We start from the raw sequence: 144,179 nt of genomic DNA, 5'->3' as shown, positions 1-144,179 counted from the left end.
TTCCACAATTCAGGCCTCAGGTACCAAGCTCCATACCTTATCTTCACCCAGCGGGATTTATACGGATCAGGTGGCTTGCGGCGTCTCCTATCAAAGCTTGTTTCCTGGAGGGAGAATCTTATCTGCTTCACTCTGCTTAGTTTCCTGCAGTACCTGAGCTCTACAGGAATCAGGTTTACTTTCTTGATGCAGGAATCCGTATAGGTTGGTTTGCACTCAAACTCCACACCAAATTGATCTGTTACCATGTTTTCATTAATGTCCAAGTCTCCAAGACTCTGAACCCATTTGCAGAAATCATAGACTCCTTTGGGTATGTATCTCCGCATAGCAGCTTCAATCAACTCCTTCGAGATTCGCCTTTTCCTTATAGGCAAAAGATCTGGATGGCCACGAGGAACCCTGGGAGGTTCCAGGAGCATTTTCATGTCTTTAGAGAGTTTTGGTGACTTAAAGGATTTCTCTATTTCCATTCTTTTCTTGCCGTTCTCACAATAATCCCACGTACTCTCTAGTTTCCTTTCAGGGTCCAGCAATTCCAGCACCTCCAGTAAGAGCTCTTCAGATATGTTATCTTCCAAATTTGGATAGAGAGCCAAGGGATGCTTCTGGCTTATTTGGGCTTCGATGGCTTTCACGAATGCCCTGCGTGCTTGCTGGGCTTGAGAGAGTGACGAATACAACGTTGCACTCTTGGGCATCTTCGTGGGATCCCTGGGCTGGTACATGCGACTAATCATCGGGAGAAAGGCCTCCTTGGATCCTGGAATTATCAGATCTTTACAGGATGGACAGCCTCTCCTGAAGTCATCTTGCCCTTTCTTCAGAAATAGCCATCTTCGGCCTTCCAGGGAAGAGGGAGTCCTGAGAATCTCCTCGTGGGCTACGACAACACATTTGGAAGATGGCTTGTCATTGGGCCAACGCTTGTGGACTGTGCTTGGGGGCATTGGCCTTAGTACCCATGGCTGCAAGGAACATCTCCGAGTGTGTTCTGCCATACTGGCTTTCCATTAACTCGGTGGTTTGTTTCCCTGAAGCCACTGGGGTCGCTAGGAAACCCGTCCCGGGTCCTAACTGTCAGGAATTCTCTCCTGCTCCCTCTCCTGTATAGGCAGGTACTTGGAGAGCCCCTCCCCCACCTTCCATGTTCATCCTGTAGATACAACATATGCTTTATTTAGACTATTGCTTTTTTTGATAAACGTTTGGGTTGTTTCCTGGTTTGGCTTGTTACAGATAAATTTTCTATGAGCAGCTGCGTTCACATCTCTATGTGCATATATACTCATTTCTCTTGGGTAAACTTCAGCTAGGAGGGGTCAGGAGAGGCATGTTGAACATTTTTTAAACTACCATCAAACTTTTCATCACCAAAAATTCTCTAGTGCACAAATGCCAAAGTAAATGTCATTCCCCAACCATAGCCTGACATGTCTTTTAAAGCCTGGTGCTGGAGGCTCACACTTGTAATCATAGTCACTGAAGAGGCTGAGATTTGAGGATCATGATTCAAAGCCAGATCAGGCAGAAAAGTCCCTCAGACTCTCATCTCCAATAAACTACCAGAAAACCAGATGTGGTGCTGTTGTTCAAGGTGATAAAGTGCTAGCCTAGAGCACAAGAGCTCAAGGATAGCACCCAGGCCCTGAGGTCAAGCTCCAAGGTCAGAAAAAAAAAAGTTGGGTGCAGGTGGCTCAGGCCTATAATTCTAGGTACTCAGGAGGCTGAGATCTGAGGATTGTAGTTCAAAGCCATCTTATGCAGGAAAGTTCCTGAGACTCTTATGGCCAATTAATCACCAAAAATGCCAGAAGTGGATGTGGCTCAAATAGTAGAGCACTAGCCTGAAGCAAAATAGCTAAGGGACACTGCCCTGAGCTCTAGGACTGGGATAAATTTTTTATCCATCTCATATTTTTAGGTTCCTACTTCGTGCCTGTCCTCTGTTTTCAAATTACAATTTAAATTATCATGTTTTTCTTATAATGAAAATTATAGAATTTTTTTGCCTTTTTTGAACACTAGGGCTTGAACTCAGGGCCCTGGGCTTTCCCTAGTCTTTCTTATTCACCACTGGGCACTCTACCATTTGAACCAATTTCTCACCCAACTTTTTGCTAGTTCATTAGAGATGGAACCTCTCAGACTTTTTTTTTCAGGGTGGATTAAAACCATGACTCTCATTCTTAGCTTCCTAAGTATTAAGATTATAGGCATGGGCTACATCTGACTGGCCAAAAATAAAACAACAACAACAAACAAACAAACAAACAAAAAATTTTAAAGCAAGAGGGAAGATCTAATATCTAAAGGTCATGCATTTATAATTTCTTTTTTTGTCAGTAGTGGGGCCTGAACTCTGAGCCTGGATGCTGTCTCTCAGCTTTTCAGCTCAAGGCTAGTGCCCTACCTCTTGAGCCACAGTGCCACTTCCAGCTTTTTCTGCTTATGTGGCATTGAGGAATCAAACCCAATTCCTCATGCCTGCAAGGCAAGCACTCTACCACTGAGCCACCTTCCCAGCCCTATAATTATATTTCTAAGTTCCTGACCCCCAAGGCAAAGCAAATACACGTATGTGGGAAGGAAACAAATGCATAAACTTTGATTTTGGTGTGTTTTTTCCCCAGAGACCTTGAATATATGTTAACCCAGCATTATTGCTAAAGTTTGGATCAGGACACCCCATCCCCTATCCATCTTGGCAATTATGCCCAGATTGTGATTTCTTTATGCAGTGATAAAAGGAAAAACTAGAGTGAATCTTACAGATCCTGCATAAACCATCAGGTAAATATGCTTTCTGGTTTTGTCATTAGTATGCAGAGTGCATACAGTTTCACACATAGGGAAGTGCCAGGAATCCTCACTTAGAATCTTTATATATCTCTTTGCTAAAGTAATCTATATTGACATTTACAGATTTATTTTTAAATCTGAAAGAAGACAACAAATGCAAAAGTATAATTGAGAATTTATATATGAAATTTATATATGAAAAAGAATCAGTGCTGAAGTCACTAATTTTATTTCTGAGAATATAATTCAAAAAATACATGTTATTTAATCTTATTGCTATAGGAATTACACATGAGTTTACCCATTTGCACTGTGCATCTGAAAGAATTTTAAAAAGTAATTTCATTGGCTTGGTAGTTTAGGGAAGCAAATTAGTAAAAATTCCAATTGCCAACTATGGCCTTCAAAAGATACTCACATAAAAATAGTATACAGTATAGAGGAGGAAAAGAATAAAAAAAATTCCCCAGGACTGATGAGAAATAAACATGTAAAAATCTAGGGTATTATGTGGTGTTAGGTTAAATCAAAATACTGCTCTTACTTTAGTACATTTATTGCATTTATTATATCTTAGATCTCATGGTCAAGAAAGTCTTTGCACATAATAGCTTATAACTCACAGTGTTCCTTCTCTAGAGAGAAGTTAACAAGAAAGCCTTAAAAGTAAGCATTGCTTGACTTTGCAAGTACTTTCATCTCTTAAGTCTAGTCCAGTGCTCTTAATCTGATACCTTACCTCAAGGAGTATATAATCATAAAATGAAAAAAATCATTTGCTTTCTATTACCATAACCTACCTTCTAGTTTTTAATACTTATAACCCCTAACCATTATTCTTTATCTGGTTGGCTTCTCTTTAGTCAATTGTTTCATAACATATCTGTGACAAATACCTAAGAAAACAACTTTAAAAAAAGAAAGATACATTTACCTCACAGTTAGAAGGGTCTCAGGCCATGATTGCCTCGTTCCGTTATTTGTGGGCCTGTGATAAGGAAGAGCACTATAGTGAAGAGGGTATAGTGGAGTAAAGCTGCTCATCTCATAGTGGCTAGGGAGGAGAGAGCGAAGGGGAGAGAAAATGGAAGGAAGGGTGAGAGTGGGAGATGGAGGAGACAGAGAGAGAAAGGGAGAGAGAAGGAGAGAGAGAGGGAGAGGGGGGCAGGAAGGGTCTATGTCCAATGTATACCTTCAAAGGTCTGCCTTGCCCTCAGCAAACCAATTCCTCCAGCTTGGTCTCACCTTCCACAGTAGCAGTTCTACCACTTCCTAATAATCTATTCACATTTTGAATCTATCAGTAGCTTAACCTGCTGATTAAGCTGGAGCCATTATGATCTAATTGACTCTAGAAACACCCTGACTGATACTCCCAGGGGAGTGCTTTTCTAATCTACTCTTGATACAATCCTGTTGACAATCAAGATTAAAAAGCACAGCTTCCTTTTAGCGTTTCTCAAATCTCTCCAATAGATCCTTCATAATGACTTTATTATGTATCTGTGCAGAACCAAGACCCTTCATGGTATGCTCCCTTTACTGGATTTCTGCATATGAAGAAAAAAAAACCCAAGTTCTCAACTAGTTATTTCAAACACTTGCCAATTTACTCTTGACTTGCTTTTTAAAATTCTCTTTTTAATCCCTATGATTTAACCATGTTAATGAAACTAATTATTTCTTTTAAAAATCATTAGCTGGGCACTGGTGGCTCATGCCTATAATCCTAGCTACTCAAGAAGCTGAGATCTGAGGATTGTGGTTCGAACCTAGCAGTGGCAGCAGTCCACGAGGCTCTTATCTCTAATTAATCACCAGAAAAATCAGAGTGTAGCTGTGGCTCAGGGACAGTGCCCAGGCCCTGTTTTCAAGCCCTATGACATATAAAAATAATTATCTGTTAGCAGTTGTACTAGGGAGGTACCATTTCATTTAACAAAGCAGTTTATGAATACAAAATATCTTGATCATTGTCACCCCCTTCACCATTCTCACTTCATTTCCACCCACTTCTTGGAAGTTAGTTATTTCTGAAGACATTCTCTTATCATATACTTTCTGGGTCAAAGTCAAAATTGTTTCTAAACTTAGCTGCTAACTCCCCAATCCTTCACTGTCATATCTGACAAAGGGGTTTCTTTCTCCCTCCCTAACTTGTTCAATCCTGCAGAATCTACTTAGATCCCTGAAGTTGAAAGTTATTTCTACCTTTTCCCTATAACCCCAAAATGCTTTGAATGTTTCTCACACAGCTCTTTGACTGTTCCTCTTCTTATTGTTTATTACCATTATCTTTAGATAATGTGTGCCTCTGGGGAAAAAGAACTGTGTCTCATCTATTCTCATGACCCTATGGTATCTAGCATAATGTAAAAACCTAAAATAAGAATACAGCAAAGATGCCACACAAGTAAAATTCAGAAGGAGGTATTTAACATTTTATTAGTTTTATATCAGCACTTACTTGTAAGACTCCATATGGAAATGGAAAACATGGTGGATAAAGCATACTTACTTTGGTGAGTATAATCATTAATATCAATATATGTCACTTAAAGTAGCTTCTCCTAGTATTGTGCAATACATTCTTTAGTTTACTGGCCAAACATTCAGTTCTGTTTATTTTTAGAATACTTTCTATACCAAGGAATATGGGTCATAGAAAGTTTGCAAAGAATGCTGGTAGCACTCACATGAAAAAGGCATTTATCCATTAATAAGGATTCTGGTGCATGACCCAAACATCTTCCACTATTCTCCACCTCCCCACACTACTTCATTGGAGGATTAAATTTCCAACTCATGCACTCATACCATACCAAGAAGTAAGTTTCAGATAATTAAGGAAATTTCCAAAGGCCACACAGCATTGAGAAACTATGCTTTTAGATCCATTCATTATATTATCTTGAATATGCTGGGACAGTTATCTTACAATCTGAAGAATTGAAACAGAAAGAAAAATTCAAATGACCACATAAAGCTGGCTCCAAAATCAAGTTTCTGGATCAAAGCCAGAAGCCACCTATATTTAGAATTTTGGTAACAAGAGGGGAAAAAAATCACATCTTTGGTTAAACTGCTATGAGACAGGTTTTATATTACTTGAAGCATAAAATACTTCTGATGGACTCTTTCCTGTGAAAACTAGTCTTTCTTTTGGTAATCATATGGACAGGACTTTGGAACTCTGGTTTTGTATCAGAGATCCAGTGTGGTCCAGCAAAGAAATTCTACTTCACATGGTCATTGGGAATCTAGATTATTCTTTATGTATGTTCAAGCAAGGAGGGAGGAAGGAAAGGATAGGGAGATTGTAGAATAAAGTTGTGGGCTTAGCTCTAAAGACCATAAGACTTGTATTTCCCAACTTTATTCTCGTATCTTTGTAACACTAGAATTATAGAGCACTTAGTGACCAGAGAAACCTTGTGGAGCATGAAGTAAAAGGTGTGAGTGAAGTAACTCTTAATGGGATGCAAAATTTACCCAGAGGAGAGGAATCTACTTTCAAATTGAGTAGCTTCATTGGTGTGGGTGACAACCTGGTTTGAAACTATGAAGAACAATGTCATGACATATAGCTCAGCAACGATGACAGGTGCTGTACATCAGAACAAGCATGTTTCCTATGAGACCTTCTTGATGGTTCGCATGTGTGAGATGTACCTATGTGTGCATACGCAGTACATTGAGAACTGCCTGCATCCAAACTTACAGTCTCAAAGTTGCCTGACACTCCAGAAGAGATGCAGACTCTCTTCAGATCTGGTTGGTGTGAAGGACTCTGGAAGACAAGTGAACAGTCATTTTAGCCACAGGGAAGGCTGAGAGATCATCAAAGCTCAGGTGTGGAGCCAGTGCCAGTCACAGACAGCTGTAGGTGTTTGATATGCATGAGTTTTGGGGCCCCTTGCCTGTTATTATATTTGTACCTCCTAATCGTAGGTTTTATGTCTACAGAATAGTAAATATGTTACTAGGTACTGGTTGTGATTGTTCCTGCCTTCTCTTTTAATGTGGTATTGGGTGTGTAAGGGTTCCTCCTCAATCTCCTTGGTTAATAGAAAGCTGTCTGTGTTGTTTGGGCAGAGCTCATGTGGTAAGAGAGATCTAGAAGTATCAAGTGATACTGAGAGATCTTGAAGGTTTCTGCTTTGCTGATTTCTAAATGTTATGATGCTAATGTGAGTGAGGAATAGCAATTTGTTTGACTGTAATGTATGTAGTTCCTGTATCCAATTCCATCTGACTAAGACCAACTGACTAGGACCCCTAGTCAGTGTTTCTCAAAAGGCCTCTTAGAAAGGTAGGCCAGCTGATGGTTGTAGGAAGCTTTAGTGGCATGTTAAGATTGTCAGCACACAATGTCAGAGCAAATAACGCCCATGAGGGGGAGCAATGAAGGAAATCAGTCATTTACAGAAGAAAGTAGATTGAAAATGCAGTCATTTGGAAAATCATTTAATTTCAACTGCTTCCTACTGTCAGATAAGAAGCACATATATGCTTACTAAGACAGGAACATTGCTTAATAGTTGGCATTTTTTTAGGTGTTTAAACACAGTCACTAATTAGTGCTTCCTACTTTGTATATTTATAAGAAAATAAATGAAAAATACTGGGATATTGTCCAGGCACTGGTGGCTCACACCTCTGATCCCCATAACTCATCTCCAATTAACCACCTAGCTGATAGAGCACTAACCTTGAACCAAAAAAAAGCTCAGAGATAGTTTCTAGACCTTGAGTTCAAGCCCTATGACCAACAACAGCAAATACTGAAATATGTTATAAGGGATTTTACATATTTTAATATCTTAATTAAATTACTTCACTTTAAATTTTAAATATGCTCAATTGAAATAATAGGCTTGTGGCTATTTTTATTGATAGATAAATTACTAAAATACTGAGACAAACATAATTTTCACAATGAATTTTTATCTCATTAATTAAATACTTTCCATGTTACAGTAGGAGAAAAAAGGTAGAAACTAATTCAGGAGATTTTTGGCATAAGCAACTCCATAGCTAGAGACATAGCTAGTGATGGGAGATTATTTGTTAGAAAAAAAAAGAAGAAGGAAGGAAGGGGGAAAGAAGGGAGGAAAAGAAAGAAATAACTGCCATAATTTTTCCTTCTTTTCTTTCTATGACCTTGGGTATTCCCCTCCCATATTTTCAATGTGCTTAAACATCTGACTTGCTTTGTTAATGGAAATACCAAATGTGACCCGAACAAACTAGAAAGGCATTTATGAGTAGAGGCTTGTCCTTTTATACCTTTCTTGGGAATTCTATAACCACCACTGCTAAATGAACCCAAACTACCTGTTGGAGAAGACTCAGGGCCAAGTAATACCCTGCCTTAGCAATAGACCATGAACTAGATTTGTGAATGAGGCCATACAAAATTAATGGAGAAACCTCCAGTGGAACTCCATCCCTTACTATGCACCGGGCCAATACCAACTAACCTATGTGGCATTATCTGGATTGGTTTTGCAAATGGTAAGGAAGGGGCTGGGAAGGTGGCTCAGTGGTAGAGCACTTGCCTTGCATGGTAAGGAAGGAAAAGTATTAGAGATGAAGGAAGCCAAACTAGAAGGCATGGAATGAATTTAAATTTTAAATTTCTCATTTCATTCATGTCATAAATATATTTTCTAAATTTTTACTTAAGAATTCCTTTTTTCATTGGATTATTTTGAAGTATGGTATTATTTAATTTTTAAGGAATTTGGGGCTGGGAAGGTGGCTCAGTGGTAGAGTGCTTGCCTTGCATGCCTGAGGCCCTGGGTTCGATTCCTCAGCACCACATAAGCAAAAAGGAAAAAAGCCAGAAGTGGCGCTGTGGCTCAAGTGGTAGAGCACTAGCCTTGAGCTGAAGAGCTGAGGGACAGCACCCAGGCCCAGAGCTCAGGCCCCACAACTGGACCCCCCCAAAAAAATTTTAAGGCATTTATGGTGATATTTCCACTAACTTCTGTTACTGATTCCTATTTTAATTCCATTATTGAAGTCAGAGATTTTAATTCCTCTAGATTTAAGGTTTTATTTATGATCCAAAAATGTGGTCTAGCTTAGTGAATATTTCTTGTGGGCTAAACATAAGGATAGTATTTTATAGCTGCCAGTCACATCCTCCTATTTGAATTTCTGTTTTAGTCGTTCTGTCAAGTATTGAAAGAAGGTTGTTCAGTTTCTCAACCGTAATTTTTTTCCTTTACATTAGTTTTTGTTTCATGTATTTGGCAGCTATGTTGTTTGGTATGTATATGTTTAGGAATGTTACGCCTTCTTGGTAGATTGACCTTTTTAATCAATCTATGATATCTGTTTTCATCAGTGGTGATTTTCTTTCTTCTGAAGTCTATGTTATCTGATTTATCTTATCGCTTGTACTTTCTTTCCATCAGTATTGCATGGTACAATGTTTTTCAACCTTCTCTTTTAACCTATCTGTGTCATTATATTGGAAATTAATTTCTTGCATGGAGTTGAATTTGGGGAAGCTTTTGATTATTTCACTCTTTTCACACTTCCTGCTCAAAATCTCTTCTGTTTTTCCAATGTAATATATATGTACATATACATATGAAAACGTTATATGACACACATGTATATATGACACACATACATATGTATATATATCATCCCACTTTGTCTTGTGTATATATTTAGATATGACGGTAAATGTAGACTCTTGAATTACTGAAGCCCTCATATTGGAGATAGGCAATATTTGAATATGGAATTTAGTACAATATTGCTTTTAAATGAATGGTGTCCTTTTATCTTTCAATTGTATACTTCAAGTTTAGATTACAGTAAAAATCAGAGATTTTATACTTTGAATAAATCTCATCCTTTGTTTGCTTAAATAGTGAGGATCTATATTTTATTGCTATACAGAGTATTGCTTATGTAATAGTATAAAAACTTTACCTTAATTCTGTCAAAAGCAATCATTTTGGAGACCAGAAAACTAGAAAATTAAATAGGCTTATACCTGTAATTTTCACTAATAAGGAGACTGAGACCTGAGGATTGTGGTTTGAAGCTAGCCTGGGCAGAAAAGTCCAGGGAGACTCTTATCTCAAAATAACCAGCAAAAACAAAATCAGAAGTGGAGGTATGGCTCAAGTGGTAGAATGCTAGCCTTGAGTACCCACAAATCAAGCAAAGGTATGAAACCCTAAGTTCAATTCCTAGGGCCTGTACAAAAAAGAAAAGAATTCTGCAGGCAAGAAGAAAAAAGTATTTGCAATATAGATTCATTAATATTATTTATATGAAGTTACATGCTAACACAGGTGACAGTGGCACATACCAGTAATTCTAACTATTCAGGAGGCTGAGGTCTGAGGATCATAGTTCAAAGGCAGCCTGGGCAGGAAAGTCTGTGAGAGTCCTATCATCAATTAACCATCAAAAAGCCCTAAGTGGGCTGGGATGTAGCTTTAGTGCAAATCACTTGCCTAGCAGTCCTGCGTTTGATCCCCAGTACCAAAAAAAGAAAAGATAAAAGCTACAATTTTTGTGTGTGTGAAAATACTGTACGGAGGGGTTACAATTACATGGGCAAGATAATGAGTACATTTCTTATCAAGCATTGTAGCCTCCTCCTTTGTTTCCCCTTCCCATCCCTTCCCATCCTCCCCCTCCCTCCCCCACCCAATCCTCCCGGCCCCCTCTTCCCCCTCCCTGCACCAACGTTGTAAAGTTCGTTTTCTACATAGACTTGTATATCTCATTGTTGCAATGGGTCCACCTGTATCCCTATTTAAACGATTTGTTTTTCCCCTTCCTCTCCACAAATTATACTGACATCAAATACAGTGAAAGCAGGGGTTATACTGTGGGGGAGGGACATACATAGCAACAAAGATAAAAGCTACAATTTAAAACCCCAAATAACAAAAAGCCCAAAGTACAGTTGTGGCTCAAGTGGTAGCGTGCTTGCCTTGAGCAGAAAAGCTGAATCAACACCCAGGCCCTGAGTTCAAGCTCTAGTATGGGCAAACACATACAAAAAGTTCCATGCTAATTTTGCTTTTCACATCTTGTCACAACCGGTGGCAATACATTAACGGATACCAGACCATGGAATTGAGGTTTGAGGTACCAGGAGCCTGAAGTCTTTTCCCCAGCTTCAGGTGCCCTGGGTCTATTTTACAAGATATTTATTGAGTAGGGTACTGGGGTGTATGTGCAGAAAGTGAGGTCACAATATCCTTGAAGTCACAAGCATGATTGATTTATTTGCAGTCACAAGTACAAATCATGTGGTATAACCTAACTCATGATAACGTCTTTATCTTAAGAAGCTGGTGTAAGCAGTAAATGCTTTGCAATTAGCATAGATTTTTGTCTATTCCCAAGTTCCCAGAAAGTTTGGTGGGGAATTATCCTACACCCAAGATAGAAACCTGAATTCCTGTCAAGCCAGGACTGATTGACCCTTTTGGGAAACTCAGCATTCTGAGAGTTCATTAATCCTTTTGGGCGTCACAGCTCAGCTTTTGATGGCTCTCATATCTTTCCTTTTCCTTGCTTTTTTCTTCCTTTGAAGGACTAGGGCGTGAACTCAGGGCTTTGTACTTTCTAGGCAGGTGTTCAACTACTTGACACATGCCCCAGCACCCCTTTTTGCCCTTAGTTATTTTGGATGGTAAAGACTTGTGTTTTTTTTTTGTTTTGTTTTGTTTTTTTGCCTGGGGCCAGCTCTCAGATTGTAATCCTCCTATCTATTCCTCCTGCCTAGTTGGGAATAAAGGCCTGAACCACCATACCTGGCTCTTTGTTGAGATGAGTGTGTGACTCTTGACTAGTTGGGATTACAGGTGTGAGCCACTATATCCAGGTGCTCCACACATCTGGATAATAACAAAGCATAAGGATTCCTGTTGTCTCACAAACAAAATAATAACCTCTTTGATCACAATTAATATTTATCAAAATGTGTTAGCAACATGTAGCTTATATCAGAGAACATTTTTTGGGGGGTCCGGTTGTGGGGCCTGAACTCGGCCTGGGCACTGTCTCTCAGCTCTTCAGCTCAAGGCTAGCGCTCTACCACTTGAGCCACAGTGCCACTTCCGGCTTTTTTCTTTTTGCTTATGTGGTGCTGAGGAATCGAACCCAGGGCCTCAGGCATGCAAAGCAAACACTCTACCACTGAGCCACCTTCCCAGCCCAGAGAACATTTTCTTTAAGGCCAAGGGTTATAAAATCAAATGGACTGGGTGGTAATATAGTGGAATAGTGCAGACTGTGTCCCACATAAAGGCCTCCACATTAAAATATTTTAAAATACAAAAAACAAACAAAATATGTTTCCTGGTGAAGCTCCCAATTTTATTAATAAATTTCAATACAAATAAGAACTAGCAAACCTTCGGTTTCCACCATCTCTCAACTTGTTAGCAGTTGCTGCTATGTTATTCTTTTTTTCCTCATATTTGGCTTTGTCTTCCTACACTGAATATGTCTGTGCTGTTAAAGAAAAATATAGGGGCTGGCTCAGTGGTAGAGTGCTTGCCTTGCAGGCATGAGGCCTTGGGTTTGACTCCTCAGCACCACGTAAGCAGAAAAAGCCGGAAATGATGCTGTGGTTCAAATGGTAGAGCACTAGCCTTGAGCTGAAGAGCACAGGAACAGCGCCCAGGCCCAGAGTTCAGGCCCCATGACCGACAAAAAAGAAAAAGAAAAGAAAAATGTGTTAGTCTGTTTTATCAGATTCAGGCTGCTTTATTAATATTAACTTCTTCATTTTATTTTTTAATTATTAAATTATCATTATTATTATAAATGTTGTACAGAGGGGTTACCATTTCCTAAATCAGGTAATAAGTACATTTCTTTTGGGGCAATGGAATTTCTCCATTTTAGACTCATTAGACTCTACATACCCATTTGTCAAATGGATACAGATTGTAATAATCAGTTACTCTAAGACATTTTTATATGCCTTACAAAATCTTTCATGTCTGCAAGTTTAAAATCCATTTGCAGAGAAAAAAATGCTTACAAAAGGCTAGATAAATAGCTGTATTTTTTGTGTTAAAACTATTCTTAAGCTACACAATCTTTTAATTTTAGAGCACTGTAAATGATTGCATATATATTTTACTGTAAATCAAGTTTGGCAATATTTTTCTGTAAAAATTCAGATAATAAATATTTTAGGCTTTGCAGGCCATAGGATTTTCTCAAAATTACTAAATTCAGTTGTGCATGTTCTCTTTTTCAGCATGTTTGTGCTCCAATAAAACTTTACTTATGAAGCCGGAGCCAGTGGCTCATGTCAAGAGGCTGAGATCTGAGGATTGTGGTTTAAAGCCAGCCCAGGCAGGAAAGTTCATGAGTATTTTAATCTCCAAATAACCACCAAAACAAAATGTGGATGTGGATCTGGGGCTCAATGGTAGAGCTCTAGCCTCAAGCAAAAATGTTCATGAACAGCACCCAAGCTCTGAGTTTAAGCACCAGGACACTCTCTCTCTCTCTCTCTCTCTCTCTCTCTCTCTCTCTCTCTCTCTCTCTCTCTCTCTCTCTCTCTCTCTCTCTCTGTCTGTCTGTCTGTCTGTCTGTCTGTCTCTCTCTCTCTCTCTCTCTCTCTCTCTCACACACACACACACACACACACACAGCACAGAACTTATGGGCACAAATGCTTGGCAATGTCATTGTTATATTTCCAAATAAAATATTGAGTACTTAAATTTAAAAAGATAGATTATACCATTAATAATGACCAAATATTTTGGTGCCTAGTCAAAACTAATAAATCTAAAAAAATCTTGTTAAAACTTTAAAGTGATCTCAATATGCTATCAAACCCAACAGACTATTTTTGATTTGTTCATAACAAAAGATAGTATTTGGGTTCATGACCATTCCAGTGTGTACAATTGCCAGACAGTTCCCAGCTTCGCTCTGTAGGAAAACTTCCACCATTTTCCTATGTACAGTCATAATAAAAATGATTTTAACTTCTTATCATATTTATTTAAGTTGTGTACACTCAATGAGCTCTAACATTGTCTTTCTTCATTGCCTACATCAAGAGTTTGACAGTCTTCTCTACCCCAACTTTAGAGTACAACTAAGGCCAGCTTAGCATGATAGAATTTGAGGGTACAGGGAAGCTTCGGACAATTATATCATAAAAATACCTAAAATTGTACCATTAATTCTAAAAATAATAGTGATTGTGATAACATATAAGAGATACCATTTATCAAATGTCTATCATATGCTAAAAATGGCGAGTTACGTGCTTAGTTCATGTAGTAGGGATAAGGAAGTCACATTTCAGAGAATCAATATAACTTGTCTAATGTCATATTTGAGGTCTGAGATTGGGTACAATGAGTATAGGATAGGGAAGGCTGTGTGGATAACTTCAGGGAAATGATTCTTAGATCAGCTAGAAAAGTCATGTTAAAAAGATGACAGGATAAGAACTAAAGGAGATAATATTTCATAAGGCTTCCTGTGGCTCTGAATCCTTCCTACTTTAACCATTTGTTTATTGCTACAAGTTATGCAGCATACTTCCATATCACTCCAATTATTGTTTCGAGTTGCTCCTTCCAACTGTGGCCAGAGTTTTATGTGTTAGCTGAGCTGAAGGTTATTGTCCTGTTTGGGATGTATACTATTAGTAGAGAATGTGTACCAATATCAATTATTATGGCTTTCTTTCCTTTTATTCTTTTCTTTTCTTTTTTTGTTAGGCATTGGGCTAGAACTTGGGGCCTAGGTGCTGCCTCTGAGCTTTTCCACTCAAGGCTAGTTCTCTACCACAGCTCAACTTCTATTTTTCCGGTAGTTAATTGAAGATAAGAGTCTCACAGAAATTCCTGCCCAGATTGGCTTCGAACCACAATCATCAGGTCTCAGTTTCCTGAGTAGTTAGAATTGCAGGTGTGAGCCACCAGCTCCTGGCTATGTCTTCTCTTTCATTTGTAAAATAATTCAGAAAGAAACCTAATTCTTTAGAAAGAATCTGAAATAATTACACAAGCCTTCTTCATAGCACTTTGATACAATATGTAAGAAGGCACTGAAACATCTACAAATATCATAATGTGGTACCATAATTACCCTAGTTTACTTGTTAACTGAGATAATATTTTCTAATCTCAGAAATATACAACAGAATTTGAATATTGAAATGTTCTTATTGTGTAAGACATTAAAGTAGTTTGGGTTTCAGAAAGGTTTTGGCATGTAACCAGTTCTGGTCCTTATAAAGTAGAACATCCCGGGGCTGGGAAGGTGGCTCAGTGGTAGAGCACTTGCCTTGCATGCATGAGGCCCTGGATTCGATTCCTCAGCACCACATAAGCAAAAAGAAAAAAGCCGGAAGTGGCGCTGTGGCTCAAGTGGTAGAGCACTAGCCTTGAGCTGAAGAGCTGAGGGACAGGGCCCAGACCCAGAGTTCAGGCACCATGACTGGCAAAAAAAAAAAAATAAAAATAAATAAATAATAAAGTAGAACATCTCAACACTCATTCCTCAAAGAAATATCAGTATGATCAAAGAAAACCAGTATCATGCAAAGAAAACCAGTTGATAGAGTAAGAAATGATCTTTTGGGAAAGAAAAAATAAATTGACATGCTTTTATATAACTAAAGAACAGGACACTCGAACAATGGAATTACAAATGAAAGAGAAAACATAATTGATATTTCAGACTGTTACAAACAATTATACAGCAACAGATTGAATAATCTAGAAAAATGAATACATTCCTAAGAATTTTCAAAAGAAATACAGAGTCTGAACAGGATTTAATGATTTTACTGGCAAATGCTACCACACATTTAAAGAGGAATTAATGCCAATGCTTCTCAAAGTCTTCTGAAAAATTGAAGAGAAGGGAGCACTTCAAACAAATTTTGTAAGGTTAGCATTATCCTGATACCAAAACCTGATAGAAAAACTGCATAGCTTTCTAGCAAACTATAAATAAACTAATCATTAGAGTGGAATGTTGAACTTTACACTGTACATTGGTGCCTTCAGCACCACCTGACAACATTGATATTAGTTTGAGACAAACCAGGTACATTCTGGCTGGTTAAAACCTCTCTAACATACAAGCCTCTTTCATCTGACCTGAAATGTGGATAGTCACTGTTCTTGTTGCCACCTTTGACTTTGCTTATGTTTATATTTGCCCAATAAATAGCATTTTGTGCAATCCTTGACCTGTCTGCCTCTTTCTTCCTTCTTGCTTGGCCCCATTAGTAATTTTACACTACACTTTCCTAGAATAAGCATAGATGCGAAAATTCTCAACAATTTAAAATTCTGCAAAGTTACTCTAACTTCAGTACACTGGAATCACATGGGAGACTTGAACAAACACTGATGGGTGGTAACCACCAGAAATTCTGATTTATTAAAATAAGCTTGGAGACGGGTGCCAGTGGCTCACGCCTGTAATCCTAGCTTCTCAGGAGGCTGAGATCTGAGGATCACGCTTCAAAGCCAGCCCGGGAAGGAAAGTCCATGAGACTGGTATCTCCAATAAACCAATAGAAAACCTGAAGTGGCACTGTGGCTCAAGAGGTAGAGTGATCGCCTTGAGCTGAAGAGCTGAGGGATAGCGCTCAAGCCCAGAGTTCAAGCCCCACGACCGACAAAAAATTAAATAAATAAAATTAAATAAACTAAGCTTGGCGTGCTTAAGCTTAGCCTGAAAAGGGATTTTTTTTTAATTTTTATGGAAAATTATGGATTTTTATGGAAAGGGATTCAGAACACAGCACAGTTATTGATATACTTTAATATATCAGTCAAGCTTACATGGTCTACATGAAAAAAATATACACACAAAGAAAAGTGTGGAAAACAATCACAGCACATTGTTACATAGCAATAACAGTTTTGCAAAGATGATACACACTCCACATAAACACTTGGCAATAGTGTGAAAACACATGCAAGAAACAACACCAAAAGAGTTTTGTTACCTCTTGGGAAGAAAGATGATTTGTAGAAGCCTACAAAAATGTATTTATCACCCTAAAATATCTGATTTCTTTTTATGTATGGTGCTGATCATTGAAATGACTGCCTTCTAGATGAGCTAAGAAAATATTCTACCACTGGATCAGACCCCTAGCATTTGATGTGTGATCTCACTATGTACCATATCTGGCCTTGAACTCGAGTTCCACTATGCCTAGCACCAAAAATGGTAAACATGGCAAAATGTTACCACTGAATATGTTTGAGTGGGATAGTTGTGTGATTTTTTTATTATTCTCCACGTTTTTGTATAGTTGAAATAATCTGTGAAAAGAGGAATCACATTTTCTCTGCCCAGCAAATGTATCAGTTATGAACCCTGTTAGGGATGTTTACAATGCTGCAGCACTGTTTTGTACTGAGAATTCTTCAAAATATTTTACTGGAGGCCTTTTTTGCAAGAAGATTCTGCAGAGTAGGGGCTCCTAGAACACCAATGTAAAGAACTTTACATTTAATAGACAGGACGAAACAATCACTGCATCATTTTTTATGATCACTGTTAAGCACTACACTAATGAAGACAGATTTAGGCTTATACAGTTGGAACTATCATAGTTGTCCTTGAACTCCCTACTCCTTTACAGTTGAAGTGAGGCAACATAAAGCTCCAGATGTTCAAGTGAGGGTGAGTGGCTAGGGTCCTTAATACCATGCCACCCTTTAGAATTTTATCAAAATTATTAATGGAAAAGGATTCGTGAGACTCAACATGTACTTGTACTCAAGACAGAGATTCATTAAATCCATTTGTACACATCCAAATCATAAAGAAAAAAGATACAAGTGGAACATGGAAGAATATTTGTGTAGGCCTTTTTATATGCTTTCCCAAGGAGAATCACACAGAACATTCTTTCTCCCAGCAGGACAAATGTAGCTACATGCTTGTACTCCAGGAAAGTCCTTTGAAATTCAGTTTAGGAATAAGAAATAGCATCCCCAAAAGATTTCCTTATTCTGTTTTCATAATTAGAAATAATCTATTTCAACAATATTCAGTCTTTTATCCACCTCCTTCCTGCTAGTCCCCACATACCCACAAAATCTATATGTGATCCCTCCCATCCCCCATTGATTATCAGCTTTTGTTAAGATTCTCTGTGCTGCTTTCATATATACTGGCAATGTGTTATAGTTATTCACCCTCTTTCTTTTTCCATTCCCATCTCCCCTTTTCTTTCCTTCTCCAGTTTAGAGATTGTGTGTATGTGAGAGAGACATAAAGAGAGACAGAGAGAGAGAGAGAGAGAGAGAGAGAGAGAGAGAGAGAGAGAGAGAGAGAGAGAGAGAGAGAGAGAGAGAGCTAGGGAGAGAGAGAGAGAGAGAGAGAGAGGGAGGGAGGGAGGGTGGGAGGGAGGGAGGGAGAGGGAGGGAGACGGAGGGAGGGAGGGAAGGAGAAAACTGATCCTGAGACTTGAACTCAGGGCCTGGGTGCTGTCCCTGAACTTTTGTACTTGAGCTACAGCTCCACTTCTGGCTCTTTGGTGATTAATTGGATATAAGAGTCTCATGTACTTTCCTGCCTGGGCTCACTATGAACTGCTAGTCAGATCTCAACCTCCTGAGAAGCTGTGATTAGAGGTGTGAGCCACCAGCATCCAGTCAGTTTCGAGGTTTCAATGGAGCTGGTAGCACAGGCACTTTCTGCCCCTCATGTGCCAAAAGTCCAATATCTAAAAAGATAACAGACCATTACAGTCTATACAAACAGTCAGAGGACAATCAACACCCTTGTTAACTAGAGAATGTTGAAAAATAAACTCTCCATAAATTGAAGCTCCCAGACACTTGCCAAGATCCAAGCTTGTAAGCAGTCTCAGACCTGCTCTATATTCACTGTTTTCTGCACAAGATCAGTAGCTGAGACCATGGAAAGTGGAACTAGAATTATTAAGGAACCTGGTAGGAGAGAATGATAAGGTGAATCTAACAAGGTGAGGCCTATTAAGGAAAAGCAAGAGCCTTGCATTAAAGTCCAAAAGATTGATTACTAATACTGGATGTAGAAGACCTAGCTTGACAGCAATTAATGTGAAAAATACCCCAGGGATTTGTTGCTCAATATCAATTAACAGTGTTAACTGAGCCATCTGAAAACTAATGGAATCTTATTCTAAATTAATGGGAGTGTCAGGCTTAGATCAATGAAGTTAGAACTGCCACAGTATGCTGAAATGGTCCAACATCTTTGGGCAAATAAGTATGTCTAAGGCCCTTATTACGATACAGATACAAATAAATAAGGGAAGTGTAGTGGGCAGTGTGAATTGTTAGGCTGATGCTGACATGTAAACTGTGTTAACATTTTAAATAGAGTTTTCATGATTTGTAAATGAACCATGGCTATTTTTATTTGCTTCATTGGAAAGATTTAAGACCAATGTCAGCAGCATAAGAAAGACAAGTATAGAGTGACTATAAAAAAAAAACTAAACTAAAGGACAGTTCATTGTAGAGGAAAGTGTTTCTCAATACGGGATGTATTCACACTGCTGGGTAAATATTTATCTTTAGATTGGCTGAGATATTGACCCTAGATATCTATAGATTCTCTTTGTACTCTAAAACTCCTGACCTTATGCTTTTTATTAATTTGGACATTACACCTGTGTCTTAGAATTTCCTGAATGAACAGCCAAAGTAAAAGAGTGATGATGTTGGCTTCCTATCTCTGGCTTTTATTCTGGGTGTTGCCTCCAATACCTTATGAATACTCACAAACTCTGTGGTCTCATTCATTTGTATGAGGAAGTTTCTTTATACAAATGAGTCCTAACTTTAGAGACAACTTAAAAAACTCTTTTCAAGAATGATAGTCACTCTTGAAATTTCCAGCTCCCAAATTTTTCAGGCTTATTGGATAAACATCAAGTACCTGAATGGAGGTCTTTGTTTAATTTTAGATACAATTTCAGAGGACACCTTAAAGTTTCTTAGTTCAAATTGGCCAGATTAAACCTCCTCAGATTAAATAATAAAAAATCCATCCCTATGTATTTCAGAAATATGTTCACTTTCAGGGAACCTTATAAAGAACAAATATCTGCAGGAAGCAATACTTTGACATTATGTAAATCTAGGATTGCTAAACTTCATGTGTCAGGTTTCCTATTAGTAAAAAGTACTTGAAGTTGTACCCTCAACCTGTATATATGCATTTATTTACATATGTTCTCAGCTTCCCTGAGTTATTTTCACTCGAACATACCTCCTTAAAACAACTACAATTCTGTGTCTACTTTTCAGCTGTTCCACCTACTGCATTTAACTGGGAAAGTCCATAACCACGCTGATAGGTCTCTCTTTAAATTCATGTTGTAAACCTCAAATAGCCCCCATCCCTGCTTCCAGCTACTGTCCTACTTCCTATTGCACTGAGAAAGCCTTAGTAATCTAAAAGGGACTCCACATATACTAACACTTTATCCACATAACAGGCAGCATCAGAATTCACATATTCTGCTTCTAACCTGTTAGTAAACATTGAAACATAACTTTCCAAAAAGAGACTTCTAATAGTGTCACCAAAATCTCATACCATGTTCCATGCACCTCTGTCAGGCAATGAAAAACAAATCTCCTATGTTCTCCTTCATACATGAAATCTAGACTGAAGAATTATACAAGTATAAAATATGGGGGGACTGATTGGGGTGGAGACCAGCAGAAAGAGGGAAAGTGAAAGATGATGAAAAGGGTGAAGTTGGGTGCCAGTGGCTCATATCTGTAATCTTAGCTACTTAGGATGTTGAAATCTGAGAATCTGGATTTGGAGGCAGGCAAGGATAAGACCCTTATCTCCAATTAACCACCAAAATACTAGAAATGGAGCTGTGCCTCGAATGATATGAGTGCCATCTTTGAGGGGAAAAGCTAAAGAACAGTGCCCAGACACTAAGTTCAAGCCATAGTGCTGGCACAAAATAGGGGAGGTGGCTGGGTGCTGGTGTTTCATGTCTGTAATCCTAGCTACTGATAAGGTTGAGATGTGAGGATGAGGTTCAATGCCAGAGCAGGCAAAAAAAGTCTGTGAGACTCTTATCTCCAATTAATCACCAGAAAGCAGAAATGGAGCTGTGGTTCAAAGTGGTAGAGAATTAGACTTGAGCGAAAGAGATCAATACCCAGGCCCAGAGTTCAAGCCCCAGGACTAACAAAAAAAGTAGAGGAGGTATGAAAATGACTGCATGAAATTCATGTGTGAAAATACAATACTGAAACCTGTTAAAAATTGCTTTAGAAAGAGCATCAACAGGGAAAGAAAGAGTTATAGTATGAAATTGACCAAAATACATTATAGACATATATGGAAATACCACAACAAAACAATATACACACTAAAATTTTTAAATAATCTCATGTGAAAATTTTAGACACACCAACAATCTGTCTGCTTTGAAAGTATCTTCCTCACTACCAATTTATTTAACATATTTTACTATGTCCAGTTATTCTGACTGTGAAAAAAGCGACATTTCTATCAAAGTAGATTGCTCCCTTTCTGTCAATCATGTGAGAATTCTTTTTCTAAAAAGTGCCTGCTTTCACCAAGTGCCTTTTACCCTTTTTGATTACATTTTAGTTACATCTTTTTATGTTGCACTATTAAGACATCCTGTTAGAAGTTCCTTGAATTTGGTTCCATCTTGTTAATTAAGACACATCCTACAAACCTACAGCCAGCATTATACTTAATGGTGAAAAACTAAAGCCATTTCCTCTTAACTCAGGAATGAGACAAGGATGTCCACTCTCTCCACTTCTCTTCAATTTAGTATTAGAATGCCTAGCTACAGCAAGAAGACAAGATGAAAACATAAAAGGGATCCAAATAGGGAAAGGTGAAGTGAAACTCTCCCTCTTTGCAGATGACATGATCTTGTATTTAAAGAATCCCACCGACTCCACTGCCAAATTACTCAAGCTGATTCAAAACTTTGGCAAAGTAGCAGGGTAGAAAATTAACCCTCAAAACTCAATGGCTTTTCTGTTTGCCAACAATGAGAAAAGCAACTTCATTCGTAAAAGCCCCACAAAAAAATTAAATGTCTAGGAATTAACTTAACCAAAGAAGTGAAGGACCTCTATGATGAAAACTTTAAAAACCTGAAAAAGTAAATCAAAACAGAACTTAGAAAGTGGCAAAACCTCCCATGCTCCTGGATTGGAAGGATCAACATTGTGAAAATGGCAATACTTCTCAAGGCTATCTACAAATTCAATGTGATACCTATCAAAATTCCAACCTTATTCTTCAAGGAAATAGAAGAGGCAATCCAGAAATTCATATGGAACAATAAAAGACCCCGAATAGCAAAAATGATCCTTAACAGAAAGAACAGTGCTGGAGGAATATCAATACCAAGTTTCAAACTCTATTACAAAGCCATAGTAATAAAAACAGCTTGGGACTGTCACAAGAACAGACCTGAGGGCCAATGGAATAGAAGTGAAAACCCAGAAATGAACCCACAGACCTATAGCCATCTAACCTTTGATAAGGGAGCCTCTTCAGTAAATGGTGTTAGCAAAATTGGTTAATCACTTGTAGAAAACTAAAGCTAGATCCTTATATATCACCCTGCACTAGAATCAACTCCAAATGGATCAAAGACCTCGAAGCCAAAGCAGACACCCTGAAAACATTACAGGAAGGAATAAGAGAAACCCTAGGTCTTCATGGCACAGGCCGAAATTTTTTTAATAAAGACCCAGAAACACAACAAATCAAAGAAAGGTTGGACAAATGGGATTGCATGAAATTGCAGAGCTTCTGCATGGCAAAGGACATAGCTAGCAAGATCAATAGAAAGCCCATGGATTGGGAGAAGATCTTCACTAGCCATACAATGAACAAGGGTCTCGTATCTAAAATATACCTGGAACTCAAAATATTAAATCCCCCAACAACAAATCCTCAAATTAACAACTGCCCAAAATAAGTGGGTAATGACTTAAAGAGAAACTTCTCTGAAGAGGAAAGAAGGATGGCCAATGAAGAAATGCTCGACCTCCCTAGCCATAAAAGAAATGCAAATCAGGGCTGCGAAGATGGCTCAGTGGTAGAGTGCTTGCCTTGCATGCCTGAGGCCCTGAGTTCGATTCCTCAAGACCACATAAGCAAAAAGAAAAAAAAGCCAGAAGCGGTGCTGTGGCTCAAGTGTTAGAGCTGAAGAACTGAGGGATAGCACCCAGGCCCAGAGTTCAGGCCCCACGACTGGACCCCCCCCTCCCCCGCCAAAAAAAAAAGAAAAAGTAAAAGAAAGGCAAATCAAAACAACATTGAGATACCACCTCACCCCAGTTATTATGGCTATAATCAAGAACTCTAATTAAACAACAGATGCTGGAGGGGATGCGGACAGAAGGGAACCCTACTGCATTGTTGGTGGGAGTGTAAACTTGTTTAACCACTTTGGAAAGTAGTGTGGAGGTTCCTCAAAAGACCCCACACAGAGCTTCCCTATGACCCAGCAATCCCACTTTTGGGCATTTACCCGAATGATCACAAACATGACCATACTAAAGCTACCAGCACAACTATGTTTATTGCAGCATTATTTACCATAACTAAGATATGGAAGCAACCCAGATGCCCCTCAGTAGATGAATGGATCAAGAAAATGTGATATACATATGTATATATATATATATATATATATATATATATATATATATATATATATATATATACAATGGAATTCTATGCCTCCATCAGAAAGAATGACATTGCCCCATTTGTTAGGAAATGGAAAAACGTGGAAAAAAATTATATGAAGTGAAGTAAGCCAAGCCCAAAGAAACACAGGTCCCATGGTTTCCCTTATTTGCAATAACTAGTATATGTCTGAGACAAGCAGAAACGGTCAGATAAGTTGATGTTAGGCGAAATGAACCCCAAGATAAGGACTCAAATGGTTTTTCTTTCTTCCTATTGTTTCTATTTATAAGATGACTTCTTTGTTGCTTTGTATGTCCCTCCCCCACGGTATAACCCCTGTTTTCACTGTCCTTAATGTTGGTATAGTTTGTGGAGGGGAAGGAAAAAAAAACAAATAGTTTAAATAGGGATACAGGTGGACCCATTGCAACAATGAGATGTATAAGACGTTATGTTGAAAAATGAAGTTTACAACTTTGGTGCGGGGGTGGGGGAGGGTGGTGGGGATGATGGGAGAGATGGGAAGGGATGGTAGGGGGAAACAAAGGAGGAGGCAACAATGCTTGATAAGAAATGTACTGGGGGTTCGTTTCTTTCATGCATGTGTTTCTAACGCATTTATAAGATTATTTCTTTGTTGCTTTGTATGTCCCTCCCCCACAGTGTAACCCCCGCTTTCACTATATTTGATGTCAGTATAACATGTGGAGGAGATGGGGACAAACAAGTCGTTTAAGGATTCAGGTGGACCTGTTGCAACAATGAGAAGTACAAAATGTCATGTCAAAACCAGCTTTACAATGTCGGTGTGTGGGGGGGAGGGGGGTATAATTGGGTGGGGGGAGGGGGGTAAAATTGGGTGGGGGGAGGGGGGAGGCGGGGAAGGGAAGTGAAGGGTAAACAAAGGAGGAGGCTGCAATGCTTGGTAAGAAATGTATGCATTATCCTGCCCATGTAATTGTAGCCCCTCTGTACAGTATGTTCTCAAATAAAATAAAATACAATTAAAAAAAAAAAAAAGAAATGTACTGGGGGGAGTATTGGGGGGGAGGCTGGGAAGGGATGTGAAGGGTAAACAAAGGTGGAGGCTACAATGCTTGATAAGAAATGTACTCATTATCTTGCCCATGTAATTGTAACCCCTCTGTACAGTATGTTCACAATAAAAAATAAAAATAAAAATAAAGAAATGTACTCATTACCTTGCTCATGTAATTGTAACCCCTCTGTACAGTATTTTCACAATAATAAAAATAAGTAAGTCAAAAAAACATCATTTCATGAAGTGTGAACCTGAGCTCAGCAAATCTGAGCAGAGGAGGCAGGGCCTGCTGGGTTAGGGATAAAAAGGCAGCAGTCTAAAGTGGGAGGGCAGGGATGATAGGGGAAAAACAAAGGAGGAGGCAACAATGCTTGATAAGAAATGTACTCATTGCTTTGCTCATGTAACTGTAACCCCTCTGTACAATATTTTCACAATAAAAATCTTATTTTAAAAAAGTCTGTCTGCTCTGTGTGCTCGCTTGCCAGATTTTTGACTGATTTTGTAGAAGTAAATTTTGCCTTGCCAAGTTCCTTTGGAGTTGTCCTTATTCTTACATGACACCTTAACATCCTGAGACATTTCTAAAGTGTCTAATGGAACTTTAGGCAACCCTTTCCTATGTTTTTAGAACAAAAGAAAATGCAAGTTTATCTTCTCTTGAGTTTCTTTCCTTTACTCTTTGAAAACATTTCCTTTGTTGTCATTTTGCACAGAACTGATTTTCAATCAACCCTTCGGTAATGAATATTTATTTCACTATTATGAGATCTATACTGACTGTTTTGACTCTTGACATTCTGTTTCATCTTAACTTTTAATTCCAATATCAAATCATTATATAATCTGGGAACACACCATAAAAACAATTAAGAGACATATGTAGTGTGGATAATACACAGATCTCAATTAAAAGGATGAAAATACTGTGCCTGAATAACTTCCTCTCTGTCTAGACAAAAAAGACCTGTGTTTAAACAGCCACCTGACAGACAACTATTGCAGGATTTTATTAAAATTATCTCAATGTGATATGTGGAAAATTTGTATCTGGGAATATATAAAACTCACTAAGTTTCATCATGTCACTTGAGACAATAAACTCTCCAAAAGATTCCCATTGCACTTGTCAGATTCCTTTCCATGTCTCATAAGTCAGGTGCTATGAACAGCCATGACTCGACCTCCAAAAATTATGTCATTGTGCCATAAGAAATTGTCATTTATATTTCCAAGGAGTCTTTGGAATGTAGCCACAGGCTTATGTTTAGATTGGATTTCTGTGATGTGTTTTTTTATTTCAGAGAACTGAATAGAAAAAATGATATCTCTGTCTTTTACAGAACAATGAATGGCTTCCAGGAAATTTCCTCTTACCTACCAGGATTCATTTGCAAACAGAACATGTGGATATAAAATTATAAAGTCTTTGATGATAAGAACATATGCTATAGTTCTACACCTGAAAATATGTGGGTAAAGGAAGACAAGCAGTCCTTGAAAAATATGACATCAGAAGCTAGACATCAAGAATATCTAACTAACTAATCACTAGACATATAAAATATAAACAAATAGAATGCTTCCCATCAATTCTTGTCTAAATAGACATTCTCTCCATCATGATGATATACAAATGTCCATTTAAATGCTGAATTATATTTTAGGACTTTAGATGTTCATGGTACTTGGCATAGGTACAGAGTATAATTTGGTCAAATTGTTTTTGTTCGTCTATCTAAATATTCAAATTTGTACTTAATTTTGTATTTATGCATTTTAGTTCCTTAAAAAACCTGAACTTTAAAACTGGGGATTTATAAACCTAGCTAGTCCCTGCTTTGACATCTATATCATAGCGCCTGCTCCCCTTGATTCCAGTGCTTTGTTCCCCCAACCTGGTTCTTTTGTCTCAAAAAATCTCAACATGCCCAACCTATATTTCTGTAGCCTTCATCCCCAGACATCCTCATAGCTTGCTTCCTACCCTTGAGAAAGATGTGGGTTTTTTTGTTTTTTGGATTTTTTTTAAATAACTTTTTTGTTGTGAAAAAAACTGTACACAGGGGTTACAATTACATGAGCAAGGTAATGAGTACATTTCTTATCAAGCATTGTTGCCTCCTCCTTTGTTTTTCCCCTACCCTCCTTTCCCTCCCTGTTTTCACTGTATTTGATGTTGGTATAATTTGGGGAGGAGAAGGGGGAAAAATTGTTTAAATAGGGATATAGGTTGAGCCATTGTAACAATGAGATGTACAAGACGCTATGTTGAAAAACAAACTACAATTTAGGCCGGGGCGGGGGGGGGGGGGAAGTGTAGTTGCAAAAGATTTTTTTTTCAAAATTCATCTTTCTCACTAAAGGCCCTTCCTGTTATTCCTTTTAAACACACAGCTTATTTCTATTCTTTATTAATCTCTACCTGAAGCAGATCATTTTCAGGAACTAGCTCCTATGTTAACACAACTTCAGGGGGTTCTTCTGTTCTTTTTGCAGGTAAGAGCAAAAATATTTTTTCTCCAAAACTTTTAGAGGAAAATGAACATGCCCAGGAGCATTTCTTTCTCACACTTTAACCTTTTGAACAAGTACTCTATAACCTTGAGCTAATCATGTCCCAAAATGTGTCCTTCATCTTTCCTTCTTGAACTAGGCCCTTAAACTGAGTATGCTCAGGAATGTGCCTGTCCCTAAAGTGCTTTCCTGTATGAATATGTATAGGTTCCTCAAAGAATCCCCATGCTTTCTCTTATTTGAAGAACACTTTGCTTCGGGCATAATTCCTGTGGTTTCCATAGCCTGCTACATATGATAAATATTTTTTTCTTGGTCATACTCATTTTTGGCTTTGCACTCACTAAGATTCGAGTCCACTGAATTCAGTTACTTATGTACTCTTCAGTCTTCTTACTGGGCTTTAACTATATTCTAAGGTAGGTAGGTATGTAGATAGATGGATAGATAGATAGATAGATAGATAGATAGATAGATAGATAGATAGATAGATAGATAGATAGATAATAGACAGACAAATGGTGTCAATATATAGCCATGCTATTGTACTTAACTTTATTATCTGTCCATCCACTGGAATATATATGCTACATCTGTTAAATTAATAAAAATTCATATCAAATCCATGAATTAATTATGAAAATATCTAAATCTACATAATGTTCTGTTAAACCAAAGAGAAAACAATTTCCACTAGGTCCTAAGGAGAATAGTTTCTTATGCTCTGAAAAAATTGAAGCCAACACATAGGAATGTGAGAATGTGAAGAAAATAAATCTTCCCTTGAAAGGCCCCAGGGAAATAGTTTAGTGTTCCACTGTCATCACTGGTTGTAGATTAATACTATAAAGAATGGCAAGATACAGTTAAATGAGTGCATGACAAAAAGCAGAGCTTGCCTTTCAAATAAAGCTTCCCATAAGTATGGCTCTTAATTTAGGAAAGCCAGATATACCATCTTGACCATTATTTAGAATAATGAGGAAAATGAGTACAACAAAAAATTATGATACTGTGAACATTAGACAAACTAGAGTAGCCATTTAAAATAGTTATTTATGAACTTCATTTTTGTCTGCATTTTGAACAATTTTTTTTCCTGACTTGAGAAATAAGGATTATCTTTTCACATTTCCATGGCACAGTAATATCATGGGCTTCTGTTTTTATCTTTTTGGGAGGTGACATAGCAACAGGATTCTTACAGAAAATAACTTATGTTTCAGATGATGACATCTTAGGAAAAGTTTTTCTTCTGATAAGCAGCAAAAGAATTCAAAATTAATATTTATGTCTTTTGTTGTTTCCACTTGGCTGCCTATTATTCCAAACTTCTGTGCATGGGAAAGACTAGATAACAGGTCATGTTTCTTTTTGTTGCAACAAAAGAAATATTCGGGTGTAACACTTTCAGCTTGGCTTAACAATATATTAGGTCACTTACTTATTTTGTGTGCAGCTCTGTGAAAATTTTAACTTTGAGAGCAAATACAGAACTGTCCTCTCAACACTCTTAATCCTTCTGGAATATTTGACTTAAGATATCACACTCAAAATAGAGCATTTCTATAACCTAGATGTATAAATGTTCCCTATACTAGCCATTTCTCCAATACTATCTGGGTATCTTACAGTTTACTTCAATTCTGATCCCACAAATTAAGCTATCAGTCTCACAATTTTGCTTCCCATTTCAGATGCCAATCACAAGTGTGAATATAAAAATTATCCCAAATTTCTGTCCAATTAACCTATAAATTGGAGATTTCCACAACTTCCATCTCTGGTTTACTTGTTTGCTGGTTCAATTCACAGAACATGAAGAGGGTAATTGCTTATATTGTTTACTGGTTTATTATAAAGAGCACGAATGTTCTGGAAGGGAGATGTGGAAAGCATGTGCACATCAGCCTACCAGCACCTTCTTATGTTCAGAAATCTGACAGCTCATTGAAAGTGCTAGAGATTATTACAGATTTTTTATTATATAAGCAGTGTAAATTATTATGTCAATATTCCATCGTTTTCCCCATCCTGAAGGATGAGGGTGGTGACTGAAAGTTTCAAGCTGATAAGCATGACTTGGTCTTTCTGTAAATCAGCATCTGTACAAGATCCTACCAACCCTCATCTCCTTAGAACAAGGTTATACTCCAATAACCTTGAAAATTACATAGAAGCTCTATGGCAATAACCAGAATCAAAGAACAAATATCAGTGGGGCTGGGAAGTTGGCTCAGTGGTAGAGCGCTTGCCTTGCATGCCTGAGGCCCTGGGTTCGATTCCTCAGCACCACATAAGAAAAAAAAAGCCGGAAGTGGGGCTGTGGCTCAAGTGGTAGAGCACTAGCCTTGAGCTGAAGAGCTGAGGGACAGTGCCCAGGCCCAGAGTTCAGGCCCCACGACCAGACCCAAAAAACAAAAAAAAAAAAAAAAAAAAAAAAAAACCAAAGAACAAATATCAGGACAAAATATGGATCGAGCATGTCTATGACATAAGGAAATTACAAGGATTTTAGGAGTTCTATGATAGGAATTATAGACACAAACCAAACAAATACTTGGTATCTCCGGATTTCACAATCCCTTGCAAGGATCAATAGTATAAAATGTAGGCAGCTGCATGGTAAGCAATTTTGCTTTGCTTTACACCTCATTTTGGCCATTTGTAACTGTCAGAGCTCTAGCTGTTCATTCACAGCCTTATGAATTGGCAAGATGGGTGAAATCGGAACAAGGTTCACCTGATGGGTTGTGAGGCAAAAAGAAGGCCTTATATGTGCCTGGACCTGTGAGGCTGCTTGTGGGAAGCTTGCCCTTTCATCCACTCAAGTGAACAGGATACTGTACCAATCTTCCTGCTTCCACTCTGTACTCCATTGTCTACTTTCAACGTAATAGCTGTAAAGATGTTCTAGAAATTAGAATCTGATCATTAGCACTGTAGAGAGTCATAACCTCCTTTATGTTCTTATTTCTGTCAAAGGCAAAGATTTCACAGTGGTCTGCGTAACCCTCCACACACCAGGCATCCTGCTTCTTTGGTTCCTGTGATTTGTGCCTTGAATGTTGTTCACTCTTTTAATACAAAACCCTCCATTATCTCTTGTAATGTAGCCTATGTGGACATTTGTACTAGCTTGTCAAGACAGTTTAAATTGTGCTGTTTCTCCTAGTGTGATAATTAGTAATATTCCCTAAACTGTGCAATGTGTTGGGTGATAAATTTATGGCCATCATATAAAAAAGAAATCTTTAATTAATACTTTTTTTCATTTGAGATACTTCCCTCTCAGTAACTGAACTTTCCCCTGTTTGGTTCAGGCAGAGTCAATACTGTAAAAAAAAACAGAATACCCACTCATATGAAGAAGCTAAGGCTCAAAAATGGTAGTAGAATAGAAGAGGTTTGCATCTGAAAGCATAATCTATGGACCATTAATCTCTGATATTGAGAAAAGGAGTTCTAATTCCCAACAGAGTATACAGTGGGATTGGCACTCCTGAAAGAAAACTTTGAAAATAGAAAGCTGACAGGAGAAGAGATTGATAGCATCCAAACAGAAACCCAATCTTATATTAACCAGGGCTAAAGAGAACAGTTAAAAACTCAACTGAAAAAAGGGATTTTTGAACCCATAAATATTCCAAACCATCTATTTCTATTTTCGTGTGTGCCTGTGCTGGGGCTCGAACTCAGGGTCTTGATGATGTCCCTGAGCTTTTTAGCTCAACGATAGCACTAACACTTGAGCCACAGGTCCATCTCCAGCTTTCTAGTGGTTAATTGGAGATAAGAGTCTAAAGAACTTACCCTGCCCATGCTGTCTTCAAACCATGATCCTCAGATCACAGATTCCAGAGTAGCTAGGATGACAGCCATAAGCCACCAGTGACCAGCAAAACCATCTATTTCTTAATGAATACTGTGACTCCTCATGGAGTTCATGATGGGTTATCTCAAACTATGACACTTGCCATTTGAGGAAAGAACAGAATTCTCATTTTCCTTTTAATAAAACTTAAGTGACTTTTCCCTGAAAATAGGTCATGAAATTCATTCTATGTAGTCCTACCATGAAATGTCACATAGGCATGCTAAGAATTTAAACAAATAGGCCCTGTAAGCTTCCACTCCTCACTCCTAGCTTATGACCATTTGATCATTACCCCCATTTCATTATGGTTCTTCCAACCATTCACTTATTAGACTTAGCATAAAATACATGTCATTTTCCTTTAGTCTTCAGGTGTTCATTTCTAAATATTTTCATGTCACATAAAACTTACATTAAATAGGAGTGAGGGTATGGCTCAATGATGGAGAATTTGCCTCATATGTATAAGTCCATAAGTTCAATTCCCAGCACTGCAAAGAAAGCACCAGTGGCTCACACCTATACTTCTAGCTAGGCAGGAGACTGAGATCAGATGACTGTGGCTCGAAGCCAGGCTGGACTTCAAACTTAAGAGACTCTTTTCTCCAATAAACCAACAAAAAAACAAGAAGTGGAGCTGTGGCTAAAGTGGTAGAGCACTAGCCTTGAGCACAAAAGTTCAGTGGCAGTGTCCAGGCCCTGAGTTCAAGCCTCAGGACCAGTTATAAAAAAAAAAAAGTAAAAATACAAAAGCAAGCAAATTAAATTAAATACTCTTCTTGTAGTAATATGTTTTTGTTTAGAAATCTGAGTCATGAATCTAGAAAAGTGCAAAGGAAGAAATTTTTAATATATGTTTTTTATTCTAAAAATACTGTACAAAAGGGGTTACAGTTACATGAGTAAGGTAATGAGTACATTTCCTATCAAACATTGTTAACTCCTCCTTTGTTTTTTCCCTACCATCCCTTCCTTCCCCAAGGAAGAAACCTTTTTTTCCTACTCTCACTTTCCTTCTATTTATTTTGTAAGTCTTTTCTCAAAAAGTATGTATCTTTTAAAAATGTATTTCTAGTGTGACAATCTCGTCCCAATTCAAATTGTCTTCTGATAAATATAAGAAGTAAATGCCCGAGGACATACCACAGTAAAAGGAAGGAAAATACAGTTGGGACACCATCAAAAGCCAACATGTAAGAAAAAAAGTAAAGGATTGGGCGGGAGGTGGGGAGGGAAGCGATGGTAGGGGAAAAACAAAGAAAGAGGTAATAACGCTTGATAGAAAATGTACTCATTACCTTACTCATGTAACTGTAACCCCTCTGTAAAGTATCTGTACAATAAAAAATATATACAAAAAAATAAAGAAAAACAGCCAGGAAAAAAAGATGAATTCCATTCATAAAATGACATGCTCAATTAAAACCCTTTGTATAAAGAGGTTAATAATAATTTTTAAAAGTTAAATATAATTTTTTAAAATGTATCGGACTGAATATGTGACAATTTTGCAATGCTATTACATTGAAACATATTACAAAAAAGCACACTGAAAACACATTTTAGTAAAAACATTTGCTATTGAAAAAAACAAAAATAAAGAAAAAGAAAAGAATAGCAAGAAGCATCTGTACAATTTAAATCTTAAAAGTATCCTTGGGAGCCAAGATAAAAAAAGAACACCGACAGAGCAGATAAGACTTTGGTACAGTTAAAGGCATTAAATTATGGGAAAAAATACAAGACTAAGAAAGCAAACAGAGGAAGGATAAGAATAAAACTATGCCAATTGTAGGAAAGTGGATGGAACTAGATATAATCATGTTAAGTGAAATAAACCTGACAGAGAAAGACAAATGTCATGTTTTCTTTCATGAGTGGAATCTAGAAATCCTATCACAAGATCATAATTGTGAAAATTGGTGCACCCAAGGAAAGCAAGCGACATTTTATAATGCCAAGACCCACTGGACATAAATTTTGTCTAGATGAATAAAGATGATAATGTCAAATCCACTGTAATAATTTCCACATGGAACTGGGGAGTCAATGGCAGGAGTTTTCTAAGTGTGAACCCTGATTCCTGAGTACCAACATTGGAAACTAAGAAATGTCAGAAATATAAATTCTAGAGCTCTCTCGCATTCCTCTAAATCAAAAACCCTGAAGGAATGGTCACACTATGTCTTAAAATACTCTACAGAAGATTTTAATGCAGACTAGGGATTCTAAAAGCTAATCCAAAGTATTTTCCTCTCTAAATAAGACTGCTCTCAGGTCAGCAAAGAAAAAGGCAACACAAATTTAATCTCTTTCAATCTGAAGGGTTTTGCTCAAATAATTCAGGTATTCTTCAATTCAGGTTGGACAGTTGGATGGAATGCCCAAATTGAGATGCTCTCCTCAGTGGCTTTCACTAAAACAAAAAAAGGGATGAAATTGATCAGAAATTCTCTGGAGGTAACTTTCAAAATATAAATATTCTTGCTTCAATGCACCTAGTATTACCTAGAGTTGTTGTTACCTAAAGATGTCCCCGAAAATTTTTGACAATAAAACCCTCTATTCTAGAGGAAATCTTCAGAGAGTTATGTCTTCCATGCCCAGACCTCCTTAGAAAAAATTATTAACACATTGTTATTATATAAAAATCTACTCTTGGGCTCGGAAGCTGGCTCAGTGGTATAGTGCTTGCCTTGCATGCATGAAGCCCTGGGTTCAATTCCTCAGAACCACATAAGCAGAAAAAGCTGGAAGTGGTGCTGTGGCTCATGTGGTAGAGCGCTAGCCTTGAGCTGAAGAGCTGAGAGACAGCTCCCAGGCCCAGAGTTCAGGCCCCATGACCGACAAAAAAGAAAAGAAAGATTCCCTTCAGTTAGACCATGATATTATAAAACAAATCAAAAGAAATATACCTGTAGAAGGTAATAATTGAATGTCAAAACATCAGACCTTTTGAGTAGATTTTTTTTTTGGGGGGGGGGGTCCGGTCGTGGGGTTTGAACTCTGGGCCTGGGCGCTGTCCTTCAGCTCTTCAGCTCAAGGCTAGTGCTCTACCACTTGAGCCACAGCACCATTTTCCAGCTTTTTTCTTTTTGCTTGAGTGGTGCTGAGGAATCGAACCCAGGGCCTCATGCATACAAGGCAAGTGCTCTACCATTGAGCCACCTTCCCAGCCCTAGACAGTAATTCTTGAACTGAGGATGTAGCTCAGTAGTAAACAGTTGCCTAGTATCAGTATTAAACAAAAAGTAAGAAATAATGAACTAACAAAATCAAGCACATAAAAAACTCTGTCCTCTTAAAAATATACCCAACTATGCAGAAAACTAATGAGCCCAAGTAATATAATTAAATATTAACAAAAACACCAAATAATTTTTGTGCCAGTCCTGGGGCTTGAACTAAGGTCCTGAGCACTGTCCCTGAGCTTTTTACCTCAAGGCTAGCACTCTACAACTTGAGCCACAGCCCTACTTTTAGATGGTGCTGGTTAATTGGAGATAAGAGGCTCAGGAACATTCCTTCCCAGGCTAGATTTAAACTATAATCCTCAAATCTCAGCCTCTAGAATGAATGTTTTCAATGCCCTGCCTGATAACTTTTACTCATGGTAATTTTATGAGAAACCATGACAATATTCATTGAGTAACAATGACCATATATATTAGATGTATTCATTTAGAAATTACATTTTTAAAAGCTGGGTACTGATGGCTCATGTCTGTATCCTAATTCAGAGGCTGATATCTGAGTATCAGGGTTCAAAACTAGCCTGGGCAAGAAAGTCCATGAGTCTCTTATCTTCAATTAACCATCAAATATACAGAGGTGGAGCTGTGGCTCAAGTGGCAGAGTGTCAACTTCTAGGAAAAAAAGCTAAATAACAGTACCCAGGCCCAGAAATCAAGCCTCTTATGCCAGCACACACTCATAAAAAAGAATTATTATTGTCATTTTTGTTTTTTTATTATTGTTATTTTTTTAAAGATAAGCTTTTGTTATAACTTGGCTCTTGGCTGAAACACTTGAGTCAACTAGTCCTGCTTCAATCTCCTGGGAAGAGAAATTTTAATTTTTGAAACAAGCTCTCTTCAGAAATTTAGAATTATGCTTACCAGGACATGTTTCAGACCTGTTTTTGCTATTTGCTTTTGTATGCTATTCTTTAAATCATTATTTAACTGACATAATATAATAATTATACATCTTATTTAATAAAATGTACTGTATCAGTACATGTATAGATGTGTAATGATCAAACCTGAGCAATTTTTATCATATCTATTACCTCAAACATTTATCATTCTAGTAACTTAAATTATTTTTCTTTTAGTTTTAACTTTAATTTGCCTTGACATTGATAATTATAGTTTCAAATGTTGACTCAAAACTCCCTCAAAGACAATATCATAGGGTTCATTATTTTATGTCACATTCTAAAAATCTTAAGTACTTAAATAAAGTATTGTTTCAAAATAATTATAATATTTGATACTAAATAATACAAAACCACAAAGTCTGAAATGAATGCTGTCAGCATATTCAGTTATTCTTATGTATAATGCAAATTATTTAAATTAGACGTTTTTCAGTTTTTATTATTTACATGATTAGTATAATTTTTGAACACCATAATCACAATCAGAATGACCTAATTTTCCAGACATCTCAATATTTTCAGAGAGAACTGAATAAAAGTATCAACCTTACTGTCTCATTCCCACTTTTAGGACATAGACAAGAAACCTTTTTGTCTGAATTGTTTGTATTATTTGAAATTCACACAAATGTAATTCCTAGTGAACATTTTCTGTAATATTTTTATTTCCAATGTTGTTTGTACCTATGTACATCATCTAAGAAGTATATTTTTGAGAAAGTCTATCAAGTTCTAAGTATGGAGTGTAGATTCTAAAATTAACATCAATAACGCCAGCTACGCAGTACAAATGTGTTTAAAGCCAACTCTGAGCTATCCATGGTAATGGAAACATCATTACCAGAATAAGCATACCCAAAATTTGCTATCTAGGGACTGTCTTGTGTATATGCTTTATGAAATTTTAAATTTTAGTCCTTTCAGGGAAGGAAAAACTAGGAGAGAGTGAGGGAAGAAATGATATTGTCCCACTCCCCCCCAAAAAAGAAATATACTCACTACCTTATTTATGTAACTATAACCCCTCTGTACATCACCTTTATAGTAACAATTTTAACAAATTATAAAAAATTAGTTCTTTCAGTGCTCAGAAGTAGGAGCTATTATTTTCCTCATTACACACATTTGAAAATTGAAGATAGATTAATAAACTTATCTAAGGTCACATATTCAGAAAGTGGCATAGAGAACACGTCAGTCTCAGTTTACCTGATATGAGAGTAAATGCACTTAACTACTACTCTATGCTCAGTCTCTGAACAAGCCCCACAGAATAGGTCAGAAAATTCTGATTATCCAGCTGAATGTATCTACACAAAATCCCTAAAAACAATACTGAAGTGTTCATCTACAGCCAGACAAAATATATTCCAGTGACATAAGAATAAATATATCTTATCCTCTATCCAATAGCAGGATGAATCTGATACAATGATGTCTCTAAAAATGTAAGTAGGAAAAACTTATTTTTAAAAAATGTAAGTAAGAGATGGGAAGGAATAGTAGGGAAAAAAAACAAAGGAGTGAGTAACAATGTCAACAAGAAATATACTCATCACCTTATTCATGTAACTGTAACCCCTCACTACAGCATCTTTACAGTAAAATAATATATATATATATATGTATATAAGTAATGTGTGGCAGGTGTTAGAAAGAATGAAAAAAGCAGTTGTGCTAACATTTAGTAGAATGAATGGACACAAAATAAAATCAGCAAATGGAAAAGGTTCACAGGGCAAACAAAGTTCAAAGGAAACCAAGTGCCAGCTTCCCAGCGTCCTCTTGTACTGGGGTCACACTTGACACAATTCTTTCATCAACAAGTTATTACAACTCATGAGAAGGGTTATCTAAAATTTTGTGACTTGATATCCAGTTACTTTTGGAGTCTGGCCTGTTACATATTAAAGTTATAGACTATTAGAAGTAAACAAGTGTTTGCACAAACCATACTGTTTGCGCCAACAGTTTAGGTATAGCAAGTCATTCTCATCATTTGGGGAAAGTTACATATCAATGTAGGGAAACTAAGTTACAGGCCTTTCTAAGAAGTACAGTCTCAGGCCTGCTCTGTTAACCCTTTATCTGCTCAGATATATCTCTAAGTATAACTATGAAGGTAATTCTTCCTTTTTTCCTGTTGCATTTACAACCTTCTTATTTCTGGTGAATGAGAATTATTTACTACATTTTCTGGGTGCTGCTGGCTCACACCTCTAATCCTAGATACTCAATAGACTAAGATCTGAAGACTGTGGTTCAAAGCCAGCTCAGGCAGAAAAGCCCATAAGACTCTTATCTCCAATTAGCTACCAAAAAACCAGACGTGGAGCTGTGGTTCAAATATTAGAGTGCTAGTCTTGATCAAAAAAAATCTCAGGGACAGTGCTCAGGCCCTCAGTTCAAGCCCCAGGACTGTACCAAAAACAAAAAACAAAAAATACGACACCCACAAAAATGAATTATTTTTTAAAAGTGAAACTGATTGCAATACAGCATTGCAATGTATATAAAATACAGCATTGCAATATATAAAAATGAAATCATCTCCCTCATAACTAATATAAGCCAATAAAAATGTGATTTAAAAGCTGGGCTTCAGTGTCTCATGTCTATAAATGTAGCTACTCAGGAGGCTAAGATCTGAGGATCACTGTTCTGAGCCAGCTAGTACATTTTAAGACCTTCCTGGTTTAAAACTTCTTTAAGTACTATAAGTAAAATAATTATTCTTCTCAAATATTTTCATCTCTTCATTTAAATTATTTTACTGCTTTTTATTTATTTATTTTTGTCAGTTGTGGGGCTTGAACTCGGGACCTGAGCACTGTCCCTGAGCTCTTATGCTCAAGGCTAGCATTCTACCACTTTGAACCACAGCTCCACTTCTGGTAGTTTGGAAGTTAATTGGAGAGAAGAATCTCATGGGCTTTCTTGTGCTGGCTGGCTTTAAACCATGATACTCAGATTTCAGTAGATACTCAGATTTACAGGCAATTGCCAGGTCCTGGCTAATTTTTTTAATATATATATATTTTTTTATTGTAAAGATACTGTATAGAGGGGTTACAGTTACATGAGTAAGGTAATGAGTACATTTCCTATGGAGCATTGTTACCCAATCTTTTCTTTTTCTCCTACCATCCCTTCCCTTCCCACCTCCCCAACTCCTCTCCCCTCACCACGAAGTTGTAAAGTTCATCTTCAACATAGTGTCTTGTACATCTCATTGCTACAATGGTCAACCTATATCCTTATTTCAACATTTTGTTATTTCCCTTCCCCTCCCCAAATTAGAAAAATGTATATACAAGATGTAGGGCACCGGAATCAAATGAAAGCAGGGGTTATACCATGGGGGAAGAACATACAAAAGAAACAAAAAAATCACATAGTACATTATAAGTACGTTAAAAACAACAGCAAGAAAAATAAAACATTTTAACTACTTTTCAATAGTGCTAGAGTTTTAACTCAGGGCTTTATATGTGCTAGGCAGGCACTCCATGAGCCATATCCCAAGGTATTTGTTGTTTTGTTTTGTTGCATTAGTAGGTTTTCAGAGAGGATTTCAGGTTTTCTCTTGGGGCCAGCCTGAAGCTACCACCCTTTTACCTACACCTTTTACCCTACACCTTCTCAGGTGCATGCTACCATATTCATTTGTTAAGATAGAGGTCTTGGTAACTTTTACCTGGGGTGGCTTGATTCTTCCATCTTCACTTTCTGGGCACCTAGGGTTACAGATGTGTACTACTACATCTGGCCTTTTAGCAGCTGAATTCTACTGTTTTCTTTTTTTGGTCTCAGATTGGGATTTATACTCGATATTTGATGCTTTTGCCCATTGGCTGGTGCTCTATCAACTGAGCCACGACTCCAACCCCAGCAGCTGAATTCTTAATGATAAAAATTAACTATAAAAAGAATTAAGTTAAGGTACTATGTGTATTAAAGGCTTCCTTACTAATAGTAGAGATGAGAGATGAGTAGTAAAGAATGTACAGTAGCTTCCACTCACCTATTAAAATGTGAAAATTAAAGCATGCTAAAAAAAATATAATAGCTAAAGTGTCAAAATAGGCTTTTTGTTTTCAGTAAGATCAGACAGGAATTACATTTTAACTTAGATCAATTCCACAACTTGTTAATCAAATTCATTGAGAAGCTGGTTAATGAAACCATTGACAGAAAATTGTAAGATCAATTGTTTTTATTGTGGATTTTCAGTTTATATTTGCTTTATAAGGAAAAGTTGATAAATTACATGGGAGGAATCTACATGTGTAAACAGAAAATAAATTGTTACAATAATAACTTTTCTGAGGTACATAGCCTACAATAGAATGAGAATTTATTTGCATGTAAATTGCTAGTGCACAAGAATTTTCCATTTGCAGTGGCTAGACTTGGTTAGCCATTGTGCAGAAAAAGAATTAAGATGCCATGCCTGAAAGTGCTATCCTACAGACGGTGTTTATTAAGATTAGTACTTGGCTAATATCTGGGAGCCTTCTAATCTCAGAACTTATAAAAGTCATTCAGTGTATTAAAACTGTTCATGCCAACCATGTAGCTAATGCTGAACTCTGGATTTTCTTTAGAAAGTCTGGTATGTTTGGTAGATGATTGGTAGAGACTATCCACATGATCAGACTACAATAAAAATCCAGAGTATTTAGTCTCCAGTGGACTTCCCTAAGGAAAAATATTATATGAACGTTGTTGCATTTTTGTTTCTGGGAGAATTTACCCTTTTTGGCCCCTCATAGGAGGAAGCGAGCATAAAAAGGCCTACATGTAGAATCTTCCATATTTCCCCCTTATGATATAGCTGTGATTATAGCATATAAATCGTTGTCATATGTACAATTATATTCTGAGTCCCACGAGTCTCTCTAGTGAATCTTCAAATGGAGAGGTGGTCCTGAAAACCCTTGATACAACCACTTTCCACAGGCATGCTGTATCATGGAATTTAAGTAGCAATGCGCTTCATCACAAAGTTGTTGAATGATGTGGCATTGCTACCTGCATTGATAAGATAAATAAAACTCTAAGTCAATTTGTAATCTGTGATTCTAATATATCAGTTTTCAACAAATATTTTACACACAGAAAGAAACTCTGGAAGGAAATCAGAAGATAGTGAATGCACAGAGTAGAAACAATAGTTCACTTTTAAATAAAAATAAGCACAAGTGCCATTGTTTCTTCAGCTTTGGGATACAATTATCCTTTGTACTGACAATTGTAAGGGGAAAAATCTACGAAGCCATGCAAAAATGTCCCATGGATTTCCAAAAGTAACAGCTGAACATGAAAGTGGGCACAGACAGACAGGGATCCTTCTACTAACACTGTCTTTCAAATTGCAAAAACATCACCTTCATTGTAACATTGTTGTTTGTTCTTATCAGATTTTCTTTGTGACTTTTGATTGAATATTTGTGAACAAAGAAAAGTACTCACACCATATATTTTGAAATTAAATAAAAAACAAAAATCGTAATCAGTATTCACAGAGATTCATCAAATACAAGGGAAAAAATGTTCTTGCCATCAAGCTGAATTAAAATTACCAGTCTATAATAAATATGTCAAAAAGAACTACAATCTGTAATATAAAATGTTGGGAAGCAATAAGTACATGTACATCTTCTGAGCATTACTTTAACTTTTCCCCATCCACTAAAGCAATGTGAATTGTTTAGAATGTGTGAAATGCAATGTTATGACATTGTTGAACACATTATATGTAGTTTAACAGAGTGTTTCCAGAAAATGAGTAGTCACTTGAAAAGATTTAATCTATTGAGAATATGGCTCCAAAGACTTCTTGTTCTCTAAGATTCCTGTGACATTTGTGTATCCTTTGCATCTGTTCCCATTGCCTTTACTCTTGCTATCTACTTATTTTTATCTTTACAAAGAGAAATTAAAAGACTGGCCTTACGGGCAATAGATTTGAAAGAAAATTATATGAAGACAGAAAGCAAATAAGCTAGGCAGTAAGACTGTTAGTTTGAGAACTATAGATTTTTATCACTGGCATAGTTATTCTAATTTAATAGTAAGTATGTCAGCATGAGCTGACATTAAAATATAAGTCATGTGATAAATAACTGTGCCTAACAAATAAGGTTACCATTGTCATTTAAGTGATTACCCATAGTTTCACTTCATTTAGAATATATAAATCATGAAGACATGTTTTTCTGTTATTCTCTTCTGTTATTCTCTTCATAATAATGGTATAGGGATTTGACTTCACTAAATTATATTTTTCCACATTGTTAGGGCATCCTTTAGTTATGCCAGTTGTTTTTTTTAAAAAACATATTTCTATATCCTGATTAGACTGAACTGCTTGCACTCTTCCTCATTCTCCTTTTCCACTTTCTCAAACTAAAATTTTTGGGCCTTTCCTAGGGCTTGAACTCAGGGCTTGGGCTCTGACCCTGACCTTCTTTTTGCTCAAGGCTAGTGTTCTACTACCACTTGAGCCACAGCTCCATTTCCTCCCAAACAAATTTTAACAGGCTTCATTATTTCTAAGAGTTGGACTTAAATTCTTCTAAAGCTGAAGTGAATTCATCACCACTCTTAAAATTTCCTCTCCACATTCTCAAATGATTCGGCTCAATGATTAGCCCATAATTAGAATTTGAAAGATACATTGGCAGAGAATCATATGGTAGATCTATTTTTAGTCTTTTAAGGGACATTCATACTGATTTCCAGAAATTAAAATTATTTCCTGTGTCAGGGTTGAATGTTGTTGAGCTTCTCAGCTACACTAATAGCCAAACTCTACAACTCAATTGCATTTCCTATATTACAACTGTAAAATAAAATTTTCTATTGGTAGTTTCACTTGTAAAATGCTGTAATAAAATAATTTAAACAGGTTGGGAACCTGTGGCTCATGCCTATAATCTGTAATCCTAGTTACTAAGGAGCCCCAAATCAGAGTAGCCACGATGGAGAAATCCGCAAGACTCCATTTCCAATTAACAGCAAACTTCTGTGCTGAAGACCTGGCATAAGTGAGTGAACACTGCCCATGAACAAGCAAGCCACCCTGGTACTGGCACACACACACACACACACACACACACACACACACACACACACACACACACACACACATAATAAATTAAACATCCACCTGATAAAAGGTGAGTATGCAGAGACCGCCTTACTATAAGTTATTTAAAATAAGAAACAAACAGGATTTTTCAAGACCATTAACTTAAAAAAAGAAGTAAATAGAAAGATACTTAGTAATTTATATTACAAGTTAGGGTTATTTAAAAGAAGAAAATTGATATTTTCTTGATATGATAAATAAATTAAAGGTTTGGGACCATTAACTTATTACAGATAAAAACATTAGACCTTATAGTATACATTTTGTCCCTTAAAGTTTAATGTATGTTGGCATAGTATCATTTTCATTATATGATACAGGGATCCATCTTCCCACTATTTTGTGGGGAAAATAGTAAAAGTATCTGGCATATCAGTAAGGTGACTTGCAGAACTCTTGGTACAGGGAAAGAGAAGCCAATAGCTACACACAAGTTCGGTTTTTTTTTTAATAGGCAGATTAGAAAAAGCATATAAATTCTGTCTAGTTCTTGTTTGCTAGACTTTAATGAAAGGGTCTCAATTCATCTGTAAATGAGGTCAGGAATGCCATCTTTCTATATGTTCAGGGGAAATAATAGTATGGATAATACATGGCACTCTATCCCACATTCTTCTTTTAGTCAAGGCTAGAACAAGAACAAGAGACAATTTTTACTTTTCTTTTTGCAATAAAGAGAGATGTTGCTTTATTTTTCCACAGTTATCACATTCTGCATTATATTACCAAGAACATTAATAGAATCAAAATGATCCCAGAAATGTATTCATGGAGTTGTTCCAAAATGAATAAAAGAACAAAGAGTAATGTATTTATTCATAGACAGAATATTTTGGGAGTTTCTAGGGTTTCAGACATTTTGTTCAGCTTTTTTTTCCTAGGTAGTCCAATTAGCAAACTGCTTTCTATTACAATAGCAATATAGACTGCACAGTGTTAATATAAAAATATTTTATATCATAAAGGTAATCTACAACCTGTGTCAAGTTAGGAACACTGGAGACCAACCACAATTGTTGCCTTTGAGGCTGCCAAGATTATTATTGGTTATAATCCAAGGTAGGCATGAGAACTGAGCTTTGTTTTTTCTTGGGGACATGTTTTAACATCCTAGTGTGTGGGGGACAGGGGAAATGCCTCAGAAAACTCAAAGCCCAAAATCTTTTACTGATTAGCATGTTGTCTCACTTTGACACTTTTGTTTTAATATACTATACATACAAAGGTATTTTCAAGCTGAAATTACTTTGTGTAGCTAGTACAGGAAGATTCCCTTCATATTTACTATCAACCATTTTAGTGTTGTTGCATCTCTGTTGTTACCTTTCCTTCAAGTGCTTGGTGTTAGAAGTATGCTGACAACTAGTCTACTGCATGGCCAAGAGTCACTCAAAAATCCTACTGATTAGAAAATAGGGCAATAAATCACTATCTCCTGAAAAAACAGACTTGTCTTTTCTTCTCTAAGATCATAACTACTTCTGGTTAGGTGGTAAAAGTTTTAGTAATTAGAGATTGGTCTTTTCTCAAATGTTTATTTTGGAAACATGTAATTATTTGGCCACGAAATGTTTCCCTTTTTTTTTTAATATCAGAACAGGGAAAAATATCCCAAGGGCAACAGTCTTTGATACAAAGGGAAAACTCATGGAAGAAAATATAAAATACTTTAAAGGTAGATACTGTTGGGCTTCTTCCTAGGGATGAAAGGAGGCTTGGCTTCTTTTATCCCACAGCTAAGAGATTTAACTCAGATTATTATATACTTTTGAGCTGAAGACAGAATGACCAACACATTACTCAGACTAAGAAGAAAGCAAATAGGAAAGTTTTAAGAATTACAGCCTTTAGCACTGAAAGGGATATTCATTGTTTAAAAGCAAGAGCAGGTAACCCTACTGCATTGTTGGTGGGAGTATGTTCAACCACACTGGAAAGCAGTATGGAGTTTCCTCAAGACTACACATTCAGCTCCCCAATGACCCAGCAATCCCACTTTTGGGCATTTACCCAAACAAACACAAACAAGGCCATACTAAAGCTATCAGCACAACTATGTTTATCAAAGCATTATTCACCATAGTTAAGATATGGAACCAATCCAGATGCCCCTCAGTAAATGAGTGGATGAAGAAAATATGGTATATATAATGTATATTATATAATGTATATATACTATATATACATTATATAATATATAATGCAACATATAATATATATTAGTATTGGTTATAATCCAAGGTAGGTATGAGAACTGAGCTTTGACTTTTCTTGGGGACATGTTTTAACATCTTAGTGTGTGGGGAAGGGGGAGATGCCTTAGAAAATATATATTATATATAATGCAATATATATTATATATAATATATAATATATATTATATAGTATATATTGCATTATATATTATATACCACATATATATTATATATCATATATATATATATATATATATATATATGAATTCTATGCCTCCATCAGAAAGAATGACACTCCCATTTGTTAGGAAATGGAAAGACTTAGAAAAAATTATATTAAGTAAAGTAAGCCAGACCCAAAGAAACATAGGTCCCATGGTTTCCCTTATTTGCAATAACTAGTATACATTTAGAATAATCTTACCAGACAAGCAGAAAAGGTCAAAAGCTATGTATATATGACCATATAAGATGATGCTAAGCAAAATGAACCCCAAGATATGGATACAAGAGGCTTTTCCTTGTTGCTGTTTTTTTTTAATGTACTATGTGATTTTTTTGTTTCTTTTGTATGTTCTTCCCCATGGTATAACCCGTGTTTTCACTGTATTTGATTCTGGTGTCCTGTATCTTGTATATACATATTTCTAATTTGAGGAGGGGAAGGGAAATAATAAAATGCTGAAACAAGGATACAGGTTGACCCATTGTAACGATGAGACATACAAGACATTATGTTGAAAACGAACTTTACAACTTCGAGTCAGGGTAGGAGTTGGGGAGGTAGGGAGGGAAGGGATAGTAGGGGAAAAACAAAGGAGGGGGTAACAATATTCGATAGGAAATGTACTCATTACCTTACTCATGGAACTGTAACCCCTCTATACAGTATCTTTACAATAAGAGTGAAGTTATCTGAAGACCTAAATTTTAATCCCAGCTTAAAGATATACTTCTTTCGGGGGGAGGCTTCTTAGATTACACATACATTTTACTTCCAAGAGTGGTTACCATACTCACCCCCATCTAGGCACACTCTTTAGTTGAAGTTTTTAAAAACTAGAAGTGAGGAAAGTGGGACACTTTCTATCTGGTATGCACTTGGTAGGCTTCAGCCTATTATTTGTCAGAGGTTATGGCTCTAAACATGCAGAATGTGACTTTGAGAAGTACTGAAAGAATGACCCTGTCTGAGAGAGGTAAGATTGAAAGCTGGAATTTGAAACATTCTACTTTCTGGTTCCATTTATTCCCAAGGCCAATAATAGACTTACTCTTTCGCAACTTGGGTTACACAATAGCATTCTCTTTTTGCCTAAGCTACTTCAATTTAGTATTTATTAATCAAACTGCAGTAATCTGACAAATTTCAGGCAAAAAGAAGAAAATAAATTTAGAAATCAGATTAAAATTTAGCCCCCCCCACATATACACCTCTGTTAAAGATGCAAAGATTATCTTACAAATCCTCTGTTTTTAAAACCCATTATCTATGAAGAATGAATATGACATGGGTGATCTTGTGCCCATACACTTACAGATTTATGTGACCTTTGAAATCTGTGTCTATATTTGCCAGCATATCTTTCTGTAGTAAGGCCTCTTAAGGACAGAGCATCTGCTTTGTAAAATATACACAAATGGAAGACCCAAAGAAGCTAATAGGAAGAATTTCACCGTATTTAGTTCTTTAATGGCAGTTCCCAGATTCTCCTATAAAGAGATTAGGAAAGTCTGGTAACTACCATTATTCATTGAACGAGTCACAATCAAAATTCTTACTGGCAATGACTATTGGTGTGGCTCTGTGGCAATTCCTTTGTTAAGCTAAATGTTTCTTAATTTTATCATGACTGAAGCACAAAAAAATAGAAGGGGAAAATATGAATAAATCACTTTAGGCCAACACCCAATTCACTTTGTATTCAGTGAGATGTGTTTATTTTAATAGCTGATCTGAAGGCATGCAAGATGTCTTGCCACAGCTGTGCAGAACTTAAACAGAAGAGTGTAGAGCTCAATATTAAGCACATGTAGCATGGAATAATAATCAAGGTAGGTTCCTCAAAGTGCTTAACATCAGAAAACACGGCCTTATTTTCTGTTAGGTTTTCAGAATCCTAAGGTTCTAAAGATATCTATCTAAAAAGCAGAATCAAAGTTGGGCTTTATTTGACAACCTGAGTTCTCCTTTCCAAGAGGCTTCTGTAGGTTTGATCAAGATTCTTTCTAAGTGAAAGCAGATTGCTGTTCTCCAAAGTTGTCCAGAAACAGCAGCAAAAGTTTGTCCTGGGGAAAGGGCAATTCTTGAGCTGTAACAGAGGGCAATGGTTGGCTAGTTACCAATCATGATCCGGGCTTACACACAGTCCTACATCAGAGGCCTGTGAATTAAAAATCTCCATGCCTCCAGCTTCGTGAAGGCTGAGGACTATGCACAATGAGGGGAAAAATGACTACGGCAAAGAAGAATGCCTGATGAGATGGGCAGAAAGTGTGTCAAAAGGAAGAAATGTGGGTAGGAACACGGGCCTTTGAGGGAGAGATCGGGAGATCCCAAAGGGTGACTACATGGTTGTGCATCAAGCCAGGTTCAATCAATGGTAAATGTGGGGTGCACAAAAGGGCCTTATCAGTTTTTCTGTCAGTGTTATAAACAGACAACACGATGAAGGACCCCAGTGGAAGGCGCTTTCCCTCAGAGGCGAAAGTGGTGGCAGAAGATTCACTCCTTCCTTTCCCACTCCGTTGGGCCCCGCCCCTGGTTTCCCACCCCTTCACGGCCCCGCCCCTTCATTCCTAACCCCGCCCCAGGCGGCCCCGTTGCTTCCCACAGCCCTTTCCGTCGGCTCCTGGCTTTTAGCTCCCGCAAGGCTTGGCAAGTAGTGTGAGAGCGCAGGCGCGGTTTGCCCCTCGCTGAGCGCGGAGTAGCGGAGCGGGACCCGTGGTAAGTGTGGCAGCCGAGCTGGGCTCCTCTGAGGGAACGCCGTCCCAGGCGAGCTTACCAGGAACGATCGAGGTGGACGTGGGTGAGTTCGGTGGCTGAGGAGAAACTGTTCAGACGTGCTTTTTAATGTTGGTAGCTCAACTACTGGAGTGTGCCGATTGGGGCCGCGTGGGGAGCAGAGTGAGCTGTGGCGGGAGTGGAGGAGGAGGGTGTGTTTGAGGAGAAAAACTGAAGAGAGGCAACCCAGACGCTGGAAGTCCATACACGAGCTTGGCAGAATCGGGAGGTTCTCCCAGGCTCTGGAGCATATCCCAGCTTCAAGTTCAGTCCCCCGGCTTGGTGCCCCCTGAGAGGCGTCCCAGGCTTATCCCTTTGCTCCCGCTCTGGCTTCTTGAGGTACAGATTTGCCAGGAACATTCCCCATCACTGGGGTAAAGATTTAGGGGAGGTGGGCTCTCGGCCTGGATTATTGCCAAGGAGGGCGTGGCGTTCTTGTTACTTTCCTTAACCGCGTCCGGGGGAATGTGTCCCTCTTCTGGTCCATTGTGCTCATGGACATTTTAACAAAGGCTATGACTGTTTCGTACGCAGTGGCTGGTGACAGCGGGGGCGGGTGTGTGTGGGAGGGGTGCTTGCAAAGTCGTGGTGTGGCCTTAGGGGATTGGGAATCATGGGGTGGGGGAGGTAGCGTGGTGGAGTGGAAGGAAGAAAACAACCTTCCTGCTTCAGCCTTTTCCTCTTCCTGGTCCGGCGATTTTGATTAGTAGTAGGAAAAGCCCCAGAGGTTTATGAGTAGATTTTGTGTGTGTGTGTGTGTGAGTTCAGGCTCTTGTGCAGACATTGCTTTTGTGATTGTGTTATACACGTATTTGCAGAAGAAAAACAAAACTAATGGCATTTGACAGGAAATAATTGAATGGGAGGGAGAAGAAGTGGAGTGACAAATCTTAAAGTTCGATTCTTCCCTTTTGGTAGTCACAATAGAAAGCCTAACTGAAGGATGTGAAGTTGCACAAGTCTGGGTAAGTGAAAAGTTGGATAAAGGACTGTTGATGGTTTCAATCAAGAGTATATTATTGGGAGATCGCTGCCAAGTACTTGGGCAGACTCAGAACTTTTAAGTATGATATCAAGAATAGAAAACACTAGAGAAAATATTGTGATATTAAATATGAGTTCATAGGCTTTAATTTTTAATTTTAGAATCTTTTTAAAAATATGGTGTGTATGTTCCCAATCATAGATGTTGATATTTTCACCCATTTGTTTTAACTTAATACAACAAAATGAATTGAAATTCCTCTTCCTCCACTCCTTTCCCTTGGTTGTCAATCCTGTTTTATAAACATTTACTTTAAAATCTGATGATATTTAAAGATATAATTGCTTTCCCTTAGGTATGAAGTGAGCAGAATTTTGTTATTTTACTCGATCTTCTAGTTATTTCGAGGTTTATGGTAATAACGGTACCTGATTAACTCTAATTCATCTTTTCAGATTAGCGCAGTTCACTTCCCAGAAAAAATTTGCCACCTTTCCCACAGTGAAATAATTATCCCCTTGTCTGTAAAACTGATGTCACTAGACTTATTTTATCTTTGTGCTAGTAGTGGGACTTGAACTTAGGCTCTCATACTGTTTCTTAGGGTTTTCCACTCAAGATTAGGGCTCTACAACACGAGGCACACTTCCACCTTTGGCTTTTTGCTGGAAAACTGGAGATAATAAAATCTCACTGACTTTTCTGCCTGGCCTGTCTTTGAAACAGGATTCTCTTGTCTTGGGTTATACCTAAGTCAGTTGGGCATGTGAGGGTGCCTAATAAAGCTAAAAGAGGTATGTGTTAATAAATACTGTTAGAAAGATAATAATTTTTTCTGCATAAATTCATCTGATAATGGGAAAAATCTGAATGCTGAAGTTGTATATAATATTTGAGTGACATTTTTTGGATATGGAGAAGGAATAAAGACAGAAATGTGTTCCCATGTATTAGTCATAGTACATTGTTACAAAAGAGGTATAAACACTTAGCAGATAAGGAAAAATAAGGACCAGAAAAAGATCAAGGCTAACTTCTGACACCAAAACTAGTGAAAAGTCAACTTTTTGTAACAGAAAGTTAACTATTTACAGAAGGACAAAAATAGGGTGTTGTTGTAATTTAGGAAGTGCTACAAGTGAATCCAGCTTGACAAATGCTATCCTCTAAAGGCTAAAGCATCTAAAGAAAGCTGTAGCATAATTAATTGTATTATACAATACTTCTAAATAGCCTTTAGCTAATGGATCTCTGTCTTTTTTTTTTTTTTTTTTTGGTTGGTCCTAGAGCTTGAACTCTGGGCCTAGGTGCTGTCCCTAAGCTAATTTGAATCAAGGCTAGCACACTACCACTTGAGCTACAGCGCCACTTCTGGCTTTTTCTGAGTAGTTTATTGGAGATAAGTGTCTCATGGACTTTCCTGCCCTGGCTGACTTTGAACCATGGTTCTCAGATCTCAGCTTCTTGAGTAGCTAGGAGTATAGGCATGAGCAACAGGCACCCTGCTGGATCTCTTTTCATTTTATAATATTTTGTGGTATAATTGGTCTGATCATTTCTACCATCTTGTCTTTGATATCTCATTTAGTTCCACCTGCATCCCTGGCCTTCCAGTAACCTGTAGCCCATAAAACAAGAATTAACTTCTTCATGCTTTTCATTAGATCCACTCTCATCATTCCTACCCCCAGCTTTCATCTCAAGAATGAATTTATGATCACTCATTTTGTAAAAGAATGGAATTGATTCTTTAGTCTAAAAATGAGTCAGGATTGACTGTTTTGTTAGTCCAGGTTTCTGTGCCTGTAAATCAGAGAACCTATTCTGGCCATTAGTAAACTCTATTTGCTTCTGTCACTTAAGCTCAACTCCATCCACCTATCTGTAAAAGTATTTTACCTTATACATCACTTTTCCTCATAACAGTGACCTCCCTTCTTCCAAAAAATGTGACTTCAAGTTAGTATCTGGTTTTTACAAAGAAAATTTGAGACCCAGAGAAGATGTGTACTTGGAAATTTCCTTTTATTGTGTATGTGTATGCCAGTAGTGGGGCTTGAAATCAGGGCTTTGCATTTTTGTTTGGCTTTTTTGCTTAAGGCTTCTACTCTACCACTTGAGCTATAGCTCACTCCTCTTCTGGCTTCTCACTTATTAATTTGAGATTAGCGTCTTTTCGACTTTTCTGCCCATGCTGGCTTCGAACCGTGATCCTCAAAGTTCAGCCTTCTGCATTGCTAGGAAAAGAGATACGAGCCACCAGTGTTGGATGAAATTTCTTACTGTGAAGTTCTTCATTTCTGTAACCTATAGGCCCACCTACTGAAAAGATATTACAAAGCAAGCCATTATGATTGTATCTTCCTTGTTAAACATTTCTTTACTTAAACTTCCCTCTTTGCATTTCTGTTGTTTTTCTAATTCTGAAGTTTAGAACAAAGTGTCCTAAAGGATGTGTGTATCATCTCCTGTAAAGAATGTATAAGAAAGGACTATAAGAAAATACTTCATAATTGAGAGGTTTTCCTTATATATGTCACATATTTTTGTATGTCACATATTTTGATGTATTAAATCAGATTGATTATATCCCTGGATCATGGAATATTATTTTTATTACAATCAAAAAAACAAATGCAGGTATTTGAGGTAATAGTTCTTAATAAGGTGTGTCCATTAGCCTTTCCTAGGGAGCTGTTTCCACCAGTGTACATATATTTAGAGCACCTCTGCTGGTGAACATATCAAATATCAGAAATCCTGCTTGTGGATCCCGAAAAAAAAATCCAGGAAATTTTGATGTTCACGCTCCCTAAAAAACTCTTCTTTAATCAATGGTGATCAACATGTGGAAGCAGTGAAAACAAACTACTATGCTTTTGGTGGGTCGTGGGGGTTTCTGAGCTCTTCAGCTCAAGTCAAGTACTCTAGCACTTGAGCCACAGCGCCACTTCTGGTTTTCTGGAAGTTAATTGGAGATAAGAGTCTCAGGGACCCTCTAGCCTGGGCTGGCTTTGAACCATGATGATCAGATCTCAGCCACCTGAGTAGCTAGGATTACAGGCGTGAGCCACAGGCTCCTGGCTAGCAGACTACTTTTGTTGTTAAATTGTTGGTAGAGAGAGAAGGAGAGGAAAAGTTTGGATTTTGAAGAGTTTAAGGAATCAGGACAATGACAATGTTTATAAAAGATAAACCTGTTAGAGCAGGGAAGTGAATGAAGGAGTAATGCTAAGAGGATAAATATGATGGTGTGGAGTATGATAGAGTAAGAAGATGTGGAATTGAGTGAAAAAAATTACAGATAAGTAATGCTGGATGTTTAGAAGAGGTTTGTTTGAATACTACTTTTCTTCAGTGGATCTTAATCCTCCTTAAACTCTACTTAGAAATGATTTTTTTGGCTGAATAATGTCAGCAAATGAATCAGTTTCAGCTAAGATACATACATCTAATGTTCACACTATTGTGCTTTTCCACATACTTTCATATTCAGATTTTTTAAAGTTAATTGTACATATATTATGTTATAATTTTATTGTCCAGCCCTCAGTACAAGATTGTTATGTCAGAAATTTTTACATGTTTTTAATTAATTTATTCAACTGATATCTCTGTGCCTATCTATTGCCAGGGAATGTTCTAAGGATAAAATTGGGGATACAGCATTGAATAAAACAGCTATACTTTATCACAGATTTCTTCCCATAAGTATCTTACATCTTTTTTGAGGGGGTATATATAAAATAAAAGAAATAGAAGATATGTATGCTTATGTATATATACACATGCATTTATTTGTATATGCAGTTATTTGCATGTGTATATACACCACTACAGTACATGATGACACTTTGGTCAATGAAGACTCTATGTAAAAACTGGTCCAATAAGGTTATAATGGAGCTGAAAAATTCCTATCACTTAATAATTTGATATGCATAGTAACATAGTAGTATAACACATTACATTTGTGGTGATACTGGTATGAGCAAACGTAATGTGTTTTCAATTCTATAAAAGTGTAGCAGTTGAATATTGTATAGTACATTATCACTTGATAATTTGACAATACAACACTATTACTGGTTTATGTATTTCCTGAGCTATAGTTTGTTTTTTTGTTTTTTTTGTTTTTTTTTTTTTGTTGTTTTTTGGTCGGTTGTGGGGCTTGAACTCTGGGCCTGGGAGCTGTCCCTCAGCTTTTCAGCTCAAAGCAAGTGCTCTACCATTTGAGCCACAGTGCCACTTCCGGTTTTCTGGTGGTTTATTGGAGATAAGAGTTTCACGGACTTGGACTTTCCTGCCCCGACTGGCTTTGAACAACGATCCTCAGATCCCAGCCTCCTGAATAGCTAGGATTACAGGCGTGAGCCACCGGTGCCCGGCTAGACTATAGTTTTTTTAGAAGATACTAAATTACATACCAGCTGCTCACATCTGTAATCCTAGCTACTCTGGAGGCTGAGGTCTGAAAACCATTTTGCTCATTTTTAGGAAGGCCCAGTAAGGTATGAAGGATAGACATAAGAGGCTTTAAAGTGAGGAGTGGTGTTACATAATTTTCATTTTACACAGATCAAGTTGGATGATTGGTGGAAAGTAAAACAGAAGAGAGACAAATTAGAACAGAGATTGTAGTAACTTGAATTAAGGTAGTATATAATGAGGCAAAGACAAGCAATCAGATTTCCTGATTATTTGGAAGTAGAATGTAACAGAAGATGAGAATTAAGGATGATTACAAGAAAATGCAGCTTTTTAACTGGGAGAATTGAGTAGTCATTTAATGAAATATGGAAGGTTGTAGGAGAAAGTTTGTAAAAGTGAAGATTGATAGACATGTTGAGTTGGAGGTGAGTTTCATATCCAGCTAAAATTCATAGATTTGAGTAAGCAGGAAATTCTAGCCATGAATCAAATTATAGCAGTTTTAGATTAGTGGAAAAATTAGGCAGCAATGAGAACTCCCATATACCTCCTGTTCTGTCCCCCACACACAACTTCCTGTGCTATCAGAATATTCGGTGCCACAGAAGTATATTTGGTACAACTGATAAACTTACACTGAAAAATTATCACATAAAGTTCATTGTTTCTACAGGGTTTACTTGAACATTCTAAGGGTTTAGACAAATTCATACAGCCTTCTGTCCACTATTTTGATATACAAAATAGTTTCACTACCTTTCAAATCATCTATGTTCTATGTATTTATCCTTTTCCTTCCCCTAGGCCCTGGCAACCTTGATCCTTGGTTGTGCTTTGTTCAAAATACAATGTAGTTGGAATTATACAGTAAGTAGCCTTTTTAGATTGATTTCTTTCTCTTAGTATACATTAAGCTTCTTCCATAGCTTAATGCCTTGTTTTCTTTTAGTACTAGATAATTCATTGTCTGGATGTACCAGTTTATCAATTCACCTATTAAGAAATCATCATTATCACAATCAAGCTTTGAAGATAATGAATAAAGCTATTTTAATCTATGTGAGGTGTGTGTGTGTGTGTGTGTGTGTGTGTGTGTGTGTGTGTGTGTGTGTGTGTGTAACAGTAAGTTTCCAACTCCTTTGAGTAAATAACAAGGATCACAATTGCTGGATCATATGATAAGAGTCAAGTGTTTCAGTTTTGTAAGAAAATGATTATTTCTGTAGTTATTCTACGAGATTACATTCCCAGCAACAATGAATGGTAGATACAATTGCTCCACATCCTTGTCAACATTTGATGTACTCAGTGTTCTGTATTTTGTATGTTTTAATAGGTGCATAGTGGTGGTAATGGTATCTTACTTTTTTTTTTTAACTCTCAGCTTTCAGATAGCATATAATATTGACCATCTTTCCATATGCTTATTTTCTATCTATATATCTTTGTTGGCAAAGTATCTCTTCATACTTTTTGTTGGTTCGTAAATCAGGTTATTTATTCTGTCATTGCTGACATTTAAGTCTTATTTTTATGTTGTGTATAATACCCGTTAGTTTGTTTTTTGTTGTTGTTGCTTTTTTTTTTCTGGTACTGGGGCTTAGAATTTGTCCCTTAGCTTTTTCACCCCAGGGTAGCATTCTACCACTTGGATCACAGCTCCATGTTGGAATTTTGGTGGTTAATTAGAGATAAGAATCTTTCTTGCCCTAGCTGGCTTTGAACTACAGTCCTTAGATCTGTTTCCTGAGTAGCTCTGATTACAGGTGTGAGCCACCAACACTCAGCTTAATTTGGTATTTCTTTTACAAATATTTTCTCATGCTCTGTAGCCTGAATTCTCATTTTCCTTACAGTATATTTAGTAGAGCTGATTTTTTTAATTTAATTTTATTGTCAAGGTGATGTACAGAGGGGTTATAGTTACATATGTAAGGTAATGTGTACATTTCTTGTCGAACATTGTTATCCTATCCCTCATTTTTCTCCCTCTTTCCCTCCTCCCCAATCACCCCCAAGTTGTAAAGTCATTTCCAACGTATTGTTTTGTGAGTATTGCTGTTGCATTGGTTTGCGCTTTGTCCTTTGTCTCACCATTTTGTTGCTCCCCTTCCTTTCCCCAATTCAGAAGAATGTAAATGCCATGTAAGATGATGCTAAGCAAGATGAACTCCAAGATATGGAAACAAGAGGTTTTTCTTTGTTGTTGTTTTTAATGTACTGTGTGAAGTTATATCTTTTTTCTTTCTTTTTTCCCCACTTCGATTTATCCCCTATTGTCACTGTATTTGATTTTAGAGATGATTTTTTGTCTCAATAAAAATGATTTTATAAATCATTCCATTCATGGCTGGGAAGGTGGCTCAGTGGTAGAGTGCTTGCCTTGCATGCATGAGGCCCTGGGTTAGATTTCTCAGCACCACTTAAGCAAAAAGAAAAAAACTGGAAGTTGTGCTGTGGCTCAAGTGGTAGAGCGCTAGCCTTGAGTTGAAGAGCTGAGGGACAGTGTCCAGGCCCAGAGTTCAGGCCCCACAACCGGACCCCCCAAAAAAATATTCCATTCATAGAGCATACCTTTGGTGATATAACTAAAGTCATCAGCATGTCATTGTGCATTTAGTTTTTCTCTTATATTTTTCTAGGAGTTTTATAGTTCTGTATTTTACACTGAGGTCTTACTAAGTGTTTCATGTCTGTATTCCTCATTCTTGTAATACTATTTGTTCAAAAACATGTTTTTCACGATATTCCCTTCTTTGTCAGGGTCCTAGGGCTTGAACTCAGGGCCAGGGAGCTGTCCCTAAGCTTTTTTGCTTAAGGATAGTACTGTACCACTTGAGCCACAGCTTACTTCCAACTTTTTTTCCTTTCGTGTTTAACTGGAGATAAGAGTATCATGAACTTTTCTGTACAGGCTGACTTTGAGCCATATTCCTGAGATCCTCAGCCTCCTGAGTAGCTAGGATTATAGGTGTGAGCCACTGATTGTATTGCCTTTCTTCTTTGCAAAGACAAGTTGACATTATTTATCTGGATTTCTGGGCCCTTGTTTTATTAAATTAATATATATTTTTGATTTTCTTTTTCCCATACCACACTATTCTTATTATTGTGATTTTGTAGTAAATCTGGAAGTTGGGTAGTGTCAGTCTACTGCCTTTGTTCTTTTACAATATTATATTTGTTGTTCTGAATATTTTGCTTCTCCCTCTAAACTTCACAAAAAAGTTTTTTGCAGTACTGGGGTTTGAACCTAGTGCTTAGGCTTGTTATGCAGGACCTCTATCATTTTAGTCATGTCCCCTAGCCCTTCTTGCTTTAGTTATTTTTCAAATCCTACTATCTGTGTTTTCTGCATAGCTGGGATTACAGTCACCTTGTCCTGTTCATTTGTTTAGATGAATGTCTCTGTAAGCTTTTTCTGGTCTGTTATTGAACCACAATCCTCCCAGTATTCTCCTTCTGAGTAGCTGGGATTGCCACTCTGCCTGGCCAGAATAATTTTTCATAACCACAATGTAACTTTTTGGTTGTGTGATTAAGATTGCATTGAATTTGCAAATCAAGTTGTAAGGCAGTGACATCTTGAGAATATTGAGTCTTCTTATCCATGAACATGGAATTTATTTCCGTTTATTTAGCCCTTTGATTTCTTTCTTTTTTGGGGGGGAGGTCCAGTCGTGGGGCCTGAACTCTGGGCCTAGGCACTGTCCCTCAGCTCTTCAGCTCAAGGCTAGTGCTCCACCACTTGAGCCACAGCGCCACTTTTGGCTTTTTTTTTCTGCTTATGTGGTGCTGAGGAATCGAATCCAGGGCCTCATGCATGCAAGGCAAGTGCTCTACCACTGAGCCAACTTCCCAGCCCCAAGCCCTTTGATTTCTTTATCATAGTTTTTATAGATTTTTTTACTTAAGTATTTAATATTGGTGGTAATCTCATATAAACAATAAAGTGCTTTGAATTCAAATTCCACTTGTTAATTTCTAGTAAATAGGAAGATTAATTTTATTCATTAACTATATATGATGCAATCTTGATATACTTAGTTCTAGGAATTATTCTTTTATCATTTTGGGGATTTTATTTTTTTAATTTTTTTATTGTAAAGATACTGTACAGAGAGGTTACAGTTACATGAGTAAGGTACATTTTGGGGGATTTGCTATACAGATAGTCATGTTATCTCTGAACAAATGTAGCTTTATTTCTTCTAATCCTTTTTTGTATACATTTTACTTCTTTTCCTTTGACTAATCCCAGTAGGTAGGATTTTCAGCATACAGTTGAAAAGAAGAGATAAAAGCTGACATCTTTGCATTTTTTGTGCCCTAGAATGCTTTTTCATCATTTCATTGTCTTAGAACGTTTTTCAGCATTAATTATGATGCTTTCAGTGGATTGTACCTGTGCACGCATACACACACAAACACACACACATGCACACGTGCACACACACACGTGCACACACACACACGTGCACACACACACACACATATAGATGTGCCTGTGCCTGTGCCTGTCCTGGGGGTTGAACTCAAGGCCTGAGAGGTGTCCCTGAGCTTTTTTGTTCAAAGTAAACACTTTACCATTTGAACCACAGATCCACTTCTGGCTTTTTTGGTGGTTAATTGGTTAATTGGAGATAAGACTATTATGGGCTTTCCTGCCCCAGCTGGCTTCTGACCATAATCCTCAGATCTCAGCCTCCTGAGTAGCTAGCATTATAGTCATGAGCCACTGGCGCCTGACTATTTCTGTAGATTGTTAAAAGTGGATTTTCTTTATCAAACAAATTCTTTCTTTGATTTTGAGGTTTGAACTCTGCCTTTCACTTGCTAGGGCCATATCCTAATGCATTCCTCAGCCCCTTTTGCTTTAGTTATTTTTCAAATAAGACTGTCATGTTTATGCCTGGGCAAGCCTAGATCATGACCTTCCTATTTATATTTCTGATGTCAATGAGATGATAGGCGTGTGTCGCCACACTCAGATTTTATTGGCAAAGATGAGGTCTCTCAACCATTTTTTTACTTGGACCAACCACAAACCCCATCCTCTGGCAGATGATGATTAATCTTGATTGTCATCTTGATTGAATTGAGAGAGATGCCTAGGTGATCAATAAAGCACACTTCTGGGTGTATCTGTGAAGATATTTCCAGAGAGGATTAACTAAAGGTGAGGGGAGGATAGGGCCTTTATGTGAGTGACACTATCTCATTGTCTATGGATCTAGATAGATTTAAAAGGATACATGTTTTCTACTTCATGATTGTAGTGAGTGTGGGAGCTTTCCTCACCTATTCCCTTTCTGCCATGGTATTCTGTCTTATAACAGGCCCAACATGATACTAACTGACCGTGGGCTGAAACTTTCGAAACCCTGAGTCACCATAAATTTTTCTTCCCTTAAACTCTTTTACTCAGGTATTGTGTCACAACAGTGACAAAACTCACATACTTTTTACCCCAAGTTTGCTGAGGGTTTTATTTTTTTTAAAGCATGAATGAGATTTGTATTTTGTCAAATATCTATTGATAGGATCATACAGATTTTCATTTTTAGTGATTGATTTCTGGATTACTTTATTGGTTTCTAATGGTGAACTAGACTTGTCTGGGCATAAGTTTTGCTTGGTCATGGCGTGGATATTTTTTGATTCATTTGGAAATATTTTGTTGATAACTTTTCTGCTCATGAGTGATATTGTTGTATAGTTTTGTTCTCTAGTAATGTCTTTAATTTTAACTTTAGGCAGAAGTTGGCCTCATAGTATAGGTTAAAACATATTCCTTGGAACTTATTTTCTGGTGAGATTATCATTTTTGATCATTGTAATTTGTGTCTTTTTTATTAATTAGCCTAAATAAAGACTTACTGAGTTTATGATGTTTTCAAAAAATAAGCTTTTGCTTTGGTTTATCTCTGGTAATTTCCTGTTTTCAGTTTTACTATTTTATGCCTTGTTTTTATTTATGTTTTTCTACTTAGGACTTAATTTGCTCTTCTTTTTCTAGCTTACTACACTTAAATGACTGATTTTAGATCTTATTTTCTAATATATGCATTCAAGCTGTAATTTTCCCTTTAAGTCCTGCTTTTTCTATATCACAAAAAGGTTTTTCTTGTCAGTTGTAGGACTTGAACTCAGGACCTGGGCACTCTCTGAGCCTCTTTGTGCTCAAGGTTAGCGCTCCACCCCAAATTAGTTTTATAAGTTATATTTTAATTTTAACTTCATTGAAAATATTTTTGAATTTCTCTTGAGATTTTTCTGTGATCCATGTGTTATTTTAGAAAGTTATTGTTTAATATCTAAATATTGGGGGAATTCAGGCCATACTCTGTCATTAATTTCAGCTTAATTCCATTGTGGTTTGAGAACACACATTGCATGCTTTTAAATTTGTTAAGATATGTCTTATGTCTCATAAAGCTATCTTAGTGAATGTTCCACGTGAGCTTAGCAAAATATGTAACCTGCTGTTGTTGCATGAAATAGCTCAAGATGTCCAAAACAACCAATTAACTGATGATGATTTTGATTGACATGGGGGTGGACATGAATCCCTTAGAGGTCTTATTGAAGTACAGGTTCTGATTCAGGAGGTTTTGAAAAGGCCAATGGGATTCTTCCCTTCTCAGAAGTCCATCTGATATTGATGTTACTTTTAAACAGACAATACTTGCTAATATTAAGGTTTTCATTCATTTTACTTTCAATTACCTAATATGATCTATATATTGCAAGTATTTACTGTACAGATTTTCTACCTGGAAAAGGAAAGAAATTGAAAAAAATATGCTTTATTTATTAGTCAAATATTTTCTCCCAAGATGGGAGCTAAGAGGAGACAAGTTATTTAAAATGGATGTTGTTATCAGTATGGTAAATTGATCATTTGAGTAAAATTATAATATATTCCTGGAACATTTCTTGCATTGCCTTTTTAGTTGTACACAAGATTTTTACCAGACTCAATGTACAGGTTATTTTAAGGTAAAGTTAAACAAGACAAATTGGTGCCTCTGTGTGTGTGTGTGTGTGTGTGTGTGTGTGTGTGTGTGTGTGTGTGTGTGTGTGTGTGTGTGTGTGTGTGTGTGTGTGTGTATGTTGATTTGCATTTATGGGGGAGTAATTGACAAGATATAAAGCTTTCCTTTAGGGATTTAACAGGAACTCCTAGCTCCTGCTCGTTTGTTTTGGTTCTTCTTTGAAGCCAGAAGCCAGTTTTTTGTTTTTTGTTTTTTTTTTAATCGCAGCATGTTTCCTACAATGGAAAGGTGATTTGATTATCCTGAAACCTAGGGACCATAGAAATAATACTGTCATTGCAAGGTGATTTGTTAAGTCTCCTAAGGAAATGAATGTTATATGTTCAATTTTAATTCAACATTTATCTAACATTTTGCTAGTTAAGTGGTATATATACAAGTTTTATCCTTCTAAATTGGAAACCTACATTCTTCTTTAAAATATTACTAGACATATGAAATAACAGTCAAAGAGCCAAGGAACTAAGGTAATCTCAGCTCTTTACCATGTTCATAGTTGCTTTGTTCTTTCCATTATTGCATGGTAATAATTGACATAGTTATTTTTAAGTTCATTCAAATACTAGTGATGAATTATTGATAACACTTATTATCTTATTGGAAGTCTTGGCAATTAAATAGACCACAATGGAAATAATGTTTGAATTCGCAGACACATTTTGGTGATTCAGAATTTAGAATCATTCCTTTTAGAAAATGTGGTAAAGCATTTAAGTATGACAATATACAATCTACGTTTTTCCTGTCAAAGTATTATTTAGTTGGTATAACTTAAACTATTTAATTTGCCCAAAATGTTTTCTGCTCTTCATTACATTACCACAGCTTGGAAAAATCTGTGCATATGTTGTTTCATGGAAGTTGTACAGCTTTTGATGTCCTTCTTAATGCCAGTTCTTTAGCACACTTAGTTACTTAATACCAGGGGTTAAGGACTTTAGATTTTGAATTTATTATATGCTTAATTCTGTGAAAGGAGATACCTAAATTCAAAGAAGTTATAAACAAGGAGAAAAATGAAAATGTTTATATTATAAATACTTGACTTGAGGTTAGTACCCTATGCTCTCTTTCTTTCCTCCAAAATTTTGTCTTAGAAGATACATGTTATTCTCTGGAGTCCTCATTAATCAAAAAGCTCCATTTCTGTGACAAAGTCTTGTTACACCAAGCACTGTATATTCTTTAAATCTTGTATATTTCTCTGCAATGTGCCTAATGTTTGTGGTTTGGTCCCTAATGTTATGCATTCCAGCTTTGTTAAAAAAAAAAAAAAAAGGTCTATGTGAGTTACTTACCACAGTAATCCATTCTGACATGTTTGCTTTAGGGAGAAAGCAGGAAAAGTTAGAAACATAAACCTAGTTTTAGAATTTGCTGTCACTGCAAAAAGATTTAATGGAATATATTTCAAGTTTCTTTTCCTATATTAGTATTACTTATGGTACCAGAATAATTATTTTGGCAAGGATATACTTACTTTCATATGTAATTTTATTCTGCTTCAGTATCTCACTCATTTCCCCTTAGATTTACCAAAAAATATTGTTTCAGTAGTGGAAATAATAAAGCCTTTCTGTAGGCTCACAAGCAGTCTGAAAATATAGATTTTTTGTTGCATTAAACAATATTATAAAATTAACTATTCTTTAAATTTAAACTTCAAATGGAAATAGTAGGTAATATTAATGAGTAGTATTTTATTCATATTTTACTCTCTAAATTATGAATGCTCACCCAGATAATAGAATTGATCTTTGATAAATTTTAATAGTCTGTATCTGCTATTGTTCAATTTCAGCATTCCTTCTTTCCTAAGTAACACTCTATACACATATGGTTTATTGTGTGTTCCAGTCTTTTGTCTTGAGGGGCCAGTCCCTGAACTTTTGTGCTCAAGGCTAGCACTTTACCACTAGAGCCACAGCCCTACTTCTGGCTTTTTTTTTCCTTTCTGTCAGTCATGGAACTTGAACTTGGGGCGTAGGTGCGATCTCTGAGCTGTTTTGCTTAAGGCTAGTAGTACCCTGCCACTTGAGCCACAGCTCTACTTCCAGCTTTTTTGGTAGTTAATTGGAGATAGAGTCTCACAATGTTTCCGCCCTACCTAGTTTCAAACCATGATCCTCAGATTTCAGCCTCCTGAGTAGCTAGGATTACAAGAGTGAACCATCGGCACCTAGCTCATATCTTCTTAACTCATCTGCCCAGTAATTTTTTTTTTTGCCTGCTCTTCACCTAAATCTTCCCATCCACAAATATTGAAATCTTCCTCCTGGTGGCCCCACACTTCTCAGTGTACTTAGAAAGCACCATTTAATACCCGTACAGACTAAACTGACCCACTCAATGAAAAGTTGTGCCTAATGTTTCTTCTGTTTTCTATTTGATTTATTCCTTTGAGTTTCTGTCCTTCACCTTTTAAACTACAGCTACTTCTCTGCCAGAGTCTAGCCTTACTAGTGAGAACACTCCTATTCCCTTACTCTAATTGTTCTCTTCCTAGTTTCCACCACCAGGAATCAGGATGCTAAATATACCTAGAATCCTTCCAGCTACATGGGTGGATTTTAGTCTGTTAGAGTCCTCAGAATACCAGGAAAGGCTTGGAACCAATCCTTAGGATTGAAATTATCTCTTTTTTTGTGAGACCCAAATTCCCTCCTAATAGTCTGTTCCACATATGAGTATAATGATAGTGTATTATTCAGAAGATGGCTCAAATGATTTATTCACTCTAGTTCTCCAGCAACTCAAAGCCATTCATTATCTTTCTTAGTAATAATAAGTATAATAACAATAACAGTAACTTCTCTGCATTTTACTGGATATTTTATTATTTTTCTTACCCATATAGTATATGCTATTTATCCCATTTTATAGTAAAGACACTATATTTTAAAAGATTTAAGTGTCCAAGGTCACTCTAACAGCATATGATAAAATTTTAATGATTCCTGTCCAGATTTTTCTGACATTGGAGATATGAGTTTTTCCTCAAAAGCCCCAATGCCTCTTCCCTTTCTAAGTTTCATACAGTAAACATAGAATAAAACTGTGTTTACAAAGAGAAAATGTATATTGGGCAATTGTGTGTGCATCTCAAGCACCAAGAATTAAGGACTAGGATTAATACTTAATAAATGTCAAATGAATGAATGAAGAAATACCATGTAAATTACTTAGAAAGGAAGTCACTATGCATTTAGTAAAATGGCAGGCATGTGGTAAGTACTCAAAATATTTATTGAATTCATAAGGTTATCTACTCAGATATTGTTGAATTAATGATATTACCCACTGTACCTTTCTGTTGGAACAGAGGATGATTATGAATGTGAGTAAACAGATCCAGTCTTCTGGAGAGTAAAATGATTTTTTTAATGTTTCTCCACAATTTTGGCTATCTCAGTGTTCTTGATATCATGTGATGAAGCTTTTGTTTACCTATCTTATTTTATTAAGGCTTTGATTTCCTAAAAATACTTTTGTGTCTTTTTTTCCTATTTCTGTATGATGTCATTAGATCCATGGCCTCAGACTGATTCTGCACACAGAAATTTCCCACTTTTATCCAGTCAGACTTTTTCATGGAGATTCAGAAATATATACATGATTGTCTGCCTTAAACTAAAATGTCCAAAATGCCAGTAGCTCACATTTGTTACTCTAACTACTCAGGAGGCTGAGATCCAAGGATCTTGGTTTGAAGCCAGTCTAAACACAAAACTCATCTGTAAAATGTCAGACTGGAGATGTGGCTCAAGTGGTAGGACACCATTGTGAATGAAGAGCAAGTGCTTATGAACAAGAACTTAAAGCCTTGAGTTCCAACTCTGATACCACCACACAAATGCATTTATGTGGGCAGGCACACACACAAATAAATACATTGTCCAAAACAGAACTCCTCCTGACTTCTAGTCTACGTATGTGTCTGCTTTTTCTCTTCTGTCTTATTTTCTTCCATGAGAAAAAGGCTTTGTATTCATATCTCTTTGTAAAAAACAATCAGGATATAATAAAGAATATGATTACATAGTTGCCTTTAACTGCTTCTTTGGGAAACTCATAGCTGTGGCCCTGGGCTTAAGACCTCTAAATTAAGGGGGTGCAAGTAATCTGTGTCATCCCTTCCAAATATGTTCATGCTTTTTAGTGCTTTTCTTCTGTTTTTCCTTCCTAATACATGTAGAAATAAAGCAAGAGAAGAAGCTGTCATTTATTATGTCTTTAACTTGAGCATAACATCTTGAGAGAAATAGTTTGATTGTCATGTATATAGCGCTCATTACAAACTTATCTGAAATGCAACCTTTAAGATGAAAATCATCTTACTTTTGGTCTGATAATTAAAATTCCATTGACTTCAATAGTCATAACTTAGCAAATTTCTTTGAGAGCATTGCTGCATTATGTTTAGCACATCCTATTGTTTATCTGTAACTATTGATCAGTGAAAGCAGATATAATTTCTTGAACTTACATTGAGGTCCCCTGGAACTTTCATATTTTGTGTGAATTGTTCCCTGTGGTTCACTTTTTTGCAGCTGAACAGTAGGCCACAATTTGTTATGTAGATGCTTTTTCTTATTCCTTCCAGTCATCAAATGAAGGCCTTGCCATAACACTGTGCAGTCCGCTCTTAACCTCTATCTCTGGGTCTGTTCAGAGAAAGTTTATGGTTTATCCTTCTTGTAGGATAGTTACTGACAGTAATCCTAGCTACTCAGGAGACTGAGATCTGAGGATCGCAGTTCAAAGCTACCCTGGTCAGGAAACTCTGTAAGACTCTTATCTCCAATAAACCACCAGAAAAATGGAAGTGGTGCTGTGGCTCAAGTGGTAGAGCACTAGCCTTGAACTGAAGAGCTGAGGGACAGCGCCCAGACCCAGAGGTCAAGCCCCATGACCGACAAAAAAAAAAAAAAAAAGAATAGTTACTGGACTTCAGCTGATGATATTGTTTTTGTTTCCTGTTATACTATTATATTGACATGTGGTTTTGCCTCTCTTTTATATTCATCACATACGGATTGGGACTAATTTATCTAAAAGTATGCAGATTGTTTCCAAGAGCATTAAGTCATCTCTTATCTCTATAATGTTGGCAAAGAAATCTCAGGTGTGCTCTTTTTAACATTTAGTTATATGTTTGACATAGATCCTGTATATGGTATTATTGGAATCTGCTTTTTTAAGATACAAAAATTAATGCACTTCTAGCATTTCGGTATAGGAAGGTCTTAGTTGCTTTATAACTACCCCTTATCTTTATCTTTATTTTAAGAAGTACAGTTCAAATTCATTTTAGTGTTGGATTTCCAAGCCAGCTAGAGATGAAGAAGAGTGCCTCAGAGACCTCTTAAGTTGGCTTTGTTTTATAGCCTTCAGTTTCTAGAAAAGTCTGGGGTAGATGTTTCTGATTACGGTGCCCTGACTGTTTTAAAACCATAGTCTTTGAGTTGAGCTTATTCTTTTTTGACCAGGAACAATAGCATTAATTCCAGAGACTATTACCAGACCTTATAAGTATCATTCTGTGGATGGGTAGGTAGTTAAGGAAGTCAGTTAGCTTATTCAAGTGCTTTCTCCCCTGTGCAGAGCAAATAACCTTCACAGATAGTTCCCCTGCTTCCTAAGTACCTGCAATTTGAGTGGTTACTTGCTTTAAACTTTAAGGGATGTGACAGGATATTCTACTAAGAACTTCACACTTAACTCTACTCCATTGCCACTTCCTTCTCATTAACAGTGTCCAGGGCCCTACTGAAACAGTCTCCTCTTTAATATGTAGAAAGCTGGGCACAAGTGACTCACTCCTGTAATCCTATCTATGGAGGAGGCTGAAATCTGAGGATCATGGTTGAAAGTCAGCTCAAGCAGGAAAATGTGTGTGACTCTTATCTCCAATGAATTTCCCAAAAGCCAGAAATGGAGCTATGGCTCAAGTGATAGAGTGATAGCCTTGAATAAAAAAAAATTTAAAAAGCTTAGGGACAAAGCCCAGGCCTCAAGTTTAAGCCCTAGGACTAGCAAAAAAAGGTTAAAAAATCTTAGTACTGAATATCATCCTACTACATCTTGTTCACAGGGAAGCAGATAAGTTCAATACTTATTGAATACCTTGATTGAGTAGCACCCTGACAACTCAATCCTAAATGATTTCATATAAGCCACAATGTCAATACACGATCCCAAGTCTTAGTGAAATATACCACAATTCTTGACAAAATAAGGAAAATAAGAAACCTGGTGAGAAGTATGTCTCATCCTGGTAATATGGAAAGCTACTATCAAGCCTTACCTTCCCATCTCATAGTTTAACAAAGGACTTTCTTTGCTTCTTCCACATGGAAGTAAAACTATGGGTTTCAGTAAGTATATAACATATCTTGGGTTTAGTTTAATACCTTGGGCTGTTCAACATCAAATGACCTATTGCTTAGGCCATCTGGCTCCTACAGTTTGGTGTCACCATGTGAGACTAGAGATTCCGGGAACTGATACCATGCTGATTTTGCTTTTGCTGTCGATGTAAGTAATAAATTATCTCCTTACCAGTCAAAGGAGCGTAACTTTGGCAAGCTAATCTAACAGCTGCAGTAGTAATACATGTAACTTTGTTAGCCACCATGTTGCTACTTTGGGAATGTTTGTGTGACATAGTGGAACATTCGCTGCCAAACACCCAGCTGGCATGGGTACTGGGAGATACTCCTTGAACCTTGTACTCATCTCTGACAGAATAGGAACCCAGGTTTGGCAGGTGGATAGAGGTAAGGGTTTTGTATTAGAATTACTCTTGATTGTTTTTCTCTCACATTGTTAAACTCAAGAAATACTAAGGCCCTCCTTTTCAGAACATTATTTCAATTACTTTTTTTTTTGGTGCTGGTTCTGGGGCTTGAACTCAGGGCCTGGGTACTGTCCTTATACTGGGTACTGCTCTACCACTTGAACCACAGATCTGCTTTTTGGTGGTTAATTGGAGATAAGAGTCTCATGGACTTTCCTGCCGAGATTGGCATTAAACCTTGATGCTCAGATCTCAGTCTCCTGAGTATCTTAGGATTATAGACATGAGCCACTAGTGCCCTATTAGAAGGTATTTTTTAATACACTTGGACATACATGTCAATTCTGAAGCCACCCTTGCACAAATATTCACCTCTGTATGATGGGAATGGAAGTATAATGATAATGTTTGGGTCTATTCTGAATGGTGCACCTTAAATATGTGATTGTCTTCTGCTACTAATCAATCCTGTGGTCTCTTTAGGCTCTGATGGTTTGGGGTTTCAAAAACACCCAAATATTTCACTATACACGCATTTGTATAATACTCCTATTCTAGCATCATATCTGGAATAAAAAAAACCAGGAGGTAAATATGAAGGATAATTTCTGAATTATACTTTTTTTTTTGTCTGTCGTGGGCCTGAACTCTGGGCCTTGGTGCTGTCCCTCAGCTCTTCAGCTCAAGGCTAGTGGTCTACCACTTGAGCCACAGCACCACTTCCATTTTTTTTTCTGCTTATGTGGTGCTGAGGAATCGAACCCAGGGCCTCATAAATGCAAGGCAAATACTCTACCAGTGAGCCACCTTCCTAGCCTCCTAAATTATAACAATTTTTTTAAAGTTCTTAAACACTTGTCAATTCTGTATTGTTACTTTTTGGCATAGGCATTTAGAGCTTAAAGTTTCCTGACAAGCACTATGTTAACTGCACTTCCAGATTCCGTATGTTTTATTTATTTATATTATCATTAGGTAACTGTACAAAAGAGTTACCATTTAACAGAGCAGTTTATAAATACAATTTATCTTGATCAATGTCTGATGCATATTTTAATTATTATTGAGTCCAAAGTTTTGTAACCTTTCTATCTCTTGTAATTTATCCTTCAATCCAGTGATTATTTGGAGTTGTGTCACTTACTTTCCAAACATGTGGTGTTTCTTATGGTTTTCATATTGGTTCCTCTGTTCCCCTCCTGTCCCCTCCTCTCCCTGTTTCCCTCCACTCTTCCTCTCCTCTCTCCTTTTTCCTCTCCCTTTTCCTCTCCTCCCCTCCCTTCTCTCTCACTTACCCTCCTCCCTTCCTCCCTCTCCATCTTTCCTTTTCTTCCCTCCTTTTTCCTCTCCTCTACTCCCCTTCCTTCCCCTCCTCTCCTTCACATCTCTGTGGAGAATTTGGTATCATTGTTGTCTCAGACAACACCTGGGAATGTGGCCTTCAGGATGATTTTTATGTCAATGGTTGATTATTTTTTGTATGTCTGAAGACATAGATTATACACTATATACCTTTTGGTCAAAATTGCTTTGTACATACATCAAGAATAATGATGTATGGCTGGAGGTGTGGCTTAAAGTAGCAGAGCACCTGCCTTGCAAGTGTGAGGCTCCAAGTCAAGAAAAAAGGTTTAAAAAAACCAACCCCAAAATATGCACCTTATTTCTGAATTTGTGTTACTATGATTAGTTGCATAGCATGAACTACCTTTGTTACCATCCCTCAACAAAAGCCATTTATGCTGAGATTTAAATGTTGTTCTGCTTGCCTCAAGGTAAGTATTTTGCACTTATTCTTCTAATTAGCTATTAGAGAGAAAGTATATATAAAAAAACTTTTGTCTAGCAAGACACTGGTAGCTCACGCCTGTAATATTAGCTATTCAGGAGGCTGAGATCTGAGGATCACGGTTCAAAGCCAGCCCTGGCAGGAAAGTCCATGAGACTTTTATCTCCAATAAACCACCAGAAAACTGGAAGTGGCACTGTGGCTCAAGCGGTAGGTAGAGTGCTTTCCTTGAGCTGAAGAGCTGAGGGACAGCACCCAAGCCCAGAGTTCAAGCTCTACGACTGACCAAAAAAAAACTGAAAACTTGTCTAGCTCCATTTGATTTACCTAATTGTTTTATTCTAGTTGATATAGCAGAAAAACATAGACTAGATAATTTATGAAGAAAAAAATTCATTCAACTAATATTTCTGGAGGCTGGAAGGCCCAACCAATGTCAATAGGTTATAGGTTGGTGAGGGTCTTCTCATGGGTGGAAACTTTCTATAGACTAGCAGGTCAGTGCAGGGTGTCATACGTAGAGAGGAGCATATAAAAGTCTAGAACCAAATTGACTTTTATAACAGATCTGCTGTTTAGGTGAGATAAACCGTTTCATTCAAAACCATCTTAAAGTTTCACTTCTAATACGTCACAGTAGAAATTAAACTTAAACATAAAATTTTGTGGAAACATCCAAACTGTAGCACCAATGTATGCATTTTTCTGCTGCTTTTGTTGTGCTCTTTGAAGTAATAAATTTTAGTATTGAGTATAATCTGTTGAGTCCTTTTGATGAATCATTGAACTTCATGGTGGTCTCATGCCCCTCCCCCAAACATTACACTAACTTAATTCTGTTGTGATTAAAGGACATACTTTGCATGATTTCCCTTTTGCTTTCAAAGTTTGGGAAATTTTAATGACACAAGATATGTCTTTTCTGCCAAGTGCACCATGAGCCCTGAAAAGAAAGGATATTCAGGCCATTATTGGTGTGTCATTCTTTTTTTTTTTTTTTTTTTTGGTGTGTCATTCTATAAATGTCAATTAGACCCAGTTGTTGTTAATCTTTTGATCTTCTATATTCTTGTTGATATTTTATCCCAAGGTCAACTAATTGTTTTATATATTAAATAATTCTTATGAGATGCATATACATTTGACATGATGTCTTTCCTTTTGGAATTATGAAGTATCCTTTATGCCTTACACATTTGATGTGGTGTTTGTATTCTGAGATTAATGCCCATTCTCACTCTTTTGCTACCACTTTACTTGATATATATTTCACAGTTGTTTACTTGTACTCTCTGTGTATTCATATTTAAAATGCATATCCTGTAAACATCATATAATTTAGGTTTTTTTTTAACATACTCCATTTATATGCTTGTCTTCACTCACTAGAGTACCTTCAAGGAGGTAATTTGTCTCATTTCAGAATTATTCTTTCATTTTGTATTTGTTCCATACAAATGTGATTCTCTAAGCCAGAAAATGAAGGATTTTTTTCTTTCTTTTTAGCATGCCTCCTCTTCCACTAGCTGCTGCTCACCACAAGTGCTACACTTAGCCCAGACTAAAAGCCAAGGTGATGAAAACTTAATTTATGTAGCTCCCAGTCTCTATTTCTCCTAGCAATTGTGGTTCCTCCTCAGATTCCATATGTTATAGTTCACTGTCCAGTAGTTTAACTTTATTTTAGTTTTATACTTATTTTCTGAGTATGAAATCTCATTCTGAGGGGATGAAATGTTCCCTTACAATATCTTTAGAAAAAATAAAACACATAAAAATATATTTAACAAAGAATTGAAATTCTTGTAGGCTAAACAACAGCAATAAAAATAAGGAAACTTTGGAATAGTGATATGCACCTAGAAACTTGAACATTTGTGCAGAGGATCATGAATTCGAGGCTTGCTTGAACTACATAATAAAACTGTATAAAAAATCCAAAAGAAGAATCTGTACAACCCTACTTCCCTAAATTGTGTTGAAATATGGATCACTTTTCATAAAATCTGAAGATTCTTTTTTAGAAAAACTATTTATAGCTGTTTTGAACCAAATGATTCTTTTCCTGTGCTTGATCGAAGGTCTACCATGAAGTTAGGTATCCAATAAATGTTAGTGGAGGTCATGAAGTTAAATTCAGCATAATAAATTATATAGCATTAGTAAGTTTGCTAAGTGTGAACATTTTAATTATCTCAGAAGTAAGATGATAAAGGAAGAATTTGCATATTTTTCTTAGATTCATGTAGATATACAACCAACATATTTGAAACTATTTTAAGTAAAAGATCAATCTGCCATGATATACTTTGTTGAATAGTTCTATATGAATTATATTTTGGGGGAGGTCCCTTTAATCATGTTTCCTACTTGTATCTAACTCATTTGTTTAAGGACTTTAGGGAATAGAGAGATAGGTAATTAAATGAAGCTCATTTGGTAGTTTCTGCCTCATATAGCAGTCAAAGTAAATGAGATTAACAGAAATTCCTTAAAGCTGCACATAGATATTAGAAGGCTTGCCGGGTGCTGGTGGCTCATGCCTATAATCCCGGCTACTCAGGGGGCTAAGATCTGAGGATAACGATTCAAAACCAGCCTGGGCAGGAAAGGCCATAAGACTTTTATCTCCAATTAGCCACCAGAAAACCAGAAGTGGCACTATGGCTCAAGCGGTAGAGTACTCAACCTTGAGCTGAAGAGCTCAGGGCAAATGCCCAAGCCCAGATAGTTAAAGCCCCCACGACAAAAAAAAAGGAAAGAAAAAGAAAAGAAATTGGAAGGGTTGTAGAAATTACCATCAGGGTTAATGTGTTCTGGAGATTCACCTAAATATAATTGCTACACTTTTGACTTTTAGATCATTATTCTCTTGTTAATGTCCTTGCAAAAATTATATGGAGTTTTGATATCATTTTGCTAAACTAGGCAGGTCTTAATGTAGATGCTATGCATATTGAATGGGAATGAAATCAAAGTACTTTGTTGACATTTCACTATAATTAGATATTTGGCATTGACTTGTCAAGCTGATTATTGCAAAAGATATGTTAGTATGGAACTCCTTCTTGAGGTCTATTCAATTATTCAGGATTATAACTTAGAAACTGCCTTTGGTGCTCTGCCACTAGGTCTCTCATTTACTGCTGGAACCTGTAAAAGATAAAGAATTTCTCTTGCTCATTAAGGAGCTATGGTAGCCATCTTGCAGTTGGCTATAGTGACCCACAACCTACATGTAGGGATCAATGTACATGTAGCCTCTTTCTCCCTGAGGCAGGCTGGGTTGAAATCCAATGCTCTGAACTGATTTGAGGCTTTAATTGCATGAGTGAACACTGGAAATGTGAAAAACAGTTTTAGACCAGAATAACAAGGTAAGGCTAAAGAACATTTTTATGGATATTTGTGCATGTTGCCAGCAGGATATTTTTTCCAGATGATTCTGAAAGATTCATTTATAATTTAATGGATTTTATGTTTGATTCTTCTAAGGTTTCTACAGTATTCTTGTTAATTATGTACCAGACTACATTCATTACTATGCTTTATCTTAATATTAACATCTCTGAGAAAGTGAAATAACTTCAATTTAATGGGAAATAAGGATCTGATATTTTAAAAGGACTATTATATTTCAGTGCTTTTATAATATAGACATGAAGAACATCTATTTTAAAATTCACGATACAAGGTTTTAGAATCTTATAATGCTTGTATTAAGTTTTGAAATGCTTGAGCAAAATTTTTCTCTTTAAATCAGTAGTTGCATTGGTATGTGTGAGGAGTCTCTCCCAAGATTGGCTTTCTTCATTCACTAATGCTGCAGCTAGATATTTCAGAAGCAGTTTCCAAGGAGGTGAATAGGTGGTGAGGTAATTTTTATAAGTACTTGGATCCTGATTGTCTCCAGAGTCTTTGAAGCTGTGAGTTACACAATAGACTGATTTGATCTCTTGAAATCTTTGCCAGGTTCGTAATTGCACTGAGATTTTAATGATCACAAATGACAACATGATGACTTTCTTTTTATTTGCGGAATGAGGTAATTACTATAGGATGAGAAATAGGTTTTAGTTTGGAAGACTTGGAAGAGCAAACTTCAGGTTAAACATAGCAGTGTAGCTGAGATAGTTATGTAGCCACCAAGTAGGGACCAGTTGGTTTGTTGAAATAACCTTGAAGATGGCCATTAAACTAGGAGCAGACAGGGTCAAGTCAGGTGTGTGTGTGTGTGTGTGTGTGTGTGTGTGTGTGTGTGTGTGTGTGTGTGTGTGTGTGTGTGTGTGTGTGTGTGTGTGTGTGTGTGTGTGTGTGTGTGTGTGTGTGTGTGTGTGTGTGTGTGTGTGTGTGTGTGTGTGTGTGTGTGGATACTCGGGCTTGAACTCAAGGCCTGAGTGCTGTCCCTTAGCATTTTACTCAAGGCTAGCTCTTTACCACTTCAGCCATAGTTCGAGTTACAGCTTTTCGTGTGGTTAATTGGAGATCAGATTCTCATAGATTTTCCTGCCCATGCTAGCTTCAAACTGTGATCCTCTGATCTCAGACTCCTGAGTAGTTTAGGATTACAGGCACCCAGGCAGGTTCAGGTTTTATGTCATTATGCTAATCATTGAGTCTTGGCATAATGGTTGCCTGTGGTGAGTCATGTTAATTTTTGTTGTTGTTGTTGGAATAATTAGAAGTTATGTTGCATTGCAGTTCTAGGTTTCTTCTTTGCATGGGAACAGAGGTAGTAATGTCGGACAGGAGGTGGAGTAAGGTATTTTTACCTTCTGCACTTGGAAAGCAAGTACTCCACCACTGACTTACAGCCCTGGTCTATGGTGCATTTTAATGCCACTGCAGTAGAGAGCACAATTATTATTCATCTATCTTTCTATATATCACTAGTATATTAGCACAAAATGTTTAGATATGACTAACAATGCAGTTAATAGGGACCTAGATACAAGTATAGCTATCTCAGAGAAAGTTCGGAGATAGTTCAGGGTAGGAATCATGAATGAATATATTATTTTTCCAGTCTCCCAAGATTAACATATGGTTCTCATTTTTATAATTGTACAATGGCTATACTCCATATTCCACATCTGTATTCCATGCAAGAAAAAAGAGGGCAAGTGATAGAAGGGTTTGCCAGAAGTATATCCTCTTAAGAAGACATTTGTTTTTATTTGACTTTGATCAGAACTTGATCACATGATCACCCTTAGTTTACTTTTCTTTCCATACTTTATACCACAAAAAAGCAAGGAACAAAACCATTGTAGGTGGTATTTGTGTATGTGGTTTATAGTACTATGTTTATATAGGGTTCTTCATAAAATATCTTGGCATTTTTCCAGTCTGTTATGTTACCTATGAAGCATATTTTAGAAGTAGATTCACCACCTTAAATCTCAAGGACAAAATCTATTTCCTTGCTGTTCTTCCAGTTCGTGGTATCTATTTTAAAAAGTGTGGTCTTGCTTATGGTTTCAAATGACTTTATCATTTTGAAGATGAAGGATATGGTGAAGAGTGGCATTAAAAATAATGCAGGAGAATATGGCTTGAAGAACTTGGCTTCAATTATATGTAAATCATTTACCTATGTAAGTTATGAAGAAGTCCATATTGGTCTTAGCAGTAAATAATTTTGTAAATAAGTTGTATGTTTTCTAAAATTATATGATTCCTAAATGCTTTTTAGCTTTCAATTCATTCCTTCTGACTGCATCAGTTGGTGTCTCTTTATTTGTAGTGTGTGTGTGTAATTTATATATTAAGAGAATCTCTAGTTATCAGGATATTGTCGTTAAACTGGTTAAAAAGTATTGGTATAGTTAGGAACCCTTAGGGTCTTTGAATCTTTGATAGTATCCCTGGCTTTTTTCCCATTGCCTTAAAACACTCCTCCTTCTGATTCACAAGTTTACATATGTCCTTTATGTGTTCTGTTGATAGCTGTCAATTTTAATGTCTCTTCCTTTTTCCAACCATAGAATATTTGGTTAGCCACAAAATTTTTATATTCTCACTACATTAACAGTAAAATCTCACATTGAAATGTATTAGAGAAATCCCTTTCTTCCAAGACCAAGCTTTCCTCACAGGCCTTCCTTTTAGTTGTTCTAGGAAAGGAAGGTTTTTTTTTTAATGTTTTTCTATTTTTCATTTATTTCTAGGAAATTAATGTCCACTTTGTTAGTAGAGCTTTTTTTCTCATGAGTGCCACATATCTGAAGAGGAAAAAAATCAGATAAGATCACACACATTAAGATTGTACTAAAAAAGATAGTTCTTTGGGGGTAGCAGTTTAATTTTTTGAGAAGAAAATGTTCTTGCATGTTTTTGAAATTTAGAACAGAGAATGGACCTCACTCATAAAGAACAAAGAACACACACTATTTCATCCAAAAGCTATTAAAGATAAAAATTCGGCTAGCTCATGCATATCGTATATTATTTTCTCAATCTTAATGGGGATCAAGGAATTATAAACTAAATTAATGAGATACAATTTTTACCTTGTTGAATTCACTAAATTGAAAAACTAAATGCTAACAATGCACCACAAAAAATTGTACAGAATAGGCAGTCTTTAAAAGGTTTTTTGTTTTTTTGGGTCCTGTCGCGGGTCCTGAACTTTGAGCCTGGGCACTGTCCTTCAGCTCTTCAGCTCAAGGCTAGCACTCTACCACTTGAGCCACTGTGCCACTTCCAGCTTTTTTCTTTCTTTTTGTTTGTGTGGTGCTGAGGAATTGAAACCAGGGCCTCATGCGTGCAAGGCAAGCGCTCTACAACTGAGCCACATTCCCAGCCCCTAAAAGTTTTTTTTTTAGTTATAAAAGATCAGCATACACAAGAAGTAGAGAAGCCAATATAATGGAAAACTGTGTCCACCATTTTGTTTCAAGTTTTTTAAAATCTGGTTTCTTTAATTCCTTCTTCCTCCACTGCCAATTTCCCAATCCCATTACCAGTCTTAACCAGACACTATTTGTAACCAGACATTTCTTACATACTAGTGAAGAGCATGAAATTGATGTAATCTTTTTTTTGGGGGGGGGGAGTCCGGTCGTGGGGCCTGAACTCTGGGCCTGGGCACTGTCCCTCAGCTCTTCAGCTCAAGGCTAGTGCTCTACCACTTGAGCCACAGCACCACTTCTGGCCTTTTTCTTGACATTCTTATTTCCTCTTTAGAGAAGTCTCTCTTTAATCTTTAGAACACTTATTAATGGGGGGTTGTTTCTTTGAGGATTTATTTTTGGGGATTTAATTTTCGCAGCATAATTCACCATAGCTAAGATATGAAACCAACCCAGATGCCCCTCAATAGATGAATGGATCAAGAAAATTCCATATATATGCATATATATATATATATATATATATATATATATATATATGGAATTCTATGCTTCCATCAGAAAGAATAACACCGCCTCATTTGTTAGGAAATGGAGACTTGGAGAAAATAATATTAAGTGAAGTAATAAGCCAGACTCAAAGAAATATAGCATGGTTTCCCTTATTGGCAATAATTTGTATATGTCTAGAATAATCTTATCAGATGAGAAGAAAAGCTCAAAAGGTATGTACATATGACCATATAAGATGATGCTATGCTAAGTGAACACCAAGATATGGACACAAGAGGTTTTTCTTTATTGTTGTTATTTTTAAAGTACTATGTGATTTTTTTCTGTTTCTTTTGTATGTTCTTCCTCCCATGGTATTTCCCTGTTGTCACTATATTTAATTTTGGTACCTTGCATCTTGGATATACATTTATCTAATTTGAGGAGAGGAAGAGAAATAACAAAACACTGAAACAAGGACACAGGATGATCCATTCTAACAATGATATGTTGGAAGACACTATGTTGGAAATGAACCTTACAACTTTGGGTGCGGGGAGTGGGGAAGGTAGGGGTGGGAAGGGATAGTGGAAGAAAAGCAAGGGAGGGGGTAACAATGCCTGACAAGAAATGTACTCATTACCTTACTGATATAACTGTAATTTCTCTATACCGCATCTTTACAAGAAAAAAACATTCAAAAATAAAGGAAGGGAATGGTATAACCCCTGTTTTCACTGGATTTGATGCTGGTGCTCTGTACCTTATATATATATATATATATATATATATATATATATATATATATATATATATATATATATATTTGTAATTTGGGGAGGGGAAGGGATATTGCAGAACACTTAAATGAGGATGCAGGCTGACCCATTGTGACAATGAGATGTACAGGACACTATATTGAAAACTAACTTTACAATGTTGGGGGAGGAGGCGGGAGGAGTTGGGGAGGTGGGGAGGGAAGTGATGGTAGGGGGAAAATAAAGAAGGAGGTAACAATGCTCGCTATGAAATGTACTCATTACCCTACTCACGTAACTGTAACCACTCTGTACAACATTTCTTATCAAGCATTGTAGCCTCCTCCTTTGTTTCCCTTTCCCATCCCTTCCCATACTCTCCCTGTCCCCCACCCAATCCTCCTCCCCCCCACACCAAAGTTGTAAAGTTCCTTTTTCCACACAATGACTTGTAGGGAAATGAACCCTAAGATATGTATTCGAATGTTTTTTTCTTTCAGGTGATTGTTTCTAACACATTTATAAGATTATTTCTTTGTTGCTTTGTATGTCCCTCCCCCATGGTATAACCCCTGCATTCACTGTATTTGAGGTTGGTATAATTTGTGGAGGGGAAGGGAAAAAACAAATCGTTCCCACTCTGTTTCTTAACCTCAATTTTTATGAAAAGCTTTCTAATTAAAAGAGAAAAATAATTTGTACAGATACTTTAGCTCACCTGAAAAGGGAGTACTAAAGTAAAAGTACTAGAACCTTCACTACATTGTCTCCTGGCAGTTAGACTCCAATAGCAAGTTTTGTGGTTGTTTTCTAGCTCTAACTTTGTAATAGCACACATCCTGCTTTGCTTTTTTTGGTTGGTTGCCCTGACGCTGCTAATGATTTGATAAAAGAACTTGACAAGCTTTCCACAGTCTGCTGCTAGTGAATAATAATTATTACAGACCCAAAGTCTACCCACTAATGACTATAAATATTGCTTGTAATAGTTTAGAACAGAGTGACATTCTGAATTCTTTCTGCCCATGGGTTTTCTTATCAGCATTTCTTTCAGGACTGTTGGCTGCTCTTTTTGGAGAAAGGCCAGCAGAGTGAGTCAGATATTTTAGATTTTCTTTATAGACTGGCCATCAGACTTTAGTCTGGAACAGCCAGGTGCAATGAGTTTCTTTGAGGTAATCAGAGGTTAAAAAAAAAACACTGAGTGTATTTTCAATTGTGTGTCTGGGCAGTTTTAGGAAGCTATTTGTGTAGGCCAATTTCTAAATATATTATACAAATACAGAGTAAATTGCTTCTGTACACCATTGACCTACTTATGATAGAGGCTCTAAGAAATTGTACTATAAAATGTGTTATTGTATTTAGTATATGAATGTTGGAAACATTGTTACTACATTACTTTCAAGGATATTAGGATAATTTCCCTCTATAATCTCCACTCTCAAATTTCTCTAATCTCAAATTAGCACTGAATTAGTACTGAATGTCTTGGGCGACTGGTTTGTTTTTATTGTAGTGTATGGATCATGTAACTAATAATGTTCCTTGGAATTGGAAGCTAGTAGGTTGATCTCTTTTTTTATCCAACTACAGAACCCTTTAGCTACTCTTTATATATATACTTCAGTACTCTTCTTTTTATTATTTTTTGGTTTGTCATGTTTTACTCAAATCTTTATAAACTTTATCTACTTTTATAATACGTTTTATACAAATTATCTTTAATTCTTCTCAGAACTAAGTAGGATATAAGGAAATAAAGTGGAACTGATACTGAAACACTGTTTAAAGTGTTTCATTGGTGTATATTTTTCATTTTTATTCCTGATTTAGTGATAACACAGCATATGTATAATATTGTATATAATTTACAATATACTGTGATTATACAACTATATAACAGATTTTTAGATAAGATACTTTGAGGTTCAAAACAGCAACTGATCTTCTGCATACAATAACCTCTTCAATGAACATCCCAAGATGCACAAAAATTATACCTTGGCCCTTCCTTCTCAAGGTTCCATAAATATCTGTAGATTTTATCATGGAATACGTTATAAGAAACAGAGTTCCAGAACGGTTTCACAAGTGATAAGGGAACAGAAAAGACTGAACTGGTAGATATTGCCTCACCAGTATCAATTACTCTACACTTATTCTCTGTAGTCCAAATCTTTGACTATCATGCCATATCTATCCACTTCACTATAGTATAATTTCAAATTTTGGTAGTCTGTTTCAGATAGGTATTAGGAAGCAAGCTGGTTAAATTAATCTACATGTGCATATAGAGCTGATAGCACTTTTTAATTTTCCCAGTATGCTTGTTTGCTTCCTAGGGCTAGATGGTTTTATCGACAGAAAGTGGATTTCCAAATTACTCTCTTACATTAATTAACACTAAGGAAATAATCAGAAATGAGGATATTAATTTGTATTTTAAAAGATGTATTTCTATGTTATTTAAATAGTAAAATAGAATCAATTCTTTAGGGCTGCCTAAATTTTTAATGTGCAAATGTAACAGAGTTTATTTAGAAAAGACAAAAAAGGATATGGTTACAACATGGTACATGAATATAATACAGCCACTAAGAAAGCATGCTTGTGAGATTTTAACTTTACAAGAAGATTCTTTAAACCTATGGATGAAACAGTAGCACATAAAATGGAATATTGGATGATCTAAATTTGCTAACATATATCTTTTTTATATCTTTTATTCAATAAATTTTGCACAGCTAGTGTGTGTCAAGAATAGTGATGAATGTAAGGATGTAGAATCAAACAAAATACATATAATTCCTGCCAATATTAAATGAAGTAAGACATCATTGTGAAGTTAAATCTCCCTTTGATAACTGGTAATTTTTAGTAAAATGTGATTAAGGAGCCAGAAGTATTTGCTCATGACTGTAATTTTAGCGGCCCAGAGGTGAGGTTCAAGGTCAGCAATGACAAATTTCACAAGCCCCTATCTGAAAAATAAAATTAAAGCAAAAGAACTCTGCGGGGGGAAGAGGGGCATAGATCAAGTGGATGAAGTGCTTGGCTAGGCAGCAAAAGGCACTAAATTAAATCCCAATAACTACCTTTCCAGTATGATTAAATTAGTTCATAGATTTTCTAAGACCTTCCTTGCTTTCCTACTTTTTGTCTGAGATAGCTTTCTACTTCAGTTAGTTTGAGCAAAGGAATTTAAAAAACTAAAGCAGTAGAAAATTCAAGCCTCGCAAACCTCGTCGTCTTTAAATTTTCTTTGTCTCTGTGGTTAGTGTTGCTCAATAACTTCAGCTCCTCCTAGAAGTTATTAGCTTGTAAAGGAAAGTAGTATTGGGGGGCTAATTTTTACTTTACTTACTTATTTTAATTGTTAATGGTTATTATAAAGGTTATGTACAGAGGGGTGACAGTTACATACTTCAAGTAATGAATATATTTCTTTTTGGACAATGTCACTCCTTCCCTCACTGTCTCCAGATTGCTTCCTCCCATCCCAACTCACAAGTTGTATAGTTCATTTTCAACATACTGTCTAGTGAGTACCATTACTGTATTTGTACACACTTTGGCCTTCCATTTCTATGCCCCCTTACCCTCCCAAAGATAGATAAATGAATAAACAAAACAAAACAAAACAACCAAGAAAAATGTCTTGTTTCCATTTCCTGGAGTTCATTTCAATAAATAGTATTTTATATGATCAGAGGCATATAGGCACTGCACCTTTGTGTTCCTCCACTAAGAGTATCCTCCTTTGGTTTCTCTGTGTGTGTCTGTGAGTTTTTAAAATTATTTTCTTCATAAACAAACCTACAGCCATAATTTTGTAGGATATAAATCTTACTGTCTGTACAGCATTATCAGTTTAATTTTGAGATGTTTCCTTTAAAATATTATTAAAGATTCTTACAGGAAAAGAATTTTTTGCTGAGAAACAATCTTTACTGAAGAAACTATAGCAATTTGTTTGTTTAGTTTTGTTTTATGTTTACTCTTTTTTGAAATAAGTTTTTTATTGTGAGAATACTGTACAGAGGAGGGGTTACAGTTACATGAGCAAGGTAATGAGTACATTTCTTATCAAGCATTGTTGTCTCCCCTCTGTTTTTCCCCTATCATCCCTTCCCTCCCACCTCCACAACTATATTCCCTCCCTACCCCCCCCAAATTGTAAAGTTTGTTTTTCAACATAGCATCTTGTACATTTCTTTTTTTTTTTATTTTATTTGAGAACATACTGTACAGAGGGGCTACAATTACATGGGCAGGATAATGCATACATTTCTTACCAAGCATTGCAGCCTCCTCCTTTGTTTACCCTTCACCTCCCTTCCCAGCCTCCCCCCCTCCCCCCCCAATTATACCCCCCTCCCCCCCCACACCGACATTGTAAAGTTGGTTTTGACATGACATTTTGTACTTCTCATTGTTGCAACAGGTCCACCTGAATCCTTAAACGACTTGTTTGTCCCCATCTCCTCCGCATGTTATACTGACATCAAATATAGTGAAAGCGGGGGTTACACTGTGGGGGAGGGACATACAAAGCAACAAAGAAATAATCTTATAAATGCGTTAGAGACACATGCATGAAAGAAACGAAAACATTAAAATACATATTTAAGGGTTCATTTTCCTAACATCACATTATCTGACCTTTTCCACTTGACTCATACCTATACTAGATATTGCAAATAAGGGAAACCATGGGACCTATGCTTCTTTGGGCCTGGCTTACTTCACTTAATATAATTTTTTCCAAACCTTTCCATTTCCTAACAAATGGGGAAATGTCATTCTTTCTGATGGAGGCATAGAATTCCATTGTGTATATATACCACATTTTCTTGATCCATTCATCTACTGAGGGGCATCTGGGTTGGTTCCATATCTTAGCTATGGTAAATAATGCTGCAATAAACATAGTTGTGCTGGTAGCTTTAGTGTGGTCTTGTTTGTAAACATTTGGGTAAATGCCCAAAAGTGGGATTGCTGGATCATAGGGGAGATCTATGTGAAGACTTTTGAGGAACCTCCATACTGCTTTCCAAAGTGGTTGAACAAGTTTACATTCCCACCAACAATGAAGTAAGGTTCCTTTCTGTCCACATCCCCTCCAGCATCTGTTGTTGTTAGAGTTCTTGATTTTTGCTGTTCTAACTGGAGTGAGGTGATATCTCAATGTTGTTTTGATTTGCATTTCTTTTATGGCTAGGGATGTTGAACATTTCTTCATGTGTCTATTGGCCATCCTTCTTTCTTCTTCAGAGAAGCTTCTCTTTAAGTCTTTCGCCCACTTATTTATTGGGCAGTTGTTTCTTTGAGGATTTGTTGTTGGGGGGTTTAATTTTTTGAGTTCCAAGTATATTTTAGATATGAGACCCTTGTCCATTGTATGGCTAGTAAAGATCTTCTCCCAATCGGTGGGCTTTCTATTGATCTTGCTAGCTATGTCATTTGCCCTGCAGAAGCTCTGCAACCTTATGCAATCCCATTTGTCCAACCTTTCTTTGATTTGTTGTGCTTCCGGGTCTCTATTCAGAAAATTTCGGCCTGAGCCAAGGAGACCTAGGGTTTCTCCTATTCCATCCTGTATTGTTTTCAGAGTGTCTGCTTTGAGTTCAAGGTCTTTGATCCATTTGGAGTTGATTCTGGTGCAGGGTGATATATAAGGATCTAGCTTTAGTTTTCTACATGTAGTTAACCAATTTTGCCAGCACCATTTGCTGAAAGCATCTTGTACATTTCATTGTTGCAATAGGTCAACCTGTATCCCTGTTTAAACAATTTTTTTCCCTTCCCCTCCCCAAATTATACCAACTTCAAATACAGTGAAAACAGGGGTTATACCATGGGGGCTGGACATACAAAACAACAAAAAAATCATGTGGTACCTTATAAATACGTTAGAAGCAATAACAAGAAAGAAAAAAACGACTTGTGTCCTTATGTTGGGGTTCATTTCACTTAACATCATCTTATCTGACCATAGTAATTTTTTTAAGAACTTCATCCTTCCAAAGAAAAATTCTTTAGAATTGAGTGTAATGTTTTAGTTTTGTGCATCAGACCATTAAACTTTGACTTTCCTGATAGTTTTAGTTTACTATTCTTAAACATATTCATTTTAGTGACATGATTTGTTAGTGATACAATATTAATACATGTCACAGAAAGAAATAACATTTTAAGGCCTTGGAGGTACATAAAATTTATCCTATATGATATTTTCAGGTATTTCTTGGTGCCATTTTATAATATGCATAAATAATGAAATCATAGGACAATTTAAAATATGAGGATCCATTTCTTTCTATGTTAATTATCTTGCTGAGCTCTTGTTACTGATCTTATTTAAATATCAGACTATCTGAACTTCTCATATGATCACATTTTTAAAAAACCAGTCTGTTACATTTGGGCCTAAAGTTCTGTTCTGTGGTATGTCTAAGATAATGAACCAAAGCCACATTGTTGATTCTTGTACATTTTCACTCACACATAGTGTCCATTATGCATTGATCTTTTCCAGCAATATTAACTTTCTTTAACTGATTGTTCTGCTATCTGAAGAGTCTTATTAAAATTTAATCAGTAAACTAAATATAAATAGCTAATGCTATAGTACATTCTGGTAACTCATTAAAGAAAAAGAAGGAAGTATAGCCTAATATAGGCCTGTGAGGTTAAAAGAAGGTTAGTATATACTTATTGGCTATCCAAGAGTATATATAAATGACCTTTTGGTCCCTTGAGAAGTGTGATGTAATGGGATCACACTTGCAAGTGATACATTTTTCCATTTATAGAATATTTAGTCTCTTAGCTTATTAGTATCAATCTGTCTGGAATATTTTTGAACTACATAATAGGACTAAAGACATCTGTGCCCCTTCTTTTCCTCAGGAAAAAATTTTGAACAGAATGGCTAACAAATTTCCTGTATGTGGTTTGCTTTCCATCTATCAAAAAGATACAAATGCTACCCACATTAATTATCTTTTGTTGTTGTTGTTGTTTTTGGTAATGGAGCTTGAACTCAGGGCCCCGGTGCTATCCCTGAGTTGTTTTGCTCAAGGCTAGCACTCTACCAGTTTGAGCCACAGCTCCACTTCTCTTTTGTAAGCAGATAATTAGAGATAAGAGTCTCACAAATACTATTCTGCCTGGGTTAGCTTCGAACTACAATCCTCAGATCTCAGCCTCCTGCGTTGCTAAGATTATAGCTGTGAGTAACCAACACTTGGCTATGAATTATCTTTATAATAGCCTTCTCCTTTGTTTTATCTCATTCTTTTATAAATTTAATTTTATTGTCAAGGTGATGTACAGAGGGCTTACAGTTATGTAATAAGGTAGTGAGTACATTTCTTGTTGCATATTGTTACCTCCCTCCCTTGTTTTTCTCCCACTTTCCCTCCCCCCCAATTCTCCTCCAGATGTAAAGTTCATTTCCAACATATTTTCTTGTGATATTGCTATTGTATTGGTTCTCACTTTGTCCTTTGTCTCACCTTATTTCATTCTTTAAGGGTTCTTTTGCCTTACTGCTTTCCTTGTTAGCCTTCTCAAAATATTTCTAGATTTAAAGGGTCACTTAACTGTATTCCCACTACTCTTATTTTTTCTTTTTAATTACTGTTCTTATATTCAAAAGCATTTGTTTTCACAGTGCTGTAGAGAACTCCTTAAGTTTAGAAAAGTATGACTTTTTGCTGATCTTAAAAGTAGCATATGCAGCGGGGCACCTATGGCTCATGCCTGTATCCTAGCTGCTGAAGAGGCTGAGATCTGAGAATTGCAGTTTGAAGCCAGCCTGGGCAGGAAAATCCATGAGTCTCTTCTCTCCAGTAAACTACTCAGAAAAAGCTGGAAGTGGCACTGTAGCTCAAGTGGTAGAGTGCTAGCACTGAGCACAAAGAGGCTCAGGGACAGCCCCCAGGCCCTGAGTTCAAGCCTCAGAACTGGCAACGGCAACAGCAACAACAAAGGTAATGTTTTTCTGTGGGGAAATCTTGGATCGAGCAGTGTTCAAAAGATGTCCAAAAGGCAGGTTAATATACAAAAAGTAGTTCAATGTTATCATTCATTGGGAAAATGCAGAAGTACAATGTGATGTCACTACCTTCTACCAGAATAGTGAGGATAGGAAATAAAATACCAAAGTCATCAAGAATGTAGAGCAACTGCAACTCGGCTGTACTGCTTTAAAATTACACTGGGAAACTGTTCAACAGAAGTGAGAAGAGCATGCCTATGATTCCATTTCTAGACATATACTCAAAAGAAACATATAAAGGTTCATTAAAAGATGTTTAAAAAGCCAGTGCCAGTGACTCGCACCTGTAATCCTAGCTACTCATGAAGCTGTGATATGAAGATCGTGGTTCAAATCCAGCCTGGGCAGAAAAGCCCCTGTGAGACTCTTCTCTCCAATTATCCATTCCAAAATAGGAAGTGGTGCTGTGGCTCAAGTAGTAGAGTGCTAGCCTTGAGCACAAAGAGGCTCAGGGACAGTGCCCAGGCTCTGAGTTCAAAGCTCACAACTGATAAAAAAAAAAAGATGTTTAGAAGAATGTATATAGTTAATCTCAATTTGAAACAGCTCAAATGTGCAGCAATAGTAGAATGAGTAAATGAGGATATATGCCTAGCATGGAATCAATAGTAAGAATGAATGAACTCCAGAGATACATAGCTATATAGAAAAACCTCACATGATGTTGAGATGTTGAACAAAAGAAGTTTGATCTGAATGACTGTACTCTATGATTCCATTTACATTAATTTCAGAAACATGTGAAACCATGCTAGAGCAGTAACACAGGCCGGTCACCCCAGCACTTGTGAGGCTGAGGAGGGAGTATTGGAAGTTCAAGGTCAGGCATGTTATCTAATGAGATTGAAAGATTTGCCTAGGCTATTGCAACAAATACACTTTAAAGTGTTGGTTATTTCTCTTTATTATTTCTTGGTTGACTAAAAGTTATGGTTTACTGCTGCTGCCCAGCATTTTAAAGAAAGGATCACCCTGCATATTGTTAGCTTGTAATAAAATCCAAATTGGAAATTCTATGTATTGTTTCCACTAACATGTATTACTTTCTTACCATTGGAAACTCAAAAAATAGTAAATTGAACCATTTTAAGTCATGGACCGTGTGTGGATGTTTCTACATGTGACTATATATATATAACATGATACCATGAAAACTACTTTATAGTTTTTTTCCTTTACTAAATACTTTGTAGACATCTTTTTAATTTGTTTTTGTGCCAATCCTAAGGTTAAACTCAGGGCCTGGGCACTGCCTCTTGAGCTTTTGTGCTCAAGGCTAGCATTCTACCACTTGAACCACAGGCCCACTTCTGGCTTTTTTGTGATTAACTGAAGCTAAGAGTCTCACAGACTTTCCTGCCATGATCCTCAGATCTCAGCCTTTTGAGTAGCTATGAATACAGGTGTGAGAAACTGGTGCCCAACGTATTCTTAATTTTTATGATAAGATCATCAGTAGACATGTTTTACCCTTTCTGTATAGCTGTATGGTAGTATAATTCACAATTAGCATGCATATTTATATTTAAAGTATAAAATTGGACATATTTTGTATGTGTATATCCATGAAGTTGATACTACAATGAAAATAAGTATTCTTTTAGCCCCCAGAGTTTCCTTCTTTCTGTCCCTTAGTAATCTTATTTTTGAGACAAAGCTTTCCTGCAAATCCTGGACTGCTTTGAACTCATGATTTTCCTGCTTCATCCTCTAATATGCTGGTGTTACAAGCATGGGCCAGAATTACCAACTTTCCTCTCATCCCTTTTAATGGCTCAGAAATGTTACTTGCAGCTATTGGGTATCTTTAAACGGGATACTTACGTTTTCTCATAGATGATTTAATTTAACTTTGGGGTTAAACTGTAGAAACTGCCCCCCTTCCTCCCAACACCAGCATATAACATTGATGCAGTGTTACAATATATCATTGAGCCAGATATCCTATAGTTCTATCTCTGTCATTTTATAATTTATATGACATTGGAAAAAATGTTTAACCTCTCTCTATATATATATGTAATGTTTTTAATCTGCAAAATGGAAGTGTAGTCGTGCTCTATTTAAGTCACAACATTACAAAGATGAAAGAAAGCATTATACATAAAAATGATCTGGTAATATTGTAATACGTTATTATATGCTGCTGTTTTTCTCATTTGTGAGTATGCTAAAAGCCTCTTTTCAATATCTTCTGATGATACTAAAGCTGTGATTGACCAGAGCGTTGTATTCAAATAGCCTACCAGAACATCTCTTCCTTTTCACTGTCACTTCGATATCTCCTTCCTTTGAGCATCTTGGTGAAGATAACAGGCATGCAGTTAATGCTATACTATGTTAATATTGGAGAATTGGACCTTTGGAATATGTCTATACTGAAAGACACCTAAATAGGATGCTTTAAAATACCTAAAACCAAAAATAAATAAATAAATAAAATACCTAAAACCTTACAGACTGAGATGTCAAAAATGCCAATTGCATTTCTACAGTAAAAGTTGTTTGAAATCGCTTTGATAGTAAAGGTTATACGTATATAACAGCTAGTCTTTGAATACAAACTAATTAAATTCTTTGACAGATTTTTAAAAATTAATACGCCTCTTTATTCTCACATGTGGAAGCTAAGAAGTTTATCATAGAACAATTAGTGAACAGACTAGTGGTTGCATCTGGAAAAGCTATAAGTGAGGAATAGAAAGAGGATGATAGACAGGTACTGTGGTATAGTTGGAGAGGAGTAACTTCTAATATTATAGAGCATGGTAGGCTAACTATGGCTGACAAAAAGTAATTGAATATTTCAGAAGAGCTAATAAGATTTTAAATGTTCCCAATATTTAAGATAATGGCAAGGTATCTAAGTGTGGATTTTTCTTTCTGAGGCATTTGAAATTGTGGCATTCAGGGCAAGATCAAAGAAAAATATGTGTGTGTTGTGTATGTGTGTGTTTTGTTGGGATAGAAGTGGTCATTGAAACATTGCTATAGATAAACTAATCTTACTGTTAATAAATATGGTTGACTTCAAGTGATTTATAGGACACCTAGATTGTGTGATCTAGTTTGCAATTATTTATTTTGTTCACTAGGGTGTTTATTCATATGATTTATTTAGATGTTTATGCCATTATCTTTAATATTTTATCATATATTTTATGGTCCATTGTCATATAAAGTGAATATTTCTCACTTGGAAGTTATTATAGAATCCTAAGTGTCATTATTGATGATGCTGAATCATTGTGTTTCAATAATAATTATACTTAGCTTCTTTGTATCTCTCTTGACTTGGTTACTTATAAAAATTCAAGTGAAAATAAAAAAAAATTCAAGTGAGGGGCTGGGAAGTTGGCTCAGTGGTAGAGCGCTTGCCTTGCATGCATGAGGCCCTGGTTTCAATTCCCCAGCACCACATAAGCAAAAAGAAAAAATAGCCAGAAGTGGCGCTGTGGCTCAAGTGGTAGAGCACTAGCCTTGAGCTGAAGAGCTGAGGGACAGCACCCAGGCCCAGAGTTCAGGCCCCACGACCAGACCCAAAAATAAAAAATAAAAAAATAAAAATAAATAAAAAATTAAAATTCAAGTGAATTATTTCCTTGTTTATACCAGAGGTGATCAAATACTGGCTTGCTGCGTGCTTTTATATTTCCATGAAAAGAATGCATTTTCCATTTTTAAATGATTGAGAAAAATCTAAGTATATTGCGTGAAATATAAAAATTACATAAAGTGCAAATTTCACTGTCCTTAAATAAAGTTTTACCCTCTTTTTTATTATCTTCAAATAGTTGTATAAAGTTTTATTTAGTTGGGAGGGATGAGGGAGAATGATGAAAGAAGTGAAATCAATCAAGATGTGTTATATTCATAAACTGATTTGTTGAATGGCAGTGCCTTTGTACAATTACTTAAAGATAAAACATTAAAAAAAGAATGGGGTCTAAGAGAGAGATAAGGGATGAAAGATAAAGATGGAGGGGTGAGTTTGATGAGACATACTATATGCATGTATGTATTATGAAAATGACACTGAAAAGCATTTTTAAAACCAACATATGCTAATAAAAACCTTTTGTAAAAATCCACATACAAAGTGACTTCCATGGCTATTCTTTTGCCCTGAAAGCTGTCATAATAGAGTCTTATGAAGTCTAAAATAATAGTAGTAGAGAAATTCTGCCAACCTCTTATGTACACCAACTACTATATAGCAAGTAATGTAGTAAAATGCAAGTGTTACGAAAGCATAGTGGTAAATGCCTGTGGTCCCAGGGAAGCTGAGGTAGGAGGATCAGAAGTTCACAATCAACCAGTGCTACACATGAGACTGTGTCTCAAAAAAAAAAAAAAAGAACTACTGCTGTGTGCCTGTGGCTCATGCCTATAATCTTAGTTACTCAGGAGGCTGAGATCTGAGAATCGTGGTTTGAAGTCAGCCTAGGCAGGAAAGTCTGTGAGACTCTTTTCTCCAATAAACTACTCAGAAAAAGCAGGAAGTGGCAGTGGTGCTGTGGCTCAAGTGGTAGGGTGCTAGCTTTGAGCCAAAAAAGCTCAGGGACAGCCCCTAGGCCCTTAATTCAAGCCCCAAGACCAGAAAGAAAAAAAATACAACTCATGTAATCCCTGCTACATGGCAGGCTAAAGGTAAGAGGGTTGTAGTTCTAAACTAGCAGCACCAGGCAACAATGCAAAACCCTATCTGAATAATAAATAAAGCAAAAAATGGCCTTGGGATGTGGCTCAAGTGGTAGAGCACCTAAATAGCAAGCACTAGGCCCTGCATTCAAACCCCTGACAAAAAAGAAACAGAAGTGATTGTATTACACAGTTATTATTTAAATAATCTCTGTTCTTTTATTTTTTTGTAACCTGCCTAACAAGCATGAGGCTGTAGATTTAAATCCTGGTACCAACAACAACAACAAACATTCTCAAATGCATTCTGAAACTTGCTCTGGACCCCCATTACATAGATGTGTGTTAACCTGCTGTTCTTTGCTGTTATAAAATATCTGAGTAGAATCAACTTAAAAAAGGATTTATATTGGCTCACAGTTTTAGAAGTTTTAATCAATGTTCACTTGACTGTTGTTTCTGGACCAGCGGTGAGGCAAAGCAACATAGTAGAAGGGCATGATGAAAACTGCACACCTCATGGCCAAGAAACAGAGATCATGAAAAAGGGGCAAGGGCCAAGGGCATATACTCTTTAGGGAATGCACCCAGTAACTCATTCCTCCAATGAGGCTCCAGTTCCTGAAGTTTCCAACCTTTCAGTAGTACCATCATTTGATAGACTTAAGCACATGGCATCTGGGATTTCAGATATAAACCATAACAACTTTTGGGGGGTAAGATAGAGTATCATGAACTTTTTCTCCAGGATAACCTCCAACCATGATCTTTTTCAAATTTAGTAACAAGGATTATAAGCATAAGTCACTATGCCTGGTAAATCTTTATCATTTGAAGGTTAGAGAATCAGAAAAGATGCACAAGTGAAGTTCCCAGAGGCCTACTAGCATATGCCTTTCTCTTACAGAATAGCTCCCTGGCAGCTAAAGAGAGATAAGGCTTTTGATATGGGTGCTGGTGGCTCATGCCTGTAATCTTAGCTGCTCAGGTGGCTGAATTCTGAGGATCATAGTTCAAAGCTAGTCTGGGTTGACTTTCATCCATTAGACTCTTATCTCCAATTAATCAGCAAAAAAAAAAAAAAAGCCAGACGTGGAACTGAGGCTCATGTAGTAGAGTACTAGGCTTGAGCATTAAAAGCTCAGGGACAGCACCCTGAGTGAAGCCTCAAGACTAGCACAAAAAAAGGAGATGGCTTTCCTTTCCATGCGAAAGGAATGACTCCAGAGAGTATCTAGGGTATGCCACATGGTCCTTGAGCTCTTTCACACTTAAAAATTAGTATGGTCTTGGGGCTTGGAGAACAGCTGGGGATTAAGACTGGCAAAGGCTTGGGATGGTCAGAGGTTAATGTAATGGTGCATTAAAGCACAGTTGGGGACAGTAAGTTGATTGACCTATCTAACAAGCCTTGTGGCCTTGTGGCACAAAAGTAGAGCCAGCAGGGAAGTGTGTCTCTACAAATTAAAATGTAGCCTGCAGTGTTCTGAAACTTACAAAAGAGCTAGCTATAATCGAATCTCAGAGGATTAGTGGGAGAATACCAAGAATAGGAGCTTTCATTGAGACTGTGATTGTCATAGGAAGCCTAGGAGAAGGGAAAGCAAGGAGTGCGTGAAAATGATACAAAAATGGTGGATACACATCATAAACAGTTATCTCAGCTGAACATAAAAGATACAAATCAAGATTTCAAAATTCAGCTCACTGTATATGCATATATATCATATATATATATATATAATCTTTTGTCTAAGTAGTAAAAGTTACACTTAATGTGTTGAACCAGATTGACTAACTAAAATCAAAACCACAAGAACAAGACTGAACCAAGAAAGTCCTCCTTACAAATATCAAGAACTATAAGTGCTATTCTCATTTAATTCTCCCCTCAAAGCTTATCAAGTAGACTTACCAATTAATAACTAATATATTTGAAGAAACCAAAGCTTAAAAAGATTAAATAACTTGCCCAAGGTGTCAAATAGGTAATATTTGTGAGCCAGATCTCAAATTCAGGTATGCATGGTGGCAATGCCTATGCTCTGACCTGTTGTTAGAACTCTTCCGAATGTTTGTAACCTGTCATTATTTAAAGGGCCATACTTGACTACAGTTTACCTCCTCAATATTTATATATCTGTCAAGTCAAGTATATCAAAACATCACATTGTATACCTTAACTATATATCATTGAAAAACTATAATCAAAAAGGTCAGACTGAAAGGAAGCAAAAGATCTTGATGAAGACCTTAAATGATTAAAAAAAAAGGTAAAAACATGGACAAACTATGACATGTTCTTTATTGTTTGTTGTTTTTTGGAATTGAGGAAATTTTAGCCAACTTCCTGAATAGCACATAAAAATCTAGCACCTTACCTAGTATATTATCTAGAATTATTCAACTGACATTCAAACTACTATTACAAAAAATATACAGGGTCATATGGCCTGTATTAACTGAAGTATGGTATAATCAAAGGAGAATTCTAGTGGTGTAACACCTTTCAACAGCTATTGTAAGTCTAACAAAATGAATACCAGGAAGCCATCATTTCAAATATGTGGGGGAATAATGGGAAGGGAGTAGACCAATGAAGAGAAGAAGAGTGAGGGGAATGCAGTCAAAATATTCAGTGTGTGTGTGTGTGTGTGTGTGTGTGTGTGTGTGTGTGTGTGTGTGTGTGTGTGTGTGTGTGTATGTGTGTGTGTGTACATGAAATACGAAAATTGAAGGCTAATAAGTGGGGTTGAGAGGGATGGGGGAGAATGTTGAAAGGGGCCTCTTCATATGTATATAAAATAATATACATATTGAAATGAACTCCAAGATATGGAAACAAGAGACATCTTTTTTCCTCCCCTTTTTTAGTTTTTAGTTTTTGATGATTCTGTGTTATTTACATTGTATAGTATATTCAAGTGTGCATCTTTAGAAGGGTTGGAGGAGGGTAGAGAACTCAAAGGAAAAAGGGTAGAAAGTACAGCAGTGGAGATCACGGGACACTGATAGTTCATGTGTCTCCACCTCATGGGAGGTAGGGACTGGGAGAGAGTGAGGGAACAGAAGGTGTTGTACGAAAAGAAATATATTCATTGCCTGACTCATAATTGTAATCCTTCTCTACATCACCTCTATAATAACAGTAAAGAAAATCCATAATAAAAAGTGGTGATTATGGGGCTGGGAAGGTGGCTCAGTGGTAGAGCGCTTGCCTTGCATGCATGAGGCCCTGGGTTCAATTCCTCAGCACCACATAAGCAAAAAGAAAAAAGCTGGAAGTGGTGCTGTGGCTCAAGTGGTAGAGCGCTAGCTTTGAGCTGAAGGGCTGAGGGACAGCGCCCAGGCCCAGAGTTCAGGCCCCACGACCGGACCCCCCCCAAAAAAAGTGGTGATTATGATCAAGATGCATGCATTGTGCTCATAGACTGACTTACTGAATTATAACCCTTTTGTACAACTACTTAAATATAATAAACAATAATAAATGAAAAAATTAAAAATAGTGTTTGATATTTGCTGAACTGAAATAAAAGATCACAAGACATTGATGTGAGGTTAGTTTGGACCTTCATCTGTAACATAGTAGCAGCCCAGCATAGTGACTTATGCCTATAATTCTAGCTACTTGAGTCATTGTATGACTCCTGGGGACAAAGTTCAAAAGACCCCATTTAAATCAATAAAAAGCTGGGCATAGCAGCAAACACCTGTTGTCCTAAGTATATGGAAAATGTAAACAGGAGGATCATGTTCCATGCTAGCCCAGGTTGAAAAGAAACTTTATTAGAAAAATAATGAAAATGACTGGAGGTATATCTCAACCAGTAGAGTACCTTCCTACAACGTACAAGGCCCTAGATTGTAATCTCAGTACTATAAACAAACAAAACAAAACAAAATGCAGTGTCCACTTTGCAAAAGTCCACTTGTATTATGGTGTTTGTGCACCTCTTCTTTATAGTTCTTTGAGAGTTTTAATGACACTGGGTTCCTAACAGCAAGATTGCTAGCTTAGTCTACCTAAGTATCATACTGAGCTTTATATTTCTGTATTGTCAAGTTGTTTTCTTCTAAATTGTATGACTCCTACAACAATCAATAACATCTTAACTCAAAACTTTAAAAAAAATCTGATGTTCCAGCATGATTTCCATACACATTGCCCCAGATTAAACAAAGTTCTTGAGAACTGTAGACTTACGACTCCTATTTGAGTATACTAAATGAAAGTATCATCTGTAAGATTCTATAGTGCAATCACCTACAGACCAAAGTTTGTGACTTCTCTTGCTTACGACTGTTTCCCAAAAGCACAGATTCTCAACCTTTACACTTAATATTTACACTTAATATTTTCTTGTGTGGTACTGCTTTTGCATTGTAGGATGTTTTTGCAGTATCCCTCCCTCAATTCTTTAGATGCTTGGCACATGCCTCTACAGTTGTGGAAAACAAAATTATCTCCACACAGGGCCAACTGTCCCTAGTTACCACTAGTTGAAAATCACTGCCCTGAAGAATAGAACAATATCTGGCAAATAAAAGACACTACATATTTTTTGATTGACTGAAGACAAGAATAAGTAGTGTTCCACAAAATGTACTACGTTTGATAGGCTACACACATCTAGATAGACCTTGGAAACATTTCTTCTACTCAAAATAGTAATTTTAGATGCATTTGAGAAATGTATAACACATGAAATCTTTGACTTTACATACTAATTTATAGGATGAGGCCAAAGTAGACATTGAAGTAAGAAAAACTTAATTGAAAGAATATTTTAAGTGTGGATAATAAATATATATTGCAAAAAAATCATAAAATGAATTAAAATAGCATGTGAACAACTGGAATTTGAAGCATTTATCTATATTAGGCAAAGATAATGTGTAATGAACATGGCTGGTAGCTGGTAGCATAGCTTCCTCTAATTCTGTCTATGTAAGCCCCTAGTACCCTCATGGGAATAACCTAGGACTCAGCGCAGACTAACCATGGGTATAGCAGATAAATTTATTACCCTTTGAGAATTATACAGTCATATAGATAACGTAAGATATGCTCATCTGTATGAGATAGGACTTAAGCTCCCTAAGTTCAAAGTACAGATATTACTTGTTCATGCAATGAGGGAAGTCTTCACTAGATATGGAAAAATGAATAGAATATTTGTAAGAGTAGATGATGAACCAACCCAGATGCCCCCAAATAGATGAATGGATCAAGAAAATGTGGTGTATATGTATGCATTTATGTATGTATGTATATATATATACACATATATACATATATATAATGGAATTCTATGCCTCTATCAGAAAGAATGACACACCCCATTTGTTAGGGAATGGAAAGACTTGGAAAAAATCATATTGAGTGAAGTAAGCCAAGCCTAAAAAAACATAGGTTCCATGGTTTCTCTTATTTGCAATAACTAGTATATGTCTAAGACAAGGAGAAAAGGTCAAAAGCTATGTACATATGACCATATAAGATGATGCTAAGTGAAATGAACCCCAAGATAGGGACACAAGAGTTTTTATCTTTATTGCTGTTGTTTTTAATGTACATATAATGTACTATGTGATTTTTTTTGTTTCTTTTGTATGTTCTTCCCGTATGGTATAACCCCTGTTGTCACTGTATTTGATTCCGGTGCCCTGCATCTTGTATATACATTTTTTCTAATTTGGGGAGAGGAAGGGAAATAACAAAAAGCTGAAATAAGGATACAGGTTGACCCATTGTAACAATGAGATGTAGAAGACACTATGTTGTAAACAAACTTTATAACTTTGGGGTTGGGGGAGAAGCTGGGGAGGTGGGGAGGGAAGAGATGGGAGGGGGAAAACAAAGGAGGGGGTAACAATGCTCAATAGGAAATGTACTCATTACCTTACTCATGTAACTGTAACCCCTCTGTACAGTATCTTTACAATAAAAGTATGTATTTTTTAAAAAGTATAGTGTAAAAAAGTAGTAGATAATATAGAGGTAATGATCTAAGGCATAGCTTTGTGACAGTTGCAAGCATATTTAAAGGATGAGTAGAGGCTGGATTGACAGGAGTGTAATACAGCTTTTAAAAAAGGAGGAACCTGGTTGTAGAGTGTGTTTCATTCTAGGCTGGGTAAATCCATGCAATAGTGATTATTTTATTTACACATCTCAGCATCTAGTCCAAAGCTCCTTTGTTGATGTTTTCCAGTGTATTCCCATTGCTTTAGAAGTGTTTACTTTAGATGTTTAATTTGGGATGGGGATCTGACTGAGAATCAAGACTGATGAATACTTTGGGCTAGAGAAGTATAAACCCTGAAGCACCACATACAACACCCATACCTGTAATATACACACTTGCTCACCAGATAAAAGACTAGAGACTAGAACAATAGGAGGCAGAGTGAAAAGAACTGGCAAAACCTGGCAACAGAAGCAGCAAGGAGATAACCTAGGACACAGAGTTTGAGGTTTTGGATGATCTGTTAAGGAAATGGTCTTCTTTAGAAACAAGATTCTGATCTTTGAAGGTTTACTCCTCGAAGGCTACATGAGGTGCATTACAGGTAGTCCTCTTAACTGTTGCTCTATGGTTTCATCTTCCCTCAGAAAATGGCTGCGTCCAGTGACACCTTTTGTCTCCACCATGCTGTCATCTAGTGAGGCAATTCCTCTTTGAAAGTCCTGGTCCATGACTGACAGCTCTTTCCTTTGTGGTTCCCACTAACATAACTGAAGTAAGCTTGCTTCTTTGCAAAAAAAGATATTATTAAATATTAAAGAACAAATAAGAAATAAGATACCAGAAGTCCTGCCAGATTTTTTTTGGTAGCATTTCAGATATCACTGTCCCTAGGCAAGCTCCTCTAGCTTCTCCAGTCTCCTTTCCCTTTAATTTCCACAGCTATCTTCTAAAATCCAAACTTAGCTATATCACCTCCCTGCTTAACTCTTTCATGTCTTCTCATTTGCACTTGGATTACCCTTTAATATGTTGACTTTATTATGGTTTTCCCTGGAGTAACCAAGGGTTTATAATTCTGTTTACAAAGTGATTATTTAATTTTTTGAATTGGGAAAGGTTTATAGTTAAAATGAGATTATATTTGGGTAAAGTGAAGAACCTTCTTATAAATATATGTAAAAGTTTTAGCTCTTTCTTAAAGCATTCCCAAAAGTCTCATCTGAGGGGTCAGGGGGTGACTGGACTTTAGTTCCAGGTTCTGTAGTACTGGGTGTCTAATATATAGCCAGGTTCTGTAGTACTGGGTGTCTAATATATAGCCAGGTTTCCTCAAAGAAAAAAATACCAATGTGTTTTCAATCTGCACAGTTCTTATTGTTAAAATAGGTCAACCTGTATCCCTATTTAAGCATTTTGTTTTTTCCCTTCCCCTCCCCAAATTATGCCGACATCAAATACAGTGAAAACAGGGGTTATACCGTGGGGGAAGAACATACAAAGCAACAAAAAATCACATGGTACCTTGCATAAGATTTTTTGAGGACTACCTACTGCTTTCAGTAAAAGATGTGTGATAAGAAATTACGAGATGATTTCTAAACGTTGTTTACACTTAAACACTTCCTTTCAGCTCCCAAATTCTCTGCACATCTAAACCTCTTCTTTATTGATCACTTTATATTAATTTTGTTCCATATAATTAGCACCTTGTAAGAAAAATAATAGCATTACAAAATTATAAGTGCCTTTAGCTGTTATCCTATTTAATTTTTTCCCAAAATGAATTCCAAACAATAGGACTTCTGAGAAACATTCATATAATAACAACCAAAAAAATTTAAAATAGGCTGAGATTGTTCCTTGAATTACTCATTAGCACTTTTAAAATATTTTATTTACTTTAGATAGTACTGCGGTTTGAGGGTCTCAGGCTTACTTATTAGGCAGATGCTCTACCTTCTAAGATACCCTCCAATTCAATAGCATATTAAAGTCTCTAAAAATCTGATAATAAAGAAACTTTGTAGCCTTAAGTCAACATTTCCGATATTTATTTGTTTAAAGATCCTTGTTTTTGAATAGTACACCTTTTCATGTTATTCAAAATAATTTATACAGATCATTGTAAAGGAACATACATTCCATTTACATTATTGTAAATGGAACATACCCCAGAATACATTGTTGGTAAGTAAAAGCCCTAAAAACAATAAATATAACAAATTGATAGAAACAGAACTTTAAGCACTTAAACACTGAACATTAAACATTGTCAGGTACTGGAGACACATGCCTGTGAATCCAGCCTCAAATTCAAGGCCAACCAAGAAGAAAAGTTTGCTGGACTCCTTCCTCAACATAGCCAACAAAAAGCAAGGCTTGCAGCATGGTTCAAGTGGTACAGTGCCAGCCTAGCAAGTGCAATCTCCTGAATTCAAATCCAAATAGTACAATAAAAAAGAAAAACCAAATGGTTTTTCTTATTGTTAAAAGACTAAATTAGACTATGGAATGAATCCTTTAAATAGATGTTAAATTTCAGAATATTATCTTATTATTTGCAGTATTCATTATAGAAATTATCAATTTATAATACCATCAACTACAGTGTTAAAATCACATTTAGCTCTTAACTGTTCTATAGAAGTAATTGACTTGATTTTTCGTTTCTTTTGGAATGACAGTAAAAGTGACCCAACCAGCAAGTAAAACAATTCTCCCAGCTAATTTTTGGTGTTTTGTTGGGAGGAGAAAAGGTTGACCACTGTTAGGACGTCTCACAGTTTAGCTACATGCCTAAGGTGAAGGCATGCTAAAAAAATCATGGCACATGGCTGAACCCAGCCACACTGAATTCTTGAATGTACCTTTATGCCTTTCTAGCTGTGATGCTTCCTGTGCTGTCTCGCTTTCCCATCTGATTCTTTTGTCATTTTAGACTCAAGCCATTTTTAAGAAACTTTTTGTCGGTTTTCAGCACAGTTTAATGTCCCCCTTTCTCTGATTCCACAGTCCTTCTCTCTTGCTCTAATAAATTTGCCAACACACTTTTAACATCTGAAGTATAACTTGAAAAACATTCATATAGTTCTTTCCCTTTTACAAAGAATGTGAAATAGAAAATGATCTACCCAGGGTCTCACAGATAGTGATTGGATCTCAGTCTGGTATTTATCCCTTAATTTGTTCCTACCTGCTTTTCTTCAAGTAGGTTATTAATTCCTTGTTGGACTTGAAGCTTTTTATCTTATAGCTTAACTGCTAAAGTATATAGCTTTTTATTGGGGACATGACAAGTGACTGGTAAGCGTATGGTAGTTTTATTTCAAACTTCTAAGGAAATGAAGTCTTATGGTATAGATTAGTTTCCTTATATGTATATTTTTTACATCTTTTATAAGCAGAATTGCTGTTCATCCTTCACATCCTTCCTCTGCAATTTCAGTTTGTAGGCTGCTGTGCCTCAGGGATAATTTGATTGGAGCCTTGCTATTTGACACCATTCAGGAAAATGTTACATCATAAAGGGTATTGGATTTGTCACAGAATGATTTTGAAGAGAAGCCAGGGACACCACATGCTAGTCTGGTTATTAGCATTGGGCCTTTGGCATTTTGTCTGCTTTTTTTTTCCTACAAGATAAGCATGTGTGGCCAATTTTATGATTTGGGTTTGGGTTAGGGCAGAGACTAATACCAGGTAAAGAAGGTCGCAGTCAATTAATCTAGAGCCCACAATTTTCAGAATACTATGTCTCTATCCTCAGACTAGGTAATGTGTGCTAGAGAAAATACTTTTGTAAGGTCACGACACTTGGATGCACTGAGATGAAATGCTTACATTGACCACATCAGCTGTAATGGAGCTTATCTGATGTGACTCAGCCTCTGTGAATCTGACTATGTATGTGTTCTGTTTTGTATAGGCAATCATCATCCAGATCTTGCCAGAGGCCATAAGAAAACATGGGCAGAGGTAAGTTTCTCTTTCTTTTAAGTGATCAAGACTCAATCTATGTTAATTCTACTGCAGTCAGAAAATTAAATCTGTAACTCCAAGTTATGGATACCTCAGTTGTATTTCCTGTTGATGCTAGCAAGTTTCATTTTCAAGAAAGACTAACATACCTATCACATGTTGTTCACTAAGCTTTTAATTTCTTCAGATTTTTGTGCATATAACTGAGCATAGAGAGAGAGACAGCTCAAACTTGACATTATATATGACACCACATAGACCTGCCTAAATCCCAACTTCTTTAAAACTCTTAAAAACTTCTCAAAACCTCTTTTTACTCATATGCTTCATTGGTTTCTCAGTTTGGTTAGTAGTAACACAGCAAACACATCAAAAACATTCTTCTGTCCAACAAATTAACAGTAGTAAAATATTCATATGAAGATGATTTGTAAATGGTTTGGATTTCTCTGAAAATATGAAAGCCTAACATTAAGAACCATTAAATGAATTCTTTGTGCTTTCTCAGAAGACTATTTATGGCCAATGGACAATAATATAAGGTCATTTCATTGTTAACATTAACCAGCTACCACAGTGACTTCACAAGTAATTTCTAATTACTGTAGGTCATAAAAATCAAAGATCTACAAAAGACTTTAAAAGAAAACTTTGTGTGGCTCAATTTGGTAAAAAAAAAAAAAAGCATTAGGCAGAATCAAAAGTTCTTTATCTACTACCTCAGTTAAATTTCAAAGCGTCCTTAAACATTTTTGTTCATCCTTAAAGTGGGATTACAGGTCTATGTACTTCCAGCATTAGGAGGCTGCGTTTTGCATGATCCGATAATAAATCTGTGTTACTGTTTTGAGACTCTGAGAAATTTGAATCACTGAGAGTTTCTCCTTATGTTTCTTGCCAGCCTTCCCGTGTGCCTTCTCCATAGCCCTCATATCAATTAAGAAAATTATATTCCTGAGCCTTGTTGAGTCAACTTTTTGTTTCCAGAACTTCTCTTAGAAATTAATTTGTCTGAAAGGTTCTGGTTCTTTCCAAGCCTCCTCAAAAATTGCCAAACCCTGATGGTTTAGGAATTTTTTAAAACATAAGTAAAACTTTTAAAGAAACTCAGCAAATTCTTGGGACTAATCCATAGCATGTTTTGCCCTGAAGTCAATTGTCAATGGAAACTTCCAGAGTATCTCACTCTGACTTGGCCATTAGTCAATCTCAAAGGCTTCTATTGGAGAATGTTCTAGTTGTTACAACCATAGCCATATGGAATAGAGAGCTCTACTGACTGAAGCAACTCACTCTTTTTTGTTTTCTCTTTTGTTCTCAGAACTGATTATCAGCTACTGGCAATGGCATCATTAGGTAGAAACTTCAAAAGAGAACTCAGCATGTTTTTGCTCAAATGGTCCTGCTAATATAATAGAGTTTCTGCTAAAGAATAAGGCAAGATAATATATCTGCAAAGAGGAGGGTATTTACAGCCTGGAGAGAAGATAAGGGAAGTGCTTCACATAATGATGTTTTAACAAACATAGACATTTTCAGTAATAGCATTTTTGAATATTTTATTATCTTTAAGTAGTTGTACAAAGGAGTTGCCATTCACCAAAGCAGTTTATGAATACAGTGAATCTTGATCAATGTCACCCCTTCAATATTCTCACCCACATCTCTCAACACAGCCCTTCCCTCACTTCAGTAATAGCATTTTGATTGCTGTGGTGACTACTAGGAAAGCATTCTTAATGTTGTACATATCAAAGAGACTTTATTGTTTATCTTCCAATCCTTTTCCTAGTTTTCCTGATTATATTTGTTAAATATTGACACTATTAGAAAATATAAAACTAAGAGATGCTACTATGTACTCATTTTTCTTTTCTGATGCTATACAATAATTTTCTAAATTGAATTTAGCAAAGATTCTCACAAGTATATTTCATTGTGTCATACAAAGGGACACAAAAGGAAATTTTGCAAAGATAGGATACCCGACTCATTATGTAAATTAGAAATCCCTAAAAATAAAGAATACAGCAAGAGAACTATGTGATTTGGGAAAGAAATTAAAACAAAGTTGAGATGAATATATTTTAGGCTTCTTTGAAGAAGATGATGAAATTAAAAACAGGTTAGAATTATCCTTTTTTTATGGGACATGAAAGATTATAAACAGAATCTGAATCTTGAAAAGGAGTGATGAGAACAAACGTTTTTGAACTTAGGGCCTTATACTTGCTAGGCAGGCCCTCTACCACATTAACTGTACCCCATCCTTAATTTCTTCTATTTCTATTGTGTACAGCATTGAAAAAAACAACTTATTAATATAAAGTATTAGTTAGGGCTTCTTATTTAGTATTCCTAAGTAAATAATAGTATGTTTTTTCTACATTTTTAATCTGAGTTATAAGAAAACCTTATAATATGAATATAATTATTTGTACTTACATATTATAAAACTGAGAGTAATAAAAAAGTATTGTTTATAGTCTCCAGACTAAAATGGAGAACCAAAATGCAAAATCAGATGATCTTATATCATATTCAGTTTTTCTTTTCATTTGAGAAGCCATGTTCTGAGTACCCGAATCATTAGTAATGTGTAAAGTTGATTAAAAACAGAAGCCCTCTGTTGCTATAAAGGGTAGAGAAGAAATGGTTTCTAAGGTCTATAAGGATTTTCATATATCATGGGGGAGTATACAGAAAGGCAAAGGGAAATAGCTCAGTCTCCATCAGCATGTATGGTGAAAGGTAAAGCACATATATCAAACAATGAGCTACCTCAAAAAATAAAAATCCTTTCAGCAACAATGACTCATGGCTGCACTAATTCAAAAGCCAGCAGGACCAATTGTCAATGGTCAAAATAGATTTGAAGATAATTCAATTCAGAAGGTTTGCTCTGCACATTCCACAAGGGAAGGTATCTAAAGGAAAGGGCTTGACACTGCTTACTTGGTCTTTGTCAAAGTCAACCCTTTTGACTGGTGACTTTTATCTCTGTGCCTTTTCTATACACAAATGGTATAACACATAGAAAACCAGAACACAATGAGATAACAAGATTAGAAGCTGGTTCAAAAAAATCACGACATGCAGAAATACAATTTTATCTATTTCAGTAGAAAATTAACATTTTCACATATAAAACAAAATGAGGATATTACAACTGTGTGTATGTATTTGGGTTCATAAATTACTTTGTTCATAATAGTAAACTATTTATCTTTAATTTTCTTCAGGTAGAACTTAAAACTCTATTCCAGTCTTCCATTCTTCCCCTGAGCAAGAATTATATTCATGAAAATAAATTATAGAGGGGAAGGGAAATAAGAAAATGCTGAAATAAGGATACAGGATGACCCACTGTAACAATGAGATGTACAAGATAGTATGTTGAAAACTAATTTTACAACTTTGGGGGTGGGAGAGGAGAGGGAGGAATTGGGGAGGTGGGGAGGAAAGGAATGGTAGGGAAAAAATAAAGGAGGGTGTAACAATGCTCCATAAGAAATGGACTCATTACCTTGCTCATGTAACTGTAACCCCTCTAGAGTATCTTTACAATAAAAAAAATTTAAAAAGAAAATAAATTATAACAAATTAAGTAATTCCAATAAGTATTGTCTTTACCCACAAAGCAACTTTGGCATGTTTTCTTGCTAAAAACATCTTGGATTGTTGCTTTTATTATAGCACATAAGTAGAATCAAATTGAAAATATATCTGCTATTCATGAGTCTTCTTCTATCTCATAACACTGTATCTTCTAAGTGTTTTAGTAGAAACCCATGATATTGTAATCACTGTTTTCAGCTTGAGAACAGAGCTTCAGATTATTAAAAAAAAAAAAAAAAAAGAAGAAGAAGAGAGCTTCTGGAAGAAGTTGATCATAATGTCTCAATAATGCCAAGTTGCCACGCATACTTACAGACTTTCCCTTACAAAATAAGAATAATAAATCTAGGAAGATCCTGTATTCACAATGGAATTCTATGCCTCCATCAGAAAGAATGACATTGCCCCATTTGTTAGGAAATGAAAAGACTTGGAAAAAAATTATATTAAGTGAAATAAGCCAGGACCAAAGAAACATAGGTCCTATGGTTTCCTTTATTTGCAATAACTAGTATATTCTGAGACAAGCAGAAATGGTCAGATAAGTTGATGTTAAGCAAAATGAACCCCAAGATAAGTATTCAAATATTTTTCTTTCTTGCTATTGTTTCTAACATATTTATAACATATTTCTTTGTTGTTTTGTATGTCCCTCCCCCATGGGATAACCCCTGCTTTTACTGTATTCGATGTTGGTATAATTTGTTGAGGGGGAGGGAAAAAACAAATGGTTTAAATAGGGATACAGGTGACCCATTGCAACAATGAGATGTACAAGATGTTATGTCGAAAATGAACTTTACAACTTTGGCCCTGGGGGGGGGCGGGGGTTGGGGAAAAGGGCGGCAGGGGAAGGGATGGTAAGGGGAAACAAAGGAGGAGGCAACAATGCTTGATAAGAAATGCACTCATTACCTTGCCCATGTAATTGTAACCCCTCTCTACGGTATTTTTACAATTAAAAAAAATAAAATAAACCTAGGAATAGTAATTGCATGCCTATAATCCTAGCTACTCAAGAGGCTGAGATCTTGGAGTATCAAATTTTGAAACTAGCTTGGGCAGCAAAGCCTATGAGATTTCATCTCCAAAACTAACCTTCGCAAAGCTCTGCTGAGGCATGTTAAGAATTCCAGCCAAGCAAAAATTCTGAGGAAAGTTGAGGCCCTGAGTTCAAATCCTAGTACTTGAAAAAATATAATAGTCATGAATCTTCTAAAGGGTTCATATTGCTTTGTTGCTTAGAAAATGGTATATGTGGGACAGCTTACTGATTGCCACTGGACAGGTTATTATTTGGTGAAACAATTAAACTAAAAAGATGAAGATAACATTTTCTCAGTTTCTTCTTTTGTGTTTATCCTTTTAAAACAACTCAAGTGGTTAAACAATTAGCAGAGTTCAGAGTTTGGAAGAAAAACTTAGGTCTATAAAATCTTGATCTGAAAAGTCGGCTTCTGACTTCATTTTCCATACATAATGACAACAGACTTGGTGTTCTGATATAAATGAATGTATAGTTATGCATGAAGTGTGACCATTTATTAATTTTCTTATTGAACCATGGCAACATAACTTATTTTTTTAAGTTTTTTTATTGTACAGAGGGGTTACAGTTACATGAGCAAGGTAATGAGTACATTTCCTATCAAGCATTGTTACCCCCTCCTTTGTTTTTCCCCTACCATCCCTTCTTTCCCACCTCCACAACTACAATTCCCCACTTCTACCCCCCCAAGTTGTACAGTTTATTTTTCAACATAGTGTCTTGTACTTCTCATTGTTACAATGGTTCAACATGTATCGCTATTTAAACATTTTGTTTTTTCCCTTCCCTTCCCCAAATTAGAAAAGTGTATATATAAGATGCAGAGCACCGACATCAAATACAGTGAAAACAAGGGTTTTACTGTGTGGGAGGTACATACTAAGGACAAAAAATTCACATGGTACGTTATAAATACGTTAGAAACAATAGCAGGAGAGAAAAAAAACCTTGTGTCCCCATGTTGGGGTTCATTTCCCTTAACATCATCTTATATGGTCATATATGCATAGCTTTTGACCTTTTCTGCTTATCCCAGACATATACTAGTTATTGCAAATAAGGGAAACCATGGGACTTACAACATGACTTCTTTAGGTTTGTGAATTGTGTGGCTTCTTTAGCCCAAAATACCCAAGTATATTCCCAACCTATGAAGATTTAGTGTAAATAAAGGTGGTTTGCAGCCACCACAGCAAATCTCTAAGTTCTCTGATTTAGTGTGAAACAACTACTCATTTGAGGCCTACTCTGAATTTTAACTGAGCATAAAGCTCCATATTTTCAAATAGAAAATGAATGTTTCAAACTGACAACCCTTGTAATGTGACATTGTTGTAACATTGTGCCTGATTTTATTTGACAGCGCCCTGGTTTATAGTTCATGGGAGGGCATGCATTTGAAGTCAATTAAGTATTCCATTTTGTGGCCTATATTAGATCCAAGTGTTTCTTTATTATGGTGGCATGTTCATGCTTCTGTAGTATAGATGATGCCAGCAATTTATTTAGACTTATCTTCATAAGCTAACTGCTACCATTATTTTCCTGCCATATGTGTTTTCCACTACAAAAACATGATCTCATATTTTAGGATTGGGCTACTTTTAAAAATTCATTATAGTGAGCTTTTATCTTTGGTGCAATAACTTCTCTTTTTAAGTTAAATTTTAAAAGAATATAACATTTGATACATGAGTTTTCATTGGTCTCCCAAACTTAACACTACTGACAATATTTCAGTACTATTCTATACATTCAAAATGTTGTACAACAATCTAGTTTCAAAACATTTTCATCAACTGAAAGAAGCTGCCAGGTACTGTTTGACTTTCCTTATTTTTTGGCTATGTGGCTAGCCTGGACCATAAAACACCTACTTACACTTCCACATAGCTGGAATTACCACCACACCCAGCATTCCTTTTGTTGTGATTGAGTGACTATAAATTGTGATCTTCCCAGATTCTTACCAATTGGAGCCAGTAACCATGCTGAGAAGCATAACACTTTTGAGGCTTACCCATGTTATATTAGTATTCATATTTAATCCTTCTTATAACTGCATATCACATTGTATGAATATAACAAATTTTATTTATTCATACATCAGTTGATGGGTATTTGGCTAATTTCCATATTTTGACTATTGTCAATAGTGTTGTTATGAATACTAAAATACAAATTCTTATTTGAGTCTCTGTCTTCCATTCTTTTGAGTATACATCTCAAATGACTGCTGACATTTGGGATATATAATTCCTTCTAATTGACATTGTTTTATGCATTGTAAAATGTTTAACACTTACCTTGGCTTTTCTGTTCTTGGTGTCAATGGTGCCCCTGCCCTTACAGTGTGCCAGGCAGAAATGTATTTAGACATTGCACATATTCTATGATGAGATGAAAATCACCCATGGTTGAGAATCACTAAAATTGAATAAAGGAGAAGTAATCTTAAAAGATAAGTCAAACTTCATATATTAGGATATTTTAAAAATATTATTTTTGATGAAGTGTTTGTTTAAGGTCTTTGGCCAACTTTTTAATCCAGTCATTTGTTTTCATTTTCACATTTGAGATTTAAGAATTATTTGTATATTTTGTATAACAAATAAAAAGATTAATTATCTGGGTGCCAGTGGCTCATGCTTGTATTCCTAGCTACTCAGGAGGCTGAGATCTGAGGATCATGGTTTGAAGCCATCCTGGGGAGGAAAGTGTGCGATTCATAACCAATTAACCACCAGAAAACCAGAAGTGATGCTATGGCTCAAAGTGATAGAGTGCTAGCCACTAGTGAAAAGCTCAGGGAAAGCACTCAGGACTTGACTTCAAACCCCATGACCAACCAAAAATAAATAAGTTAACTAAATAAATAAATCATTTAAGGCATGCTTCATTTTTTAGAGGTTTTTTATGTTTTTAGCAAAATTGAGTTAAACCTAGAGATTTCCCAGACACCCCCTGTCATAAAACCTTGCATAGCCTCCCTCATTTTCAGCACCCTTCCAACCAGACTGATATATACATTTATATATATATGTGTGTGTGTGTATTACATAGGTAATACATATATATATATTACGTAAGTATTATATATCTTGCATATATAATATATGTAATATATAATATAACAATGAATAATATATTGTTTTATATATTTTATATATAACATAATATTATATATTATAACATGCATATACATATATAAGATACATATATGTAATATATACATATATGTAATATATACATATGTGTGAAGTATATTACATATGTAATACATATATATTACAGTCCATTAACCCACAGTGACACAATCATTATTACTCAAAGTTCATGGTTTGTGTCAATGTATAATGACATAATTACCACTATTATTGTAACATAGAGCTTAGTCAAACTGCCTTAAAAGTCTTTTTTTGGGGGGGGTTGAATATGATTTATTAGCTATAAAGTTAGAGTTCTCTTCCTTTTTAAAATTTTTACGTGGAGCTGGAAAGGTGGCTTAGTGGTAGAGCGCTTGCTTTGCATGCATGAGGCCCTGGGTTCGATTCCCCAGCACCACATAAACAAAAAGAAAAAAAGCCGGAAGTGGTGCTGTGTCTCAAGTGGTAGAGCGCTAGCCTTGAGCTGAAGAGCTGAGGGACAGCGCCCAGGCCCAGAGTTCAGGCCCACGACTGGATCCCCTCCCCCCCAAAAAAGAAAAAGGCTAGTGTTCTACCACTTGAGCCACAGCACCACTTCCGGCTTTTTTTCCTGCTTATGTGGTGCTGAGGAATGGAACCTAGGGCCTCATGCATGCAAGGCAAGTGCTCTACCACTGAGCCACCTTCCCAGCCCTTTACGTGTATTTTTTATTGTAAAGATACTGTACAGAAGGGTTATGGTTCCATGAGTAAGGCAATGAATACATTTCCTATGGAGCATTGTTACCTCCTCCTTTGTTTTCCCCCTACCATCCCTTTTTTCCCTACCTCCCCAACTCCTCCCTTTACCCCCTCGTATGTCTCATTGTTACAATGGATCCACCTGTATCCTTATTTCATGTTTTGTGATTTTCCTTCCCCTCCCAAAATTAGAAAAATGTATATATAAGATGCAGGGCACTGGAATCAAATACAGCGAAAACAGGGGCTATACTATAGGGGGAGAACATAGAAAAGAAACAAAAAATAATCACATAGTACATTAAAAAATAACAGTGACAAAGATAAAACCTCTTGTGTCCCTATCTTTGGGTTCATTTTGCTTAACATCATCTTATATGGTAATATGTACATTGCTTTTGACCTTTTCTGCTTGTCTAGTAAGATTATCCTAGATGTATACTAGTTACTGCAAATAACTAGTCAATGTATAATGACATAATTACTACTATTATTGTAACACACAGCTTAGTCTTTTGTGCTCTTCCTGTTCATCCTTCCATCCTCGCTACCATGTGTAATTAATTATTAATCACTTTATTTTCCATAGTGTTATATTTTCTGGTATGTCACATAGATATAATCATGCAGTATGTAACTTTTCCAGACTGGCTTCTTTCATTTGTAATATGCATTTATGTTTCCCCCTCTTTTGTGGCTTTGCACCTTATTTATTGTTACCAATGATTAATATTCCATTTCTGAATGCATTACAAGTTGTCCATTCACATTCTGAAGGACATCTTGGTTACTACTGAGTCTTGCATTTATGTCCAAGTTTTTTTTCTGGAGATAAGTTTTTTGCTCTTGAGTAAATAAAAGGAGCAGAATTTCTGGATCACATAGTATGAATATGTTCAGTTTTGTGAGAAACTGCTAAAATGTCTTCCAAAATGTCTGTACCATTTTCTATTCTCACCAACAATGAGTCTTGCTCCATATCTTTGTCAACATTGGATGCTCCATAAAATCCCATTTCTTTCTTCTTTTAGAGCCTAACACATTACCTTAGATGAAAAGTTCATCTCAAACTTATGTGATAGCATTCTAGTAATGACAATCAACTAGTCTATCTAGTTTAGATCAAAACAATCAAGAGTCCTGAACATTCTAGAACTCACATCTTGGCCACCATTCCTATGAATAGCTTTGGATATGTATACTGTATTCAAGTATAACCTGAATACTATCACTTACTTCTAGAGTAAATTCTCATATTAAAAAAAATCGATTTCACAAGTGAAAAGCCGTTTCTGAAATTCATGTGGTCACAAAAGCACTAATTCATCATTGATACTGCATTTCTTAAATCCATTATGCTCTATTGTGGGCTGGAGAGAAATGTAGCTGAATGTTTTTATGGTAGCTACTTTTGGAACATGGTTTTGTAGTTAAGTATATTATGTGTCCTACTAGGAAAATTATCCACACTTAGAGTCTGGATTGCAGCTGTCATATAAAATACATATTCTACTGCCTGTATTGCTGGTTTGTAAAGCAATCACTATACTATGTATATGTTTAAAGCTCTTATAACTGATAAGTCTTATCTACCTCCTTTTCCCATTAAACCATTATTAGTCACAGTTATATTCATGTTCTTCTATAAAGATAGAAGTATTAGTTATAGGTAAGATCTGTAAACACAAGGTGATTTATAGTTGTAACAGCTGTTTGATATAATTGAGACACTAATAACAGGAAAATAGCCATCTTTGGAATGGTCTCATCCTTACAACTGCACCTGATTGTGAGCTTAATAGGCAAAAATTGACTATTAATTTTATATTACTATTAATATTATATTACTATTCAAGGCATTTCTTACAGTCCACAAGTATCACATTAGAATACTGTACCTTTAAACCCATTGGTATAATTTCTTATAATGGTGTCATCTGTCATCGAGTGAGGAACTATACATTTTTAAACCATTTCAAAGAAAATTTGGCATTTTACCTTCCTTTGTCAGAGAATCTATTAGCCTGTTTCTCTGTATCACAATATTTTAATGAAACAAAGTCATTAGACAAGAAGCAAGCTGAATATATGATCTAAAGTTTGACCTTTAAGAAAACCATATTGGAGTAGTTAGTACCACTCTGGGGACATCATGTTTGTTTCATTTTGTTAAAAAAATGTTGGCTTTATAGTCATGAATTGCTTTATTTGTTTTCCCTCTTATAGAAATACATTCCTGGCATATTATTCATACTTATTCCTGGAAATATGTGTATTATTATCTGCATTTTATTGTGTGCCTCCAGCAGTACAAAGATGTTTTTCAAAATGTCTTTGGTAATGATCATATTCAGTACATTGTCTTTAGAAGAAGGTTTGGGGTATTAAAACTATTAATAACAATTGTTTCTTCGGTCAAATCCTTACATTTCCTACTCTTGTGAGTCAGTATGACAACTTCAAATTCATATTTTTTTTTTTTTTTTTTTTTGGGTCCAGTCGTGGGGCCTGAACTCTGGGCCTGGGCGCTGTCCCTCAGCTCTTCAGCTCAAGGCTAGCGCTCTACCACTTGAGCCACAGCGCGCCACTTCTGGCTTTTTTCTTTTTGCTTATGTGGTGCTGAGGAATCGAACCCAGGGCCTCGAGCATGCAAGGCAAGCGCTCTACCACTGAGCCACCTTCCCAGCCCCTCAAATTCATTTTTAAATACCTGATCTCTCAAGTGGATTTCAGCTCCCTCATTCCTTATAAATACATATTTTATGTTATTCTAAATAAACTATATGTTTTTGGCCAACCTAATCTGGTATATGGACACAATCATACCATAAATTTTAAATAATAAATATATAAGCTATGAAAATTTTAGCTCTTAACTTCCATAAATAAGTTACAGTGTTGAAAGAAAAATGAGAAATATTCTATTTTTCTACCATCCTAAGTAAAGACAGAAAGATGATCCAAGTAATATCTTTATAGTTTGCATAGTTTTTAGTGAGTGTAATACCCTAGGATGTGAGAGTTTGTTTTCCTGGAGAAAGGTATTTCCTCCGTCTATCAGAGAAGTAATTATTTAACTCCTATGTCAGCAGAAATAAAACTTGAAGGTATTGCATACAGTTCCAATAGAGTGATAATACCCCAATGGCTTGTAAAGAGGAAAACAAGGACTTATGAGTGTGACATTCTCAAGATTTTTAAAAAAGATACAAAACACATTATTAGATAGGATTATTTTTTCTTTTTCTATGTTGATTTGTAGGTTTTGTTAATTTTGTTTTGGCTGGAAGGATTTGGATATGAGACAATATTCCCACTTTGCAACATTTGAAAAAATTCTTGCCAATAGAAAAAAAATCTTGCCAATGATAAAACTTTTTTATTATTACAACTAAAAGTACCCAAGGACTTTTATCAAACAACTTTCCTTCATAAATTAAGAAAGCTAGTCAGATATTTAAGTTAAGTAAAAAATGGTCGAGTCATGCAACCAGTTTCCAAGACAGAGCTAAAATAAAATGCATATATGCCAACTATAATGCAAGACCTTTTCACCTTACTACTTTAGTCTTATGCTACAGTTCCATTTGCCTCAGTACAGGTTGATGAATAGATATTGGCGCTCTCAGTATATCTCAAAAGACAGCTTTCATTTGCCAGATAGAGGGGTTGAATAAACAGATAGCTTTGCATATACTATAGTCTTGGGTGAAAAATTTTCAACTAAACCAGACATTAGAGATTTATTTAGAAAAGAAAGTTAACTTTCTGGTTAGTTGGTGGACTAATTACAGATTTAGTCTGTGTTACACCAAAATTTATCCAACCTTATCTGGGAACAGATTTTTTTTTCCATTTGAATAAATATATTTTGTGCATTACTGATTGCTTACCTTTTTATTGTATTAAATAAACTTTTTTGGACTAAGAGAGAACCTCAGTGGGTGAACATTTGCTAAGCATGCACAAAGCCCTTGATTTTATGCCTAGCAATGAGAGTATTTTTTTTAAAAACTATTTTTTATGGAATAGATCTAAATTAGATTGTATAAAATTTCCTGTCTCATATAAACATTACCCTGAACTTCATATGGTCCTTTATTGGTGACTCAGATTCACCATGATGAAATATAATCATTGCTGTCTACTGCTTCTGTCTTTCTTTTCCCTTGCCTTCAAATTAATTAGCTTTCAGTTCTTATTGCCGTCAGAATATTGATCTAGTTCAGCTTACCTGGACATCTTCTATTCACTATTAATATTCACTGAGACTTTCAAGTCTCAGAGCCAGGCTCATAGATTTGGAGAGAGAAAACTAACATTTGATTTGTTTAAGAGAGTTGGGGTTCTCTGGTTCTCCTTGTAGGTAAGGCATAAGATGAATTATAGCACATGATCTTGGTCATTTCTTCTTTCTGAGTTGAACCATGCCTCCAGTTCAGGTTTTTGCTCCTTCATTAGAGATTGAGTCTCATGAACCTTCTGTCAGGCCTAGATTTGAACCATAATTCTGGATCTCAGCCTCCTAAGTGACTAAGGATTATAGGTATGAGCCATCATTGCCTAGTTCACCATATATTTTATAAGACTTTAATAATGATTACAGATATGTTGCAACAGGAGAAAGGCTTCCAAGGCCATTTTTAGTTGAATAGGACACATTTTTCTTGTTTTTTTTTTTGGGGGGGGGTCCGGTTGTGGGGCCTGAACTCTGGGCCTGGGCACTGTCCCTCAGCCCTTCAGCTCAAGGCTAGCGCTCTACCACTTGAGCCACAGCGCCACTTCCGGCTTTTTTTCTTTTTTCTTATGTGGTGCTGAGGAATCGAACCCAGGTCCTCATGCATGCAAGGCAAGCACTCTACCACTGAGCCACCTTCCCAGCCCGACACATTTTTCTTCTAGTTGTCAAACCACCAAGATATATGGAAGATAATCTTGGTTTCAGGAGAGCCAAGGCACAAGTATACTGAAGACCTTTCATATTCCACTGGTCATGTAGCTGAAATTTGGCTGTCTATTCAGTTGAACCAAGTAAAATGCATTGATAAACATTTTACTATCTATAAGGGGGGGTCTCATACTTTAAATGGCACTTTATAAAGCTGATACATTTCATCTCAGACTTTAGCAAAGGGACCAACCTCACAAGCACTCCTGGAGTTAAGCACTTAGATTTTATTTCAAGTTAATTCTACCCTTACTCATTTATTCTGTATTGGCAAAATTGCCTTTATTTTTTTATTTTTCTATGTCCTTTGTTTTAATTTTCATATAATAAGTGCACCAGTCATACTACTATATATTCTTTTTAATTCATTCTTTGCCAAGGCCTGAACAAAGCAGTTTATGCACATTACTGCTATTAGTGTTATTAGTCTAAATTTACAGAAGAAGATGTCATACTAAGGTTTTGTTTTCTGCATATATCTCTTTGATCTGACCACCTTTTGCATTACTTTCTAACTTGTGTACCACTTGACAGTTGGGAACAAAGAGATCACATTTGTTACTTAAATATAATCCTTATAATGCACAAATGTCTACTTTTCCTTTCCAGCTCTGTCCTCAAAGGAAATCCAAGAAATCTTGAATTACATAATAGGCTTACTTGGCTACTAGATTGATGGTACTAGAATGCTAGGTTCATTTGTAGAAAGTTACTGTTCTCTGTTATTCTTAGTGTTCACACTGTTGATGCTAGTATATAATCTTACATCATAAACAACATCCCTTGGCTGGATGCAGTGGCTCATAACTATAATCCCAGCTTTGTGAGAGGCAGATATTGGAAAAATTCCAAGTTTGGGGCTAGCCTAAGAAAAAAGTTAGCAAGACCCCTCCCTACTCAACAAAATACACTGGCACATGGTGGTGGGTGCTTATTATCCCATAAGTACAAGGACCTGTCGAAGAAAAATGAGCCATCTGAAAATAACTGAAGCAAAAGAGGATGGAGGAATGACTCAAGTGTTAGAAGTACACGTAACAGTAAGCAAGCATAAAACCCTGAGTTCGAACTCTACTACTGCCCAAAAGTAAAAAAAAATAAATAAATAAATAGAAAAAACCCCAGAGTATCCAAACTAGGTTTTTTGAGGATAGAATATATCTAATGTCACTAGAAGAATCAATACAGTGCCTGAGGTATAGGGTACCCAACCAGGTTGGATATAAATTATAATGCTGTGAAAAACCCTTTCTATATAGCATTTCCCTCTAGTGTGCTAACTCCATAATATGGAAGACTTGGTTTTTCAATATTTCAGGTATTTGATGACCCTGTTGCTGAAGTCTTCATTCCCCTAATGTATTATTAGTCTATTTTGTGTTACTGTAATGGAATACTTAAGGCAGGCTAACTTTATAAAGAACTTGTGCTTATTTATCTCACAGCTTGGCATTTGAAACTCAAAACAATATGGTGTAGATTCTGGTAAAAGCAGATGACAATGGCAGAAGTATATGTGAAAAGGAATCACATCCCAAATGGGAAGCTACAGAGAGACTATAGTTGTACTGGAGGTCTGCTTTCAGACCTCCAGTGATCTAGCAAGCTCTCAGTAGATCCAACTATTTAAGGATCCACCATTTCCAACTACCTCATGGAGGTCTAAGCCTCTAAAACATGAACCTCAGGGAGAAAACAATGTCCAAAGCACAGTACCTAGACTCTTCTTGAAGGAAGCTTATAGACTTAGAATAACTAATTGAGAAAAGGCTAGGTTAACGTTACGTATAACTGCATGGTGTAGCTGGTTAATTTAATAGTCTATACTATATTGTTTTACTGATGGCTTCACTCAGGGTCACAGTAATAAAAAATAACTCTGAACTTCAAAATAAAATCTCTATCTCCTTCCTCAGAGATGTAACTTCCCAGCTCATTCAAGACTAGAGTTCTAAAGGGATTTGACAAGAGTCTGTCAACCTCCAGAGCCTCTAGATAACAGGCTTTCAAACTGTCTCAGTTTATGATTCACTTAGTTGGCACAGGATGTTTTTCATAGCAATTTAAGGCCAAAAGAAACAACAAATAGTCCCACTTATTAAGGAATTAGTCCCAAACAATTTAAATTGTTGCTGTTTAAGTATTTTTGAATATCTAAAGTATGACAAATTTATTTGTACAGCTAAATATTTTGGTTAAGTCAGTAATTTAAAGTTACATGAGAATTCCTCTTCACTTATTTTTATTACTTGGGAGCAAAAGCATGAGATACCTTATTCTGAGATGTTGAAAAAGTAGTTACGAGTTTAAATGAATATACTTATTTTGTGAGCATGTGGGTATGTATCAATCTTAGGTTTGAAATCCTTTCTTTAGTCAGAATGTTTTTTAACTAAATCTGAAGACAAAATTTAAGTTTAGAGCTGTGTGTGTCTGTGTCTGTGTCTGTGTGTCTGTGTGTTGGTATTGAGACTCGAACTCAGAGCCTGGGTGCTATTTCAGCTTTTTCACTCAAATCTGGAGCTCTTCAACTTGAGCCACAGCTCCACTTCCAGCTGGTTAATTGGGGATAAGATTTTCATGGACTTTCCTACTCAGTCTGGCTTCAAGCTATAGATCTTAGTCTACTGAGTAACTAGGATTACAGATGTGAGCTACCAGTACCTGGCTGTCATTTCTTTGAATGGGAAAACTTTTAAATAACATCTTAATATTATGTCCTCAAAGCACACATACACTCTGTATTCTTGTCCTATCATGTAATCCATGAGTAAGATAGGCATGTGACCTGCTAGCTATAGTATAACTCACAGAGTTTAGGGGAAAGAGATAAAAATCACTGCTTTAATTTTTGAGCATGTATGTGCGTGTGTTGTGTGTGTGAGTGTGTGTGTATGTGTGTGTGTTGATGAGACCCTACGCTCAATTTTAAAGTCGTAATGAAAGTCCCTATGGTGTGGAAAATCTCCTTCTTGCAGCCTCGAAGTAGCTCAGAATTATGAGAACAGACAATCTGATTTCGTGCTATATACCAAAGCTGCCACCTTTCCCTTCAACTTGTTCTAAATTACTTTTTTAGTATATATTTTTATTGTAAAGATGCTGTACAAAGGGGTTACAGATACTTGAGTAAGGTAATGAATATATTTCCTATGGAGCGTTGTTACCTCCTCCTTTGTTTTTCCTTTACCATCCCTTCCCTCCTTACCTCTCCACCTCCCCAACTCCTTCCTCCTCACGAAGTTGTAAAGTTCGTTTTCAGCATAGTGTCTTGTGCATCTCATTGTTACAGTGGGTCAACCTGTGTCCTTATTTCAGCGTTTTGTTATTTTCCTTCCCCTCCCCAAATTAAGTATATATATATATATATATATATATATATATATATATGGAACGCTTCTTTGAGTGTTATCCATGTGCAGGGGCCATGCTAATCTCCTCTGTATCATTCCAATTTTAGTATATGTGCTGTCGAAGTGAGCACCTAAATTACTTTTTTGTGCTGGTCCTGAGGCTTGAACTTAGGACATGGGCATTCACACTAAGCTTCTTTTTTTTTGGGGGGGGGGTCCGGTCGTGGGTCTGAACTCTGGGCCTGGGCGCTGTCCCTCAGCTCTTCAGCTCAAGGCTAGCGCTCTACCACTTGAGCCACAGCACCACTTCTGGCTTTTTTTTCTGCTTATGTGGTACTGAGGAATCGAACCCAGGGCCTCATGCATGCAAGGCAAGCACTCTACCACTGAGCCTCCTTCCCAGCCCCCACACTGAGCTTCTTTTGCTCAAGTCTAGTGCTCTACCACTTGAACCAGAGCTCTACTTCCAACTTTTTGGGGGATTAGTTTAGTGGAGGTAAGTGTCTCACAGACTTCCTGCCTGGTCTGAGATCCTCAGATCTCAGTCTTCAGAGTAGCTAGGATTATAGATGGAAGCCACCAGCCCCAGTCTGAAAATTAATTTTTAAAGACACCATTGTCTATTTCCTAATGCATAGCAGATTTAACTAATCTCTAATACCACCTTTCCTTTGGGTCATAATTTTGCTCCATGTAGTACCTTCTAATTGACTAGATTTGGCAAGCAGGATAAAATGTACTTGACAGCTTGGTCCATCTAGAGTTCTCAGTATTATATTACCTTACCTCCTGGAACAAGAAATACATAGGAGATATTTATGGAATGCTCTGGGTAATTTGATTAGACCAGGATTAGAAAATCCGTGTCTTGTATATTACCTTCCAGTTGCTTATCCTTCTCAATTAGTGTGATATCTGGTTTTAGGAATTAGCTACTTTCCTTGACTCTGTTTATCCATTTAGCTAGGATATGAGAAAATAATTTTGTTTTATAGTATTTTATCTTTTTCCTCTTAAAAATTCAAAATACAGCCTAGAACTGGTGGCTCATGCCTGTAATCCTAGGTACTCAGGAGGCTGAGAATTAATCATGGTTCAAAGTTAGCCCAGGTAGGAAAGGCCAGGATACTCATCTCCAAGTAACTAACAAAAAAGTCTGAAGTGGAGCTGTGGCTCAAGTGGCAGTGCACTAGCCTTGAGCAAACAGCTCAAAGACAATGCCCAGACCCAGAGTTCAAACACCAGTACCAATACAAAAAATTCAAAATACATTATTGTTGATAATTTTATTTATGCTTAGCAAAACAGATCCAAAACTCAAGACTATCATAGACTACATTAGCATATGTATTGTGTTTAAAAACAAGGAAGCTGATAATTCTGATCAAGTTTGCACTATTTAGAGCACACAATGAGATTTGCACTCAGTAAAAGACACTATTTTATAAGAGAAAGATGATGCAGAAAATAGCATCTACTTTATATGACAAATGAATAAAGAAAGAGAAGCTGTTTATGTTGGAAAAAAGACTCTCCAAGGAAAATAGGTTGCTATCTTTTTTCATGTTAGTTGGTTTATATCTGTGTCATTTTAGAAGATATAAATAAGACTAAGGGGCTGGATGAGTTCACTCATGTCTTTAATTATAGAGGAAAAAGAGATTGGGGGATCATGATTCAAAGCCAGCTGAGGCAAAAAGTTCACAATATTGCATCTCAACACACACACACACAAAACAGGGCACAGTAGTATGCACCTATCATCCTAATACATGAGGAGCATAAATAAGAGTATCGAGGTCCAGACTAGCTTGGGCATAAATGTAGCAGCCCATTTGAAAAATAACTAAAACAAGAAGGACTGGAGCCATGGCTTAACAGGTAGAGTGCCAGCATAGGAAGTGAAAGGCCTGAATTCAAACCAGAGTGCCATCACCAGAAAAAATTGTAAACACTAAAAGCTGCAAAGTTGTAATTCAATAAAGTGGTTCCTGGAAATAAATATAAAAAATATATGTACCTTGTTCCTTTTCAGGAAATTCACAAGTATATATATAGGTATTAAAATCATATACCAAAAGATGTCTCTAAATTATCTATGCTTTCCATAAACTCCTACTTTTAAACTCATTTTCAAAGGAACTGGCATTAGGATAAGCACTGAAAACTGATTATGAATGCAATTTCTTGGCCCTGTACCTGGTCTAGACCAATAGAACTAGAAAATGGGAATGAATACCAATAATCTGTTTAACAATGAGTCTTTAAGAATTCTTGACACTGCTAAGATGTGAAGATCACTCCTAATAAGTTCCACTGATATTCTGCAGCTCATTATATTCCTGTTGATTTCTTTTTTAATAAGTTTTTTATTGTCAAAATACTGTGTACAGAGGGGTTACAATTACATGAGCAAGGTAATGAGTATATTTCTTATCAAGCATTGTTGCCTCCTCTTTTGTTTTTCTCCTACCATCCCTTCCCTCCCAGCTCCACAACTACATTTCCCCTTTCCCCACCCTCCCCGCCTAAATTGTAAAGTTCGTTTTTCAACATAGGGTCTTGTACATCTCATTGTTGCAATGGGTCAACCTGTATCCTTATTTAAACAATTTGTTTTTTCCCTCCCACTCCCCAAATTTTACCAACATCAAATACAGTGAAAACGGGTTATACCGTGCAGGAGGGACATACAAAGCAACAAAAAAAAATCACGTGGTACCTTATAAATACATTAGAAACAATAGCAAGAAAGAAAAAAAAAACACTTGTGTCCTTATCTTAGGGTTCATTTCACTTATCATCTTATCTGACCTTTTCTGCTTATCTCAGATATATACTACTTATTGCAAATAAGGGAAACCATGGGACCTATGTTTCTTTGTGCCTGGCTTACTTCACTTAATATAATTTTTTCCAAGTCTTTCCATTTCTTAACAAATGGGGCAATGTCATTCTTTGTGATGGAGGCATAGAATTCCATTGTGTATATATACCACATTTTCTTGATCCATTCATCTACTGAGGGGCATCTAAAGAGGAAATAAGAATGGCCAATAGACACATGAAGAAATGCTCAACCTCCCTAGCCATAAAAGAAATGCAAATCCAAACATTGAGATACCACCTCACCCCAGTTAGAATGGCTATAATCAAAAACTCTAATAACAACAGATGCTGGAGGGGATATGGACAGAAGGGAACCTTACTGCATTATTGGTGGGAATGTAAACTTGTTCAACTACTTTGGAATTAAGTATGGAGGTTCCTCAAAAGACTCCACATAGAGCTCCCCTATGACCCAGCAATCCCACTTTTGGGCATTTACCCGAATGATCACAAACAAGACCATACTAAAGCTACTAGCATAACTATGTTTATTGCAGCATTGTTTACCAAAGCTAAGATATGCAACCAATCCTGTTGATTTCTTTTATAAAATTTACCATAATTTGAGACAGGTGCCTGTGGCTCATGCCTGTAATCTTAGCTACTCAGGAGGTTGAGATCTGAGGATCATGGTTCAAAGCCAGCTCTGACAGGAAAATTTGTTAGACTCTAATCTACAATAAGCCACCAGATAACCAGAAGTGGCACTGTGGCTCAAGTGGTAGAGTGCTAGCCTTGAACTAAAGAGCTAAGGGACAGCACCCAAGCCCAGAGTTCAAGCCCCATGACAGACAATACAAGAAAAACAAGAAAAAAATTACCATAATTTGTATTTTTTTTGTGCTCATCCTGAGACTTGAATTCAGGGCCTGGTGCTATCCCTGAACTTTCACGGTCTAGGCAGGTACTCTACTACTTGATCTCCACTGGCTTTTATTGATTTGGGGTGATTAATTAGACATAAGACACTTGCTGAGCTGGCTTTGAGCCAAGATCTATCCTGTGATCTCAGCCTTCAAACTAGCTAGGATTACTACCATGAGCCCCAGCACCTGACTCATAATTTTTATTTTTATTTTTTTGCTAGTCTTAGGACTTGAACTCAGGGACCAAGCTTAAACTCAGTACTAGCCCTGAGGTTTTGTTGTTGTTGTTGTTGTTTGTTTTGCTCAAGACTAGTGTTCTACCACTTGAGCTACAGCTCGACATTGGGCTTTTTTGGTAGTTAATTGGAGATAAGATCTCATAGCCTTTCCTGCCCAAGCTGGCTCTGAACCTCAGTCCTCAAATCTCAGCCTCTTGTGTAGATAGTATTACAATGTAAGCCACCAGTGTCTGGCCATACGTTGTATTTTTAAGGTTTCTTCTAATGATACTGTATGACTCAATGATTCCTTTTATAGATGATTTCTCCCATGATGTATAGAAAGGAAGAAATACTTATGGAAGGCCAACCATATGTGATTTTCAACCTAGTGTAGATAATTTAACTAGCTGGTATAAATTTGGATACTTTAAAGAGTTATGATCAAATGTTTATCTTTTATAAAATTAAATACACATTTAAATGAGTTCATTAATATAATAATTTTGAAACAATGACATAGGATGACACACTGCAACAATAATACTCACAAGACACTATGTTGGAAATGAACTTTACAACTTGGGGCAGGGTGGGAGGAGTGGGGACGGTGGGGGAGGGAAGGGATAGGAGAAAAACAAAGGAGGGGGTAACAGTGCTGGATAAGAAATGTACTCATGGGGCTGGGAAGGTGGCTTAGTGGTAGAGTGCTTGAGGCCCTGAGTTCGATTCCTCAGCACCACATAAGCAAAAAGAAAAAAAGCCGGAAGTGGCGCTGTGGCTTAAGTGGTAGAATGCTAGCCTTGAGCTGTAGAGCTGAGGGACAGCGCCCAGGCCCAGAGTTCAGACCCCACGACCGGACCCCCCCCAAAAAAAAGAATAAAAAAAAGAAATGCACTCATTACCGTGTTGATGTAACTGTATTCCCTCTGTACAGCATCATTACAATAAAATAAAATTAAGATATATATTAATTTTAACCAAAACCTACTGTTATTTCATTTACTTCAGAATATGTTTTGTAAAATAGAGTGTTTTTTTTTACTGTCTTGGAAGATACATAATACAGCTTCTCACATGTTACTATTTTACAAAATTCGGGAATTGCCTACTATTCTTACATTAGCAAAGATTTTGGTGGCATTACATTTATGACTTCAAACAAGCAAAAGACTTTTTGTAGAAAACGTAAAATAGAGCTTAAAATGTAGTTGAATATGAAAATAAAACAAATTCCTTATGAGCAAAAAAATGCCTATTTTTTGTTGTTATTTTTGTTCTTGTTTAGAGACAGAGTTTCTCTATGGAGCCCAGGTAGTGTCAAATAGGACTACTGCTTAATGTATTTTACTGAGTATCATGAGTACATTCTGAATGCTTATATGCAGTGCCCAAAAATCCTGGAAGAGGATTTTTTTTCCTTAAAGATAATGAAATGAGTTGAGGTATGTTAAAATGCTACCACATTATATTTAACTTGAGTTCATTTAGAACATAACTGCTATGAATATTCCCTTGAAATGAATTATGATCAAATTTAGCTTGTCATTATTATTTTGTCATCTTTTTTCATAAGGTCAATTGGAGTTTTACTTATTTTTAGCTGGAGAGACAAAGACTGTCTCTGCAGTCTAGAGACTGGATTTTGATTTTGATTTGGTTGTTGCTGTCCAACAGCAGAATGCCTTGGGGTATCCACTTACAGTAGTGAATATAAGTATTGCTATCATTATTACTATATTTAAACATTCATGGTAGGCAGGAATGTGTAAAGTCTGAATATAACATGGTTAAGTATGTCACTGCCCCTGCCCAGGGCAACTTTGACTGAGAGGACATGGTGACATGATGAGTAAGCTGGCAGATGCCCTGGTTTGGAGCTAAGTGTTGCTTCACTGCTGACTTAACTGACAAGAGGATTAGGATGTTGTCTGTGTTTTCTGAAGAGCATCTAGCAGTTTTCTTCTTGTATATTAACTTACCACATGGGATTTTTATTGCAGTTTTATGCTTATTATTATATCTCTTTTTAGTTTTCCTCACAGGAGAAAGGGCCAATTCAGTTTTAAAACGTTACCCAAGAGCTAATGGCCTTTTTGAAGAAATCAGACAGGGCAACATTGAACGAGAGTGCAAAGAGGAAATCTGCACATATGAAGAAGCCAGAGAAGCTTTTGAAAATATTGAAAAAACAGTAAGTATATCAGCACTTGAAAACATTTTCACAGACTTTCCTGCCTTTTTGATGCTTATCTGAAACCTCCATTCCCAAAGTTTGTGCATTGCTATCAGTTAAAAATTACTTTTGTAAAGAAGTCTGAAAGTGGTATGTAAACTAATAATGTTCTGTGTGTGGGAGGCACAGATTCATGACCCTGTGTATTGGTCCATTTCCATAAGACACTGTGAGTTAAGATTTACCATCATGGCAAGGGGAAAATACCTAGTTCACACAAGACTTGGGGCTAGAAAGTTAATATTATCATTACTTTACTATGCCAAATCAAAAAGAAACAGAGGCAGAGGCTAATGGATACTGATGGTGTTTTAATATTTCTTATGTCTCTTGGGCTAGGGGTATAACTCAGTGTTAAAATGTTAAAATATTTGCTCAGAATGCTTGAGCCCCACTTAAAAATAGTGCACCTCTCTAATGCAAAAAGAAAGACCAGTAGATTTTCCTTTTCATTTCATAATAATATTTCTCTTTAACTTTCTTTCTCTAGAGAGCATTCTATTTTGGAGATAATGCATAGGAAGGCACTAAGCAGGGGTGTCAATTTTATAGATCTTCTCCACAGTTGGAAATTGGGAGCAGATCTAATCTATGCATAAGTTAAATTTAAAACATTTACACAATACAGATAAAGATCCACTCTGTGTACCATAAAAATAATATTAGATGCTACATAAATGATGTCTGATATGCTACAGGGACATTAGATATTCCATAGAAGCAGTAGCTGTACAAGAATTTTAAAGAGGAGTTTGATCTTTTATTAGGTAAAGAGATTTATTGGAACATATTATAAATATGAGTGGAAATGTCATAATGAAATCCCCTCTGTATAACTAATGTAAGCTAATAAAAAAGATTTTTAAAAACGTTCTGCAAGCCTGGGAAGAATGAATGAGCTCAAGGAAAGATGGTTAGATATGTGATTACTAGATTGATTGCTAGATTCCAGTGTACAAAGCATAGCAAAATCTGTTGTTGATTTTGTACCAGTTCTGGGGCTTGAACTCAGGTCCTAGGCTCTGTACCTGAGTGCTAGCTCAAGGCTAGTACTCTACCACTTGAACCATAGCTCTACTTCTTGGTACTTTAGTGGAGCTAAAAATCTCATGGACTTTCATGCCTGGGCTGACTTTGAACCACAATCCTCAGCTCTCAGCTTCCTGAGTAGCTAGGGTTACAGGCATAAGCCATCAGCACCTGGTGCAAAATCAGTTTTTAGACCAATAAAATGTGAGCTTGATCAGCTTCACTAATTCAGTTGGTGTTTATTAAATATGGTCTGAGTTATGGATCTGATTTTTTCACATGGCTGTCCAGTTGTCCAAATACCATTCACTAAAAAGTTCCGCTTCACTCTGGCAAAATAAGTTATCTCTTTCTGGATACCTAATTTCAATATATACTTATTCTATTTCAGGATTTAATACTTTGGTCATTGGTCCAACTTTGTGCTCAAATGATCAAAGCATACTATTTGAATTATAGAAGATGTGTTGCATGTTTTAGTATAAATTGATTCTCTCATACATAGTATGGTTTCTCTGTGGTTTGCAGGCTGTTCATCCATGCTTATTTTTCCATATAAAATTTATTATTAACTTGTCTAGCTCCAGAAAAAGTGCTTTGTCAGTATTTTTATTGGGATTTCTTTCAGTCTGTGCCTCTTCCCCCCCCCCCCAACTCTGCTTTTACCATAGTAATTTCATCCAACCATCTGTTTGCCATCTCTCATTCTTCTTTCTCATATCCCACATTACATCTGCCAATGCTTGGTTCTAACATGAAAATACAATCGAAACCTAGTTACCATGTTAACTCTCTGCTTGTCTACTTGCTACATTATATCCAAGCCACCTGTTAAGGTTGTTCTCAGCTGATGGCACTATTTGGAGAGGTGCTAAAACTTTAGGAAGTGAGGCTGAACTGAGAGAAATAGGTCACTGGAAGTGTTATTCTCCTCTTTCCCTGCTTCCTGGCCACCATATGGTGAGCAGCCTCTTCCTTGCACTCCTCCTGCTATGATAGTCTGCGTCATCACAGTCACAAAGCAGTAGATCCAGCTGATACAGAACTGAAACCTCTGAAACCATGAGGCAAAATATAGCTATCTTGCATTGAACTATCTTTGTTATCTGTCATAGCAACCAAGTCTGACTAAACACATCACCATACCCCTCACATCCATATGATTTCTTGAACCTTCCTCTCCATAATTATTTCTCAGAACAATAATCTACAAGGATGTTTTAAAATCTCTTTGCCCTTGGGGGCTGGAAGGTGGCTCAGTGGTAGAGTGCTTTCCTTGCATGCCTGAGGCCCGGGTTCAATTCCTCAGCACCACATAAGCAAAAAGAAAAAAGCCAGAAGTGGCGCTGTGGCTCAAGTGGTAGAGTGCTAGCCTTGAGCTGAAGAGCTGAGGGACAGCGCCCAGGCCCAGAGTTCAGGCCCCACGACCAACCAAAAAAAAATCTCTTTGCCCTTGCCAGATGTGATGGTGCACACCTGTAATCCCAGCACTCAGGAGGCAGAGCTAAGAAGATCATGAATTCGAGGACAGCCTGAGCTAAAGAGTAAATCCCTGGGCTACATTAGTGAAAAGCTTAAAACACACACACACACACACACACACACACACACACACACACACACACACACACACACACACACACACACACACACACACACACACACACACCTACCTCTTCAACATTTCAATGGCTTTCTATCTCCCTCAGTAAAAGCCAAAGCTCTGAGAATCACCTTCATAATACTACACAATCATTTCCATCCCACACTTTCATGCTCCTGCAGTTATTACTTTACCACATCTCCTATGACACTTCCCCTTATTCACTTTGCTATGGATTTCTTCTGCCACTTTACACATACACAAAGCAGGAGTGCTATCTTGTGGCTTTTGCAATTGCTCTTTCCTCTTCCAGATGGGTCTCTCTGAACTTTCTGATCACTCTCGGGTCCAGGTATGTGTGCAACTTTACTTTCTCAATAAGGAAGTATCCTGTCATAAATTGCACCCTTGACTGCATTCCATGAATTGTTTTTCTTCTTGGCACTTGTCACAGTCTGCCATCTATTTGTTGTATTTGTTATTTCCTCTCTTCCCATGACTATTAGCCCTATGACAGAAGCATTTTGAATTATTTTTTGTTCATAGCTACAGACCTTAGTAATACTGGCACATAATTGGTGCTAAATAAATATTTAATAAAGGAATAGACTAATGGATTATCATATTACAAAGTACATTTAATGCATAGGAAGAAGTGATTTAAACCTTGTTCATAAGATGGCTGAGAGATGTGGACTTTAAAAATGGATTTTTATTATGTTGGCATAGATTTGTTCCATTCTTTATGGTTTAAAGCCTGTCATCTAGATATGCTTATGCCATTAAAATCATACCATTTGCAATAAGGTGTAATAAAATAAAATAGTGGCTTTCATCTTTATTTGCTTCAGAACAGGTATTAGAGAATAATGTTTGTTGTGTGCTAAAAAGATCGAATATTGGACAACACAGATTCATCTTAACCTTGGCAGAGAAGAAAGTGATTGGCTTTTCATTCTTTTAGAATTCTTATTATCTTTTTTGTTTATTGTCACATTTTTTTCTCTCTCAAAAGTGGACTATATGACTTTGGAAGTCTGCATTTGGTAGACCCTTTATTTATAATTCTTTACCTAATTTGAAACACAAGTGTAATTATACAGTGGGAGAAGAGGTGTCATGCATAACATTCTTCATTCTCCACATGTAGAAATTGGGTCAGATTTACTAAGATGGGACACTGAAAACCCCTCCTCCATGGAGTTTGAGCTCTGATAGAGACATAACATACACAAAGGCTGAAATGAACACCTTGTGTATGTTAAATAGTTTCTTCTGTTTCTCACTTACACTTCAGTAAAGCTGAAGGAGAGAAAGTAAAGCAGTAATCTGAATGCCATGCTCGAACCCTCTCTATTGAAAATAAGATAGATCTGAAAATATTGAAGTTATCATTTCACCTTTCTAGGCCTCAATTTTAATACAAGGTTCATAAGACATTGTCACAGTGAAACCCTTGTACAGCTAATAGATGCTAATAAAAGTGTTAAGGGGCGGCTGGGAAGGTGGCTCAGTGGTAGAGCACTTGCCTTGCATGCCTGAGGCCCTGGGTTCGATTCCTCAGCACCACATAAGAAAAAAGAAAAAAGCCAGAAGTGGTGCTGTGGCTCAAGAGGTAGAGCGCTAGCCTTGAGCTGAAGAGCTGAGGGACAGTGCTCAGACCCAGAGTTCAGGCCCATGACCGGACCCCCTAAAAAAAATATTAAGGGGGAGGATTATACCCACAACAAAATGCCTAGTATACACAAAGCCTTCAGTGAGTGTATTTTATTCCAGTTTCTAGGTGCCAAGTTATAGCTACTTTATTGAAGAATCATTTAATTTCTACCATTTTTTCTCTCTTCTCTGTATAGTATAGGACCATAACGTTTCTCTGCATTTTGGATTTTTGTACTTAAGCTACCATAAAGAAAATAGTGGTGTGTGTGTGTGTGTGTGTGTGTGTGTGTGTGTGTGTGTGTGTGTGTTGATACTGAGGCTTAACCTCCTGGCCTCATGTTTTACTTGAATTTCTTGAAAAGGCATGGTGCTCTACTACTTGAGCCACAATTCTGCTTTTGGCTGAGTAATTGGAGAAAAGAGTTTCTAGTTGTCTGCCTAGTCTGGCTTTGATTTCAACCCTCAGATCTCAAACTTCTTGAGGACTAGAATTATAAGCAAGAGCCAACAGTGTCTGACTCAGTAGTAATTTTTTCAAGTGCATGGCAAGAGGTACTACATTAACACTTCGGGGCAGGGAAAGTGGTTCTAAGAAGTGCTCAGTGTTTGAGATGAGATATTTAAGAATTGATCACTAAGTTCCCAGAGATGACTCATTTCACTTGTAGGCAGGAACTCAGATTCTCTGGCACTGTTAGGGAAACTTCTATTTCACTTAGCCTCTTAGGATCTGCTGATAGCTCTTGATCCATATTTAGAAGTTGGTCCTGATCCCTGGTGACTAAACACCCGTGAAGGCTGAGGGAATTCAAGAAAGACGGGAGGTGGAAGTTAAGTCTGGACAAACATATAGCAGGCAAATTGGAAACATCACCATGGCCATCTTTCAGCCATATCCTGTGAATTTCCTTCCAGAGCTTCCTGCCTTGTCCCTAGACTATCCCCAACCTCTCTGGGTGAGCTGAATACAGTAGTTCCCTTCAGACTCATGCAGGTGTCTTCCTAGTGTTCCCAAAGGCCTTCTTACTACTTCATGTGGGGCTTCTTGAGAATAAGTTAAACAGGGACAAAATGTGTCATTTTGGTAATTTGAGCTACTTCACAAATTAAAATGTCTTCAGACAGACATCACATTGCCTCTTGGGTGACCAATTAAGGTAATTATTTTTTATCATTGTTGGTATTATTAAGTTAGTGGTAACTATTAACTTGGCCATTGAGCTCTTTGTAGATTTTACATTCTCTGTATCTCAGTTGTTCTTATCAGGTTATAGTACTAACTTAACTAGAAGGATTTCAGGCTTTGTGGCATTAATAAAGTAGTAGTGTATTCACTCCTGTGGTAGCCTTTTTTGCCCCTATAAGCAGTCTGTTAACCTTGACCTGAAGTTACCTAAGCAGATTTTTCTCTCCTAGTGTCAGTGAATCTTTTTTTAGTCATTACCTCAGAGATTTGGTACTGGTGGGGTACGCAGGTCCATTTCTTATCATTTGTAGAAATAGCTGCACCATAGATTTTAGTATAACTATATTTTAAGCAGCAGTGTTAAGGATGCCCTGCTGAACCTCCAGATGTTGTAATTTATGTGTGGTTGATCTGAAGGTCTATACAGAATTTCAGATTTCGTCTTGTCTTGTTAGAATTAATGTGCTAATGAAATCTTCTCATTGATCTGGTAGAAACCTAAAAGATTTACAGAAATATTGGTCCTTGCACCAAAGTTTAAGGTTATATTAAATGATGAGTCAGGTGCCTATGAAGACCTTTCCTTTTATAACTATTAGTTTGTATTTGTTTTTGCTTTTGTTTTGGTGCTAGTCCTGGGGCTAGAACTCAGGGCTTGTTCTTCTGTTTGAGCCACAGCTCCAATTCCACCTTTTTTGGTGATTAATTGGAGATAAGAGTCTGATGGACTTCCCTGCTTGGGCTGGCTTTGAACCAAGATCCTCTGATCTCAGCTTCCTGAGTAGCTAGGATTACAGGTGTAATCCACTAGAGCCCAGCATCTGTATTTTTTCTATAGTTTAAACTCCTGTTGACAGACAAGCAGTTCTCATACCTACCTAGGAAGTTTCAGTCATAAAAAACTGATAGGTTTTTAAAAAGAGGTAGCCCAGTAAGAACAGCACCGCGCATGTGGTATTCAGGTAAGGGGTAGGTTTATTCAGTAGACCTGCTGGGACCAGGCAAGGTTGGCACTCCACGTGGCTGGGAAAGGCCTGGGAAAGAGAGAGAGCTGGGAAAGAGAGAGAAAAGAGCTAGAAAAGAGCAGAGAGAGAGCATCTGGGAAAGGTGGGAAAGGGAGAGAGCTAGGAAAGAGAAGAGAGCTGGGAAACAGAAGAGAAGGAAAGAACTGAGAAAGAACTAGAAAAGAGCAGAGAGAGCTTCTTGGCCTGGGCTAGGCCTTATCTAGGGTATGGGCGGAGAAAGGTGTGGCCACATCAAATTCAGATATGACCTCAGCCAATGCAGTTGTGACCTCTTCCAGGTGTGCCAGTTGCCTAGGTAACTCAGGTACTGGGTGGAGACTTTGCTGCGAGGAGGGTGGAGTCTGCTAGCTATCCAGGAGTGGATCTTACAAAAACCATCCATTTCCATTCATTTGCTGCAAATGATCGAGTATTTTTCCTTTATTATATCTTTATTAGTGGTAAGAGTCTTCATACTTTCCTGCCCAGGTTAGCTTCAAACCAGAATTCTCAGATCTCTGTCTCCTGAGTAGCTAGGATTACAGGTACAAGCCACCAGCACCTGGCTGAGTAACATATATTTTATGCATAAGTAGATTAGAGGAGCTCAGAACCTCCAAACAAACTAATGATAAGGAGGTGGGAACATTAGTTACTCTGATTTTCTCAGTACATATTATATTCGTTTTGAAATATCACACTACCTCGTAAGTGTGTCCAATTATTATATATTAATGAAAATATGAAAGATTAAGGAGATGAAATGCCAACAGGACTTATTACACACTGTACGTGCATTGAATTATCACACTGTATATCATAAATTTGTACAATTAAAATAATAATTAAAAATGGTAAATCTGCTCTTACCCATTTAAAACCAGTATTCAATGTAATTTATGTTTACCTGTTCCTTCTCAGTCCCAACTGATGTTAGTCTCTGACCTTAAGATCATGATATAGGAAAGGGGACACTGGTTTGCAATGCTTAAACATTGTCAATTCTCTCTACTTTAGTATGTTGAGAACTGGAGGAAGGAAAAGATGGTTAATGTTTGTAACTTAACTCTTAAATCTTAATGCTATAGATTCTTCTTAGCTGTCAATAATTCTTTGTTGAGCTTAGTTGTGAGCAAGAAGGGAGATACAGTTGAACTTCAACCCAGAATATGCCTCCACACAGCACAGTTCTTTTCAAGAAGACAGGTTATGGCTTTATATTATCCTTTTCTGACCCCTTTCTCAACCTGCTCCTACCTTACAATACACACTTACTGCTTTGTTGGGGCCCTTTGCTTGGCAAGCAGCCTCTAAGTTAGAGGAGCGGCCTCAGGGCCCAGCCTTCCACAATATTCATATAACATATGGTAAAGTCCTATGGTGTCCTTTTAATCAATTATTATTTTAATTTTATAAATTTCTGATACATAATGATAAATGTTAGATCACTGACCCTAATGAAAATGGATCTTTCCGTTTTTAGAAAGTGGCTTTTACTCCTTTGCTACCTTGCTCTTACATGATCTCACTATATTCCTTTTTCTGCCTGCTTTGAGCATTTATTGCTAGTCAGACTTTTCATCACTGTGACTAAATACCTGACAGAACGAATGTAAAGGAGTAACGAGGAAAGATTTATTTATTTTGGCTTGTGGTTTCAGAGGTTTAGTCCATGGTCAGCTGTTTCTAAGCCTGTGAGAAGACAGAATATCAGAACAGAAGGTGAAGTGGAACAGAGCTTCTCATTTCAAAGCAACTGGGAAACAGAGAAAAGAAGGGGCTGGACCAAGATACGTCTTTCAAGGGCACACTCCCAGTATTACACTTCCTCCAGCCAGGCCCCACCTCCTGCTTTCTATCACCTCTAATAATGCCATCCTAGGGATTAATCTGTTCAACATATCAAAGGGATTAATCTGTTCAACATATCAAAGCTTCCAGTATCCACTGAAGACAAAAGTCAGTCAGCTGGCAAGCAAATGCCCAATAGATGAGCCTGTAGGAGCCATTTCATATTTAAATTTTAACAGCCTTCTCTCTGGGTTTCTCTGTGTCTCCCTTTCACCCTCTATTTCTCTCTGTTCATATAGGTATGTCAATATACCATTCTCTCCTAGATATGAGGAAGAGCAATTATCTCTTTGTGACTATTTAAAATTTTCAGTTTATCGTACGAATTCCCATTTTGGAAAGGCAATTTGCTACTTACTATCTTTTGTTGTTGTTGTTGGTGGTGGTGGTGGTGGTGGTGGTGGTGGTGATTGTAGGGCTTGAATTCTGGACTTGGGTGCTGTTCCTCAGCTCTTCAGCTCCAGGCTAGTGCTCTACCACTTGAGCCACACCGCCACTACCAGTTTTCTGGTGGTTTATTGGAGGTAAGAGTCTCACAGACTTTCCTGTCCAGGCTGGCTTTGAACTGCGATCCTCAGATCTCAGCCTCCTGAGTAGCTAGGATTACAGGTGTGAGCCACTAGTGCCCAGCTTTGCTACTTACTAGCTTGGACAGCTATTTACTACCTTGACTGAACTTGAACAAAGTCTTTAACTTCTTTGAACCCAATTTCCTCATATGTAAGATAAAGATAATGAAAGCATCAATGGCACTGGGTTGAAATTAAATGAGCTAATGTATGTAAAACCTAAGAGTGCCTGACATGGTATAAGTGCTGTATGTGCTTTATCATCATCATGGCCATTATCATATTACACTCACTTCTGGGTTCATTTGTCTATACTTTGGAAAAAATAGTTAATATCTGTACTTTATCACTGAGAGTATTTCTTACATTGCTACCATCCGCTTCATCCTTCATGTTGAAAGGGAGAAATCCTTTCTGCTTTGGCTGCCAAATACCAGAACCCACCAGAGCAAATTGCTGCTTTAACTACAGCAAGTGTGGCTGAAGACAGCAGGTGAGTTTTGTTGTGGCAATGTTCCATAGTATTCTCCATCATTCTGTCTCCACCCGTTTTCCTTTGAAATCACCCCTGAAATATTTTGTGATTATTCTCTCTACTTTGGCTGCCTAAGCTTCTGCTTCCATTTCATTCCTGTTAAACAAGAGCAGAAGGATGTCTATAATTTGAAAACAATGATTAGATTGACAAATACTTGGGGAACTTTCCAACCTTCTCTGATTTCCATTTGTTTCATACACACACACACACACACACACACACACACACACACACACACACACACACACACACACACACACACACACACACACACACACACACGCATGCATGCTTTTGATATTTCTGTTTTATAAATGCTTTGGCAGCTTACTTGTTTTATCACAAATATGAGCTGGAAAAATATGGCCTAGCAGCTAAATATAGCCCCATCTGCTCTTGTAAATAAAATTTCACTAGAACAGACACATTGCCATTCATTTATACACTGCCTCTTGCTGGTTCCTGCAACAGAGTTAGATTCAATGTGCAAGGAAGAGATTTCTTGTCTTCTAAAGTCTAGAAGTATTTACTATCTAGTTTAAAACAAAATCTTTGTCTGCACTGTTTAATAAGTTACTTGTCAAAATTCCTAAATTTACCTAAAACTGAGAAATATTTTTAAATTTTCAACTCTTTTGTACTCTTTTTTTGGGGGGCGGGGGTCCAGTCGTGAGGCCTGAACTCTGGGCCTGGGCGCTGTCCCTCAGCTCTTCAGCTCAAGGCTAGCGCTCTACCACTTGAGCCACAGAGCCACTTCCAGCTTTTTTCTTTTTTCTTATGTGGTGCTGAGGAATCAAACCCAGGGCCTCATGCATGCAAGGCAAGTGTCTACCACTGAGCCACCTTCCCAGCCCCATGCTTTTATACTCTTAATACTCTCACTGCAATTTGATCTTGGATTTCCCTACCACAAACACCCTCTGGCAGATAAGTCACTAAACAAATTTTCTTTCAAACTGTCCACAGTTTAAAGCTGTAATTCTTAACCAGCATGCTAGAAAGCCTTAGGTCAAGGCTGGTACTTTCCTACTTGAGCCATACTTCCACTTCCAGCTTTTTTGGTGAGTAATTGGATACAGATACAGTCTGCCAGGGATGGCTTTGAACCTCCATCCTCAGATCTCAGTAGCTAGGATGATAGGCATTGAGCCATTATCACCTGGCTGAATGAATAAAATTTTAACAGGCAACTTTATGTACTGGTCAGTGATATTTTTGAAACCTTGGAATTCTTTCCTTTTCTTCTTATATCAGGACAGTTTCTAAATGTCCCATGTTAATTGTCCTGAAGATAAGCCTTAACAGTTTCTAAATAATCACAGCTAAATTAAGGAAGTTTTACCTTAAGATGTGTGCCTCTGTGAGAAAAAAAAAGAATCCCCTAAACTAATCTAAATAAAACGCAACCAACTTTAACTCTTTTCTGCATTCTCCAGCTATTTTGTCTTCAAGAAATTGAACTGGCACTTAACCTGCCTAGCATAAGTATCATTTCTTTATGCATTTCACTATCTCGTCCAGTCAGTTTTCAAAGCAATTTCTTACTTTTCATATCACTTTACATGTTTTCTTTTCTTTCAAGTTAGATATATCTGCTAAGTGAATTTTGTGTATGTCCAGCCATTTTCTCTAGGGTATCCCTATTGATTTGAAACTTAAGAAATTTTGAATTTCTTGTTTGAATTTGCAACTTGCGTATCTTTTTTACCTTCTCTTGACAAAGTAACTCCTTGAGTATGAATTCACTTCTAATCTCTTATGTCCTTCTGTCATTCTTGTTCAAGGAAAGGGAGAATGTACTTGAATATTCTGCATACATGCTCCTGCTTCTTCCTTAACAATACAAACTGAGCCAGGCACCGGTGGCTCAAGCCTATAATCCTAGCTACTCAGGAAGCTGAGATCTGAGGATTGCAGTTCAAAGCCAGCCCAGGCAGGAACATCCGTGAGACTCTTACCTCCAATAAACCACTAGAAAACCAGAAGTAGCACTATGGCTCAAGCGGTAGAGCGCTTGCCTTGAGCTGAAGAGCACAGGAACAGTGCCCAAACCCAGAGTTCAAGCCCAACAACAGACAAAAAAATACAAACTGATAGTGAAATCACCCACTTTTGAAACTGTCCCAGACAGGTTCTGAGCTGATTAATTAAGAGTGATAAAACATGCTTATTTCCACTCTTCCTGATTATGGATAGAGGCCTTTAGGACCTGAGTCACTGAAATTCTATTCATACAGAGCAGTGAGACAATTCAAAACAGAAAAGCATGCATTCTGTAAGAGGGAAGAAAACATTTTGATAGAATCTTGCACCTGCTGAGTTTTGTTCTATAACTCCCCTCTCATGATGAAACACCTCCTTCTTGGGGCATCGCCCTGTGAATTAGTTGTGAGACCTCTTTGGCACCTGCAAATTGTATTTATTATGCAATTGAATTTAGCCTGTTCTAAAATTCTGAATTCTTTTTTTAAAATTTTATTGTAATGGTGATATACAAAGGGGTTACAGTTACACGAGTCAGGTAATGAGTACATTTCCTTTTGAACAGTGTCACCTCTCCCTCATTCTTTCCTAGTTTTTCCCCTCCTGACTTCCCTCATCTCCAAGTTGTACGGTTCATTTCCAACATAGTATCTAGTGGATTTCATAGCTGAATTGGTTCACCCTTTGTCTCACTGTTTCTCTACTTCCTTTTCTCCTCCCCAAATCAGATGAACTTATATATAAGTACAGAAATCAAAAATAGTGACAGAAGGGAATAAACAAAAAATAAAGGAAAGAAGAAAAGAAAAAAGAACTGCAAACATTACAATAAAAAACCTCTTCCATTTCTTGGAATTCATTTTGATAAGCATCACTTTATATGATCTTATGCACATAGCTATTAAACCCTTGTGATCCTCTCCTAAGAATATCCTCCTTGTTCTCACTGTGTAAATGTTTAGACTACTGTTTAATTAATCATGTCCAGGTGTAATTATTTGGCTTTTAGTATGCATTGGATTTACTTGTAGATTTATAGGCACATTCTAGTTATTAGAAATGAGGAAAAACATGCACTCTATGTGTCTTTGGGTCTGGCTTACTTTGCTTAGTATAAATTTTTCCAAGTCTTTCCATTTTCTTATGAATGGGGAGATGTCATTCTTTCGGATGGAAGCATAGAATTAAATTGAGTATATATACCACATTTTCTTGATCCAGGCATTTAATGAGAGCATCTGGGTTGATTTCTTATCTTCTTTATTGTAAACAATGCTGCAATGAATGTGGTCATGCTGGTCGCTTTAGTGTAGCCTGGTTTGTGGTCAACTAGATAGATGCCCACACCTATAAATGAACTTACAGGCCAGGTGCCGGTGGCTCACGCCTGTAATTCTAGCTACTCAGGAGGCTGAGATCTGAGGATCACGGTTCAAAGCCAGCCTGGGCAGGAAAGTCCATGAGACTCGTATGTCCTGTACACCACTAGAAAACCAGAAGTGGTGCTGTGGCTCAAGTGGTAAAGCGCTCACCTTGAGCTGAAGAGCGCAAGGAAAGCACCCAGGCCCAGAGTTCAAGCCCCATGACCGACAAAAAGAAAAAAAGAAATGAACTCACAGACCTATAGTCACCTAATATTTGATAAAGGAGCCAGAAACACAAAATGGAAAAAAGACAGCCTCTTCAACAAATGGTGCTGGCAGAACTGGCTGTACACATGCAGAAAACTGAAGTTAGATCCTCATAGATCGCCCTGCACCAGAATCAACTCCAAATGGATCAAAGACCTCGACGTAAGACCAAATACCATGAAAATATATCAGGAAGGGATAGTGGAAACACTAAGTCTTCTTGGCACAGGTTGAAACTTCCTCCGTAAAGATCTAGAATCATAAAAAAATCAATGTATTTTCTTTAGTAACTCTCTAAAAATCCTTTATGTTGTGCTTAAGGTTGGTTCAAAACTATGATTTAATTATCATAGTTCTTGATTGAGTAATGCAAAAGCTTGTCACTTTAAGTATAATTTTTAGCTAGTATTCATTCTCTCTTACAAAACATTGCTCTGTTTCAGATGCTGGTGGCTCATGCCTGTAACCCTAGCCACTCAGGAGGTCTGAGGTCTGAGGTCTGAGGACTGCATTTCGAAGCCAGCCAGGCAGGAAAGTCCATGAGACTCTTACCTCCAATTAATAACAGAAATAGCAGGAAGTGCCACTGTGGCTCAAGTGGTAGAACATGCTAGCCTTGAGCAAAAGGAACTCAGGGACAATGTGCAGGCCCAGAGTTCAAGCCCCAGGACCAGAAAAACAAAAAGGAAAAAATTGCTCTACTAAAGTCTTGAGATTATTTGCTCTTTCTGAATGTCTTTTGTCTATTTTCTGTAAGATGAAGACCCAAACAAATACCCAGTAAATACATACACTGAGTCTATTTGTTTGAATGCCAACAGTAATGTTGATCTTGATTTCAAATCAGTTTTTATCTGATTCTCTGACCTCAAGGATAGACTAAGTCTACTTCCCAAAGAAATAAATCAGTAAATGCCTCTATATTCAGATCATTAATACCTTATTTGAAAATATTTTAATTGGAACATAAACAGGCTTGCTTTGTTTTAGCAATACTAGGTTTTGAATTCAAAGCTTCATAGTTGATAGACAAGCATCTACTAGCTGAGCCATGCTTCTGGTTATCTTTCCTTTTGTTAGTTTGAAATAGAGTCTTGATTTTTGCATAAGACAGTCTGGCCCATAACCCTTTTATTTACACTTTCCACTCTAAATAGGATTACAGGAAACCAGTGCCATGCCCTGAGATTTCTGGTTAAGAAGGAGTCTCATGAAATTTTTTGGCTGGCATGGCTTGGAACCATCATCATCCTGATGTCAGCCTCTTGCTAAGTGGAGATGGACAGATGTGTGCCACTACACTAAGCTAAGTTGAGATAGAATCTCAATAAGTTTTTGCACAAGCTGATATCAAATGATAATCTTTCCTATCTCTGCCCCCTAAGTGCCAGTTTAATAGGCTTGCGTTTGATTACATATTAAGCATGTAGGGAAGATTGAATTTTCTAGGAAAGTGGCCAAATGGCTTGAAATATACTAAGAGCAGATTGCTGTTTTATTTTCCCTGGTACAAATCCCAGATGTAAAACATTTTTAAATGATGTAAGCCAGAATATTAACAGTTATTTACATCTTGTGACAATATTATAATTGATTTGTTTTCATTTTTAGTTGTTTATTCATTAGTGAATTTTCACATAATTAAGATTTACTTCCTGAAAATTATTAAAATTATCAATTATATTAGTGACAATACAAAAAGTGACTGCACAATTTTAAGAACATGTTTGCTGGGTTTTCTTTAAAAAAAAAACCTAAGGGGGCTGGGAAGTTAGCTCAGTGGTAGAGTGCTTGCTTTGCATGCATGAGGCCCTGGATTCGATTCCTCAGCACCACATAAGCAAAAAAAAAGCCAGAAGTGGCGCTGTGGCTCAAATGGTAGAGTGCTAGCCTTGAGCTGAAGAGCTGAGGGACAGCGCCCAGGCCCAGAGTTCAGGCCCCACGACCGGACCCAAAAAAAAAAAAACCTAAGAGCTCGGAAGATGACTCCGTGGTAGAGTGCTTGCCTTGCATGCATGAGGCCGTGGGTTTGATTCCTCAGCATCACATAAGCAGAAAAATCTGGAAATGGCACTGTGGCTCAAGTGGTAGAGCGCTAGCCTTGAGCTGAAGAGTTGAGGTACAGTGCTCAGGCCCAGAGTTCAGGACCATGACTGACAAAAAAGAAAAAAAAAGAAAAAAAAAACTGGACTTGAGATGTAGTCCAGTGTAGAAGGCTTGTCTAACATGTTAGGCCTAAGGCCTACTTATGGCTTTTTAAAATACTGAATCTCTTATATGTTCTTATTTCCTTTTAAAAACAAAATTCATTATGACCATGTACACATGTTTAGTAAATTATTAATAGTGTTTCATAACATATCCCAGTACATCTTAGAATCAAAGAACATTGAAGGAATAATGTACTTTAGACAAGATCTGGCATCAGGGAGTAGAACACTGAGGACTTACTGTCATTGCAAATTTAAAGAGCTGAATGACTATAAAACATTTAGTTTTAGTGTTCAGAGTCTGTCTTTGGACAAGGGGATTTTGTATTTTATGTAAAAGTCATACCTCCATGGGATATCTGAGTTTGACATCTCTGAAGTAGTCCAACTCCCTTAATTTTCTCATTTGGATAATGATCTGACTCTTTTTCAGCTCTTCTTTTGCCAATTTGTCTCCTTCCCTCGTACCAGAGATTTAACTAGTATCAATGACTTGTAATACCTGAAAATAAATATGATTATAAGAAAGCACTTATTGACTAAATGTAAACATTGGAAAATAGAGTCAAGGGCTGGAGATGTATCTCAGTGGTAAAGCACTTGCCTAGCATTCACAAGGCCCTGGTTCAAACAGCCCCTCCTTTTTTTTTTTTTTAAACAAAATAATGAGTTATCGTTTGTATATGAAGTATTCCCCAAATAGCTCCTGAGTTGAAGCCTATTCTCCAGCTAGTGTATCTTATAGTTAAGATGGGGAAAAAACAATGTAACTGGACCATGAGTGCTCTGATCTAATCAATGGGTTAATCTAGTGAGGGATTCATTATTTGATGGCATTATCAGGGATGGGAGAAACTTCAAAACAGAAGGATATATTAGAAGAAATAGGGTGTGGGGCCTGTTTTAGGAAGCTATATCTTGTCCCAAACACCTACCTTCCTCAGCATCTTTCTGTTTCCTCACCGCCATGAGGAGATAAACTGTGCTTCACCCATACCCTTCTTTTGCATTACTTTATATGACTAAGAAGCCACAGAACCAGTGAATGTGGACATATGGACTGAAGTCTCTGAAACCATGAGTCACATTAAATTCTTTCTTTTTAAATTGTTTATTTCAGGTTGTCTCAATGATGAAAGCATGACTATCACACTGGAAGGGAAGAATTTAAGGGAAGAGAGATGAGTCAATACATTGAGGATTAAGGGTGGCCCGTGTACCAAGATATGGGATATAAATCAATCAGTCATTTAGCAGCATAGACTGGTTTTAATCTGTAAAAATTAATCACAATCACTACTATTTGAGTATATATAGAGAGAAAATATATATATATACTGATATTAAGCTTATGTATATTGAGTATATATATATATATATATATGCTAGATAATCAGATGACTAGTTAGACATGTAAATATTATCTAGTGCTTGGATGACCCATAAGGTATTTATATTACCCCATTTTACAGGTGAGTAAACTAAGGCTTAAAAGATTAAGTTGCCCAGATCTCACAATTAATTGGTTATAGTTTCCTAAATATTAAGTATTTTGCTTAGTATTTTATTATTTTCAAAAGGTCTTTTAAATATTTACCCCTCAGAAATTAAATATTTATCTACAAGTGTTAAAGACTTAAAGTACTAGACCACTTTCTGTTTGAACTTAAACTCCCTCCTAGGAATGATATGGAATTCTTTTAAGTGCTAGTCCTGAGGCCTAGAGGCTTTCCCTGAGCTTCTTTTGCTCAAGGCTAGCTCTCTGCCACTTGAGACACAGCTCCACTTCTGGATATTTTTGATGGTTTAGTGGAGGTAAGAGTCATACAGAGTTTCCTGCCTGAGCTGGCTTCAAACCACAACCCTCAGCTCTCAGTCTCCTGAGTAGCTTGGATTCCAGATGTGAACCACTGGTTCATTATATATAATTTTAATTTTCAGCCAATATCTGTGTACTAATCACTGCAGTTGGAAAAGTTGAGGAACAATGTTTGTTGGAAGGATACCTCAAAAGGAACCATTAGAAAACAGGGTGTCCATCTGTGGAGTGTTTGGGTATTAAAAATCTACAGTATCCTAAACTAGCACACACTACTAATAATGATGGCAATCATGCAGTGAGAACCTCAGAGTTAGATATGGAATGACAATTGTCTTATTTGTGTTATTTAAATGGTTTTTCAGTAGTACTAAGGTTTGAACTCAACCTGGTGCTTTACCACTTGAGCCATACCTATACCTTTTTATTTGGTTATTTTTCAGTTATTTTTGCCCAGGTTAGCCCCAGACTGTGATTTATCTACATATGCCTCCATGTAGTTAGTTGTGACCACCAGGCCTGGCTTGTTGGTTAAGGTGGGATTTCATTAACTTTTTTTCAGGACTAACTTACAACTATACTCCTCTGAACCTCAGCATCCTGAATGGCTGGGTGCCACCATGTCTGGCCTGACATTTTATTTGTAAGGGAAAATGATTTGATATGATCTGAAAAGGAAGAAACCTTTGTGGTTTTGTTCTCTTAACATAGCATAGCTGAAAGTGTAAATAACTCCCAAGTCTTGAAAAAGAGTCTTGGATTCTGACTGTTTTAGGGAGCATCCAAGATGGACACAATGATGCACAGATGGTCCCTTAACTAATTATAGTTTGACTTACAATTGTTTTGACTTTGTAGTATTGGGAAAATGATACTTGTCCAATGGAAAACCATACTTAAGAGTTTAAATTTTGCTATTTCCTTGGGCTGCTGCTATGCACTAAGATGGAGGGCAGCAGCAGAAAGCTGTTGATAACCACTCAGCCATGTGAACCCCAGCTGTGGTGTTTACTAGTTTGGTTTATTAAATGCATTTCACTTTATGATGTTTTCAGTTTATGACCAGTTTCTTGGGATATAGCCCATCCTAAGCTGAGGAGTTTCTGTATTTTTAGTTTCTTGTCATGAAAAATATAGACTGTTGGTGAATCGAACCAACAAACCCAGTTTTGCTCCTTGGTTCATAATGTTCATTGAACCTAGACATTTGTTCATCTGCTATTTCCTTTCTCTTGAGCATACTGATTTTGGATTTATTTTTTGTATTTTTCAGAGGGAGTTTTGGAGCACCTACACAAAAGCTCAGCAAGGAGAGACTAACAGAGGAAGTGACTGGTTTCAGTTTTATCTAACGTTTCCATTAATCTTTGGTCTTTTTATTATCCTCCTTGTCATTTTTCTAATCTGGAGATGTTTCTTAAGAAACAAAACTCGTAGACAAACAGTGACTGAAGACCACATTCCATTCCCACAGCATCTTAATATCATCACTCCACCTCTCCCACCAGATGAAGTATTCGATGGCAGTGGATTGTCTCCAAGTTTTCTGGAATATGTAGTTGGACGCTCAGATTCTGTCTCCACTCGCCTGTCCAACTGTGATCCCCCACCAACCTATGAGGAAGCCACTGGCCAGGTGAACCTGCAAAGAAGTGAAACAGAGCCTCATTTAGATCCACCCCCAGAGTATGAAGACATAGTCAACTCTAACTCAGCCAGTGCCATTGCTATGGTACCTGTGGAAACCACCATCAAATGAAGCTGTGCAAACTTCTTTTTACTTTAATCATTTTTAAAATACTAATGAAAAAACTTTCTAGCACTTTACCACTACATAAATGTGTATTGACTTATTTTATTAGACTCTTACAGCATACCACTTCACATTTAACTGGTTTGATTTTCCTTATTTTTTTCTATTTTATAATTGTTACTCATGCTTAATTAGTAGAGATCTTCATGTGACATAATGAGAGCTGCATATTCATGTGTGAATATATGCATATACATGCACACATGTGTATCAGTCCTGTATGTGTGCAATTGTCTTCAAATCCCTTAACACTCCCATCTAAATTACCTATAAAGACAGCATTACTCACTAAATTTGGAAAAAGAAAAAAAGAGGCACCAACAACTTATGTAACAGATAGTGAGCAACATGCTGTAGAAATTTGCCAAAAGGTTGTTTTTAGAAGGTTTCCTTATTCTTACAGGTTTAACCTTCTGATTCTTTTCTTTTCAAAGGGAAAACTGCTCAGAGTCATTCTCCATTTTAGAAACATCTCAGAAAGAGAACAGTGCTCAAAACAAAAACTTCCTTCCAGCCAAGAAAGTGATTGGTCACTAATGGTATTTTGCTAATTTTATACTTGAGATTTTCTTCTTGTTTGATGCCTTCCCCCCACTCTAATTAAACAGTATGCTTATTTAGCATCCCATACTATTTGTACTAACATCTTGATGGCGAGAATTTCCTGGCATGGAATAATTTCTAAAGTGGATATAGGGATTAATGATATTCAGTAGATAGTGTTGGTTTACATTTTTTCTCACTAGGAAGGGACAAAAGTTATTTTCTTCTCACTGTTTCATTGTATTTTACTCTACTGTTTATTCTCTCTTTACCATCACAGATTCTTCAAGCACCCAAGAATTTAAGTTAGAATAAAAATTTTTAATTACTTTCTTAATATTTTTGTACAGGCTGCAATATTTGTCCAAGATTATTAGAAGACAATTTTTCATTAAATTCAAAACTGAATTTTGTATTGTTCAATTGGTGGAAGAAGAATACTAAGTGTGTGGTAGCAGGTGCACACTAGATCTAAGTATGGATCCAACACATAACAATGTCATTATATTAGCTATTTCATTTTGCGTTTTTGTCAGATTTTTTTCTAACTGTTGGAATTTTACATTTCTCTTGGAGCAGAGGGAATAGGCTGCGAATGAACAGCCAACAGAAACTGGATCAGAAAAATAAAAGCATGAAATGAGACAATGTATGTACAAGTACTTTGTATAGTAAGAAGATCTTTCAAGTATAAGACACTAATATTATTATGTTATTATGGTATATTGGGATGAGCTTCTCCCTCTCTTTCCCTAAAATTAACCAGAGATTTCTTTATATTGTTGAATTGAGCAGATTGCTCCAAAAATAACTAATATCTTCCTAATCTGAGTGTGCGAGCTGTTACTTGGCCATAATCTTGTCTGTATAGACTTGTGCCAGTTTAAAGATGATTACCAACTCAGTATAAATAGGGAAAAGTTTGGATTGCATGCTAAATTTGCAGTTAATAGCTTTCCTAGACTAAAAATGATTATATCTTAATAATAGCCTCATAAAATACATGGTGATCTTTGGTTTCTAATTAAGTCTGAAGGTAGAATTGTTTGATCCAGTGAGTTATGTAGGCATGTGTGGAGTTTATGATTTGTTTTTACATGAAAAATGAAGGGCCCTTTAGTGTGCAATAGTTTGTCATTAATATTAAGCTTTATATAAGACCAGCAGTTTTCAAAGTGTGGCCAATGAACCCTTAGGACCCTTCATAAAAGCCATTCAGGGACTCTGCAAGGAAACCAAAAATTTGAAAACTACAGGATTAGACAAAGAAATGAATTCTTCATACTGGGTATCTTATTACAACTTATTTTACTTTCTAAACTCCTGATGTTAAGTTAATGCTTCATCTTAAAGATACCTGAATTGCAGTATAACAAATGCTAATCCTGGAAGCAAAATCCTAAAGTTTAAACAAACATGGCTAATGAAAACACTACTCCAAAGTAACAACTGTATTGGCCACAATCTCATGGCAGCTTTTGCATAGTAATGAGAGAATAAACAAAATATCACTTTCTTCAAACATTATCCTAGTTTTGTTTGAATGGTTTGCGTTTTATTATTTTTTTTACAAAGATCCCTTTTGCTACCTTATCTGGTTTTATAAACCGAGTTTCTGAACATTTATTATAATTAAGGGACTTATCTGGAATAATATATATTTTTGTGCTTTTGCCTTTCTTACCTGATTCATATTACATTCGCTTTTGATCGTTTTTTAATAAAGGTTTATTTTTGCAAAATATATTTAGTACACTTCTTAAATAATAACTAAACTGAATCAACCTATTTATATTTAAATAAAAGGATGTTTCTCGTTGGTCTTCCAGTAGAGTGATTTCTAAGTCTTTACATGCAGTGGTTGTATCTAGAATTCTATAACTGGCATCTTTTGCTTCCCTGCTCTAAACATCACAAGAAATTGTATCTGTTTTCTATCGACCAATGCAAATAAGAGATTTTGTGTTTTATTGCTAATAGTGACTTCTTTAAGATTGATGACCTGATCAAATAACTATTGAGGTAGCATGTATTTTATTATACTATTTCACATTTTAAATGCTTGGTTTACATTAAATTATGGTATTTAACTTTTATGTTTATACTAGATATGGTTTTCTTAGGTTTCTGTGTTCTTGGTATGCTAAATAAAGCTATTTTTAAACTCAAGAGGTTTATATTTCCCTTGACTTGTGTTAATCATATTATGGCTGGGTGGTAGACTTGCTGCATAGTTCTTACTCATTGTTTTTTCTTTTAATAAAATGAGTGATTATATTTCTTTTCGTTGATAGACTTAGGGATTACCACTCCAGAAGTCAGAAATCATCTGGTGAAAACTTCAGGATTTTCTTGGCATCAAAGAGAACGTTCT

The 144,179-nt window shown here is 36.7% G+C and overlaps 2 protein-coding genes and 1 non-coding gene across 10 annotated transcripts in view; 1 reads left to right on the top strand and 2 right to left on the bottom strand.

Moving 5' to 3' along the window:
• The window catches only part of LOC138839666 (putative protein FAM47D), a 1,372-nt gene extending 343 nt beyond the window's left edge, over positions 1–1,029 (bottom strand). Inside the window, exon 1 of the mRNA XM_070039241.1 lies at positions 1–1,029. This exon is cut by the window's left edge and continues 343 nt beyond it. Coding sequence (XP_069895342.1) covers positions 1–1,001 — 1,001 coding nt within the window. The 5' untranslated portion in view covers positions 1,002–1,029.
• A 46,293-nt stretch (positions 1,030–47,322) lies between these two features.
• Prrg1 (proline rich and Gla domain 1) lies at positions 47,323–143,974 on the top strand. Of its 8 annotated transcripts, XR_011376077.1 has the most exons (6): positions 47,414–47,501; positions 99,252–99,301; positions 100,626–100,660; positions 122,165–122,325; positions 140,723–141,801; positions 142,385–143,974. XR_011376077.1 is itself a non-coding variant. In XM_070040654.1 (5 exons), the coding sequence occupies exons 3-5, from the start codon at positions 100,648–100,650 to the stop codon at positions 141,206–141,208; spliced, it is 660 nt and encodes a 219-aa protein (XP_069896755.1). In that variant the 5' UTR covers positions 47,323–47,419; positions 99,252–99,301; positions 100,626–100,647; the 3' UTR covers positions 141,209–143,974. The 8 variants fall into 8 exon arrangements, 7 of the variants coding, with proteins under 7 accessions (XP_069896755.1, XP_069896759.1, XP_069896753.1 ...); XM_070040654.1 differs by having other exon boundaries at positions 47,323–47,419; positions 140,723–143,974; XM_070040652.1 differs by having other exon boundaries at positions 140,723–143,974.
• Positions 116,188–116,289, bottom strand: LOC138840512 (U6 spliceosomal RNA). Its single transcript, XR_011376090.1, has one exon. It is a non-coding gene; the product is annotated as a U6 spliceosomal RNA (small nuclear RNA).
• Positions 143,975–144,179: the final 205 nt, after the last annotated feature.

Source organism: Dipodomys merriami, unplaced genomic scaffold (genome assembly GCF_024711535.1).
Source record: "Dipodomys merriami isolate MVZ:Mamm:240054 unplaced genomic scaffold, mDipMer1.0.p SCAF_3, whole genome shotgun sequence".
Taxonomy (NCBI): domain Eukaryota; kingdom Metazoa; phylum Chordata; class Mammalia; order Rodentia; family Heteromyidae; genus Dipodomys; species Dipodomys merriami.
Note: the sequence above shows the minus strand (reverse complement) of the source record. Positions and strands in the feature narration are given on the sequence as shown.

Coding starts and splice junctions, on each gene's coding strand:
- Prrg1 (XM_070040654.1), top strand. Junction 122,326..140,722: donor TTGAAAATATTGAAAAAACA/GTAAGTATATCA, acceptor TGTATTTTTCAG/AGGGAGTTTTGGAGCACCTA.